Raw genomic sequence first — 121,896 nt, forward strand, 5'->3', positions numbered from 1 at the left:
TCTTGTATAAATTCTTCATCGCGCAGCTCAGGGGAGTGAAGGGACTGGCCCCTCTGATCCTGTTTTCACATCTGCAAAATGCGGTCATATTACTTGCCTGCCAATCTCTCAAAGGTACTGTGAGGATTAAGTGCACGGGCTTTTTAACTGTGAGGATAAAGCGTTATCTTTTTCTACCGTCCCTTTGGTGGTTTTCAATCAGGTCTATACATTCTTGAACATACCTCCCATCTAGAAATACCCTCCCTTGGAATAGACAGCCAACCTTAGAGATTTGCTTGTCACCAATAAAACGCAGCCAACTTCTGAGGCCAGGTCAGAAAAGGCAATTTAGCCTCCACCTAATTCTCTTGGGACACTCACTCTGTAAGAAGCTAGGTACCATGTTAGAAGTTCAACTACCCTGAGATCGCCATGCTGTAGGGAAGCCACACGGAGAGACTCTGTGTAGGCCGCCTGGTCAGCAGTCCTAACCTTCAAGTCCCGCCAAGGCCAAGCACCCCCTGTGCGTGAATGAGGCTTCAGGTGATTCTAGCCCCATCCATCGAGATACCCCAGATTTTGAACCTTCCCAGTCGATGTCCCAGACATGGAACAGAATGAGCCATCCTTACTATGCCCTTTCTGAACTTCTGATCCAAGAATCCATGAGCATAATAAAACAGTTGTTTCTTTGCAACTGAATTCGTGCTGTTTGGTACGCAGCAATGGGAAGAGGAGCTGTCACGCCGAGTAACAGTGATCACAGCAACCACAGGAACACCACCAAGCCCTGGACTTGCTCTCTTCCAGGTACAATGGCAGGCACTGCCCATCCTTAGCTTACGTCATCCTGACCAGAACCCAGTGAGGAAGTCCTGATTTTCCCATCCCACAGTGAGGAAGCTGATGATCAGAGGGACTGATGATTTACTCACGTAATAATACATGGACGAGGTGGCAGGTACCAAGACTGACACCGGGGCCTGGCCTGACTGCAAAGCCCTCAGCTATAGCTGAGTCCCCCCATGTCGTGGGTGACAGCCAGGCTGTCAACACAAACCTCTGGAATTCCAGTCCAAGGGCCTTTCCCGCATTCCCAACCTGTTTGCTTCTTCTAGTTCCTCTCTTTCCCCATTTGCCACTTGCAATCCCCTTCTTTCAAGAGATGAAGTGAAACCTCTTCATTTTTCTGACCTGGTCAAACTTTAAAACTGTGTGGTACCACCAGGAAGGTTTGCAGACCCTGGCAGCCATTCTGCCTATCCCTAAGGCTGAACAGCCATGCAGCTTCACTTCAGAAGCCCAGCTTTGTTTGCCTCATAGGCCAAACCTATCAGGTCTACTTTTTTTCTGAGCTGCAGGGAGAAAATAACAAATAATTCACAGAGCAACTTATTCACACATCCTAATGTCAAAAGCTGTGTGACCCGTTTGTTCTTGAACCCCAGAGCCATTAGTATACTTGTGACAAATTATCTAGAAGGTTCTCCACACTCTGGTGCTCTCAGCCAGCTCTCCTGGGCTGCCAGCCTCCCAACTGCTCCTACACGAGGGTGTGTGGCTCAGGCTGCAGGCCTGGCAAGGCCTTCCCTGCCTAGGAGGGGAAATCCATGCCAGCTTTGGCCCTGGTACCCACATATTTCCTGAATCTGCAGATTGCCCCAAAGGACCCAGATAAAAGCACGTGTCTTTGAATGTCTTTAGGAACAACGCCCAACATGCACTTCTGTGCCGTGTCCTTAAAGATCTACTTGGGCTTTTCACGTGTAGTATTCTCTGAGCAGAACCACCCGCACACTCAGCTTGCCCAGCCCTCACCAAGCCCAGACCTCAGGCACCACTTGCTGGCAAGAATCCACCCTCTTCAAAGGCAGACACGGAAGAAGGTAAGCACTAACTCTTCCACTTAAAACTGTCACTACCACAGAGCGTGAAGGGAGCTGGCTCATTTGTCCTCACAGTGAAATCCGCTGTAGAGTCCATGGCTCATCCGCTGTTACGTGACTGTCCTGCCCCTAAAAGGGCTATGACTAACCAACTAGCTCTCCTGGGCGTGGAATGGCCCCAGAGCTCAACTGTGGGGAGCTGGGAGGCGTTTCCTCCTCAGGCTACAGCCGCCAATTCAAGTCAGCATTGATCTAAACCAGGTGCCAGGCGCTGGAAACACTAAGAAGCATAAGACGAATTCCTGCCCTCGTGTGCAGATGAAGACAATCGTTCTCAATCCTGACTTTCAGGTGCACCATCAGGTGTCACCGGGTTGTGAGGTGTGTCACAAGTAATTTGTTATCAATAATAGGAAGTACCAAAGATTTTGAAATAAGAGCGGATTCATGGTCATATGTACAATTACTGTTGTTCTCGTTTGTTCTGACACAGGAAAAAGGGCTGGGAGGGGCAGTCTGAGCTCTGTGAATGGCACGTGATGAAGGCTACACTCCTGAGTGTCGTCTGTCTCAGGGGGGAAAGGCCGAGAAGTGCTGTGAGCCCAGTGAGGACAGGACGTGGGTCTGCTGCACACAGAACTACACTCCGTTTTACTAACAAAGGAGCCTCCTCTACCCTTTCTCATGGAGGAGAGACTAGCTGGCAGGAGACTGCCTTTTAAAAAGGGACAACGCAGAGGGACTGTTGTGTTTTGATTCCAGTAAGGTTTTGTTCAGTTGTTGTTTTATTTAGGAAAAGAACAGGGCACCAGGTATAGCTGCAGCAATGTTTATTACTGTGAACTTCACTTCTCTACAGCTGACACATGATGAATCACAGGTGCGTTGTGTTAAGTTAATCTCGTCAATAATAATGTTACTTAGTTCTATAATACCTTCAACTTACAGAACATGGTCGGCTACTGGGGTGGCATTTGGGCTCTTTTGCACATTAGACTTAAGGGTGCTTTACTATGACTTAAATCACAGGAAATCCTGTAGAGAAGAGGGGGTGAAAAAATGCTTTGCCCTTTCCTCCCAACACACACACGCACAGACATACACGCACACTCACACACATACGGGCACATGTACTCCCCTGCTCTCCGTACTTAGATCACGCATTGGCTCTGTGACTAGGGTGCTCCATGCAGGGAGTCACCTTTGGCAGGTAAGAATGTGGTGCCCACACGGTGACGGTGACGTGGGCCACTGCTCATTATGTGCTACTTAAAGCCAAGGACTTTTCACCCCCTCAGTAAAAGTTGTTTCTCAATCAAAGTGCTTATTGAACTACAAAGTGAATGGCCATTTAAAGGGTGATTGTAGCACTCCCACAGTCAAAGACATGAAACTTTAGGCTTTGTTAATGCTGGATCCTGGCTCGAGTTTGAAGGCTGGATGGAATTCTGCCCTGCACTTGCAAATGTTTGAAGAACTGCTCAGTCAGCCTTCCTGGGAAAAACACGCCTGCATCCTACTGTATTCCTTCAGCTTTGGCCATGTCAACACCAGTCTTTGAAAGCCTAACTCTAAAGTCCAGCTCTCCTTTGTTTTCTGAACATGAAGGGCAAGATGCAGAGTAATCAGATAACAAATGATGAAATGATGGTTATCAGTGGGATGCCTTCCATTTTTATAGCACTTCATCTTTGCAGAGGGCTCGCATGATACCATTTGACCCCCACATCTCAGAGGTGACACTGAACCGGACTTTTTATCACCATCGTGTGGATAGAGTCAGCAATTTATAAATATGTAAAGAGATTCAGGGCGAAAGAGTATGCAGGTATGTGCATGAGTACACATGCACGCGCTCTGAAAGGAGGAAATATTTAATCATTTAAAGTTATCTAAGATGACACCTGAGGATGGGGATTTTGTATCATGTTCATTTTTTGTTTTGTTTCATATTCCATACCACAGTTATCTGGAGTCATACTAACCCCATGGCTCAGAGCAAACAGAATGGGACTCCCCGCAGTCCGGAGCCAGCCTGCAGCTGAGTTTCACGTTCTCTTGACACATAAGAGAGGGGAGAACATGTCTCCTGTCACGTGGGCTGTGTGGCTCTCCTATCTAGAGTCTCTAACAATTTGAGTGGATAGTAGAGAACTGTCAACAGCACAGACAAAATGTATAGAACTGATCATTAGAATTTTAGAGCTAGAACCGTGAAGGACCAAATTAAGCTGCTTTTTAGTTGCATGTAGTGTCCAGAATTTTTTTTCCTCCTTTGTGTGCCAATGGTAGCAGGAGTTGTCCCTCTTCTAGCAAACAATTGGTGGCCCAGAGTCATCCAGTGCTGTTCTTGGGGCGCTTACTCATAACCTCTTCCTCTCTACTCTGTTTCTGTAACACCAACCACTGGTATAATAACCAGTCCTACCACCTCCAACTAGTACATTGCCCTCCTTCACTGTGTGCTAGAAACCATCCTGGAGAGTCCGTTTTCCACTCTATGGTGTATACAAGTCATCCTGAACTTTGCATTGCACTTTTCTTTCTCTCTGGGAGCTCTTGAGGTTGGGTAAAAGAGCTAAGGAAGCAAGTTCGTATCTTGTACTTATTTTCCAACATCAATTGAAATTGTTAAACATTTTAAACCATTATTTTTAAACGAAAACATTAACAGAAACTAAAAGGGCCTCGTTAGTTCCTAAGAGGTAAATATATCATTTGGACAGAAGTAAGTCCATGCCTATTATCCCTGACAATGCCTAGGTGCAGCTTCTGGAAAGGACTGGAATGACTTCAGAGAAATGTTGACCAAAGCTAGGAGCAATGTCTGTCTGCTTATCTTTTTGTCTTATATGTGTTTATCTTCTCCCTCCAAATAACTTGAGTTCACCAAGTCACTTAATCGGGTCCAGTTTGGTTCTCTGCTGTCTGTTGCCCTTGGCATCATTGCCACATCTTTATTTTTCCATTTCATTTGGGAGGAGAGACAGTGAGTGGTGGCCAAGGAGAGGCTATGTGAGAACAAATGGGAGAAAAGTCCTGCTCTCTGCCACTGCCAACCTTTCTCCAGGCTGCGTGAGAGGGTGGTTGGTTGGGAGCGGTGAACTGTGGAAGGCTCTGGGCCTCCAAGCCCAGCCAAGAGCACTCACTGGTATAAATGCTACGCCGCCCTACCACTCTCCCCACCCTGCTATGCAGAGTTCGATGTAACATCAGCTTGTCCTTATCCCTCCAACGAACCTCACAGAGTGCAGTCTGATGTAACCCACAGCCTGTGACACAGTGAGCCTACAACAGCATTTAAAGTGTGGCAAGGGTGAAATATTGCCCCACTGGTCTGAAATGGCCTTTCCACCAACAAAAAAATCATTATGACAACAGGAAGGCACCGAAAGCCAGGCACAGCATAGCCGGGAAAGAAAGATCTCACTTTCTCTCCCTCTCCCCTTTTTGAAAAAGAAAGAGAGCTTTTAACCCTTCAGTGTTTGGCTCATTTCCTCAGCAACACTGGCCTGGGCCGACTGCAGCTCCATCCCCATCTGGGCACCCAGGAGTCAGGGGCAGCTCTTGGCTGGAAGACTGCCTGCTGGGCCAGGTCAGGGGTGGTGCTGTAGGCACTGAGGGCCACAGGAGTCTTAGGGGTAATTTTTGTGTGTTTAAGCCGACTGCTTTCTCTTCACTTTTCATTCCAGCTCTGCCAATTAAATATTTAAATAATCAAATGGCAAATGTCTATTGAAAGTCCACAAACCCAAGTACTCTCTGAAAAACCCTTGTACTCTTCCTACACCGCTTCCTCTACCCAGAAGTCCTCCTCCCTCTTCTCTGCAGATACACCTGGAAGACCCAGCCTGAGGTTCACTTCGTTCCAGGAGCCTTTTCTGATCACCTCTGCTGGCTGCAATCTTTCCTTCGTCTCCCCTTACCTCCTGCATCACACTCCTAGCCCTCTCCGTTCCACCTCAAATCCCTCAGATCGATTTCTATTCCCTTCCTTCTACCCTAGTGCAGGCTCCCACTATCCCTTGCCTAATTACTACTCCTTTCCTGCTTTCTGCCTTTTCTCTTGCCCTCTGCAACCTATTCTCCACACTGCAGTGTTCATTCTAAAAGACAAATATGATAATGTCACCTAACTGTCCAAACATTTCTGTAACAGCTAAAATTGACTGTTTACTGCCTGCCAGGCTCTGTTCTAAGTGTTCTACATGCAAAATTCATTTAAAGCTCACAATAAGCCTTTGAAGCAGAGTTATTTCTCCCATTTCACAGATGAGGAAACCAAGGCCCAGAGAGGTTATGTAACCTGTCCAAGGTCACACAGCTAGTAAGTGGCAGAGCCAACATTTGAACTCAGGCAGACAGGCTTCAAATACCACCCTCTCCAGCAATGCACTATAATTATACTGCTTCTGAATGGCTCTCCACAGCTCTCAGGATAAAATCCAAATTCCTTAACACTTAAGGCCTCTCATTTTAGACTCATCCCTACTCACTGGCTGACATGGCCCTGATTTCATTCTTTTTTATTGCTGAGTAATATTCCATTGTGTATATATACCACCTCTTCTTTATCCAGTCACCATCTATATCGATGGGCACTTAGGTTGCTCCCATTTCTTGGCTATTGTAAATAGCTCTGCAGTGAACATAGCGGTGCATATAACTTTTCAAGATAATGTTTCTGTTTTCTTCAGCTACATACCCAGAAATGGAATTGCTGGGTCATATTGCAGCTCTATTTTTAATTTTTTGAGGAACCTCCAAACTGCTTTCCATAGTATGGCTGTACCAATTTGCAATCCCACCAACAGTGCATGAGGGTTCCCTTTTTCTAAATCCTCGCCAGTACTTATTGTTTGTTGATTTATTGATGATAGCCATTCTGACAGGTATGAGATGGTATTTCATTGTGGTTTTGATTTGCATTTCTCTGATGATTAGTGACATTGAGCATCTTTTCCTATAGCTATTGGCCATCTGTATGTCCTCTATGGAGAAATGTCACGTCCTCTGCCCATTTTTAAATTGGATTGTTTGGGTTTTTTGGTGTTAAGTTGTATGAGTTCCTTATATATTTTAGCTGTTAACTCTTATTGGATGTATTATTTCTGAATATCTTCTATTCAATAAGTTATTTTTTCATTTTGTTGATGGTTTCCTTCAGTGCACAAAAACTTTAGTTTGATGTAGTCCCATTTGTTTATTTTTATTTTCTGAGAATTTTTATAAGACTTTATTTGAGCCAAACTGATGACATATTCTGGGGAGCAAGATCTCAAAGGTTCCCTGTTTATTTTTGTTTTTTGCTGTCCTTGCCCAAGGAGACATATCCAAAAAGATATTGCTAAGACCAAGCAGTCAGCATCTTTAAATGCAGTGCCAGTTCATAGATATATGTGGGGCAGCAGGCCAAATACAGAGAAACCCCTGGGGGAGGTTCTGACTTTATAGCTGAACCATCAAACAGCACTGGGGACCCCTCCAGAGCAATCCAGAATCAAGTGAGTCAGTGAATTAAAAACACTTCAGAGAAGTGAAGATTTGAGACAAATGTATTTGGTGGCACTAAGAGTGTGGTGGTGGTGGTGTGTGTGTGTGTGTGTGTGTGTGTGTGTGTGTGTGTAGGATGGCCACTGCCCTGGGCAGTCTCAGAGATGGTGCTGATTAATGACCAAGCTGCCAGCTGCCTTCCAGCTACACAGAAAGGTGAGAGAGGCCAGGAAGTAGGCAGCTGGACTCTCTAAACACGCCGCTGCCCAGATGAATTTTCTTTCTGGCTAAGAACGCTGGTCACTCCTGCTACCTGGTCCACTGACCTCAGTCCAGAGAAAGTCCTGGCTTTTGGGCACACCCAGCCTGAGGGTAAGCGCATCTGCCTGCCCACACTATACTCCTGACTCTTTCTTGGAGTCCTCAGTCAAGTTATTTAGAACACCACAGGGTCTCCTCCATTTTGATGGTATCAGCTGTAATCTTGTCCTGATAAACTGATTGCGCTGGATCTTTTTAAGTGTATTTGTTGGAGGTTTCCAGGGAATTTTTCTAGAGCTTATCTGAATAACTGGGGCCAATTCACTAAGCTCCCAAGTAATGGAATCTGCTTTAAGCTTCAAGACATTGAAACAAAGACACTTAGACAAAGATGGCTGAGATAAAATTTATAGTACAACAAAGGTTATGTTGTAGACAGAGAAAGAAAAGACCTTGGGACAGAATTTATATAGCCACAGTGTTGGGAGCGGCAAGTACCTCAATCCTAAACGACAAATGTGTGACAGTGAAAGAGTTCTCCTTTTCTATTTAACTAGCCAGCACGTATTCATTGTTTTTAAAGCAATGGACTAATTTTGAATCTGGCACAAGACTATAAAGATCCAACAAGAACTAAGAAAGATCTACAAGAAACGAAGCATAGCACCTGACCCAGGCAGAGTGGAAACTGGGCAGAAGGGAGACAAGGTTGGGAAAAAGAATTTTTACTGTATAAGAGTTGATGGTTTTGGGGTTTTGAACCATATGAATATATCAATCCTTTCTAAAAATTCAATTTCAGACATCCACATAGTTTGATTTACTTTGCTCTTTTGAAAAATAAACACAACATCCAATACATTTCAATTAGGCAGATCTTCTGGAATTAGATAGAAGTTACACAAGTGCATATTTCTAGGTGTGGGAAACACATTTGTCGGGGAGCTTGGAGCCCCTTTCTCCGTGCTCTGCCTTAGTCTAGGCCTCACAAGGGACAGGGACGTGCCCTTCAGGCTTTGCTGAGGTATGCTCAGTGACAATCAACGTGGTGTGTGCGACTTGGTGACAAGCCAGTGACTACCTGCACATCTGCGGTATCAGGGTCCACGGCTGGGGCAGCGACTAATAACCCTATTTGCGGAGAGCAGTCCCTCCTGGAGAAGCCAAGTGCCAAGGAGCGAGGTTGGCCGAGGCCCTGCCCAAAAGACCAAGTGAGACAGAAGGGATGCAAACAGCTGCCAAAAATGCCAGTGAGCAGATAGGAGGCAACCGACAGTGGGATCCATGCCAAGGGATGAGATAAGAAAGAAAATTGTACCCTGGTGGGTTTCAGCTGAAAAGTGTGGTGTAGAAAATCACACAGGCCATCTGGGCAAATCGGAGAGGTGCTGGCCACTGAGAGCTGAGCTGGAAAAGTATCTGTGGGAGAATGCCAGGAAAAACACCACCACCCACCCGCTTAAAGGGGTGTGTGTGTATGTGTGTGTGTGTGTGCTGAACCTTGGCAAAGTGGAGAAGTTAGAACTAGAGCTGAAAGTATGATCTGGTCACCCAGAATGAGAACGCATAAACAAGATAAGAGGGGACCGTGTAGAGAAGAAAAGTTTAAATTAAAAAGTCATCAGCCAAGCAGCCATTCCAGGGCCCCTGGGGGAAGTAGAGATAGGGCAGCCTCGGAGGAAGGAAGGCCAGGAGTGCTCTTCGGGGCCACTCTTTTCATGGGGATAAAGTATCTGGCAGCCTCCAGAACAGGGCACTCCATGAGAGAGACGCAGGTTCCCCCTGAGCCATAAAATTCTTCCTCTGGGCCCCTGTGCGCACTGATTCTGCAGTATGTGGCCCAAAGGGACTGAACAGTCATAGATGAAGGCAACCCCTTTTAGCCCAAGGCCACCCACTCCCGCCCTGCTCAAGGACAGCAGGCTGCAAGATCTGAGCTCTGAGTGTCATCACACTGGTTCCCCACAGGCCTTTGAGCGCCGGCTCAGAAAAGCCCCGAGTGTCCCAGGTTCTGTGGGGTAAGGTCAGTGCACACACTTCCAAGACAAGCAAAGAGAGGTGGCTCTATAATTTCCTAACACCGAGGGAGGAGACAGAACGAGCACAGACCATATAACTTCTCGAAAAGCACAGCTGGCAAACACACCCACACTGTGAGGTTGCAACTCCCTGAACTAATTAAAAGGCAGAGCAATGAGAATGTCTGGATTGCTGCATAAGCATCTCTTGGGGAAAATATGTTTATGCTATTGCATACCCAGGGCTCCCTCTTCACTTCTGAGAGCCAAGTCGAACACAGGTGATTATGGTTTAGAACTAAATATGTGTGTAGGGGATGTGTGTGTGTATGTGTGAGTGTGTGTGTTGGAATGGATAAGAACTTAGAGAGAATTACACTGTGATCCGCCAAAGCAGGCTACCATCTTCCCTCTGATTCCCCTTAAAGATAAAACTACAGGCAAATGGCTCAAATTGCACCATGAAGGAATTGGTGTGGCCATTCGGGAAATAAAAAACAACCTCCAACCTATAAGGGGGTGTTTAAACATGTCAGCCTTGGGGAAGTATCAGTTTTCTCTTTCTTTCTGCTTGGAGCCAGAATGGGCCAAATCAACATTAACAGTATTTTCTGCTTTATGAATCTGTGAAAAGGAAAATTCTTTCGAACTCTTTTATTGTAATAACTCTCTATCAGGTTTGGAGGATTCTCCTAGTGTAGAAAGCCTGAAGCACTTTCATATCTGATTGGGGGTCCCAGAGGGAGCCCAGTGGGCAGGGTCCCCTCAGGGGCCACCAGGAGAATTATTTGATGAGGATATTGGGAATGTAGCTGAGCTGCTGGATGCCAGATGAAACTCTTGACACCAAGAAAAGGGCAGAGGCAGCGTGCCTCTCATCTCTCCCCTGGGGAGGGAGGGCCCTTGTGGAGCCTGGACTTTATCCCAAGACAGTGATGGATTGCACCGTCCAGGCTTATGAAAAAGAAAGGAGAAAGGCTTTTTTTTTTTTTTTTTTAGGAGAAAGGCTTTTGAACAAGATGCTGGGGGATGTTGCAAGTGTCCCTTGGCTCAGACTCCACTGGGAATCGATCCCAAGTCCTTGACGAAAATCCCAAGTTGAAACAGCAAGAGAACCCTTCAAGGTATCTAACAGAAGAGCCGCGCCCTTGGTGGGGGAGAGCCTGCTGCTGTGTCCCAGATGGGAAGTAGCAGAAAGGAGGTACAGCATCTGCAATGGCCGAGGCAGTGATGGCCGATACAGGCCACCTGGAGACAGAGGAGAGTGTAGCTCTGATCCCAGCCTCAGGAACACGTGAATCGTTGCTCACAACTGTGTGAGGCCCCCGGGACTCCGTCAGGCAGGAGCTGGGCTGTGCCTTCAGGGGGCTTGGAGTCCCAGGGACTCTACTAGGAGGGAGCTCAGGTTCAAAGATATGTTGGTTGCCACTGTGTTGCCCTTTCTGTCTGTGTTCCTTGGGCAGGCATCAGGTGGGGAGGGGTTATAGATATAGGCTGGCATGTAACCTGGCAACGTCCCTGTGAACACATCAGAGGATGGCAATTACCTGTAGTCAAAGAAAAAGAAACTAATGATTCAAAAGTTATCAGTAATTTATCCAAATTCCATTTGGATAGACTATCCATAAGCAAGGAATTATGGCAGAGGGGTGAAGGACATGGGCCTATGGGTGCATCCCCCAACCTACCCTCAGTTTTCTAGAGAAGCAACAAATTGTTTCAGGACCACAGACAGCAGCGCATGAACCCCATTGGGGTGCACCCGCGCCCGTTTTGTGCTTCTATGCCAAAGGTTGTCATCTTGCGTCCTTTACATCCAGCCCACGCTCTCAGTGGGAGCTCTGAGGAATTTCTGAGGCTGTGCTGAGAACAGCAGAAGTCCACTGCACTATACCTTTAGCGCTGGAATGAGAAATCCGTTCTCTTTATTCCCAAGTCTGTCCTCATCCAGTACAGTACTAATGACACTAGGTAATATAAAGTACTTAATATACCCAGGTACTGTGTTCCTATTTTGTCCTTACAACCCTAAAAGGTTAATTCTATTATTATATTCATCTTATAGACGAGGAAATGGAGCTGGTCACAGACAGATTAAATGACTTGCCCGAGGTCACACTAGCAATCTAGTTCCAAAGCCTGTCCCCAAGCTACTCTGCCGTGGTTGTGTTCTTGAACTTTAGAAGTGCAATTAAGGCAAAATGGTAAGAAACATGACACTTCATAGGACAACTTGGCTCATGACGTCATGACAGACCTGGAAAAGCCATCTGCTTTAATGCCTCCGACGTAGAATTCCATTTCCTATTAAGATTCCACCTCGTAGTATTACCTGCAAACACTAGGACAGGTTATATAACTTCTCCATGTCCCTATCTCCTTTCCCAATGGAACAATTAAGTGGGCAAGGCATCCTGGGTGGATTTGTAATAGGTGAGATACTCTAAAGCTGCAAAGGAAGAGAAGTCAGAAATGAGAACGTCCGTTCAGTTTTCTAAATTGTGTGATGTTGTGACCTAGACGAGAGAATCACAGACTTGTAGAGCTGTCAGGGACCTGCAGACTGTAGAATCCATGCGCTGCAGGAGTTTCAAATATCATCGGGGTGAATGCCTCAACCAACACAGGAATCCTTCTAACCACTCTTGAGATGGTGCTGGGGCCACAAGTAGCCATCCCTTCTCTGCAAGGTACCCTTCCTCCACCAAATGTTCCCACACATTATGTAATAGTGTTCTCCAAAGCTGATTCTTAGATGGCACCATGCCCATCTCGCTCCCACCAGAGGGCCCAATTCTGCCCTCTGGAGAGCCCAGAGTAAATCATACACCATTTCCCTGCGGCAGCCCTACACATGACGGCGAGTTATTGCACCTCTCCTGATGCTCTCTTTTCCAGACTAAACTGTTTAGGGTTCTTCAGTTATTTGTCATTCATCCTTATTTCCACAGTTTTCACCATCCTTATTACTCTGAATACACTTGGCTTTGTCAGTTGTTCCCCTAGCCTTCTGTTGATTCTATAGATATTTACTGACTGCCTACCAGGTACATTGTAGATGCCGTGAATGCACAGAAATAAACAAATCTCTGTCTTGAGGGGTTCGCTGTCTTGGGATGGGAGAGTGGTGTACTCTCAAGCAATTGCAATATGGTGTGGGAAGTGCTATGACAGAGGCAAGCCCAGGGGCTCTGAAAGCCCAGAGGATGGAGAAGCTGACAGGTGGCGGGGGGTGTGTGTGTGTGTGTGTGTGTGTGTGTATTGGAAACTGCACTCTAGAGGGGAGAGAGAGAAGAACCAGTTCTGGGAACTGCTTGTGGTTTGGAACTACTAGAGTCAGGGTTGTGAGTCATTGGAGGACAGGAGATAGGCTGGAGTGATCAACAGGGGCCCGACCATGAAGGACATTGTATGAGACTATTCTGAGAGCAATAGGGAGCTATTGAAGGCTCGTAAGCAGGAGAGTGACAACCAAATTTCGATTTTAAGAACAATCGTTCTGATTGCAAGTTGGAGAAAAGATGGGAGGCAGATGTGAGACTGGAAGCAGGAGATGCCACAACCAGATGAGAGCAGAGTAAAGCTATGGCATCTCCTTTTTCTGGAAGCTGCGCGTCTATTGGTGCTGCCTGCGATTGTGAGCTATACTGGTGGCCACAGCTCATTCTTGATTCACATCAGGGCAACTGAACCTTTTCTATAGGAATAGCAATATTAGCTCTCCCCCCAGGTTTAAATGTGTTTTAAAATTAATTGTTTTTTTAATCTTGTTTTACATTTAATCTTGTCAGTTTCAGCCCCTCCTTTCATGCTGTTGAAATCTTTGTGCATCTTGATTCAACCCCTTCATTTTTACTTAAGGGGAAATACTGAACAGTTGCCAAAGGGCTCACGGGTAATCAGTGGTAGAACAACACTGACCCAGGTTTTCTGACTCCTAAACCAGGCACCCTGTTATTTTGCCTCTTTAGGAAATTGATCTGTTTAAAGGAACTGGAATCAAGATTGACTAGAAGCAGCTTACTTGGAAGAACAGGTCTTAGCTTACAGACACCAAAGGCAGGAAGGGAGGACTCTATACCCCTTTCTAGTATTTCCTCCTGTTGACTGAAAAGATCCCTAAGTTTGAATCTACAATCAACAGGGATGGCATTACACATCTTCAGGCAGCTGAAGGTCACAGTTGTTCAAACCCAATCACTGAGGCACTTGACAATGTCAGAAGGCTTGAGAGAATTTCATAGGGTGAAAAAAAATCTTACAAGCTAATGAATGCTTAACAAAAGCTTCTCTATGGAACTGAACTAGTTCAGAATGTAAAAGCTGTTCAGGGAGACTGGACAGGTGATAGGAAACGGGACACCCCTGCAGGTGGGGCAGGGGAGAGGAAGAGGAGGGGGGCAGCAAACAGAAAGCTTCCCTGGATGAATGCCGAGAGAATCAGGGTCCTTCTCACTTGGGACCTAATCCACTTGATCTCTGGACAGAACTGTTTTCCACAGCCCCATGAAACCTGGAGACTCACTCGCACTGGGCCCTGCTCACTACAATCTCTGACCTTGATCCTGGCAATCAGCAGTAAACTGTGTCTAGAGCCCCATGCCCAGGTGGACCAGTGTTTCGTGTACCAGTCTATTCACCCACGCCAGCACAACATGCCATCGTTAGCTCTTTTCCTCTTATCTCATTTTTCCTTGATGTTAATTTTAAAAAAACAAGAAACAGAACAGCCCTCTACTTCTAACCAGCTCATCCTGCATCTCCTCTGGTGAACTTACAGGACACCCCCCACCCCCACCCGATGCTTTCCCAAGATTCAATCCATTCCCCACCACCCTCCACTTCATTCCTCACTTGAATACCATGCAAGTCCCACTAGTGCAATGCTTTTTTATTACTTTCTGTTGTTAAGCCAAATGCCATATGGAAACATGAGATACGTCAGATGAACAAGCGCATTATTGCTCCCTTCCCAATAAGCCTATGCTTGTCTTCTAATAACTGTTGATTGGCCAAATTTCACCAAGGGAGTGGAGATATATTCTTCAGTTGAGGGACTATGCAAATAAACCTTTATCTACTTTTCAAATAACAGCCACCCTAAGCATTTTTTAAAAGAGGAGAAACAAGTCATGTGCATTTTGCTCTGCGCCCTAATACGCGTGGTCCAAGCTGGAAGCCCCACACAGCCTGAGCTGAGACACAGACCATCTCCCAAACCCCTTCCCTGTGGGTCTAACAAAACTCTCCTTACTGAAGCCTCGGCCTGAACTTACGCAAGTTCAGGGGATCGGGTGGCAAGTGCTTCACTAAAGACATAATTGGAGAATACTTTTTTAAAGAGCATTTTCTATAGCTTTCTGTCTGGTTTCTCACACATCTTCAGTGACACCTGACAAGCTTTATTGAAGTGAATGTATTTGTCTGTATCAGGGTTACTCAAATTGCCGCTCTTCCTTGCCAGGAAATTCCCATCTCTGGCAAGAGGTGCCCACCTGAAGTCCCACATGGCAGAAAAGAAAAGCCTCGCTGACACAGAGGGCTTCCAGAGAATGAAACACAAACCACTTTTTTAAAAAGTAAAAGAATAAACTAAAATAAAAGCTTCCTCTGCTTACCTACTCATCCTACTGCCTTTTGGCGAAAACATTAGGCACTGAGCGCTCTTTGCCACCAGAGGCATTGATCCACATCAGCATTTTAGTGTCGTAACTTGACACATACCCCCGTCTGAACAATTGCTGCAACCAGGTGAATCTCACATCCCTCGGCCCCAGACTCCTTCAAAGCCAGCGGACTTACCTAATGGCTTGATGTCGATGCTTGGGGACGTCACGCACAGGGCACTCAGGGGCGCATCCGCCCGGCTCAGCCTGGGCAGCTGTCCGCTGGAGCCTCGGAGCTGCGGACGCCCGGCGTCTGGGCGCCTCCAGGAGCCGGTACGAGCTGCCAGTGGCGGGAATCACAAGGTGATGCGGTCAGGTCCAGGTTTGCTGTGTGATTGCTTCATACCACAGGGCGCTTCCTGTCCAGAGCTGGAAGAACGAAGGAGGGGTTTTTTTAGGAGATACAGATTTTCAATAAAATTCCTTTTCTATGTGTGTACAAGAAGGTGCGTTGCAACATTATCGGAAAGAGGAAATAACTGGGGGAAAAATGCTTGCCAGTTGGGGACTGAAATAAATCATGATATTTTCATATAGTGAAATGAAAAAGAGGAGCATCTGTGTTTGCTGCTATGGAAGTTCTCTAAGATGTACTGCTGGGTAAACAAAAAACGAGTTGCAGACTGTATTTCCAGTAAGGTCCAAATCGTGTTTATTTTTGTATATGCTTAGAAAAATGTCTAGAGTGATTCACAGGAAACTTGAAACAGCGGAAACTTTGGAGAAGAGAATTGGGGTGGGAAGAGTGAAAGAGTGATCTTGCTTTTTGGGCACTTTTTGGATTTTCTTTTTACCCTGTGTATGTACATAGTCCTTTTATAATAAAAGAATTTTTAAAAATTGCTTTCTTGCCAAATGAAAAATATTTTCTGTCAGCTAGCCAGGAGCTTCCAAGAAACAAAATTTCCTCAGCAGCAATCAAGCTGCAGTGAATACTTTTGAAAAGAGAAATTCAATATCCTCCCAAAGTATATCCAACAGTGGCTGTCAGTGAGTCTGGGGAGAGAGTTGTCTTCAGAAGATAGAGGCTGATACTGCCACATGTTGAGAAACACTGAATTAACACACTCTATTTTTATTTTTATAAATTTATATGCTAGAAAATGTCAGTCTATAGAAAAATAGTATAATGAGCCCACAGGTACCCAACACCAAGCTGCATTAATTATCATGGCTAATCCTATCTCGCACCTAAGCCGTTCCCAATTCTCCTTCCACCTCCCAAATATCAAGTAATTCTATCTGAGGGGATATATTCTGATAAGTTAAGAACTCTCTCTTTTTTTTAAACACTAGTACTATACATACCAAGGTATGTTTTTAAAAATTATCAATAATCCCTTTATATCATTGAATATCTAGTAAGTACGGACATTTCCAAATAAGATCTATACATTGGATTTGATTGCTACGTCTATTACATCCATTTTAATTTATAGGTTTCTCTCCCTCTGATTTTTCCTTGCAAGTTATTTATTGAAGAAACCAAGTCATTGGTCCTGCAGAATGTCCCACATTCTAGACTTTGCCAGTTATGTGCCTGTGTTGTTTTTAGCGTGCTCTTCTGTCTCTTCTGTTTCCTGTACCTGGGTAGTTAGATCTAGACTTGGTCTGATTTGAATCTAATTCTTTAGCGATAACATATAATGTTCTGTGCCTTTCTGTGATATTAGCTACCCTTGATGGTTATTATTGGTTGAACTGTGTCCCCCAAAAAGGTAAGTTGAAATCCTAACCCCCACACCTATGGACATAAACAGGTTAAAATGCTCACCCTAATTCAACCCTTATAAGAAAAGGAATATTTGAACACAGGCGGACTCAGGGAGAAGATGGCCATGTGAGCACAGAGGCAGAGACTGGAGTGTTGCATCCACAAGTCAAGGAAGGCTACAGGTTGCCAGCAAACACCAGAAGCTAGAAGAGGAAAGGAAGGCTCCTCTCCTAGAGCTTCCAAGGGAGCACTGTTCCATCAGCACTTGGTAGCACTTGGTTATGGCAGTCCAGGAAACTCAATACAATCGTCATTGCCTAGAACCACTATTTCTTTAGGGGCTTGCAATATTATGATTTTCCTTCTTAAATATTGGCTGCAATACTCCTATAAAAGGAACCATTTTGGGTGTTTGGTTACCCTAAAGTTCAATTCATGTGGCAAAGGTATATTCTTTCTCTTTACTTGCCTGTTTTCAAAACAATGAGTTGGTTCCCCAGTATCATCCAAAGGTGAATGACGGTGTTTATTTAATCTTTTCAAGTAGTATCATTATGAACTTGTGAATTATCAACATGATTCATGTGTCTCGATCCTTTTCATTTATTCACATTCATATCTAAATTGTCCCATTTGTGGTCAGTGAGCCAGAGCCTTGACAAGTTGATTTCTGAGTCCTTTTGACATGGTCCCAGGAATTCTGGGTATGTTGTGATATTCCAGATTCATCATATGTATTTCTTACCTCAGACCAGAACCATCCATTTCCCCAAGGAGCCCTGGTTCCTTAGTGGGAAATAATATTTAGAGGCTATAAACTGGCACTAGGGGCATGCATTGCATGTGATTGGTCACCATTTCTAGACCTTTTAAGTGGACAGAGCTAGGAAAGAGATTTTTTCAAAATAAGAAGGTGTATTATCAGTTCATACAAATATTTTCTATTAAAATTTAAGATTGTAGAATGTTTATAAAAGTTTTTATTCTATATTTGCATCCCTGTCTCTTAAGGTAAAATTCTTGGTTTCTATTAACATTAACATAATTACTTATTTGCTTTGTCCTATAAAACATAGCTAAGTTTCAAAATAATGATATCAATATTATTACTAACAACATGAATATTGAAAAGCTTAAGAATTTTTTTGAGTTCTTTTTGCCTTATGATATCTCCCACCAGGATGTACTACAACTTCCTCTGTTAGAAGTCTCTTGAAATAATTCCTCTCTGTGTGGTTGACCATCAACTCAATAGTTAGAAACATTTTTTGTTTTGTTTTGATTTTAGTAAATTGCCTTTTTTCTCAATTTTGATTTAATTTAGTCTATATTTTTATGTAAATTACTCACGACTCCAAAATCAAACCTACAAAACAAGATGTATTCAGAGAAATCTATAATAGCTTTTTACCCTATCTCTTTATAGTTTCCTCCATCCCTCTAGATAACCATTAAAAATCATGACTTCTTCTCCTTCTTCTTCTCCTTCTTCTTCTTCTTTTGAAATGAAATAAAACCACTGTTTTTCCTGTTTAATGTCAACAAGTACTTTATTGAGGTGACTTTACATGTAAGTGTACAGCTTGGTAAATTTTGACAAATATATACACCCAGGTAACTAGATCAAGAGAAAATAGACTTCTATCACCCCCAGAAAGTTACCTTGTCCCTGCTCCAAGACTTAAGATGTTTGAGTTATCCATGCTGTTGTATTAGTAGTTCATTAGTAGTTCATTATTTTTTATTAATACAATGCCATTGTATTAATATACCACAATTTGTGTGCTCTGGAACCAGCCTGTACATCTTGGGGCTGAATATGCACATTTCTTCCCAACTCTACTTTACGTGACTTCATGTTAGCTTAAAATCGGCCATGGTGGGAAGATTTACGCCATGTTACAAAGCAGGACCTCCCTCTCCTCCACCCCCAGAGCCATTTGCTAAACATGGACAAGCACACCACTAGCCAGACAGTAGGTTCATATTGAAATTTATTAGCATCTGCCAGTTTCCTACAATGGTTGTTCTATTTTACATTTCCACCAGCAGTGCATAAAGATTCCTATTGTGTCTCATCTTTGCCAGCACTTGCTATTCGACTTGGTCTTTTAATTTCAGCCATTCTGATGGGTGTATAGCATTATCTTATTGTAATTTTAATTTGCTTTCTTTTAAGTTTATTGGGGTGGCAATTGTTAGTAAAGTTACATAGATTTCAGGTGTACAATTCTGTAAAACATCATCTATATATCACATTGTGTGTTCATCACCCAGAGTCAGTTCTCTTTCCATCACCATATGTTGGACCCCCTTTACCCTCATCTACCACCCTCTCCCCCATTACCCTCTGATAACCACTAAATTATTGTCTGTGTCTATGAGTTTTTGTTTCTTCATTGGTTCATCTTGTTCTTTTGTTGTTTTTAGTTTTATATACCACATATCAGTGAAATCATACGGTTCTCGACTTTTTCTGTCTGACCTATTTTGCTTAGCATTATAATTTCAAGATCCATCCATGTTGTCACAAATGGTACTATTTCATCTTTTCTTATGGCAGAATAGTATTCCATTGTGTATATATACCACAACTTCTTTATCCATTCATCTATGGAAGGACACTTTGGTTGTTTCCATGTCTTGGACACCGTAAATAAAGCTGCAATAAACATTGGAGCACACGTGTCTTTATGTATAAATGTTTTCAAATTTTTTGGGGTAGATACCCAGGAGAGGGATTGTTGGGTCACATGGTAATTCTATTCTTAATTTTTTGAGGAACCTCCACATTGCTTTCCATAGCTGCTTCACCAATCTGCATTTCCACCATTAGTGTATGAGGGTTCCTTTTTCTCCACAGCCTCTCCAACAAATGTTATTTCTCATGTTGATGATAGCCTTTCTAACTGGTGTGAGGTGATATCTCATTGTGGTTTTCATTAGCATTTGTCTGATGAGTAGTGATGTTGAGCATTTTTTCATATGTCTATTGGCCATTTGTGTCCTCTTTGGAGAAATGTCTCTTTAGGTCCTCTGCCCATTTTTTAATTGAATTGTGTGGTTTTTTTGTTGTTCAATTGTTTGAGTTCCTTATATATTTTGGATATTAGCCCTTATTGGAGGCATTGTTTGCAAAAATCTTCTCCCATTCAGTTGGTTGCCTCTTTATTTTGTCGATGGTTTCTTTTGCTGTGCAGAAGCTTTTTAGTTTGACATAGTACCATTCATTTATTTTAGCTTTTACTTCCCTTGCCTTTGGAGTCAAATTCATAAAATGCTCTTTGAACCCAAGGTCCATAAGTTTAGTACCTATGTTTTCTTCTATGTAGTTTATTGTTTCAGGTTTCATGTTTAGGCCTGTGATCCATTTTGAGTTAATTTTGGTACACAGAAACAGATAGCAATCTAGTTTCATTCTTTTCACACGTGGCTTTCTAATTCTCCCAGCACCATTTATTGAAGACGCTGTCTTTTCTCCATTGTATGCTTTTGGCTTTTTTGTCAAAAATTATCTGTCCATATCTATGTGGGTTTATTTCTGGGTTCTCATTTCTATTCCATTGGTCTGTGTATCTGTTTTCTGCCAATATCATGCTGTTTTGATTATTGTTGCCCTGTAGTACGAGCTGAAGTCAGGGAGTGTGATTCCTCCAGCATTGTTCTTTTTCTTAGGATCGCTAATTTGCATTTTCTTGATGACTAAAGATGTTCAGTACCTATTCACAGGCTTACTGGCCTTTTGCTGTTTAGGTATTTACTTTTTTTCATTTTTTTTTTTTTGTAAAGCAATGCATATATTTTGTTAGATAAATTGTAGCATACTATACAGGCTTTAATTCATCTTGCTTTTTTTGCTTACCAGTGTATCTTAGAGCACCCTATGCCAGGATATGCCAGATAGAATGTTGCTTTTTACAAAATTATTTTACTGATTTGAAAAGGTGTGTCAATACCCTGAAGAATTTATATGTTGTATGGAGATGAGTCAATAAGATCACAGAAATTTTTTTCTTGGGCCTTCCCTCTACTAATGGCTGGTTTTCTTCTGGTATTGTAGTATTGTTGACACTTAGTAAGGTCTAGTATTGGAGATTAGTGAATTCTCTGCCCTGATTGGGGGTCAGAAATTTATGTAGCCACATAAGAAAATGTTTCCTTCTCAGTAGTCATAACACCCCCCCCCCCATGTCACCAGGTTCTCCTTGGCCACCCTTTCGTGCATCCAGTTCCACGTCATTGTTTCAGTATTCACGTTTCAAAAAGGTTCATCCTCCAATTCTTAAAAGCAATACAGTGCCCACCCCACCCCCCGCCCCTTAGCCACAGTTCTGTTTTCTTCAGTTTCAGTTACACAGGGTCAGTGGAAGCCTGAACATCCTAAATGGAAAATTCCAGAAATAAACAGTTCGTAAGTTTTAAATTGCACACCGTTCTGAGTAGCATGATGAAATCTCGCACCATCCCGCTCTATCCTGCCCAGGACATGAATCATCCTTTTGTCTCGTGTACCCATACTGCATAGGCTACCAGCACATTAGTCACTTAGTAGCCCTCTCGGTTATCAGATCGACTGCTGTGGTATCACAGGGCTTGTGTTCAAGTTACTCTTGTTTCACTTCATAATGTCCCCCAAGTGCAAGAGCAGTGATGCTGGCAATTCAGATACGCCAAAGAGGAGTTGTAAAGCGTTTCTATTTTATTATTTTTGTTAGTAATAATTTTGCGCCTAATTTATAAATTAAACTTCATACATATGTATGTATAGGAAAAAACATAGTATATGTAGAGTTTGATACTACCCACAGTTTCAGGTAACCACTGGGGGTCTTGGAACTATCCCCCATGGATAAAGGGGGACTACTGCACAAGAATAGATACTTTGTCCAATTCTACTGTGAATGCAATTTGGTGTGAAACTTCTTGGACTTAGCATTATATACATAAGTATACATATAAATTCATTCATGGGAATAATTTTCAATCTACACTGCTATAATTTTGCTGAAAAACATAGACTATTACAATTGGGTTGTCCATCTTGATTGGTTGGATGCTACTCAGAAAGGATTCTGTGTCTAGCACTGCAGCTCAACTCCCCCTGGGCACCTTAAAAGTAGATTGAGCCATAAAGCTGTCCAAGTTTTAAACGCAAACAGCTTCTAGCCCAGCAACTTCACCTATATAAATTTACTATGTCACAAAAATATAACACGTGTATGTTCAAGGATGTTTATTGCAACATTATTTGTAATAGAAAAAAGAAAACCTAGAAATAACCTAAATGTCAATCAATAGAAAACTGGTCAAATTATGGTACATCCGTATAATGGAAAACTATACAGATGTTTAAAAAATAAAAACAATTTAAATGTAATGTTGTAGCACATCATTTAAGATAAATTAAGCAAAACAACAGGTGAAAAATAATGGTTATAATACTATCACATGGGTAGAAGCTTGAAAAGAAGCTAGATGATGGAAAAACAGATCTATTCTATATAACTATATATTCAAGTAAAGGCATTTATTTTTCTAGAGGGATACACTGTTAACTGCTTCCAATGTGTTCTTTTAGGACAAAGGCCTGGTGGACAAAAAGAAATAGAAATTTTTACTTTATATGTACATATTTCTAAAGTCCTAAAATTGTTTCACTATGCAAATGATTTTTTTAAAATAATGGTTGGCCAGAATCTACTTATGAGAACACAACCAGACAACTTTTGAATGTGGAACATTGTATGAGACAGAAAAAAAATCAATGTCATGAAAAACAAAGAAAGGTAAGGTACTGTATTAGATTAAAATAGACTAAAGAGACATTAACAATCAAATGTAAAGTATCTACCTTAATTACATTTTGGATTAAAAAAATTAACTATACATTTTGGGGACAAGTGCAAAATTTAAATACGAACTGAATATTAGATGATATTTTTTAATTACTAATTTTCCTAGGTGTGATATAGGATTGTGGTGGCTATGTCATGGAATGTCTTTTCATATGTCTATTGGTCATCTGTATATCCTCTTTGGAGAAATATCTATTCAAGTCCTCTGTGCATTTTTTAATTGGATTGTTTGTTTTTTTGGTGTTGAGTTGTACAAATTTTTTTCATAAATTATGGATATTAACCCCTTATCAGATGTATCACTGGCAAATATCTTCTCCCATTCAGTAGGATGTCTTTTTGTTTTGTTGATGGTTTCCTTTGCTGTGAAAAATCTTTTTAGTTTGATGTAGTCCCATTTGGTTATTTTTTCTTTTGTTTCACTTGCCCGAGGAGATATATCAGTAAAAATATCACGAAGGGTAATGTCTGAGAGTTTACTTCCTATATTTCCTTCTAGGAGTTTTATGGTTTCAGGTCTTACATTTAAGCCTTAACCCATTTTGAGTTTATTTTTGCACATGGTATAAGAAGGTGGATACATTTTTTTGCATGTATCTGTCCAGCTTTCCCAGCACCATTTATTAAAAAGAATGTCTTTGCCCTAATGTAAGTTCTTGCTTCCTTTGTCATTGATTAAATGACCATTTAGGCATGGATTTATTTCTGGGCTCTCTATTCTGTTCCATTGATCCATGTGTCTGTTTTCATGCCATACCATGCTGTTTTGATTACTGTAGCCTTGTAGTATAGTTTGATATCAGGTAGCGTGATACCTCCAGCTTTGTTCTTCTTTCTCAGGATTGCTGTGGCTATTTGGGATCTTTTATGGTTCCATACAAATTTTAGGATTATTTGTTCTCGTTCTATGAAAAATGCTATTGGTGTTTTGTCATGGAATGTCCTCATTCTTAAGTGATGAATGCTGAAGATTTTAGGGTGAAGTGTCATTATGTCTGCAACTTCCTGTCTACAAAAATTATTCAACAAAAAAGAAACCTGAGAGAGCATGTGTGCAAATGTGGCAAAATATTAATAATTAATGAATTTAGGTGAAGGGTTACATGTGTTCATTGTACTTACAGAAAACCTTCAACTTTTCTGTAGATTCAATATTTTTCTTTGAAAAGGTTCAGGGGAAAAGTAATGGTACTCTTACCATGGAACCCATAAATTACTGGACTCATTATAATGAGTGTATCTCAGCCTGGATTAAACCAAAAAACAAAACCTTGGAGCCACCAGAACTCTGGCAAGAGCCTAGATTGACTTCAGTTCTGGGACAGCTCTTACCTCCAGATGCCATACCTGCTTGTATCCCTCACCCTTTGTATTCCACACCCAGATCTGGACTCAAGCCAAAGAAGTTTAGTCAAAAACAACCTGGCCTTTTAGTTTCACAGCCACTTAAAGGGCTTTAGCTGCTTTCCTAAAGTAGCAAGCCAGGTGGACTGTAGTGGGGAACATTTCCAGTGGGTCAGTCTTCCTGGTGTAAGGCAAGCTGTCTGAGTTTGGGGACCCAGGAAAGGACTGAGTATCTAGCAGGGGGAGTGGGTTTCTTGGTGGTGAAGAGTTGGGTGACTGGGGAGAGAACTGGTGTCTTTCGGAGCCTGCAGTTCATTCACATCTGTTGTACACCACCTACCATGTGCTGGGCACGGTACTACTAGTTAGTACAGGAGTACAACATACAATGAGTATGTACTCTGTGCAGGCCGTTGCTAAGCATTCTATCTAAATTGCTTCCAGAAGCTATCTTAGATACTACTCTCTTCCACAATAAAGAAACTGATCCTCAAATGGGCTAATTACCATATTTTGCCACGTATAATGTGCACTTTTTTGCCCAAGTTTGTGAGGGAAAAATAAGGATGTGCATTATAGTAGTACTATAGTAGCATTATAGTGGCACTAATTCCATATCTATATAAATGGTTTTAATTTTTTTATTTATGCTTATGAGTTAAAAGTGTAACTCTAGAAATCAATAACAATATCCATATGCAAAATAATACCCTGGTATATGATAATCGGTTTTGTTGAACTTATGATGAACTTACAACGATGAAGAGTTCTTGGCCTTCTATGATGGGTAAATATCATAAATTTGTTACCAGTACATAAAACTTCTTGTACCTGTTCTTGTGTTTTGTAATTATTTGTTACATAAAATTTTTAGTACCATAATACATTAAAAGATAAATGCTAAAATTCCTTTATAATACAAAAAACAAGCACCTAAATGTAAACAAATAAAAATTTGAATTAAAAATATTAAAATGAAAGATTTTTTTCCCCTGAAAGTTTGGGCCAAAAACGTGGGTGCACATTATACACGGGAGCACATTGTACATGGCAAAATATGGTAACCTGCCTAGGATCACGCAGCTAAGCGTGTTGGAACTGAGATTCCAATCTGGTTGTCTGTTGTCACAGCTCTAGCTACTCACTACTCCCACCTCCTGGCACTTCAGTTCCTTCAAAAGGCCCCACTTCTCTAGCCTGGGGGTCTTCCCCTGATGTGTACTTTCACCAAACCCTTCTTTGGTCAGCTATATCCTACCCATCCCTCAGCTTAATGTTCAGCTATCATTCCTCAAGAGAAGCCTTTTTGAAGGTACCTCCTCCCCTCTACTGTCCTTATTATACTAATAACCTTATGTTTAATTGTCAATCCTCCCACAACCTCTGGGCTCTTGGGGAAAGGAGGGTGTCTCACTGTCTTAGTTCTTGAAAATCTCAAGCCTTGGTATGGGCATGTGAAGGGTCCTAATTTTCCAACTCTAATCTCAGATTCTGATGTCTTGGCCAACATCAGAAAAAGCACTTATAAGGAGAAAGGGCCAGATGGGGGGAGGGTGTGGTCAGAGCAAGCAACTGAGTTTCTGGTAATCAGATTTAATTGTATAAAACTTTGAGAGAAACAGTGTGGACACTGACTCTTAAGCAATTCACTTTTGTTATAGGAGGGATGGTGAAGAGAGACCCCACTAAGGGTTAACAGCATCATTAATGGAGCAACAACTTCTATTGAGAGAGGACATCCCTGAGGGATGGCGAGAAGGCAAGAGTACCCATGCTCACCATCCCTATCCATCCATCCATCCATCTGATGATTAGTTCACAAATACTTCCTGAGCTCTGTCTGTTCTACGCCAGGGCACTGGGGAATAGGGTAGACAACCAAAGGAAGCCCCTGACCTCACGGGGAGTACATTCTAGTTGGGATGACAGTGAACTAATAATCACAGAGAGAATGTGTCAGGTGGACATAAGCAGAACAAAAGAAAATGAAACAAGGTGAGATGATAGCAAGTGATGAGAAGGGCAGTTTTGGGTACAAAGGTCAGAGGAGGTCCATCATTGAGAGAAACACGGGTGAAGAAGAAAGTGAGCCCCACGGTTACCTGGCAAAGGGCATTCTAGGGTCTCATTAGTCATGTTGACACAAGGGCATTAAAACCTGAGCCTCTTCCCTCAGCACTTTTAAGTAACCGTTCAGTATTTAAGTTGTCCAGGAAATGAGGACAAAGTCACCAATGCATGTACTGCCGGGTACAGGCACTTTGCTAAAGCGTTTTACACAAGGGAATGGCTTTTGGTCGCTGCACTGTATACCTCCCACCTTCACAGTGGCACCAGGCTTCTCAAACCCTCCTCCCCTGCCTCTAGGACGAGAATAACCTTACTCCAGCATTTCATTTAGAATTTGGGGCCAGCTAATCCTAGGGTGACTCAGGCTCCTATTACCCTTGGCCTCCAACTGAAATGCAACTCCCTCAGGACATGTCTCCTTACCCTCCATCCTGAATTGTTCTCCCACTGACCTCATCCCCCCCTGCTTCTGGAATTCCCTACCGCCCCTCCCCAGGATGTCCTCTGGGGCTCCACGTTAGGTAAACAACACCCCAAACCTCAGCCTTTTCTCTGGAGTGCTCTTCTGCTCCATGAAAGCTCCTCCCAGCCTTCCTTTACCACCTTCTCCGAGAAGGCTGCTCATTCTCCCGCAGGCTGTGGGGACGCAGAGGAGACCAGCATTGTCCTAGTTCTACTGGTGCTTTGCGAGTCCCTTCCTTTAAAAAATTGTCCTTTGATTCCTATGCCATCCACCTCTTCTCTTCTCTGCTTTTCCTCATTGATGCCCCCTACATCGATGCTGGATTTCCTCTGGTAGTTATCGAGGAATTGGTCATAGTGTGCCTTCCACTCCAGCACTTACCATCACCTTGGGAAATGTCAAAATCTGGCTGATGATTCTCCTAGAACCCTGGCCTCACAGTTACTTGGCTTCTTCAAACCCAGTGACCTTTATCTGCTCTCTAGTCAGCCACCCACAGCAATCAAGTGGTCCAAAGCACAAGCACAGAGACCGGAAAAGAAAATGGAGATGGGTGAACAGGAAGGTAAGAGGAAGCGTTAAAAAAGATGGCGGGAACCACGATTTTTCTCTAGAAACAGGACAAGGAAGCTTAAAACGCCACTTTGAGGGTGGGTTTGACATACATTATGATGATTCCATTTGGTTTAAGAACTTACTTGGTCTGGTCAGAAATTAACGCATTCTGGTTAATAAAACATTTTTTGTTTAAAGAACATGACCACATTCACATTCACATTACTGAACAGAAAGGAAAATAAAATACATGGAAACTTTACTAAATATCATTTAACCATTGTTTGCTGAATAAAATATCTATTGCAGTTACAGAACACTTCTGCACATTTTATGTCATTTTAATCTCAAAACAGTCCTGTCCTTGCTTTTCTATATAATCCTGCAATGACTCAGCCTCATTGTTCAGAAATCTGGACATGAGACATCGGGTCAAACAAAGCTGGCTTGACCAAATGGTACTCTGGGGTCCCAAGGGAGGGCCGGTAGGCAGAGAAAGGTAGCCAGCATGCGTAGAGCTGTGGAGTGGAGGAGACAGCCCAGTTCTGCAAGGTTCAGCTGACTAAAGCATTTGCCCCTATGCCACGGGTCAGCAAACTTTCTGTAAAGAGGTAGGAAGCAAGACAATACAAAAGAAATGGCATGGCTATATTCCAATAAAACTTTATGGACACTGAAATTTAAATTTCATTTAATTTTCACCCATCATAAAATACTGCTGCTCTTCTGGTTTTTGTCAACTATTTACAAATATAGAAACCATTCTTAGCTCATGGGCCATACCGACAGAGTCAGTGAGCTGGACCTGGCCTACAGGCCACAGTTTGCTGACCCCTGGTCTATACCAATACATCCGTACAGGAACTTGGCAGCTGGCATTCTGTTTATGAACTAACGGTGACAACAACAGCTGCCGTTACACTTACTCTGTGCCAAATACTACAAAAACACTTTGCATATTTATTATCATTTAACCTTCAGATAATCATGCAAGTTATTATGCCATCCCCACTTTACAGGTGACGAAAACAGGGCTCTGGGAGAATAATGTGCCTGAGATCACACCATCAGTGAGGGTAGGAGATTCCTCATCGCAGACTGTGCTCTTAACGAGTGTGCCAGAATGCCCCCCACGCTAGCTCTCCACCATATACATTTTTGGTTCTCAAGTCCCCTCTACCTATCCATCCTCCTATATCTTCCTGCTGTTTTGCTGTTTTGCCTCTTGCTTTCACCTCCTCCTTGTTCCCCACCTTAAGATTTATCTTTTCCCTGGCCTAGCAATTCAGGTGTCCCTGAAAGCTGGACACCTGGAAACTTATGTCTTCAACTTTATCCAATTCCATGTGTTTGGGTCATAGAAGCTTGGGCAGACAGGAGCTGCTGGAGCCCAAAGGTGAGTTTCACACAAAGCCCTTAAATGTGCTGAGTGTTCAAAGCCAGGAAAACCCAGACCAGTGTGAATTACAAGGGTGAGAGTGCCCAAGAAGAAGGGGCATCAAAGGTTGGAGTGTGGGCAAAGCTAAAGGAAGGGAAGGGAAGGGAAGGGAAGGGAAGGGAAGGGAAGGGAAGGGAAGGGAAAGGGAAGGGAAGGGAAGGGAAGAGAAGGGAAAGGGAAATGAAGGGAATAGAAGAGGAAAGGAGGGGAGGAGTGGGAAAAGGAGGGGAAGGGAGGGGAAGGAAAGGAAGCAAAGGTAAGCCTGGGTTGGTCGCCCTGGGTGGAGCAGAGAGCGCCTAGGCTGTCCTTCAACTGTGGTCAGCTTTGAGGGGCACTGGTCAGGCAGGCCAAGCTTGAAGGTGCCTGGTCAGAGCAGACAGGCTCATCTTGGGGCTCCCCTCTTGTGAGCAGCAGTGTTCTTGGGCACCACTGGCATCTTCAGCTCTACCCCGTTATTGATCCAGGCCCTAGGAGGGAATGTCTCAGATGGGTCCGGATGAACCTATCCCAGTACTGTAGAAAACTGGTGCTCAATCCTATATCTAAGGGGCATTTTCAGCAGTGCTGACACTGCTAGGACACTGTGGTTCCAGAGAAATCCATTCATTTTAAGGCCAGTACCCAGACAACAGAGTCCAGTGCTGGGTGGAGAGGGATGGAGAGATCATGGAAAGAGTCCAGTCTCAGCAAAGAAAGCACAGGAAATCAAGGAAATCAGGAAATCAAGATTGAAGCCCAGTACTTGCAAGGACCAAGCAATCATGGCAGAAGATGAGGAGGGTCAGCCACGTCTGGGGTCAGCAGGAGGAATGCCAGGTCTTACCAACTGCAAAGGACGAGAGCCCCACAGGCTGCCAGGCCTGGGGTGTAGTGAGAACCTCAGGGCTGGACAGGCTTTCTTAAATAACACCCCCAAATCGCACACTATTGATTAGGCTCGTATACAATCGATGAATTTAACTACATAAAACTTAAGAACTTCTATTCATCAAAAGAACTATGAGGAAGTGAGAAGACAAACTTCAAACTAGAGACATCGGCAGCACATACAACCAACAAAAGGTAAGTATCCACAATATATAAAGACTACCTACAAATCAGTTCTATTAAAAAATGGGCAAAACACATGAACATACATTTCAGAAAGAAAAAAACACACCATGAATTAGCAAAAATGAAGAAGATTGACAATATCAAAAGACGTGGAGCATCCCACTCTGGTGGAATACAAATTGGTTCAACCACTTGGGAAACTATTTAGTATCATGTAGTAAACGTGAACCTATAGATAGCCTATCACCTGGGAATTCCACCCCTACATGTATGCCCTAAGCTAGGGTTTCTCAACCTCAGCATGATTGACATTTTGGACCAGATAATTCTTTGTTGTCGAGGGCTGTCCTGTGCGTTGTAGGATGTTTAGCAGCATCCCTGGACTCTCTACTCACTAGATGCCAGTAGCCCCTACTCCATTCATGAAAACCAAAACTGTCTAGGACATTTGCTGAATATCCCTGACATTGTAAAAAATCAATGAGAGAACCACTGCCCTAGGCTCATATTTTCTAGCAGAGTTTTTTAAGAATGTTTATAGCAGCACTGTACAAAATAGCAAAAAGCATACATATATAACCAAAAAAAAAAAAAAAAGGAGAGAGGCTGAAAAAACATAAATATCCAATAAAAGAATGGACAATTACACATTGTGGTAAATGATTGCAATGAAATATTACACAGTTCTAAAAACTAATGAGCTTCTCCCAACAATGTTAGGGGAACAAAGTTGCAGAAGACTATATTTAATATAAATGTTTCTATAAAGTTTAAAACAGGCAAAATAAATAGTATGTTACCTAGGGGTATGTACAAAGGTAGTGTGGTAGCTTGTATTTCCCCAAAATGGTTGTAACAATATTTCTGGTCCCACCTGCTCTTCTAGATCTTGTCACTCCCCCATTAAGAGGTGGAGTCAGTGTCCCCTCCCTTTGAGCCCAGGTGAGACTTTGTGACTGCTTCAACTAATAGACACTATGTGTCTTCTGGGGTTAGGTCACAAAAGGCAATACAGCGTCCACCTGGTTTGCTCTCTTGGGATGTTTACCCTAGGAACTCAGCCACTATGTTGTGATGAAACCCAGGCCACGTGGAGAGGCCACATGGGAAGAACCAAGGCCCCAGGCCTTGGCCAACGGCCAGCTGGTAAATGAGTCATCTTGAGTAGATCCAAAAGCTCTCAGGTGAGCTGCTCCAGCTGATGCTACCTGAAGCAGAGATGAGCTTCCTTTACAGAATCCTACCCAAAGTGCAGACTTCTGAGGGGAAAAAAAACACATTGCTATTGTTTTACACCACTGTTTTAAGGTGGTTTGTTGAACAGAAATAGATAGTAAATAGATGGTAAAACAAACAAACAAACAAACAAACAAACAAACAAACACTATAATGAACAGCGAAGGAATGGTAACATAAAATTTACAATCACAGTTACTGACCTGGAGAGTGATGACTGGTGGGGAATGTGATTGATTGGAGATGGGAAACAGCGTGCCGCAGAACGTTCTAGCCTGGTGCAGGAGCCTGCTCTAACAGAGGAGTGAAACCACAGACCTTTCCCACCTCTAAGAATCTGCTCTGCTGAGGATCAGCAGTTCTTTCCAGCATTAAAGACCTGAAGAAAAACTCCAGCCCCAAAAGGGAAGAAAGTGTCCTGATCACAATGTACACAGCCAGGCCCCACCTGCCCGCTGCCCTTTCAGGCCCGAGCGTTCCTGAAGGGCTAGATAAAGATTGCACAGTGAACGCTCTCCTTAGGCAATGCTCTGCCTGTTTGAATAACACATAGTTTTCTGTTGACATTTTAAAAACAAAACCAGAAACCCTTGAAAGGACAAAGTCAGGATTGTGCCTCAAGCAGTTAGGAATATTCAGAATTGGTCCTGAGCCGTGGCTTGAACACTGGACATTTATCTTTCAGAGGGAAAATCTTTGTGTGCAGACTTGGCTCTTGGGGAGATTGCGGTGTTGGAAAACTCTGACATTGGTGCTCCTTATATAGTCTATTGAGAATTCCATGTTACGTGGCTCCAGCGTTTATCAGGCCGTGAGGATGGCAAACGTGGGGCCTCAAGGAGAATTCTGCTAATCGTGGGGATTCCCAGAAGAGTCAGTCTGGGAGGGGTGGGGCTGGAACTGAGCAGAGGGACCATTCTGGGAGATGGGACATATCACTCATTTCTGCTCTTCAAAGGAGCAGAGAGATGCCCTTCAAACAAGCAACAGTGGCCTGATGGTCTCTGCCAAAGAAAGCAGATTCAAAAAGAAAGAAAACCCAAAAGGTAGCTTTTTATAGAAAATGCTCTGAAAACTCCCCCCAAAAGTGTTGCTATTATTTGTTATTCCTGTGGCAGAAACTGGGTCTATTTTTTGTAAAGCAGAAAGCCTCCAAGTCGAATGCTTGTGAGACCTAAAATATAATGAGTGGATGGTGATAGACAGGGGTGGGGACTGTGCAAAGGCCTGAGGGCAGGTCTGCACCAAGGGGGCCACCACGACTCCACTGCAGCCCATTGTGAGACGAGGAAAGCCTGGCCTGGATGGATTCAATTTTCTGATTGTGAAGAGAAGCCAGAAATTCAGATACTTAGGTAAAAATTCACAATGCTTAAAATAATATGTCACCTAAACCACACATGGATATGAGTTACATTTGGATGCGTAAAAGATGTAACTACCTTGCAGTGCTGTGAAGAGGATGAAATAAGATAGAACAGAACCAACCACGGGTGAGTATGCACCAGAAAAACCTATAAACAGAATACAAAATAGGTCAGAGTCTATTACAGACTATACTTTCCAAAGATGGCTGCAATAACATCTCCCATCCCACATGCTATTTTTATTATGTTACCTTGATGCTCCAAGTGGTGGCACGACTTTTCCTCTCCTTGAACTTGAGGACTTCCTAACTTCCTGAAGTAACAGTATGGTGGAAGTGACACTATGTGACTTCTGAAGCCAGGTCATAAAAACGTCATGCATTCCTGCCTGACTCTTTGGAGAGGCTTACTTTTGTAATCCAGCCGCCATGCTGTGAGGAAGCCCAAGAGCCTGTGGAAAGACCCACGCTGAGAGGAGCAGAAGTGCTCAGCCACACACCCAGCTGGGCTCCTAGCCAAGAGCCAGCGCCAACTAGCCAGCCACGTGAGCGAGCCATCTCGAAAGTGAGTCCTCCAGCTCCTATGTGAGCTGCCAGAGTTGAGACCATGCAGAGCAGGGACAAAGTATCCCTGCTCAGGTCTGCCCAAACTACAGATTCATAAGGAAAATAAATTAATATTTGTTGTTTTAAGTCACTAAGCTTTAGGTGGTATTTTACACAGCAATAGATTACCAGAACAGGGTCAAAAATCAAACTTCTAGCTAGAGACACTCCTGGAGGGGTCAAGAAAGAGACCCAACGTCAATTCAGGACCTCCTAAAGCACAGAAACAAAGTTTTTTACGTTAAAAAGAAAAGACTTTTTTCTTTCAGATTTCCAAGGCTGAAACAAAACCCAATGAGACAAGTATTAGAGGGCAATGGATGATCTGAGCCCTAATTCAGTCCCAGAATCAGACTAAGCAAGGCCTTGGAACCCTTCCATATTGAGTATGGTATCTGTCCAAATCCTTTTCAAGTTCGACGACTGAGCATTTTTAGTTATTATCCAGACCAATGTTCCTCAAGGTGGGATTCTCATACTACATGCTACATCCAACTTTCTTAGAATGGGGCTTGCCTGGGAAGCTGCATTTTCAACCACTCTCCAGATGATTGTTTTGTACCAATTTAGAAAACTATACTCCACCCATCTCCCCTGTAATCCTTTCAGATATTTTCTTAGGATCTATTTCTTAGAAAAATAAACTCATGGTTTACCATTTAAGCAGCCCATGGCTTTTTAAAGGGGAGAAGCTGGTGTTTCATTCCTTAGCCAGAAGCCCTCCATCCTCAGTGATTGGATACGCTGGTTTGGTGACCAGCTTGAAAGGAAGGGGACATCCAAGACAGATGGTGGGTGAAAACTTAAAGTGAAATCAAGTCAGAGATGGTTGTTCAGACTGGAGCCTCTTCCGGCTGGCAGAAACCTTTCCTACCCCCGCCACAAGCCCTCGTAGAACCCCACTTTCTGGGCATTCACAACCCTTGATCCACACCAAGTCATTTGCTCAGTGCCAACCACCGCCCAAGACACCACCTAGACCAGCTTCCCCCTCAGTAATAGAAAGAATTTAGGTTAAAAGAACTTAAGATAAAAGTTAGAGAGCGTGTGATTTTAGTAAAAACGATAACTGAAAATGTTAAAATATTTTCGCTTGACGCAAGAGGAAATGCCCCCCAGCAAACGAAGACACTGAATCTAACATGTAAAAACCTACTATGTGCAGGGCACTTTGCTAGGCCCTCACTGTAGGGGAAAGTAACTGGACCCTTTGTATCAGACAAAAGCCATAAAATGTCACGTGCAAGTTGCAAGAAGACGTATAGTATTATCCTGTTTCCACAAAAATTGTACATGTAGATATATATTGGTATATTTATTAGATAATCTGGAAGAATAACCACCAAAGGACCATTGTGGTTGTAACATGGGGTGGGGTGGGAATGGGAGGCTGTGTGAAATTAGGATGAAATTCCACTCTCTAAAATAAATTTCTCCGAAAATTTTTTATTTTTATTTTTTTGGCAATGTCACTGTATTAAGAAAATATTATAAGAAATGTAGTAAAAAAAGGCTAAGGATTATTTTAAAATACATAAAACATTTTTACTTTAAAAACTATGTTTATGGAGGTATAGTCTGCATACAAAAATGGACCTACTTTAAACATGTAGTTTGGTTTGGTGAGTTTTGAAAAAAATGTACAACTCTACAATCACTATTTCGATCAGGATATAGAACATTTACATCATCTCCCAAAATATGTCTTGTCCCCTTACCCCTGCAACCATTAATCTACTATCACAATAGATTATTTTTGCCTATTCTAGATTTCATACAAATTAGAATAATACATTACATTCTCTTTTATGTCTACCTTCTTTCGGCATGTTTCTGAGATTCATTCATGTTGTTACGGTATCAGTAGTTTGTTCCCTTTTACTTATGAATAGTATTCTATTGATAAAGATATAACAATTTTTTATCCATTTATCAGCTGATGGACATTTGGGTTGTTTGCAGTCTTGGGCCCTTGTGCATAGAATAAAGTTGTTGCAAACATTGGTTTACAAGTCTTTGAGTGAGAATATGTTTTCATCTATCTTGGGTAGATACTTAGGAGTAGAATTGCTGGACTCTAAGGTAAATGTTTAATTTTATTTTTAAAAACAGATGCTTCAATTTTGATGCAGCAATTCTTCTCACAATTTAGTCTAATAGATAATCATGGATGTATGTAACGATTTAGCTACCTGGATCTTCATCACAACATTGTTTATACATTTATACATTGATACAATTTAAGGTACAATCATGTTATGGAGTACCACATGGCAATTTATTAATAAATGGCTATTTCAGGCTTCTAGTTCAGATTAAGGATTTAGCATAAGTATTTAACTTCTGAGACTCCACCATTAAAATAACAATAAAAGGATTTATATCGCATAAACCCACAATAAAGAAGAAAACAGGAAAAGGCCATCAGCAGACAGAGATTTCAACAAATTTCTTGGAAATGGAAAGGGTTGGGTGAATATTGACAAATACAGCAGGTGGAGTAGCCTGCAGCCAATGAGGGCTCAAGTCTGTCTGGAAATGGAAAGAATCCCCAATAGCAAGCACGCAAATGGGGCTGAAAATCACTGAAGTTCTATATGCAGTAGCTGACATCTCTGTCTGCCCAGATTAGACAGGCGCCAATCACTTTCTCTAGGTCAAACATTGGAGGGCTCAATTTTGAAGAAATTGTATAGATTACCTGGGGAGAGTTAGGGCAGCCAATATGGAGTCTGGAAATCCAGAGGGGAGCCTTCTGCATTCCTGCTTTTAGAACTACAACGCCACCACAAAAAACAAAACAAACAAAACAACAAAAAAAACAAACTGGCTTCCTGTGAACCTTTCCTAATAAGAAGCTTAAGAGTGGACAAGCTTTGCCTATGCTTTTAAAACTTCCTGTCAGTCTCCTTCTTGCCTTAATCTTAAATGGAAATAAAAAAACAGAATTAACAGACAAAGGAGGAGAGTCAGCAATAGAAAAAAGTAAGGAAAAAAAACAACAACAGGCAAATGTGATTCTAGAGGAAATAGAGATAATTCATGGAACAGAAGAGGATTAAACAAATAAACAAAAACTTCTAAAGATCTGGGACAACTGGGAAAATAATATCACAGTGGTAAAACAAGAAAAGGATGCTCTGAAAAAGAAACAATCAGAATACAAGAAAGAGCGCTTTAAAATTAAAAATAGGTTTGCAAAATAATAATAGACTTAGATGATGAAGTTGAAGAAATCTCCCAAATACAGATTTAAAAAGTTTAAAACAAATGCAAAACATGACAGAAAAGACAAAAGATATAAAAGAGTGATCTAGAAGTTTGATATCCAAATAATAGAAATTCCAAAAAAAAAAGAAAAAGTTAAATCAAAAAGAAGTTATAAAAGAAAAATATTAACTAACTTTTTAAAATGAAGAAGGGCGTATGTCTTTGATGCTAGAGCCCAAAGAATGTCATGCACAATGAATGAAAAAAATATCCACATTTAACACAATCACAGAAAATGTTCAGAACGCCAAGAATAAAGAATGGACACTAAAAGATTCCAGAGAGAGGGAAAAAAAACCAGATTCTGCTTTGGGATTTGATGTTTGACCTAGAATTTTATACACAGCTAATGTATTGATCAAGTGAAAAGCAGAATAAAGGAATTTGCAATATGAAAGTACTTTAAACTCTTGTATGGTTTACCCTAGGGAGTTACCCAAGGGCGTGCTCCAGCAAAATGAGAGTGTAAACCAAGAAAAAGGAAACTGTTGGGGTCTTAAGTGACTCTAATCATTGAAAGCAGCAAAGAGAAACTGCAGTATGGCAACCATGCTGTGGACCTAGAGAAAACAAGGGCAGGAAGATAAAGAAGCACAGAGAGTTGCAGGGAGAGGTTTCTTGTTTGGTCTGGTCTTTGGAGAGGAGGAGAAAAGGAAAAAAATAGAATCGAGAGAAAAGTAGCATGATTGAAAGCTTGGAAAACGTGATATGAGGATAAGATAAAGGAAACTGGTGAAATGTAAAAAAAGAAAATAAGTTAAATTTGTTCCAGAAACATTTTCTATTGAGTAAGGTCCCACAAAGAAATCAATGCAATCCTAGTTCAGGACTGATCTGCTGTGGCCTATACTTACATAGCCAAAATAAAATAAACGTTATTTTCTGGCCTTCAACTCTTAGAATCAACCTTAGGCAAATATAAACAACAACGATGATTTCAGAACAAAATATCAAAGCATAGAACAGGCTGACAGAGGTTGGGAGGTGGAAGGGAGGAAAGGGAAAGGGAAAGGTGGGAGGGCCTTGTCCTTACCTTACAAAGGGAGGATAAAGAGATACGATCTATAGTTGGTGGAACAGGAAATGGGGGCTTAATTGTGTTCTTTGAAGTTGAAGAGCATACCAGAGAAAGCTCTGAGCAGAGAGATTTAACTAGTATATTTAGAAGAGTTGGGAGAGGAGATAGGAGTAAAACAGGAATGAACCGACTATTACAGTAGGCAGTCAATGGAAAGCACTAAAGGTGCTAAATTAATAAATACCATCTTATTTAGAAATAAGTGGGGGTGGGAGATGAGGGTAAGGGGGATCAAATATGCGGTGATGGAAGGAGAACTGACTCTGGGTGGTGAACACACAATGTAATTTATAGATGATGTGATATAGAATTGCACACCTGAAATCTATGTAATTTTAATAACAATTGTCACCCCAATAAATTTAAATAAAAAAAAAAAGAAATAAGGGTGTAACCACCAAATGAATTCTAAATAGAAATGCTTAAAATGTGTCTCAGGGGAGCAGGACTATGGGGAGAGGGGGTGGGGTGGGTGACTTGTTTTTCATTATAAGATCTTTGGGATTATTTGATCTTAAACCATTTGCATACATTATTAATTAAAATCTTTTAATGAGGAATTTCTGAGATAAGACTGTGGAACATAATGGCATGGAAAAAGTTAAAGGGATATAAATCAAACTGGTGTTAGAAGTCGTCTCTGGATCTTTGGATAACAGATTGTTTCATTTCTTCTTTATAATTTATACGTCTTCCATAGCAATTCGTTTTTTACTCTTACAATTAAAACACTTTTCAAGAGTAACCCCTTAAGTTTCTCCTGGGCACAGGAAACTGTCTTCAAGGGGGAATACTCTAGGTGGTGATGCCTGATTCGAAGTGCCCACCTCATCCCCTTCCCATCCACCTCTCAAAGATGCAGACGGGCAACTGGACCAGGGCAGCCTCCTCTGATGTCAGGATCAGGAACCCTAGGATTTCTACACGGCTTCAAAAATATTTATGAAAACCTCACCTACCTACAGCATCAGCCTTCTCCACGCCAGTGCCAGCCGTCAGCAGCCCTTCACAATCCCCACAAGTCCCAGGACCCTCTACAACCACGTGATCGGAGCCAGCTGGGTGCACACCCATCTCTTGGACCCAAATAGTATTGGCTAGGGAGTTACTCGGCTCTGGCCAAATATGAAGGTCTCTGGACTTCAAAACCAACCCGTTTATAACTAATGAAATAGAGTGGGCATTTCACTCTAACGTACTCCATGTTAGCATAAAGATAGAGAGCTGGAATTCACTTACGTCCATTTCATTCATCTGTTCATTTTATAGATGAGAAACCAAGACCTAGAGAGGCTAAGCCACTTGCCCGAGGTCAAAACCCAGATTCCCAGTCTCTTGCTTATACCAGAATTTTAAAACAAAGATCATAAGGCTGTCTCAGGTTCTTTGGGTAACGGGTAACAATCTCAATTTTAAGCCAAAGGAAAAAATTATCAGAAAATTACTGGATTCCAAGGGCAGGGAGTGCAGCTCATGTGGAACCAAAGCAGGGCGAAGAAAGCTGACAGGGGCACAGGCAGCTCGCCTCTCTCTGCCTCACTCTCTGTGGCTGACGGGCGAACATGGCTCCCAAGGTCCACGCCTGAGTGTGTGGGACAGTCCTCGGAGATGGGGGGATGGGTCCTGCTGGACAGATACAGGGCCTGGGCCAGCAGAAACCCAAGGTTGGCAGGGGTGACATTCAGAAAGCTTTAGCAGGGGAGGGGAGAGACGGGGAGGGATGGGTGAAGTTCTGACAAGCGTTGAATGCTTCTGAGCTATGCATCCTGCTGAGGACGCGATTAGTAGTGTCCTCATTTTAAAGGCATAGGTCTAAGGCTCAGGGCAGTTAAGCACATGGCTGCTAAGCTGCAGAGGCTCATAACTGGGTCTCCTTCCTCTTAGTGTAAGATTCTTTCCTTTATGCCTCTCCTCTGTTACGTGAAATCATCCCCTTGGTGTTGGCGGTCCTGGAACACACCCTACCTTTCCCATTTGCCATTCTTTGGGAAAAGCTGCTGCTCAAAGCCACCAGGCCCGTGGGCTTCTCCCTGGGTCCTTGGACCAATGCTGAGATGTGATTTACCCACTTCTTGCCTTAGTGTTTCCATCCAGTTCCTGGCATTTGGTCTCCATTCAGGAGTGTGTTAGAGCCAGCTCATACTGCCTCCCAAGAGCCAAAAGTATATTTTTTGCAATCGTGCCAGCTGGTTGGCATCATGTTGGTAGCTTGAAATCAGCCATTGTGGGAGGATTTTTAAAGCATGGAAATTGACAAATGCTACCAATCGGGTCTCTCCTCCACTCCCAGCCTGTTGTTAAATATTTACCAACACATCAGTGTCTCCATCTGCCCACTGCCTGCTTGGAAGACTATTGAAGATGTTCATATGAAAGCTCACACTTAATTTTCAGTTCTACACATCCTTTAAACATATTTAGTGGACTGTTTCTTTAAAAAAAGAACCTCTTTGCAAACTTGAATGCTGCGTATCAATGTTGGTGGTAACTCTAGGCCAAAAGCCTAACAGAACAAATGGATTCTTTGTGTAAGTGAACCCTCCCTACCCCCCCTTAACTACAATGCTTAACTCCCTTGTTTTTCACACTCACTGCCATGCCCTTACCTCAGGCCCTTATCTCCTGTGGAGCCTATAGATGGGGCCTCCTATCTGGTTTCCCTGCCTCTAGACGTCCCTCAGTCCACCCTACATATCTGCTCCATCAATCTTTTGAAAACCCTGCCTGTGGTCACATCCCCCATCAGAAGCTCCGTACTGCCTCCCAACACAATTCAAATTCCTGGCCTGACTGACTCTCGGGAACCCGCCCTGACTTTGGCCCCTTATTCCCCCAGGGAAACCCAAACGATGAACTTGGACTAGACTGGTCTTTGCTTATGTGAAGTTCCCTCTCCCTAGAAGGCCTTCCTCCACCCGATCTCCTCTGAAACCAGTTTATGTGGCATTTCCTACATAACACTGTCCGTCTCTAATCGTTATTGCCCAGCCAGGTGACCCCAATCACCCTTGGTATTCACCTCTTAGAATACTTTGGTTGTGGCTCTCCTGTGTCCCTCACAGCCATGGCTCCTCTAAGGTGGGCTGGACACCATCATCTGTTAGACCATTGCAACTCAGAGTGTGATCCAGACTGGCAGCGCTGGCGCTCTGTCAGAAATGTAAACTCTCCATTCCCATCCCAGGCCTCAGTGAATGAGAATTCTGGGGCAGGTGGGAGAGGGAACCCTCTGGGTGATTCTCCCGTACGATGGTCTACTCTCCACCATTCCCATGGGCTTTTTCTACTTCATGTCCTTTTTTTCTGGCTGCTCCTCATAGTATCTTTTTACTGTTAATATTTTTCCCTGCTCATTCAGATTCTAGCTGTCTTACCTTCTGGAAGGATTGCCCCAGCGAGGCTGTAGGTGGTGGTTCCATCTGCCCCAAATTATGCTCCTTGTCTGTATTTCACAGGACCCAGAACGCTTGTTTCCCCAGCCCCTACCAAGATATAGACTTCATAGTTCTATTCTGCATTTAGCTAGGTCCACTGTTCCTCATCGCTGTATAGAAGTGAATTACATTCACTCCCCTCAAAACATTTGCAGCACAGGCCAGTTCTCCCTCTGATTGGGTGAGCTTTGTGTGCAGTCACTCTGGCCAGCCCAGGGCAGAGGTCAGGGCTCTACGGTGGCTGAAGTCACTTTCACTGAGAAGAAGCCTCCCCATGCCCCCCACCCCACGAGGGAGCTCTGACCAGGACAGTCTGTCTCTCTCTCTCTTTTTTCAAGGAGGGCGCAGCTCACAGTGGCCCATATGGGGATCGAACCGGCAACCCTGGTGTTATTAGCACCAGGCTCTAACCAACTGAGCTAACCAGCCACCCCAGGACAGCTTTTCTTTAATTTGGGGGTTGGGGGGGTGCCTTTTTATTTGGATATGATCCCAAAGTTGCAGAACAATTGCAAGTATAGTATAATGAAATCCCATGTACCTTTTACCCAGGTTCAGTTATTATACATTTTGCTCTATTTCTTTCACTGCGTTATCATTCTCTCTGTTTTTTTCTTAATCATTTGAAAGCAAATTAGAGACGCTGTGCCTCTTTACTCCTAAGTTATTTCTAAGAACAATGGCATTCTCTTATATAAACACAGTACAATTATCAACCTTAGTACAAATTTAACATTGATAGAGTACTATTATCTAAACTACAGTCCAAATTCAAATTTCATCAACTGTCTCACTAATGTCCTCTATATCTATCTTTTCCCCAGCCTGGAATCCAATTAAAGATCAATCATGTATTGCAGTTAGTTGTCAGGTCTCTTTAGTTTCCTTTAATTTGGAACAATTCCTCAACCTTTCTCTGACTTTTTTGACCTTGGCATTTTTGAAGAGCACTAGTCAGTTATTTGGTAGAGTGTCCCTGAATTTAAGTTTACCTGATGTTGCAGAATTACATTTAGGTAAGCATTTTGGGGGCAAGAAAATCATAGGAGATGATGTCATATGCTTCTCAGTGTTTCTTACCGGGGTCCACTCCGTGATGTGGGTCTGTCCCAATTGTAGTAATCTAAGCTCTGACCTCTGTAGACAGCCTCTTTGTCAAGGCTGCCCTCTACCGACTATTTCCAACATTGCAGTTGCTCTGCCTCTGCTGAGATGATGGACAAAAAGGCCAGAAGCCCAGAGGTACAGACCCTGACACTTTATTGGTTGTGAAACTTTGGGAAAGTTGTTTAGCCTTATTGAACCTCTATTTCCTCATCTGTAAAATGAGCATGGCCGTCCCTGCCCTGCTTCCCTCACAGAGGTGGCTGACTGTGAAAAGATCCTACAAAGGGGGTCAGGCAGCGTCGCTTTAAACATAATGTCTGTACTTGCTGCTGCGACCCCTCCGCAGGCCCAGCCCCGGAGATCCACTACCTGCAAAGCCTCCAGTGGGTTCCGTCTGGGCCGCTATGGCACAGCTGCCTCCTTACCTGAGACTTCAGTGAACAACGGGATCACAGGAATCGTATTGTGAAGGAGCTCGGGGAGGAGGAGGCCCGGATTTCAGTGTTTCTGCCCTGTGGGTCCATCTGGGGGTCACCATTCGTTGCACCCGCATCCCCTGGGGTTGCTACCACGCGGCTGTTCCCAGGCTGGGGGGACTGAGCATCCCCTTTCCGCGGAGGGAAATGCCCCGAAATGCGGAGCATGCCCCGTTGTCTCAGACGCCCACCAAACCCTGGAACCTGTGCTTCCCACACACTTAGGACCCCGGCTTTCCCCTGGGCTAACCCTCAGGGAATCGTGCAAACTGTTCTTATCCAGACCGAGTCTCTCTGCACATTTTCTTTGCCTCCTTTCCAGAAGCCTGCCTGCCTTCTTGCTGACTTTCAATACATATTTCTTGAGCACCAACAAAACGCCAGGCTCTGCACTGGAAGAGCAGGACACGCACTTGCACCGGGAGAGTTTACAGTGTGCTGGTGGATGGAAACGAGCAGAGCAGCAATTACATTACAAATAAGATTCCTGTGCCTCCCGAGGCAGGCTTTTCATGTCCTTCCTGACTCAGCCACACTTAGTACCCCCCACCTGGCCCAGAGCCTCATTTTGATTTTATACTTGAGTGCTCTCCCAGGACACCTCAGATACAGTTTTGTAGGCCCCAAGGAGAAGCTCAAAAAAGGAGAATTGTGAGACATAAGAGACCAAGAAAGAGAGATAGGAAAGAAACACTTTCTCAGTGTGAAATTAATTAGTTATTTCTTTCCTTACTCACATTTACTCTTCCAAGCAGAGGCGTCTGTAGAAGTGAACTTGAGCCATTCTCTGGAGCATTTGTGGATCCTCACGTTTGGGGGATCTGGAGAGTCTTGAGAACCAACGACTCAATGAATGGAGTTCTGAACCTGCTCGAGGAAGGAGCATCACGCTGACAGGTGCTTACAAATGCTCTCACTTTGTAAAGCTAGTGCTCCGATGAGGCTGTTGGAAGGAAGACCAGAAGGCACTGGCAGGCTGGGGGAGGAGCCCGGGCCCACGGTGAATGGCTAGCCTGCCCTGCCTCTCCCCATCTACAAGACTGATGCAGTGACTTCTCACCTATGTGAGAGATACCATTGCCTGATTCATCTGCTTTGCAGGCTGCTTCTGAGTGGAAAATGAAATAAAACATAGAAAGGGCCATGTGTGTAGAGATGCCCTATTTACCAACAGATGTATAGGAAACATGAATAAGGAGTCACTTTATAACATAATTTTACAGTGGTGTATTAGGGAGCAACAACGCTTGTCTCCAACTGGTTGGGAGCAGGTCAGAACAGAGGACCCATTAAGCAGCCATGGTCAAAGCCTGTGTTGGGTTTACATTGGTTCAATTCACACCTGCCCCGCTTCCTCATTCACTTTACCCATAAAGGATATTGGGGAAGAATGTGAAGGGAGCATTCACAAATTCATCATGACTCCTCAAAGAACAAGTGGGTGAATAATTAGGTCATCCTGTTATGCAAAGGGCTGAATTCCATTTGGGAAAGTAGGATAGAAAATTCCATGAGGGTAAGGACTTTGCTGTCTTTTTTTTTTTACTTAGACGTTTATCTTTTATATCCCTTACATTGTGTGAACCCCCTTCCCCCATCCACTAACCCTCTGACATCACACAGCCATTACATTTCCACTGGCTCTATTCCTAATGCTGTACTCCGCTTCTTGTAAGTACATATGTGGGGACAGAGCCCCAAAAAGCAGTTTCCAGGCTCTCGGCCTCACATAGAAAGGTGCTGGCTCAGGTAGTAAATGGCCATCGACTGCGATCAAATGGCCAGCAGCTGTGGCTAGTTGGCCGTCAGCTGTAACCAGTGAGCCATTAGCCACTAATATAACTGCCGTGGCTAGGCTAGGGGAAGAGGCTAGCAGAGAAGAAAAAGGAGAAAGGGGGAGCTAGCAAGAAGATGGTGGCTGAGTCTGCAAGCGGCACAGTGAGGGTTGAGAATTGTGTTGCTCCTGGTTCCTGTGTCTCCAACCCAGCCGCCAGTGAGAGTATAGTGGTGTGACTCCCCTACCTATGGCTCCGTGGGTGTTCCTTTTTGGCCTCACCATGTCCTGCGTTCTTGTGTGGGGAGCAGGAGCAGAGACCCCACAGTCCCCGCCTGACGCCCCGCACGACACTTGGCGAAGTCAGCAGGATCCCCTGCACGACACATGGCGCAGCGAGCAGGGTATGGTGCTGGCCAAAGCTCTCCGAAGGGCAGTGGAGCAGTTTGTGCGTACGAACACTCAGTTGCAGGAAGACTAGGAGGAGCAGCTGCCGGAGAGCTGGAGCCCTGTGGAGGGGTGGGAAGACGTGGACGATTCCCCAACCAGCAGAGGCCGGAGAAAGCGAAGGTCCTTGCGGCCCTGTGAGCTGGGAAGTGCTTGCTGAGGCAGCCTGGATGCAGGACTTGTAGTCCCAGGAGGAAACGCTTGCTGAGTCCTCCGTGGGAGCTGAGGGTGAGGTCAAGGTCATCCCTCACCCCCAGGACAGCCCTGGCGAATGACTATGGACTATGGGGAATTGCCTTCCATCCCTAATTTAATGGACAGCTTGACTGTTTGGGAACATACCACCATGTAGTGGAACTGGCGGATGTTTGCTATTGTGTCTTGACCGGCCACCATCGAGAATATGTAAGCACCTTGACTGTGAGTGGCTATTGTTCCAGCACGGTGCCCTGAGAGGCCCAGAGAGAGTGGCAGTGCCCTGAGAGGCCCTGGCTGTGTCCAGGAAGCCGGGCTGTGCCCAGAGAGAGTGGCGGTGCCCTGAGAGGCTCTGGCTGTGTCCAGGAAGCCGGGCTGTGCCCAGAGAGAGTGGCCAGAGAGAGTGGCGGTGCCCTGAGAGGCCCTGGCTGTGTCCAGGAAGCCGGGCTGTGCCCAGAGAGAGTGGCGGTGCCCTGAGAGGCCCTGGCTGTGTCCAGGAAGCCGGGCTATGCCCAGAGAGAGTGGCGGTGCCCTGAGAGGCCCTGGCTGTGTCCAGGAAGCCGGGCTGTGCCGAGAGAGAGAGTGGCGGTGCCCTGAGAGGCCCTCGTGTGCCCGGGTAGACTAGTGGTACCCTAAGAAGTCCAGGAAGTCTGGCTGTGCCCAGGAGTACTGGTGGTGCCCTGAGAAACCCTGGCTGTGCCCGGGGAGACTAGTGGTACCCTAAGAAGTCCAGGAAGTCTGGCTGTGCCCAGGAGTACTGGTGGTGCCCTGAGAAACCCTGGCTGTGCCCGGGGAGACTAGTGGTACCCTAAGAAGTCCAGGAAGTCTGGCTGTGCCCAGGAGTACTGGTGGTGCCCTGAGAAACCCTGACTGTGACCAGAGAGCTTGGCTGTGTCCAGGAAATAGCATTCACCTCCAGGTTCCTCGCACAGGGCCCCTCGCGGAAGACGCTTGTCGCGTAGATTGTGAGGCGAGAGCCTGTAGGGGTGGAGTGTGGGGACAGAGCCCCAAAAAGCAGTTTCCAGGCTCTCGGCCTCACATAGAAAGGTGCTGGCTCAGGTAGTAAATGGCCATCGACTGCGATCAAATGGCCAGCAGCTGTGGCTAGTTGGCCGTCAGCTGTAACCAGTGAGCCATTAGCCACTAATATAACTGCCGTGGCTAGGCTAGGGGAAGAGGCTAGCAGAGAAGAAAAAGGAGAAAGGGGGAGCTAGCAAGAAGATGGTGGCTGAGTCTGCAAGCGGCACAGTGAGGGTTGAGAATTGTGTTGCTCCTGGTTCCTGTGTCTCCAACCCAGCCGCCAGTGAGAGTATAGTGGTGTGACTCCCCTACCTATGGCTCCGTGGGTGTTCCTTTTTGGCCTCACCATGTCCTGCGTTCTTGTGTGGGGAGCAGGAGCAGAGACCCCACAGTCCCCGCCTGACGCCCCGCACGACACTTGGCGAAGTCAGCAGGATCCCCTGCACGACAACATACATATACATATATATACTATATATATATACATATACATACATATACATACAAACTTGTAGTTGACATTCATTATTGTTCAGCTTCAGCTTCAGGTGTCCAGTGCAGTGATCAGGCATCTACATCATCCCTGAGGTGGTCTCCCTAATGAGACAAGTGTCCATCGGATATCCTACAGGACTTTACTGTCTTGTTCACCACTTTACACCCCAAACCTAGTGCCACACCTGGCACACAGTAAGAACATAAAAAAATTAGCTAGAGTGGAAGCCCACCATGGCCTAATTTGTTCTATTGCTGTAGCATAACTTCTGCTTGCGAATTGACAGAAGAATAGAATTTATGTTTTCCCATGACCATGTCCCCCAAGCAATACTGTGAAATGATGCTGCAATTTCTAGCTATGCTTTAACTGGTGAGTAATTCATAAAATCCTTTAGAAATTAAAACTCTGTTTAAACAAGCAATTGATGGTAATATGGAAAGCCTTTAAGCTGTTGCCCATTGAGTTCTTGATTGACAATGTCAAAATAACCATCATAGCTAAGACCAAAATATTCAAGAATGCAACAAAAATGAAGACAGAACAAAACAAAATCCCCTAAACTATCTTAGCTATAATTATAAAAACAGGTACTAACTTGTATTTTGCTGAAGTCCTGAAACTGCCTTCAGGGGCAAATAGCAAACAGTACATTAAGAAACCCAAAAAAAAAAAAAAAAAAGGCAGCTATAATAATAGAACTAGTTTGTCTGTCCTGAGCCTGGGAGGGCAATACCTTCCTGGATTGTTCCACAACATTTACTATTCAGCCATCTGTTTCCCTAGTCCCTCTACATCCTGTTAAACCAACACTGTCCTGGTAACAGGAATCCCTGCTGTGACTTTATGGTATCTCTTCAGCTTCCTGTCCTGTTTCTGCAGGACTTTTATTTAGCCTCACATGTGAGGATACACTTGTGTATATGAGGGAATGAATGACTTCCAGAGCATCAAATCAGAGGCCGAAAAAGGTCACCCCCAGGGGAGGCCAGCATGATCTGGACTTACCTTCTGTTTCTTAGGACAGAGAGTGAAGCATCCCTAGAGTGTCTATTCCATGTTATTTTTTATTTTTATTTTTTTTGGTCAATTACAGTTGATATACATTGTATTAGTTTTAGGTGTATAACACAGTGATTAGACATCTGTATAACTTACAAAGTGATCAACCCAGTAGGGAGTCAATATCCAAAATATATAAGGATATATAACTTAACACCAAAAAAACAAACAATCCAATTAAAAAATGGGCAGAGGAACTGAGTAGATATTTCTCTAAAAAGATCATACAGATAGCCAACAGACATATGAAAAGATGCTCAACATCACGAAACACCAGGGAAATGTAAATTTAAACCACAATGACATACCACGTCACACGTATCAGAATGGCTATTATCAATAAATCAACAAATAAGTGCTGGCGAGGATGTGGAGAAAAAGGAACCCTCATGCACTGTTGGTGGGATTGCAAATTGGTACAACCACTATGGAAAACAATATGGAGGTTCCTCAAAAAATTAAAAATAGAACTAGCATATGACCCAGCAAATCCACTCCTGGGTATTTATTTGAAAAAATTTAAAACACTACTTCAAAAAAATATTTGCACCCCTATGTTCATTGCAGCATTATTTACAATAACCAAGATATGGAAGCAACCTAAGTGCCCATCAACAGACAAATGGATAGAGAAAGTACATATATACAATGGAATATTAATTACTCAGACATAAAATAGAATGAAATGTTGCCATTTATGACAACATGAATGGACCTAGAGGGTATTATGTTACGTGAAATGAGAAAGACAAATACCATATACTTTCACTTACATATGGAATCTTAAAAACAAAACAAATAACAAATAAAACAGAAACAACTCAAACAGAAAACAAACTGTTGCTTGCCAGATGGGAGGGAGGTTGGAGGGATAGGTGAAAAAGGTGATGGGATTAAGAAATACAAATTGCCAGTTTTAAAAATAAAATAGTCCTGGGGATATAAAGTACAGCATAGGAAATATAATCAATATTATTCCATTTTTTAAAACTCATTTATTGAGCACTGTGCTAAGTGCTTTACATATGTTGTCATATTATCTCATTAGATTGACCTCACAGCTACCTAGTTCTGTTTGTATTTATCATTTTACAGATGAGAAAATAAATCTCAAGAAAGGTTGAGTGCGGGCCGGCCCGGTGGCTCAGGCGGTTGGAGCTCCGTGCTCCTAATTCTGAAGGCTGCTGGTTCGATGCCCACATGGGCCAAGGGGGCTCTCAACCACAAGGTTGCCAGTTCAACTTCTCAACTCCTGCAAGGGATGGTGGGCTCTGCCCCCTGCAACTAAGATTGAACCCAGCACCTTGAGCTGAGCTGCCTCCCGGATGGCTCAGTTGGTTGGAGTGCGGGCTCTGAACCACAAGGTTGCCGGTTCGATTCCCACATGGGCTCTCAACACATGGGCTCTCAACCACAAGGTTGCCGGTTCGATTCCTCCACTCCCGCAAGGGATGGTGGGCTCCGCCCACAGCAACTAAGATTGAACACAGCTGACCTGCCGCTGAGCTCCCAGATGGCTCAGTTGGTTGGAGCGCGTAAGCGCGTCCTCTTAACCACAAGGTTTCCCGTTCGACCCCCACAAGGGATGGTGGGCTGCGCCCCCTGCAACTAGCAACGGCAACTGGACATGGAGCTGAGCTGCGCCCTCCACAACTAAGACTGAAAGGACAACAACTTGAAGCTGAACGGCACCCTCCATAACTAAGATTGAAAGGACAACAACTGGACTTGGAAAAAAGTCCTGGAAGTACACCCTGTTCCCCAATAAAATAAAATAAAATAAAGCTTGAGTGGCTTGGGTTTTTACATGACTCAGAAGTGGCAGAGGTGGCCTTTGAACTCAGGCTGACTCTAAAGCCTATGCCCTTAGCCATTAGGTTCTTCAGGCTTCCCTTGGTCCCCCACACCCTTTCTGGCAGCATTCCCACTTTATTCCCCTTCTATTTTCCTTGCCTGTCTCTGGGTTGCTTCCCCGTTCAAGGTGGACATATGTCCATAAGTTCCATATTGCATTCTTCATTCTGGTTTTTAATGCCCTCCTCCACTCTTCAGGTCCCTCCTCCAGGCTGCCAAGGCCAGGTGCTCTGCGGCAGCTGACTGGCTCTGTTTCCCCCAGCCCAGCATCTCGGCAGCACTTCGCTTCACAGCACTTTCCCTTCAAGGAGTTCTCCTGTCCCCCCTCCTCCCACTTCCTCACCCTACTCGTTCACCGTTGTCCCCTGAAGCTCCCCAGCCCTCCTGCTCTGCCAGGATCGGTGCAGACTTGCTCTCTCCATGAAGCTGCCCAGTCCACCTCAAGGCTTCAGAGACTCCTCCCTCCTGTAGGGTGAAGCACTGGTTCTCTGGCCTCCTGGTTTGACCATTAACCATGTGTCGCTTTATGTCACCCTTAATACTACTGACTTTGCTATTTAATTCTTCATGTGCTACTGCTTTGTCTCCACAAAAATGAGATTATGAGCTCCTTAATTGCCAAGTGACTCTTAACCCCTAGTTCGCTGTTTTGTACACAGAAGGGATTCAGTAAATATCTGTTGGTTTCTGTGTGATTATATTCGTGTCAGGTTGATACCAGCACTCTTAGCCAGGTCAAACTAATGCACACGTGTCAAGGAGCTGATGTTAATGTTCAGTGCCTACCACCTCTTCTCCTTCTTACGAGCTGAATACCTTGATCTACCCCTGCCACATAAGACCCCCGACTCAGACCTGTTCTTGACTAGTCGTGCTGTGTACCTGGGCTGCTGTTTCAGTTATATGTCTCCAGAGCCAAATTGCCTGGGTTTGTATCCCAGTTCTGCTGCTACCTGGCTGTGATCGAGCAAGCTACTTAACCATTTGGGGCCCCAGTTTCCTCATCTGTAAAATGGGTATAATAGTACTATTGGTCATTCATCAACTATTTATTGAGGGCCTATTATATGCCAGGCATTGTCCTAGGTGCTGGGCATAAAACAAATCCTCACCATCAGGAAGCTTGCATTCTGGTGGAGTGACATAGACAGGTAGTGAAGTAAACATATAGGATGCCTGAGTGATACGTGCTGTGGAGGGGAATAAAATGGGTGAATGAGGAACTGTAGTTTTGAGCAACACAGTAAGGTGACATTGGACTACAGACCAATAAGATTCTTTGATGATCAAACGAGCAACGAATGTAAGCACTTAAAACAGTGTTTCGTACTTAGTAAGTGATGAATAATTGTTTGGTATTATCCATGTAGGTGAGCTTTCTTTTGTAAACAGAAAAGTACTGACTAAGTGTCTGTTAGAATAATTTTGAAATATAAAAGTACCAAATTATTGTTATAATTATATCCTTCCTGGGTTGTCGATTTTGGATGACTTTATTAACCAATTCATACTTTGCGAGCCAGCAACAGATTTTGAATCAAGACCAACATATTAGCCCTAAGGCTGACTCTCAAATGGGCAGGGGTCAAAGTCATTGGGGGAGATAGTTTAGGGCAGGGGGCACATTCCTAGGTTATTCCTCCCACTCTGTCTGTTACTAAGGTCCACCCTACATTTAGCTGTTAAAATATATGGGCGTACAGTAGTTTGCTTCCTACTCTTAGCTGTTTTCTGGGTCTTTTTTTGTAGGAATAAGCTGACTACTCAAGGGTGGGTGAAAACCCTCATCCTAAAATACAACCTGCATTAAATAATGGACCTTTGCAACTTATAAATTCAGGCAGATGCTGAGAGGTTAGTCCTTTGAAAATACTTCCTCTCTCTACTTCACCCACCACAAACACTGTGACTTCACCAAGTCTTTAAAGAGTCAACCCCAAACCCAGAACACACTCACACAAATACAGCTGAAGATGATACTCGAGTACCCAATTTTTGCAGAAATCGGTAAGAGTACTGCTGGGCCTGAAGGAACCTTCAATTCATCAACCTCTGGGAGGTTTTCTTCCAACAGTGAGGGGTCTAGTCACTGGGTGATTCTGCCATCCTTTCCTGAGACTCCCCCCAGTGATCCTCCTCTGGTGGAATCCTTTGAAGTTCAGAGATCAGAGGTGGGGATCTCCTACAGAAGCCGGGAGCTGAGCGTCCTCGGATCCATCCAGGAGATGACCGACAAGAGCAGGCCCTGGCGAGAGCTCTGTGAAATCATGGGTGGGTGCTTTGAATTTCTCTTGAGAGACAGCCCTCAGAATACAGAGCGAGTCAGAGAATGGTGGTAAGGGCAGCTGCAAACACGTCTGCAGTACACACCACGCTGTCTGCCTGCACGGAAGGCCAACGCCCCAAAGACTATAGGGCCTATCTTTCAACATGCAGATACACTGGGTGGTGAAATGTTAGGGATTTTTAAAAGGTGATCAAATATCTCAGAATCACATTCTGGCACATCAGGCAGACAGACGCCCCTCCATGAGGCATCTAATAACAACCACCACAAAATAACAAAAATTAGCATTTACTGAGCACTTTTGATGTGCTAGGTATTGTGCTAAGCACTTTACAGACCTTATAATTCCCTCAACAACCCAGCGAGGTATGAGGTCTGACAATAAAGTTCATGAACTCATCCTAGAAAAAGTGCTACATAGCTCTTGGCAGAATATCACTACAGTCACCTTCAAAGTCCTCCCCTTGGGAAGCTATGCCCTGACGCCAGTGCCTAGTCCACCCTTCAAAGCAATTTTGAAATTCTTTCTGGAATGGCCGTCAGAGCTGTTGTCGTATCACCCTTGAATCCCATTACCCTTGAATGTCCTGAATGTCATCATAATGTTCTTTCAATATTTCCTTCATCTTCAGGTAAAGAAAGAAATCACTGGGGGCTAGATCATGTGAGTAGGGAGGGTGTTCCATTATAGTTATTTGTTTACTGGCTAAAAACTCCCTCACAGACAGTGCCGTGTGAGCTGGTGCATTGTCGTGATGCAAGAGCCATGAATTGTTGGCGAAAAGTTCAGGTCGTCTAACTTTTTCACTCCGCCTTTTCAGCACTTCCAAATAGTAAACTTGGTTAACTGTCCAGTTGGTACAAATTTATAATGAATAATCCCTCTGATATCAAAAGAGTTCAGCAACATCATAGCAACAAGTTCGCGAACTTACTTGTCTAACTAATAACATTGTCTGTCCAATAATATTCTATTATTAGACTCATTTTTTTACCATTGCTATGCTTATTTACAGAAGAAGAATCAGTCAGATTCCTCAGAGAGTTAAATATCTTCCCTGAGGTCAATTAACTAGTAAGTGTCAGAGATGGGATTTGAACAAGGAAGTCTGCTTTCAGAGTCTGTGTGTTTGACCACTGGACTTGTCTTCAGAGGAGCAGCTTCTAACTCAACCTGGAGGTGGGGCCAAGGGAGGCTTTGGAAAAGCATGTGCTTGAGCAGGGTGGTAATGGAAGAAGAGTTGGCTGGAAGAACAAGGCGGAAGGGCTGGAACATTATGGGCAAAGGCACTGAGACCTTAGAAAACAAAGAGGATTCAGATCATTGCATTACTTGGTATGGCTAGAGAAAGGCAGATGGGTGTTGCTGACAAAAATGAGGCTAGAGGAGCAGGCAGCGACCTGCTCATGAAGGGCTTTTGATGTCCTGCTACAGAAGTTGAGTTTTTTCCTGAAAGCGAGAGGAAGTCATCTGTAACAGATACCTGTGATTGCCTACCCGTCAACAAGTCACCACTCACCCCTGCCTCCTTGACTAATAGAACCCCTTTCTTTTTTTAAATTAAATTTATTGGGGTGCCATTGGTTAATTCAGGTGTATTAACTTTATACTACAACATCTGAACACTCCATGGTGTCCTCACCACCCAAAGTCAAGTCTCTTTCTGTCACCGTATGTTTGACCCTCTTTATCTTCTTTGTCCTCCGCCCACCCCTTCCGCTCTGGTAACCACTGTCTGTATCTATTCCGCTGTCTGTATCTATGAGCTTGTTTGTTTATTCATTTGTTGCTTTTTGTTTTATATCCCACATAAGTGAAATCACACAGTTCTTTTCCTTTTCCATATGACTTATTTCACTTAGCATGATACCTTCATTATCCATCCATGTTGTCACAAATGGCAATATTTCATCTTTATTATGACTGCGTAGTATTCCATCATATATATGTACCACATCTTCTTTATCCAATTATCCATCCAAGCACACTTAGGTTTTTCCATATCTTGGCTTTTGTGAATAATGCCGCAATAAACACATGGGTACATACATCTTTACAAGTAAGTGTTTTCATATTTTTCAAGTAGAGAGAACCTAGAAGAGGGATTTGCTGGGTCGGATGGCAGCTCTATTCGTAATTTTTTGAGGAACCTCCATACTGTTTTCCATAGTGGCTGTACAAATTTATATTCCCACCAGCAGTGTGTGAGGCAGAATCCCTTTCTTGATCAGGACATCTACCCTCACGCGGCCGTGTGCTTCTCAAAGAAAACCATGGATATGCCAGTCCCTTGCCAGCAATTCAAGAGGAAGCACCCACCAATCCTGGCCCACAAGTCCTAAGGGCAAGTCTGCTGGGGCCTGGGGAAAGCATTCCTCCCTGATATTGATACTCAGGAGATAAAGTGTCTCTTCTTCCACTGGGTGTCTGGTGCCTGGATGCCTCCCCAGTGGTCACCGCGCATCCCTGAAGGGATTCAGCCTGGGAATGGCAGTGCAGTAGGAAGGGAAGAACTTGGGCTGTGGTCCTGGAACCACTGAGTTCACCTACTGGGCACCACCTTCCCGCGTTTCTTGTTGGGTGAGATGATAACTGTCTTTTTGGCTATGCCAGCTAAGCCAGGGCCTTCTATTTCTTAAGAGTCAAAAGGATCCTAAGCAATTTATCATCACAATTTTTAAAGTAGGAAGTCACATGATGAGATTAGCATGTTATAAAGATTCCTCCTGGAGTGTAGGAAGGTGAATTCGGGGAAGACACTGGTGAAAGGAATACAGTTAGGAGACAGTTGTCTGTCCTTCTGGAGGAGTCTATCCTCAGAAGCCTTCCCTTCCCTCTTACTCTGAAAGGATTATTGACTATTTTGGAAACGATGAAAGGGAAAAAAATGCGTAAAATGTGCTAAACCAAGTTAGTATTGACACCCAAAAGTAAGTACCGATTGTGTTTCTTCTCTGTATGTTGCCACAGAGTTGAGGAGATCTGACCCCAAGCAGCCTCAGTCTAGGTGAGCAGTAAACATGACCAATCAAACAACTAAGACACTTTTGTAATACACCTACAAAAGTGTCTTACTGTTCACTTGTCCATCACCTCTGACTAGAATATCATCTAAAATGTAAAGTAGAATCCAAGAGATAGAGACTTTGTCTTCGTTTGCTCTATTCTAGCAGACATGCAACAAATGTTTGTTGAATGACCCAACGAACCCTAGGCTGTCACCCCAGGCCCTGCCCACAGGGCCTGGCCCCCGCCATGTCCTGCCTGCTCATACACCCTGCCTAAAGTGCCCTTGCACTAGTCTTGTGAACTGTCCCTGCCAGTATATTTAGGGATCCAAAAGAATAAAAGTATGAACAGAAACAACGTCTCTCCACGCTTTCTCTCAGAATTCCCAGTGCCGCTGCCCCTCTGTAAAGTGAGGCTTGGCGCCGGATGCGCAGGTGAGGAGCCAGGAGTATGTGCTCATCCGTGGCGCGCTGGCGCTGGCGGGTGGAGGCGGACTCCGACTGTGTGCAGGGCAACCTGTCCGAGAGAGCTGGGCCGCGCTGGACCCTCCCCATGGAGGCCGAAGGGTGTTACACTCTCCAGACCTCTGACGACACCCTCCTAGTGTCAGAAGAGACACTGACCAGGACCCTGGCCGCTCTTCTTTCCCACCCTGGCCGCCCGTGTGCTTAGATGCACCTTATATACATCCCTCTGCCCTCGGTTCTTCCCCCTCCTCCCGCAAAGGTCCTCCTCCTTTCTTTCTGGCTCTCTTTCCCTCCTACTCTGCTTCCTGGCTTTATTCCTCCCAGGCTTCCTGTCACACTAACCTTCTTGTCTCCTCTCCCCATTCCTCCAATGACATTTTTTGGTGCCCTCTGTAAGCCCAAAGCTGCCTGCCTGCCAGGGCCTTTCCTCCTCCTCATTTCTTCTGTGTCGTCAAAAAATGCACTTAATCAGGATTTAAGTTTTCCTTCTGGGCACTTCACTCTGTGTACTCAGGTGGCCCGAAGAGCAATCCCTCCTCATGGAAGGACTCAGCCATCAGAAGAATCTTCTGTCAGAAAGGCAGTTTTGTTAGGCGTGGCTGCAAGCCGCACACCTGGGTTTTGTTCCAAGCCATATATTCCTCCGTTCTCTGTCAATCCATCAAAACTCACGTGTACTGACTGAGACTCCTCTGTGAGTTCAGTCAGATCTGAAATGGATTCCCTGAGTGACACATAAGTGGATAACATTCTCTCAATACCCATGGTCAAGTTAGGGAACCAGTACACACAAAACCCCATTCAATAATACAAGATAAAGTATTTGAGTGATAAACCTATGTCCCAAAGTCAACCTCAGGGATACAGTCTCATTTCCAGGGCTGTCACCTCTGAGCGTCCCCCTTAGCTGGTGGCTCCCAGCACACACGTCAGCCTGCAGCGTATTTACCACGAGCAGCCTGGCCTTTATCCTGCCCACTCTGCTTTGCTTTTAGAGGCTAAATAGCAGCCTCCCGTGGCATATTCTCCCTCCTACCTGTAAAGTGATGATGCATTTTGCAGGTTTAAGCTCCTCCCTAGTAGAGAAAAGCAACCAACGCATTTAAAAGTAAAGGTCTCTTCAGAGAGAAAACCAGAGGTCACCCAGCAGGAGACAGTAATATTTCTTTTGTGGAAAGCAAACAAAGTCTTGTCCCCTGCCTTTCTGCATTTTCTGCTTGCCCCTTCCTGTGGGGATTCAAGATGCCCCTTTACCCTGAGCTCAGCCTCCCTCCGTCCCCAGGGCCAAAGCTTTGGAGTCAGCACCCACGGGATGAGCATTTCCAACAGCCCCCAGGCCATAGAGAGCAGAGGGCAGGGCGTCATTTGAAGGGCATCACGAGAGAGGCTTGCTCTGCTCCTTCTTTGCCTCATTTCTGTTCCAGGCAATTCAGCTAACCTGACCCCTCTAAATCTGTGACTACACAGGATCCAGCCAGAGCCCACGCCTGCCCTTATCTGCCCACATGCCACCCCTCCTCTGCTGCCCCGACCATAGTTTCAGCCCAGAGGAACCATTTTTGGTTTTAGGCTAGATTTCTCTTTCAAAGCTTCAAAAAGAAAGAGAAGAAAACTCTCCAACTCTTGACACAGAGAAGGAGCTCAGTAAATATGAACTGAATTTGGTGGTGAATGAAAGGAAGGAGGGGAGAGAGGGAGGCTCTCTGGAATGGACTGCCAGCTCAGGACTGCAGACCCAGAGCTTCTGAAAGCTATTAAGCAGGTGTCTGGGGTGGCAGGAGGGTGGGTGGGGTGAGGCAGAGCAGAAGAGAGGAGTGGGCTGGCGGTCCAGTGAGAAGGCGGCCGAGGGCTGGGCGCTCCCAGCGTCCCCTGCCAGCCCTGGACGCTCACGTCCGCCCCACTGAGCTTCCCAGGCCGTGGGGTGCCAGAGGCCCTCGCCTCGTCTTCACTTGTGCTGTTTCTTCTACTGGAGGTGCCATTCCTTCTCCTCTGCACTTTTCTCATTCCCACTCCTTTAAGACCAGGTACAAATTTCCCGCTGGGCCTTCCCACCTACTCCTTCCCTATCCCAGGGGCCAGGGGCTCTTTCTATCCCACCAGCCTTTGCTCACATTCCTGGTGTAGCACTTGACAGGCTACGTGTGTGTCATGCGGGGTCTCTGGTCCCACTCCCTGCACAAGAACGCAGGATATGGTGAGGCCAAAAAGGAACACCCACAGAGCCGTGGATAGGGGGTTCATACCGCTATATTCTCGCTGGCAGCTGGGTTGGAGACACAGGAAGCAGGAGCCACACGATCCGCAATCTGCCATCTGCTTCTCTGCCAACCCCTCTAGCATAGCCATGGCAGTTATATCAGTTGCTAATGGCTAACTGGTTACAGCTGAGGGCCACCCAGCCACAGCGAATGGTCATCTGATTACAGCTGATGGCCATCTAATAACCAAGCCGGCACCTTTCCACGTGAGGCTGAGAGCCTGGAAACTGCTCTCCTGGCTCTGTCCCCACAGTGTGTCTATGTATCTCTCCCTTTGACAGCTTCACTCACCCATGTATTATTCCTTCATGCTTCATTTGTTGAGGGCCTACTGTGTGCCAGGAAGTGATCTGGCAGTGATTGAGGGAGGACTGGCTCCTCAGTGCTGCCAGGGAGATCACAGTCCTGAGGGAGAAGAGGACTGCAGGAGCAGTTACAAGATGGTGAATGTTTGGGAAAGGAAAGTCAGGGTGCTTTGGGAGTATACAGTCTGGGGTTGGGGGTGAGACAGTCAGGGAAGGTTTCCCTAAAGATGGAATGTTTAAGCAGAAACCTGAAGAATGAGAACGCCATGGCCAGAGAGAGGTAAGGGTGTGTGTGTGTGTGTGTGTGTGTGTGTGTGTGTGTGTGTGTATGAGTGTGTGGGGCAGGGCAGAGTCCCAGTTCAGGCTGAGCATGTGCGTGTGTAAAACCTCCACAGAGAAAGGGACATCGTGTCAGTGGAGGAACCCAAGCAGAGCCAAGTAGCCAGTGGAAGGAAATGGGCTGGACAGTCCGGTAGGTAAGACAGTGGAACACCAGGAAGCACGTTCAGTGCCAGCTCCAGAAAGGGACGTTCTGTGCTTATTTGTTTTTGTATTTCTGGGGTCCCGCAGAGTAACAGGTGCTCAAGAAGGGTTTATTGAACAAATAAAGAAATGAAAACACATTAACTAGAGAAACAGAATTTAAACAGGACATGGGAATCTGAAAAATGAAACAAAACTGCCTCTCAAGGCCAGCTGTGCCACCACGCGAGGCATTTCAACTTCAGCTGGGAGCCCAGGAATCACCAGTCCATCTGGCTGGCGCAAGTACAGGTTTGCAATGAGCACATATGGCATGATTTCAGTTGGTCAGATTTAGCAAGACAAGTGTGCCATTTATCCAAAGTAGGCCTATCTGAAGCCAGTAGGGGGGACTCTAAGTGACATCTGCCAGGCTGGGACTTTACACCGCCAGAGAGTCTGGCAGACAGAGACCCAGCCAGGGGCTGTCTTGATGCCACTCATCAGAGAGGAGCTCTCTCTGCTACTCCCACAGTCCTGTGGACTTTGGAGAATCAAAGCATTTTAGAGTTAGGAGGACCCTGGGGATCATCTGGCCAGCCCCTAACAAATGAAGACACTGAAGCCAGAGGTTGAGTGACTTACCTTAAGTAAGTGGCAGAACCAGGCTAGCGCTCAGGTCTCCTGATTTGACATCCAGTCCTCTTATAAGTACGTCTAAGAGGAAGAAAGCAGGAAGGGAGAGGAGAGAAAGCGAGAAGGGAGGGGGAAGGGAAGACACTATTAGGTTGGTGCAAAAGTAATTGCAGTTTAAAAGGTTAAAACTAATTGCAAAAACTGCAATTACTTTTGCACCAACTTAATACAATTCGGCCATCTCGTGGGAACTAAGGCAAAGAGCAGAACTCCTAGGGCCAAGGGCGTAGCCAAGGGCGATAAGGATACACTGTGCCTTGTAAAATACCTCTAACCTGAGTTAAGGCAACATGGGGAATGGCAATGAGTGAGAATCCAATGTTCATCTTTCACAGCTGAGGGCTCAGCCTCTGGGAGGAGAATATCCACCTCTTAGATCCAGGGTGCCATGGGCTGCATTTGAGGTCACACATTTTCCTACTTAAGGCTGTTCCATCATTACCCAGTAGCTAGGAGCTGGGATCTGGGACAACATAGCCCAAGTCCGTCTGAGTCCTGGCTCTTGCATCATTGCCCAGTATTTCTTCTCACCTTCTTTCTAGTAAGAGAACTCCTGATTTTTAGCTGGCACATGGCTGCCTGGAATAAAGATTACATTTCTCAGCTCCTTATGGCTAAGAGCTGCTTCTGTGACTGAATTCTGATCAATGGAATGTAAAAAAAGGGATCAGGTGCTGCCTCAGGACGTCAACCAAAAGCAGTGGTTCTCTGCGGAGAGGGAACATCTGGGAACATCTGGGGACATTTTTGTTTATCATACCTGGGAAGGAGGAAATTACATTGGCACTTAGTGGGTAGAGGCCAAGGATTCTGCCCAACATCCTACAATGCACCGGACAGCCCCTACAACAATGAATTATCTGACCCCAAATGCCAATAGTACAAAGACTGAGAAACCCTAACTCAAAGGGAGGGGTCATGCTCATCTTGCTCCTTCCTCTATACAACGGACTGGAGTCCGAACTGTTCAGCTATCAGTTATAGCCGAACCTAACGGATCCACCTTCCTCCCTCTTGCTCCTTCTCCATTCCCTTCAGCTTCAGAGAGCCTCTGTCCATGCACCTCTCGCTCCTGGTCTCTCCTCCCTGCGTACCCCTTTGTCGGTCTCAGGCTTCACCTCCAGGTATACTCAAGGACTATATTCATCCATTCTCAGTTTTATCTACTTTGAATTCTGATATCTGCTCCAAGATCCATCTTGTTGCATCTCTGAGACTACCAGGTCCCACTTTTTCCAGATTCCCCGCCAGTCAGGCTCTAACCCATCTGAGGAACAAGCCGTTATCAGTTGGGTTCAAAACATTTCTTTGTAGCCCAGTTTGCAATGTGGGCCACATTCTCCCAGACTAGGTGCCATCTCTAACGACCGGTATAGGTACAGCGTGGGTGCTAGCCCAGCAGAGTAGAGACTTGACCGATGGGAATGGATCCTGGCCCTTATTCCATATAGCCCCTACCAGCTGGATATCAGCCCTGGTTATGTTGCAGCTGAAGTATCCATCCATCCATCCATGTCTCCATGCATTCATTCAACACATGCATGAGTCATGTTCAAGGCTCTAGCATGGAAACTGCTATGACAATACCCTAGAAGTCTTTCCATTTATCATTATTGTTTACCACAGGCTTAAACATGACAAACCCTTGGCTACCAAGTAGGATTTCCCAGAGAAACAGAGGGGAAGGACTGGCCCCTCTCTTTATCTTTCTATGCCTCCTCACTGCTAATCTTAGAGAACTTGATATTAACTAGACCTTTCCTTTCTGGGATTTTAGTCTGTTGCTGAGAAAAAAGTCATAGTGACCCAACCACTATACAAAATGACTTCTCAGTTATACAATCACACTGTCAGGGGTCCAAAAGTAAATCATTTGTATTCAAGGGCAGATATTCCAGAATAAGGAAGGGAATTTTAGCCAGCATATTTGCTACTGCTTGAGACTGTCTATCTGACATCTTGAAGATATAATAAAATGCATGGGATGGATCATTTCAAGGGGAAAGTGGGCAAGAACAAAAGAAGAGTAAAACAAGAAGCAGCCCAGTCAGCCTCCGTGTCCCTCACATGCACTGCGATCCATGCCGAGTCTAGTCCCAATTCCTGAGTCGTGACTGCACGCCTAATGTGTGGATGGACACTTCCAACTCCGCCAAAGTAATGCAGTGTGAGAAGAACAAAGTTGAATCATTTCAACTGTTTTCAGGGTATTTGCTGATTGGCGTGGAGTAGGGAAGAGTATGGCTGCCATGTGAAGAGGGGACAGGAACTAATGGTATAGATTCTGTGGAAGCCAACCTCCAAACGGACCTCAACATTCTCACCTCCTGGTAGTCACACCCTTGTGTAGTCTCCTCCCACTTTGTATTAGAGTTGGTTTGTGTGATCCATAGAATACGATAGTAGTGATGGTATGGGACTTCTGAGGCTAGGTCATAAAAGACATGTGGCTTCTGCCTTGCTCTCTCTCTTAGATCCTCTCTTAGATCATTCACTCTGGAGGACGCAGCTCTGTGGAGAGATTTGAGGCAAGGAACTGAGGCCTCCTGCCAAAAGCCATGTGAGTGGGTCATTTTGGAAGCAGAGCCTCCAGCCCCAGTCAAACCTTCAGATAATTACAGCCCCAAACAACCTCAGGAAAGACTCTGAGTGTAAATGACTCAGCTAGGCTGCTTCCTGACCCACAGAAACTATGAGATAATCAAATTTTATTATTTTAAGCTGCTCAGGTCTGGGGTCATTTGTTAACACAGCAATAGGTAGCTATTATATCCCTTCCTGTCATGTCGGTGTATGTCAGCAGCTCAGTTAACCCTCATGACAATCCTGAGAAATAGAAATTATTTTCTCCCTCTTAGAAGTGTAAAAATATGTTCAGAGTGTTAAGTAATTTCCCAGGGTCTTACAACTATGTCCAAAGCCCACTAAACCACGCTGCCCCACTCAGTCATGCCTCTCTGAGACCTCTTCCTTCCTCCTCCCACTGACTACAGACATGAGCCAGCCTGTGCTACTGACAGTGGTCTCAGGCTTAATGACGAGATTATATGGTCACAGGGTAGAGAGTGGATGAGGGTTTGAAAATTACCCCTGCCTTTAAAATTTATTCATGCCCTGTGAAGCAGCTTTGAGAACTTGATGAAGACGAGGTAAAACAAATGGCATTCTAAAGCAATGGCAAATAAATGAAAGAACTAAAAAATGGTCAATGTTTCTCGCTAGAGTCAGAAAGCTGATGACAAGTAACAAGACCTCCATTGAGACAATCAATGGACTGTAGTTGTCATTTGTGGGTCTATAACAGCCACACCATGAGGAAACAGCTGAGGTCCTGAAAGCTTGGGCACCTCTGGCTGCAAGACATTTTTTATCAATCAGCTTGGGAGCCCAGGTGAGATCAGCACCTAACAGAGATTGTACGTCTTTCGGTCTGACTCAGAAGGTGGAAGGCACCCTGGAGTGATTCTTCTGCCTGTTCTGGAATGGACTCAACCTAGGTCCTGTTGGACATCATTTGCAATATCACTTTTCTTCCTCAGTTCCTCACACAGTGGGAAGTGAAAGGGCATGGTTTCCTCAGGTCATTTTTTTGGACCAATAAATCAGATTGATTCTGAGCTATTTGATGGAGTTTTGAGATCTACTTAATAAAGACTTAAATTAGTGCTAATAACAGAAGCCCAAGGGGACTAATGAGAGTTTGAATATCTAAACCCTAAACCAGTGTTTCTCACATTTTAATGCAAACTAATCACCTGGAATCTTATTAAAGAGCACATTCTGACTCAGCAGGTCTGGGGTGGAGCCTGAGATCCAGCATTTCTAACCAGCTTCCCGGTGGTGCTGATGCCCCTGGGCCAGAGTTGGTATTCTAGCGGGAAGGGCAGGAAGCACTGGTTCTCAAACGTGGCTGCATCTGAGAATCATGAGGGCAGTTAAAAAAAATACTGATGACAGGACTTCACCCCCAGAAATTCTGATTTAAGGTCTCTGGAGCGTCCTGGACATCAGGATTCTAGTGTACGGCAGAATTTGAGGACCACTGGTCTAATAAACCTGTTACCAGTTGCTCACTGGTTCTCTCATGGTCTCTTTCCCGGGAGAAACAGCTGCAGTGCAGGGTAACTGTGAACTTGGGGAGAGGCTTCTGGCCCAATTCTGCTGCTCTCCCTGTGGTCTGCTTTCCCTTCTGGGGACAGGGGCAATGGCTCTGCCTCCTTTGGAGGGTTATTATGAGATTGAAGCAAGTTCACATGTACTATGCAGAGCTCAGAATAGTGCCTGGCACAATGTATTATTACTTCCTTATTATTATTCTCATTTGCTAAAGAATTAAGGTTATTTAAGCTTTAATAGGTGGTTATCCATTGTGGGGCCCAGAAGTGGGGTTCTGCCTTTGTTTGGTGAGAACTTGGAAGGAAGAGACGTGTATCTGGTGGGGGTGGGGTGGGGTGGGATGGAATTTAAGACCCACTCCCTCAAACTGGGTCACTGAAAGCAGAATTAGGATGCTGAAGATCAACTTCTGCTTCCACAAAGCCTTTCAGGCAACATTTATGGGGTGCCCACTGTATTCAGGGCATTATGCTAAGCCTTGGGGAGAATTGCCTAGAACTAGGAAGCAAGGATGTTTCGCTCTCAAGAGTATCTGGTCTAATGCAGAAGAGAAGCTACGGACATGGTCAAGTAACTTCCTTATTGCCTGCAGGACTGAACGACTATCTAAAGGAGCTTTCTGTGAGCTAGCCACAAGAAGGCATGGTTCCTTCCCCCTACGATGCTTATAGTCTGGGAGAGGAAACAGAAAACCAAATAGAAAATTATAGAGCTTCCAAGGGGCCTTGGAAAACCCACAAAAGGAGCCCCTCTCCACCACCAGGCTAGGCTGGAGAAGAATGTCTGGGAAAGTTCTTGGAGGAGGCGACATGGGCCAATCAATTCCAGGCCCCATAGCCTTGCATTCAAAGTTCTTCCGGATCTTCGCTCCACTGCCTCTCTCAGCTGTATCTCCTGACAGGTCAAATTGATTTCCTATATCCATCCATGTTCTCCTGTCTGACTTTGCTCAAGATTGCAAGGTACACGGGAGCAAGGAAAGTGTCTTCACCACAGAGAATTGGGGGAGAGCCCGACATTTAGCTGTGCTCAGTGCTTAAATGAATAAGTGCGTTTTCTGCAGGCTCAACATCTGTTTCCTTTTGAAGACTCAGGTCAGGCTTGGCCTTTGTCCAGCCATCTCAATAGAAGGTGGTGACCGCCACCTACAGGAGGACTCTACATCCCTCCTGGGCTCTATGAGACTTAGAAGCCTGGTCAGCAGCCCCAATCAAGGAGCGCAAGGTATGGGATTATTGGTGCTACCTGCCTCAGATAATGATATACCTGTTTCTGCCTCAGTTTCCCTTTGTGACTAGCCCCTCTGAACACGAGTCTACTAGTCTCAGACTTTCAACCAGCTCTTCCCTTTCCTTTTGGGGGATAGATCATACTCCACTTATACTCAGCTGATTTTCGTCCTCTTGTGAATGAGCTGGTAACACAGAACCATGGAACTGATCCAAGCCTGACTTTGTCCCCAGTGCCCTGAACCCCAGTGACCGTCTCCACCAGCACCACTGCAACCAAGGCCAAATTAGCTGGACCCTTTTAGAAGCAGTGCACTGGACTGCTCAGCCTGTCCCATTTACCCACCCTGTCCTATCTTCTTCAAATCACCCACTCTGTGTGCTAACCCCCCCAGCATTCCTTGTGTGCAGGTTGGCTGTGGGTTCAATAGCCCTTTCCAAATGCAGCCTTCCTCCTTAATTATCCGTCTCAGGATGTGATCCCCCCCTCCCCGAAATCCCATATCGCTGCTCTTACCTCACTTGGAGACCTTTTTACCTTGCATCACAGTTGTGATTGTTTCACAGTTGTCCTTGTTTCTATTAGGCTGTAAGCCAGGCATGTGTCTTTTCTCTTTGTATGTCAACTCGACCCTCAATCACTGCTTGCTAAAGAGATGAAGTCATAGGAAAACAGCAAATACAAATTAAATGGGGTGTAATACTGTCTCCCTGATCCTTGGCCGGTACATCCAAACACCACCCCCTAAATTCATCATTCGAAAGCATGTCCATTCTCATGCCAAAAGAAACTAGTAGCTCCCCACTACCTACTGCATTGAACCCATTTTCCTCATCCTGAATCCAGCCTGCCTGCACCTCCTTTGCCACCTCTGGCCTCAATCCTTCCTGCCCAACTTTATCTCCCTCATCTCCAGCTGTACCTTCATAAGGACCCATTTGTTCCTCTTTTCTATCTTAATGTCTAAATTTCTTCATCCAGAAAATTTTTCTGTTCCTTCCCCTATTCCCTTGCCACCTAGTAGTTTAGTTATTGGCTTGGGAGAAACTCAGTGCTAAGATTTTTTTCAGTTGAAAAAAATTTAAATACTGTGGGTAGATTTTGTCTGGCAAGAGACATGTCTTCCTAAGTCCTTTAGGGGTGGACTACACCTTTGTTTTTGGAAACTATGTGGTTAGAGGTGGATGAAAATAAGAATCCATCCAAGGTTCTTGGGGCGAGAACTGCGAAGAAATCACGAAGCTGAGGGTAGATGTTTTCAGTCTGAGAAGCTGAGTGTTCTGTTTGATAGCGGACATGATATCTATTGTCAAGTAGGATGGGGTAGGGAGAATGTTTCTTGGGTTTTAACAAATTTAGCAGATGCTGTTATCCGAATTGTGGTTTGTTCCTGCAGGATGTGGGATTTCTTTATTGAGAATTGGCTTGCTAATAATGACAGCAAAAAGTTGTCACACACTTACCATGTGCCCGGACTGAGATAAAACTTTGCGAGGATTAATTCCTGCAATCCTCACAACTTTAGGATTTTTCAGATGAGGAAAAGAAGGCTCTGAGAAGTTAAGGATCTTGTCTAGCAAATAAGAGGCAGAACCATGACATGAACACCAGGAGTTGACTCCATAGCCTGTGCTCCCGACCTCTACTACCAAAGTCTGTTTTTTAAAAATGTCATCTTTTTAAAATTTCTTTTGGGGGTACGTTTTTAATGAGTATAGTAGTAAGTCCTTATTATTTTGGAGTGCAAACTTAAAAACATTTTACTGGTAGGGTTGTCCAATCACACTTTGCCACTTTTTCATATGCTACCTTGCATTATTTGCTCATTGTTTCATATTCACAGGTTATATTTCTCCTAAGGAATTTGAAGTTTCCTTGTGTCCTAAACCTCCACTCTATCTCCTACAGTAGGCCCGACTGTATTCTCCCTAAATACTCACTGAATTGAATTAAACTGGCATTCCAACTACCTTCTCCCTCTGGAACAAAGCAACGCTAGTGAAAATACTTAACAATATAGGAGATTTCTAGACCTCTTGGGGAAAGCTTAAGCTGCTTCTAAGCACTGCAAATAGTAAAACATAGTAACCTAAAAATAATTCTGCTGTACAAACATGAAAAGTGTTATTGCAGACTCCCAGAGGTGTATAATGGATTTGAACTTTAAAACACCAAAATGAAGTAGTGTTTAATTCACGGTTTTGCTGTCCAGGGAACTCAAGCTGCATCTGGGCGGAGATCAGTTTGCTCCGAGTTGGTTACAGACCATGCTTTGGCTCCCTCTGTTGGCAGGAAGAGATAATTGTTTTACTTGCAGGAATTCTTGGTTCAGGTTGTGTAAAGGCTACTGTTTATTGTATGAATTGCCTGAGAAAATAGAGCTCTCAGGTTTAGCGAAGGGAAAGACAAAACCTACTGGACCTTTCTCCTCAAATGGCAACTAAATACACATTTTCATTCCTTGTACATGCTAGCATTGCTGCCTCTGAAGCCAGCCTCACTACAAACTGCTTATTGTCAGAGAACACATACAGCCCTTGTTTTGCTGTGGATTTCCCAATCTTCTAATTGTAGGGTGTAAAAAGTGCAACCTTGATTGCTCACAGTTTGTCACACAAGTCTGATTTTCCCACACTGTCTGCTGACCATGTGTCTTGGTAATGTTTTCCATGACACAGACAAGGGGTTTGTTTGGTCTCAACTAGTGATAGGAACCAAATATCTAAAATTCTTTGTTTGATTCATGAAGCGGAATTAAGAACACACCTATCTTTCCTTAGCACGAGGTTTTTGCCCCAATTCCCCTTTCCAAAACTTTTATATGATTCTGAATTGTTACTTATTCATATCAATGACTCATCCTTGGAGAGTTGGCTCCAACGTCCCCAGGCAGCATTCCTCCGTATGGTATTTCTACAGGGGCACTGAGCATCTCTTTTTCCCTTTTCTACCATGTGCAATTCCCAGGACCAGTGAAGACTCTGAGATGCCATCAATCCTGGCACAATGCAGAGTTCAACAGAAATTTGTTCAAATAAATATGATTTAAAGTCATATCCTATTTCAAGGGCTAATTTTGTACACGTGAGAATTCCTTCGTGCATATGAAGACATGAGTTTTATTTTCATCTTAAAAGGGACAAAACAATGTTAAACATAAAATGCATGATGTCAAGGAACTTTATTTATATAACGGTGAAATGAAACAAACAGGCCCGGCATCAATCAGGATTCTGCCACTTACTGTATGGAGAGACAATGCCATCGGCCTTCCCCGTTCTTGCATATTCTTGCTGTGAGCAACCTTGAGAGATGAGGGAATGTCTCCCTATGGGACAAAGAGCAGGCTTGCTTACTGCTTGCTATAAAATGGTGGGATCCCCAAGCTTAGCATTTCTCTCCTGTAATGCAACCTATGTGCAAACACATATCTGGGCCCATCTGCTTAGTTTCTGTGAGTTCTGCTTAGTTTCTGGGGTTCAGGGAACCAACACAAACATGTTGACACTCTGGCTACTGCTTTTGCTGTAATAGTCTTTCATCTCTGGTTCAGTAGTCTGGTGTGTTCTGTCAGCATCCATGAAACTGTGGCAAGCTTGACATGTTAGCCTGCAAAGAGGGTAAAAATCTCAGATTCTTCACAGTGCTTGACACTTACTACCGTGTTTCCCCAAAAATAAGCCCCAGTTAAGATCGTCAGCCAGACGGACACATTTAGTACATTATGATGTTCCAGAAGATGATGACATGACAGTATTTGAATAAATGCAGGTTGTTGTACATGAAAAAATAAGACATACCCTGAAAATATGCCCCAGTACATCTTTTGGAGCAAAAATTAATATAAGACCTGGTGTTTTTTGGGGGGAATACGGAATAAGACCCCGTCTTACTTTTGTAGGACCGTAGCTAGTCCTACACAATGCATTTAACATCTTTTAACCGCAGTTTCCCTTCTTTATAAAGGGGACAATAGTAGCTGCTCATAGCATTGTTGTGGGTTAAATTAAATACGAATATACACATACCTACCCTGCTTCCCTGAAAATAAGACCTAACCGAAGAGTAAGCCCTAGCATGATTTTTCAGGAGGACATCCCCTGAACATAAGCCCTAATGCGTCTTTTGGAGCAAAATTTAACATAAGCCCCAGTCTTATTTTCAGGGAAACACTGTACCACACTAGAAACTTCCTGGGAGCTCCCTTGCCCTATTTAGAACGCTGATGGAGACGACTTTGCTTTGATGCCCCAAGATGCTGGGCAGGGAGAAATTGCGTGGACCACAGGGTAGGCTGTGGTTTATCTTGGTTGGATGCAGACGAGGGCTGTGGACTGGCCTGAAGAATGCGCCGAGTCGCAGCTCCGCAATTTCTACGCAGGCGGGGCACGGAAAGCGGCAGGCTGATTGGAGCCAGAGGCGAGGGGTTTTGTCTTGCAGCGGTGGTTGCATAGCAACCACGCCGTTTTTATTTAGATGATCTATTTCAGGGTGCTTTGGGGTTGTACCGATGAGGATTACTGGGGCATTCAAGAGCCCCCACCTCTCCGAAATCACTCCCCTGATTTGTAGCGACCTCGCTATTCCGAGCAGCCTTTGGCTCCGTAGTGCGCCACCCCCGGGAAACCCCACGCCCGCCCGCCCACGCATGCTCTCGGCGCCCCCACGCGCGTAGTCACCCTCACGGCTGCCGCCCACGCAGCCGCATGCTCCGGAAGCGCGGGCTTGGAGCGGCTGCGCGGCGCCAGCGGAGGCAGCTCCGGGCGCTTGGACGAGCTCTCCGAGGATGCTGCGGTGCGGGGCGCGTCGCCCCCCTCAATCCACCAGGGCCCGGATGCCTCAGAAATTCGGCTCTGGGTCTGTGGGGAGCAAAATGCAACCCAAACCCCGTTTTACCGAGCCCCGCGCAAATAAACACGCACAAGCACTCACACAGACGTCGCCGCGGCCCGCGCTCGCAGCAGCGGGTCTCGGCCACGGGCGACCAGGGAAGAGCCCGGAATCCACGAGGGGCCGCCGCTCGCGATCGGCCGCTAAAAGGTGCGACGTAAGTGCACGGTGTTACCCGCCTGGCTTAACGGCGCAACGGCCGACCTACGGCCTGCTCCGCCGGGGCCGCAGAGACCCGGTAGGCGGGGCGCTCCGTCAGGAAGGGAGCAGGGGAGGGAGAGCTCGGGAGTGATTTGTTGTGCGCCACTGGGTAGGTCGGCTTGGGCGGGTCGGAGGCCAGGCTGAGACTGCCCTCAGATGGACCCGCCGGGACGCGGCCGACTCGCGGCGTCCCTTCGCTCGCGGCGCTCGCTGATCTGGTTGAAAGGCAGTCGCTGCGGGAAGACGGGCGCTTACAGCTCACGTTTGGTGGCAGCTGCCATGAGCTACATCTGAAGGGGCGGTTGGAAGGGCGCCGGGCCGTTGCCTCTGGTTTAATATAGCAGATGCGCAAAAACTCCAACAGGTGGCTCCGTGGCGCAATGGATAGCGCATTGGACTTCTAGAGGCTGAAGGCATTCAAAGGTTCCGGGTTCGAGTCCCGGCGGAGTCGTAGTAGTTTTTCCTCCTGTAACTTATTTTCTATCCCTATCATTTATCCGCGTACTCTCCTTTTCCTAGACGGTGTAACTCGCTTCCCATTCCCTTTCTCTTCCCGCTCAGCTTTGGGCTTCGGCGGCCCTTTCACCTGTAGTCAATCGCGTGGGTCCTGTGCCCTGCCTCCCGCCCCTACCCCTCAGCTACCCCGGCTCGGTGGTTAAGGGGCTGGGCCCCGCCCACTAGGACCCTGATCCAGGTACTGGGAAGAGCGGCACCCGGAGGCGACCCAGCGAGGCCTCGCTGTTGTGGCTCAAAGGACAGCGCGGGGGAGGACGGGGTCTCAGATGTTCCGGGAGAGCTGCCCCCACGCCCCAGGGTAACACCCCTTCGCCGGGAGCACGACGGTGGCTCCTAGGGACGAACGAGGGAAGGAGGGCAAAACGCACCTACACCCTGTGCTGCTTCGCTCTGCCGGCTGACTGCCCCTCCCGCCGAGAAGGCTTCAAAATTGTCACCCACCTGAATCCCAGTGGGGTCCTCGCAGGAATGCAGACGCCTGGGCGTCACTCCGGGACTCTAATTCAGTCAATCAGGGTGGGGCCCAACAATCTCTTATTTCCGATAAGAATGTCCGCACCCCTGCCCAATGATGCCAGGGCAGAGGTCGGCGGTCCACTCCGCCTGCCAGCTCCTCCAGGGAAAGATGAACGTCTTAACACGTCTTCTCCTGACAACTCATAGCTTGGGGCAAGATTAGCGTTCCACCTCGCTAAATGCAAATAAATTAATGAATGGAGTTTTAAAAATTCATTGCAACAAACAAGCTTAATTTCACGCAAAAAATACAAAACCCAAAATTGTCAAAAAAAGGTACAGGGAAAAGTAAACATCCTTGTTCCCATACCCCAGCCTTGCAATTCTCTCTATACGCCATTAGTGAAAATTGTTTCTTGGAAATACTGTCAGATTTTATGCGTGTCTCAGCATTTTTATATTATCTCGCTGTATGTTTATTGATGTTAGTGACATAGGTGATACCCGATTGGTAGTATGCTACACTTGCTCTTTCACTTAAGGCAGGTAGAGCAGCCTGTTCCATTGTACATATGTATCATGATGATTTAACAGCCCCCAAGAGTTGGACATTTAAGTATACAGTATTTTCCTATTACAAACAATGCTTTAGTGAACATCCTTGCGCTTACATTATTATACACAAGTGCAAATATATACGTAGTATAGCCTCCTAGGAAGTTGAACTGCTGGGTCAAAGGTTTGTTTGTGCATTCTTTGACAGGTCTTGCCAAATTGCTCTCATAGAGATTGTACCCATTTTACTCTCACCAGCAATGTGAGAGTACCTATTTCCCCACACCCACATGTCACCAAACAGGTGAAAAAAGATTTCTAGTAGTAGTTTGAATTCATGTCTTCATTATGAGTGAATATGAGCATCTTTTCATATGTGAAATAATTTGTATTTCCTTTTTGTGATTTATCTGTTCTTGAGTTTTACTTATTTTTCTATTGCGTCATTGGTCATTTTCTTATTGGTTTGTACGAGTTCTCTATGTATTAAGGAAACCAACCCTTTGTGATATGTGTTATCATTATTCTTTCCTTGGTTGTTTGTCTTTTGATTTTGGTTTATGGTATTTTATTTTTTGTCTTACAGAAATTCATATATTTGGATTTATCAGTCTTTTATGGCTTCTAGGTTTGGGGTTATACAGCACTCAGGTTATTAAATCATTTCATCATGTTTTATTTTAGTGTTTTTATGGTTTTATTTTTATACCTAAATCATCACTTCATCTGGAATGTATTTTTGTATAAGTAGTGAAGTGGAAATTTTGTCCAAGAATCTCTGATAATGAACGCTCCTCCTTTTCTACACTAATTTGAAATGCTCCCTTTATCATTTTCTAAATTCTCATATGCATTTGGGTTTCTGGATCCTCTCTTCTATTCCATTGTGCTGTCTTAATTCTGATTCACCAGAATTGTTCTATTTTAATATTCTAGTAGGGCAAGTCCTCCTTCATAACTCTTTTTTAAAGACTTTTGTTTTAACCTATTTTTGAATTATTTTTTCCACATATTATTAATAATTAGCACTTATATAGCATTTGTTATATACCAGGTACTATTCTAAGTGTATTATGCATTTTAACGTGTGTAATCCTCTGACAACCCTACCAGGTAGGTATTATTATCCCCTTTCATGGAAGAGGCATGTGAGCTACAGAGATTTCACTAACTTGTCCAAGCTAATAATAAGCAGCATACCAGGATGGGAACCCAGGAAGGCTGGATCTGTGGATAAAACTGTAATTCTGTATTGTCTTTTATATGAGCTATAGTTACAGCTAGTCTGGCTCTAATATTAGGAGGTATTTGTGTTGTAGTCGTGTTGTTTATAGATTAATATAGGGAGAATTGAACTAATTATGATGTTGAGTCTTCCCATTTAAGAGTAGTAGGGGAAATCTTTTTTTCTTTTTTAAGAACACCTATTCCTTTCCATTTGCTCAGCTCTTCTTCTGTGCTCATCAAGAGTGTGTTAAAGTTTTCTTTATATATATATATCTTGACTTTAAAAAACTTTTTTTTGGTTTGGATCATTTGTTTCATTACATTTTCTAACTGGTTATGGTTTGTGTATATGAAGGCTTTTGATACATTAAATAATTTATATCCACCTATCTTACTGAACTATCCAACCATTTAAATATTTTTTCAGTTCAAAATCACAATGAGATACCACTACGTACCTATCAGGATGACTATAATAATAATAAAAAAACGACAGACAATAACAAGTATTGGCAATGATGTGGAGAAATTGGAACCCTCATACATTGCCAGTGGGGATGTAAAATGGTACAGTCGCTTTGGAAAACAGTTTGGCAATTCCTCAAAAAGTTAAAAATAGGGTTACCATATGACCCAGCAATTCCACTCCTAGGTATATACCCAAGAGAACTGAAAATGTATGTTTACACTTGTATATCATTGTTCATAGTGGTATTATTTTTTTTTTTTAAGGAGGGCACAGCTCACAGTGGCCCATGCGGGGATTGAACCAGCAACCTTGGTGTTATTAGCACCGTGCTCTAACCAACTGAGCTAACCAGCCACCCTACAGTATTATTCTTAATAGCCAAAAAGTGGAAACAACCCAAATATCTATCAACGGATGAATGGACAAACAAAATATGGGATATTCATATTATATTATGTTATTATATTATTCATCGATAAAATGAATGAAGTACCGATTTGTGTTGCCACATGGAAAAACCTTGAAAACATTATGCCAGTGTTCTCCTTGTGAAAGGAGCCAGTCACAGAAGACCACATATTATATGATTCCATTTACAGTTGACCCTTGAAAAATGCACGGGTTAGGGCGTTGAGCCCTAACTTTTGAGCCCCCAAAACTTGCAGGATCAAACTGCTCAGGTCCCCTATATAAAACGGTGTAGACCAACGCATACAGTCGTCCCACCACATCAATAGATTCCGAACGTTACAGGTATTTATTGAAAAAAATCTGCGTTTAAGTGGACCCACGCAGTTTAAACCTTTGTTGTTCAAAGGTCAACCGTATATTAAATAAACAAAACAGGCAACTCCATAGGCACAGAAAGTAAATTAGTGGTTGCCAGGTACTGGGAGTAAGGGAATGGGAAGTGACTACTAATGGGTATGGGGTTTTTCTGGGCGGGGGGAGTGTGTGATGAAAGTGTTCTGGAATAATGGGGATAATTGCACAACTCTGACCACACATAAACCCACGGAATTGTGCACTTTTTAAAGGGGTGATGGTATGGTGTCATGCAGGGTCTCAGCTCCCGCTCCCCGCACAAGAACGCAGGATGTGGTGAGGCCAAAAAGGAACACCCACGGAGCCACAGATAGGGGAGTCATACCAATCATTACATTCTCGCTGGTGGCTGGGTTGGACACAGGAAGCAGGAGCCACACGATCCACAACCTGCCATCTGCTTCTCTGCCAACCGACCCACTTGCTAACTGCAATCCGCACTTGCTAGCTTAGCCGTGGCGGTTATGTCAGTGGCTAATGGCTAACTGGTTACAGCTGACGGCCATCTACTACCTGAGCCAGCACCTTTCCATGTGAGGTCGAGAGCCTGGAAACTGCTCTCTGGGACTCTGTCCCCACAGATGGTATGTGAATTATATCTCAGTTTTTTAAAAGAAAAGATCATTTTTCAGTTGATTGTGTTTTCTGGAAATATATTTTGAAGGGAGGGTGAATGATAATTTTACCTTCTCCTTTGTAATTTTTATGCCTCATCTTGTTTCTCTTGTAATAGCATCAGTTAGTACCTCAAGAAGATGTTAGTTTCTCACAAAAATGGTCACAGTGAGCTAACTTTCCTGTTCCTGACCTTATGGGAATGTTTCTTCACTAAGCATCACGGTAGCTTTTGGTGTGGGCACGCACACATGTGCGCACATACACACATTTATCAAATTAGAGTATCTATCCCTATTTATCAGTCATCGATGGAGAGTTTTCTCCTTTGATCTATTGTGTAATATATTAACATATTTTCTAATATCCAACCCTTCTTATATTCCTGAAATGAATCCTGCTTAGTTGTGGTGTATATTTATTTTAATATTCTAATTTGCAATTTTTGCATATTCCAAAAGATTGACATTTAATTATCTACCATAAATGCAGCATTGTTTAGAATGGCCCCAAACTGGAAATAACTTGATGCCTACCAATTAATGATGTATTTGAAGAGAGAGTGGTAGAGTCATATAATTGAGGAGAATGTGGACCTTTAAAAAATGAGGAAGATCTATAATATTACGGGAAAATGTCCAAGATTAATGAAAAAAGCTGATATGCAAGTTGAATATGTTTAATATGACTCCATTTGTGTTAAATAATGCTAATATTAATAGTAATAACATGTAGTACTATAATTTTGTGTGCATCGAACATTTCTGGAAAGATACAGTTAACAGTGCTGGCGCAGTGGGGGCAGTGGTGTGAAGGGCGGGGCCTCCCTTTTTACTGTATACCTCTTTGTAATGTTGGAGTCTTTTTCATAATAAGCCTACCTTATCCTTTACTAAAAAAGTTAGTTTTAAAAAAGCTAAAGATAAAAACTGTAATGCTAATGAGGAAGGGGGGAAAAGTATTTTATGCCTTTTCTTGGATCACTTGCATATAGGCAGCCCTGACATTGCTTATCCATTAAAGATTTTCCTAACTTCATTTAACAAACATGTATTGATCCCCTTACACTGTTACATGCTGGATCTCTGCCATAAATACACCCGTCAGTAGCTCCTCCTAGTGAGTGAAGCGTGTGAACAAGGTGTCTCTGAGTGATTCCAGCGGGCACTGAGTCCAGAAGTCTTGTACACCATGTTGAGTGTGGACTTTACCCTGATGGAAACTCACTGAGTAGCTTTTAGGGCGGAAGCAGTTGTGATTAGCTGTAACTTGTATCACTCCTCTGGCTGCAGTATGGATCCCAGCTGGAAAAGCACAAGACTGGAGGCCAGAATACCAATGCAGGGCGGTTGGAGTCATCTAGGTAAAAAAATGAGAAGGGCTGGAACTAGGGAGGTGGTTTGGGGAGACGGGTAAGTGTACTAATTGGAGATATCAAGGGAGGGTGAAGTGATGGGACTTGATGAATTAAGGGATATAGAGAGGAGAGTGAGGGAATAGTCACAAAAGCCTCCCATTTAGGGTTTCCCGGTGGGAATTCCCGCCCATTCTCAGGAATTTTTTTCGCTTTCCCGTTCCCGAATCCCGAGAAAAGTTGGTCAGGAAATCGGGAAAATCGGCTCCTTGAACCCAGTAATACCCACAATGGGAAATAAACGTACTACTCACAGTGTATCTCTTGGACATTTTTCCTATTAATCACTAAGGTTTCCAGGTGGGAATTCCCTCCTGTTCTTGGGAATTTTTTCCGCTTTTCCGTTCCCAAATCCCAAGAAAAGTTGGTTGGGAAATTGGGAAAATCTGCTCCTTGAACCCAGGTGGTTGGTAGTATCGGCCGTCACTTTGTGGAAACGATTCTTCATGGAGAACAGAACAGTTTATATCTCGGGATTCCAGAATGGGAAAGCGAAAAAGATTCCTGAGAATGGATGGGAATTCCCGCCTGGAAACCCTACTCCCATTTCTAATTAGGGCAGTTGGTTGAATGCTAAAATAGTCACCGAGACAACGAAGGAGAGAGAAGTGGGTTTTGGGGGAAAAAGATCTGCATGTGTTGAGTTTGAGGTCTCTATGGAATATCCTGGAGATGTAGTTGGCAGTTGGCTATGCAATGCCAAGCACATAGCAAGCTCTTAATAAATATGTATTGAGTGAAAGAACTAACAGAAGGTAGGTATGCAGAAAGAGAGTGAAGGAAAAGAAGAGGAGATCTGGAGCTCAGGAGACCAATCTAGGCTTGAGACTTGAAATTCATTATCCTACAGATGGGACTTAAAACTTGGGACAAAGAGGAGATTCTGCAGGGACTGTCTAATGAGATGACAGTTGAGGACAGAAACCCAGAGCACAGACATTTGAAGGAGGCAAAGAATGTCTTCAAAGAGACCAAGAGGGTAGCCAGAGAAGAAGAAAACCAGGAGAAAGTGTTACCTCCAAGAACAAATGGAGCAGGTTTCCTCTAGAGGAGAGGGGTGTCAGGAAAAGGGAAATATCTCACATTTTTCTAAACACCTGCTTTCTGCCAGCAACTTTATTTAACACTTGCCATTTAATTACCTCCCAAATCCTAACAAATATGAATTACCCTATTTTATAGATGAAAAAATTATGATGCAAAGACGTTATGGGAGTTCAGGTGAAAGGATCAGCCTAGGAATAATGGGGAAAAAATGCCTGCTCTTTGGGGGCAAGTAGGAAGAGGGCAGAGATAAAAGCATGAAGGTGGAGAAGGGAAAAGTGAAGGTGCTCATGTTTGAAGACCTATTTTCTTTGTGATCTCTTGTACAGCTCTGCCTCATACACCCAGGATTCCAGGAAGGTACTGACAAATTGGGAGCGACCCCAAAGGGTGGAGACGCTCCTGTCTTATTGCTGCTATGGTCAATACAGACTCTAAAGACCAGTGGCCAGGAGTAGTTTCATTACAGCTTCCTTCTGATCTCTATATCAGCACTTAAAAAATATTTTATAACCTCATTCACCTTCAATTCGATCTCTTTTTTGAGTACTGACTTTGTGCAAGGAACCATGTTGGAAGGAAATACAAAGATGAGTGAGATCAATCGCATTTTCTTAGAGTTCACCCTAGTGAGGGACAGAGAGCCATGGCTTGGTGATGTCATTAATTAGGATCATCTTTGGCTATTAGTGACAGGAAACTCAAAATATCAGTGGATTTGGCAAGATAGAGGTTTCTGTTCTCTCATGTGAAACTCCAGGAAATGGCAGCTACTTGATCGTGAGAGATCCAGGCTCCCTATTCTTTCCTCAAAATGCAGCTCCCACCAGGTTCCATGATTGCTTATGCCGGTGCCATCAGGTCAACATACTAGTGAGTGGGGAGAAGATAAAGGGACCTAGCCCCACCCCAAGCTCATGCTTCTTTGAAGGACACTTCCCAGAAGTTGCACATACCACTTTCACTCGTATTCTATGCTTTATTTCCCCAGGTGGCCACATTCTCAGCTAAAAATCATGTGTTCTATAACTGTAAAAGAAAGGGGGAAAGTGCATCAGTTTCCGCTGGTGATGCTGAAACAGGTATGCTAATAGCTGTAACGCATGGCTAAAATAAAAGTACGACAAAGAGTTATAATTGCTAGCTCTGTGACCTTAGGCAGGTTATTTAACCTCTCTGTGCCTCAGTTTCTTCACTTATAAAATGATGAGTAGCACCTATCTCATAGGTTTACCTGTTTACCTAAATTGTTGTATACATATATTTTATATGTGTGTGTACCTAAGTTGTATTTATAAGTCCTTAAAATAGTGCCTTGGCACTAAGGGCTATATAGGTGTTTGTTAAATACAAAATAAAATAAAAATAAGCATAGTCAAATGGGAATTTCACAAGTATCAGTGGAGTACATCAGTGGAGAAAATTCAGTCTTAGGTCATTGTCTCAGTGGGTAGGCAGTTGGCAAGGGAATCTGGGAAGTGTAGTTTCCTGCAATCCAGAGCAGAGCAGAGAGACAGGTAAACGACCAGCACAAATGAAGTTGGGGCATGAGCAGCGGAACGGTGAACATAAATCTGTGGTGGCATTTTATAGAGGGTCTTGAATATCAGATTTTGAATATAGGGGTTTCTACATGTTTTGTTAAGCAGAGGTGGGCCATAGAAGATAAAAATGTAGAAAGGCATCATTAAAACTGTTTGAGAGACTCCCACAATGGGGGTGGGGGGAAGGATGGAGAACAGGGAAATTGTAGCTTTCCTTTGAGTTCCTATTATGTTCCAGACATGGTGCTAAGCACTTACCTAACTATCTCAGAAACATGGTGTGTCTGGTTCTGGATATGTTGAGTTTGAGATGACTTCGTGCTACCTGGATGGGCGTATCACACCATTAATTGGAAATGTGTGTCTGGAGCAGGTGTGTAGAGATAAAAGGATGGAGACTTTGGAGTTTTTTTTGCAGAGAGGTGAGAGCAGAAGCTGAAGGAGAGGAAGAAGATATTCAAGTCAGTATAGAGAAAGAAGGTAAGAGGGCAGGCATTACGGGAAACCAACAAGTGGTGGGCAGAGTAAGAAAATCAGTGAAGGAAGAGAGATAAAAACAGAAGTTTATCATCCTGCAGAAGCCAAGAGAAGCTGGTGCGTCAAGAAGGAAAGGTCAGCAGTGTCTAACATTTCCTGGTCAGAAAAGATGAAGACTGAGGGGAAAAAGGCACTTATAGCAGTTGGGATGCGTGCACAAATAGTTTCTCTAGACACATGGAGTCACCAGGAGTTAAGGCAGCCTTAGTCAGATGGTTTTGGCTGGTTGAGTGAAGGAGGAGACAGTGATCGGCTGAGGGTAGGAGTGGGTGCTGGGGGACCCTGGGGAGAATGTGAGCATGCTTTTTATCTCCTATGAGCTCCTCGGGTGTAGAGGCTCTTTACTGGTGTAGCCTGGCGCTTAAATAATGCATAGGATTCAATTTTGTGGTGATTGGCTGACTGACTTGCAGAATGAATGAATGAATTTGGTGAGAAGTCACCAGAATTGAATAAAAGAATGGTGGAGCAGCAGTGGAAGCCCGGCTGAAAGTCAGTAGCTTCATGGTATTTCCCCAAATCTCAGTAATCTGGATGGATAAGGAATAGTGGGGATTTCCCTGGCTGATATTGGCAGGTGAGAGTAACAGAGAGAACGAGACTAGTAGGGTATACAAAGAATTTGTTTGACCAGTTTGGTCCAGATTGGTTAGGGGAAAATGTATCCTGATGGGGACGGAGGGCTGGAAGAATAAGTGGCTGAAATGCTTGAGTCCACAATCGTTGGGAGTGGGGCCCAGGCATCTGTATTTTTGAAGCCACTGCAGGTAATTCCAAACTGCAGCCAAGGTTGGGTTAGAGAGGGGACTGAGGGAAGTCTAACAGAGATTGGGATAGTGAGAGTTCAGAATCCTAACCATTGAACAGTTTTAAGTAATGAGTCTAAGGGCATGATAGTGATTGGCTGAGGCGGAGTGAAAATGAGGGTTACTGGAATTGATGAAATTGTGTTTGGGAACTGTAGGGTCATCTTGATTCATACACACCTTTGGCTAAATCAGGATAATGATTTCACTAAAGGAAAAACCAAGAGTCGACCTTAAAGGACTACAGTCAGGTAAAATATAAAAAGGGCTGAAGTTGTGATCCATCCAGCAATCACCAAGGCACAGGGAAAGGCAGTGGGCCAGTTAATATCCTTTCATTTCACTACTGATCGACACACCTACCATTCAGATCAAGGCTGCTTCTGTGATGACCTTGTCAATAGCTGAACCTGGGGGAAGTGGCAGATTTGGCTGGAAGGGAAGATGTTACAGATAAATTCCAGTTCTTTTCCTCCTTCTCATTCCCCCACCCCCTCCCTTTGGCAACCGTCAGCTCTATCTATGGGTCTGTTTGTTTCACTTTGTTCATTTGTGTGCGTTTTTTCCTAGATTCCACACATAAGTGAAACCATATGGCATTTGTATTTCTCTATTAATTTAATTTCATTTAGCATAATACCCTTTAGGTCCAACCTAAAGGTTGTTGCAAATGGCAAGATTTCATTCGTTTTTATTGCTGAGTAATATTGTTTTACATGCATACGTGTATAATACATGTCTTTATCCATTCATCATTTGTTGATGGGCCCTAGGTTGCTCCCATTATCATGACTATTAGAAATAGCCATGCTGCAGTGAACATAGGGGTGCATTTTTCTTTGGCTACATACCCAGCAACGGAATTGCTGGATCATATGGCAGCTTTATTTTTAAATATCAAATCTCCATACTGTTTTCCATAGTTGCTGCACCAATTTACAGTCCTACCAACAGTGTATGAGGGGTTCCCTTTTCTCCACATCCTCGCCAACACCTATTATCTGTTGATTTATTGATGCTAGCCATTCTGACAGGAGTGAAGTGGTAGCTCATTGTGGATTTTGATTTACATTTCACTGATTAGTGATGTGATGAGCTCATCTTTTCGTGTTTGTTAGCCATCTGTATGTCCTCTTGGGAGACGTATCTGGTCCTCTGCCATTTTTTAACTGGATTTTTTTGTGTTAAACTGTGTTAAGTTCCTTTCATAGTTTGGATATTAACCCCTTATCAAATGTATCATTTGTGAATGTCTTCTCCCATTCAGTGACTTGTCTTGTCGTTTTGGTTTCTTTTGCTGTGCACAAAGTTTTTAACTTGATGTCGTCCTATTTAGTTTTTCTTTTGTTGCTCTTGCCCAAGGAGACATATCCAAAATGACACTGCTAATACCTATGTCAAAGAGTTTACTGCCTATGTTTTCTTCTAGAAGTTTTATGGTTTCAGGTTTTACATTAAGTCTTTAACTCATTTTATTTTCGTATATGGTGTAAGAAAGTGGTCCAATTTCTTTTTTTTCACATGTATTTGTCCAGTTTTTCCAGCACCACTTAGAAGAGACTGTAGCCAAGGTTTTGATGAAGCTTCACATTCCAGAATTGAGCCATGACTTGTTCTACTAACTCATCGCCTCAGCCATTCTGGTGTGTGTATATGCACCGTGTTGCATAAGGTCTGAAAATAAGACCTAGCTGGACCATCAACTCTAACGTTTTTGGAGCTAAAATTAATATAACACCCAGTATTATATTACATACCTTATATTTTATTATATTATACTCAGTCTTATATTAAAATAAGACCAGGTCTTATATTACTTTTTGCTCCAAAGGCACATTAGAACTGATGGTCCGGCTAGGTATTTTCAGGGAAACATGGTATATATAAATGTGTATACACATACATACATTTCAGGGAAAAAATAAGTCTTACTGATGATACATTAAGATATAGAAAAATTTTAACCACAATGTATGTTTTGTGTTCTCGTTTGTTGTAGTACATTACTCCCCTGAACTTCCCTGAGTAGAGGGGTGGGGGAATAGATATAGGAGGAAGAGACTGAACAAAATGTCATTAAATTTATTTTCATATAGACGACTGTATGTACATATTTTTTTCCTATCATTTAAAAAGGTCAAAGAACATTTTTAAGGTCATTTGTAGTATTCTTCACTGCATGACAGCTAAAATTCATATGGTAATTGGGACTCGATCTAACCATAGTTTTCACATCCGTATTTCCTTTTCCTTCCCTTAATGAACAAGACTTCAAAATTTCAGTACGTTGCATGGGGTCGAGGTCAGAAATTTGGTGCCTGAATCCTACCAGTCCCTGCTTTGCAACCTGCCAAGGAGTTTGTAACCATAAGGAAGAGCAGCCAATCAGAAAGAAAGTACCACTCATATAACTAGAAAAACACTCCGATTGCAGGACTTCTCAGGTAAGCCGTGATGAAACAACCCATCTTCCCTTACCTTTTATAGAAAAAGCCTGGCTCAAGAAAGCCCCAAGTCCAATTTCCCACTTTGTTTGGAAGAGAGGATGACAGGCCTGACCCCTAAGAGGGCAAGTGACTGCACATGGTTTCTGACCTATTAGCACAGCAACCATGTTCATTTGTGAAAATACAGCCCCATGAATATCTTGAGCTCACTTTAATCTGATGAGTCCTCTTACCTTATGGGGGTGACAAGGAAGGAGGCTCGTGAGGAGTAGCACTTCCTATATATGGAGCCCATTTAACATTGCTTAGAGCCTTCAGTGCCACACTTTGGTGTGGATCATGTTTTGGTTTTATAGCAATTTTATGCGATACTGTTCAATTGAAGAAAAACTTCAACTGATATACTTTTAAAAGAGAATATCGTATGGTGCCAGGCTTGTTAGAGAAACGTCTTAGACCTTCCAGATCTGTTTAGCTGCATGCTGACTACCACCAGTGACATCATTCAATATCACGTAGAGCACAGTTCACCCAGCCAAGCCTTGACCCACCGAATCAGGAGTTACAATGAAACGGTGGTCGTTTTGAGTCATTGAATTTTGGGGTAATTTGTTATGCAGTAACTAGAACGAACATACACTATGCACCACCCATCACCTGAGCCTAAACTACTGGCTCAGAGTCGGACAATCAGCTCTAATGCATCTTTTGGAGCGAAAATTAATATAAGACCCGGTCTTATATAAGATCCGGTTTTATTATAGTAAAATAAGACTGGGTCTTATATTAATTTTTGCTCCAAAATACGCATTAGAGTTGACTATCCGGCTAGGTCTTATTTTCGGGGAAACATTGTAGTTTGCCTTTCTCATAGTGTTCAGTATTTACTGATATAACCCTTTTCATTTCAGAACCTCCCCCTACTGCTACCTAATTTCCCATTTCATTTTGAGGTATTTCATTTCTTTTATAAAGCACTCATCTGCTTATGCCACTTAATTACAGGTCATGCTACTGACCCTGCCTCTTGGAAGCTCTTAGTAATTGGAAGCATTGCTTCTTCACTTTTAAAAGTGGAAACATTTCCCTTTTAAATTGTGTAACAATAAGATGACTTTTACATTTTAATTAGTCAGATGCTTGGGGAATTGGTTAACTAGAAAGCATTTTTTGTTTAAATCCTTACTGAAAACTTTTCAATAAAATTTAAGTAGTAATTTTGAACAATAGTTATTGCTTGAGAGACTGAACTGGATGAGTATCTGCACATTACAGAAATAGTGTTAAAATTTTTTTCATATAATCATGTTCCCTTCTAACTTGCTATTTCTAAGAGTGGGATCCCATGAATTTAAGTTACTCAAGGTTTTACCGAGCTTTTCTATACAGTCTTCTCTGCCCCTCACCCCTTTTCCTTTTCTTTAAAACCCTGCCATTTATCCTCTGGACAGCCAAGGATGGCCTCTCATCAGACATCCTTAATTATGGGGGACCCATGAGACATTTTCTTAGGTCTTACTAATAGGAATAATGGTGTTTATCTAAAGTCGATGTTTTTATCTAATAACAGAACACTGAACACAGAACTGATTTTTTTGTGTTAGATGCTAGAAAGCTCAAAGCCCCCTCTTATCAACCGTTGCAGTTAAGTTTCAGAATTGTTTTATTAACTTCATCTTGACTTCATTTAATTTCTTCCATCCTCACTTTCCTCCCCATAATTTCCTCACTTAAAACAAAAAACTAGCTGTGTTGTACACATTTTTTATAAGCTGTCTTAAAAACATTTTGGGACAAGATGGGCAATTTTAGAAATTGTTCAAGATTGTAAGGTATTTCGAAGGCCCCTTTTCATCAGTTTTAACCCAAACTTTCTAGGTTGTCTTCATTATCTTTTAAGTTCCTTTTACAGCTTCATTTAGCTCTCTGATCATATATACTAACATACATTTGCTCTAAGAACACTTGTACCATTCCTTTGGTTTCAACTATGACTTTTATACTGGCCACAAGCAGACCCCGTATCTCTGTACAGAGTTCTGTATTTTCTGGACCTGAATTTACAGTTGACGAAAGGGCATTTCCATTTGTCTGTCTACCTACCTACCTACCTACACATACACACACCTCTTAATTAAAATATTGTTAATTATGATATTGTTATATTTATCTTTGATATTATTTTAAAGCTTTTTGAATGTTAGCAAATCTTACACTTTCTAAATGTCTTTTAATTCAATTTTATGTAAATAACCAAGCATTGAAAACTTTACAAAAACATCATTTATCTTAAATTGGTTAAGGTTCTTTTCCTTTTCTTTCCTTAAAGGGTCGAAGCATGGGTGGGTCTGTTGTAGACACACCTATTTTTATTCTAAGGAGCACGTGATCGACTCTCTCTCAAATCAACTTTTTCCAAACAGAAATCCCTCTTATATAAATGGGACCAGTGTATGTTAATTTACGTGATGGTGTTAGTTTTCAAAAACATAGTTAGTAAATAAATAAAGGGGGGATATAAAATACTGTGGCTTGCTTGGTGAATTTTAATTGCGAAATTTCTTCTTCTTTCGAAACTTCTTTCCTGCTGCATTTGCTGTTTTTTCAGCCATGATCTCTGAGTACTTCTTTCGGTTATATCTAAAAAGAAAAACCAAACGAAGTTCTAAAGTATGACACACCACACATTAGAAGTTAATGTAATCTTTTGGGGAGAGGCGGCCACTTCTAAATCTCAATTTTTCTTTTTGCATTTTTACCATTTATTCATCACATTTGTACTAAGTTCTACCATGTGTAAGGTGCCATACTAGAAGTTGGGGACAAAGGTGTGAACCAGACAGCCAAAGTCCCTGCCTTCACAGAGCTTAGTCTAGTGAGAAAAAATGGCAATTGTAGAGGGAAGCTTTGAAAACTGTCACTAGAGACCCATGCATGCACTATATCCAGCTACCAGAGAATATCAAATGCTTTAAATATTTTTGTGGGATAGAAATATAAAGATAAGGACTAAGAAAAAAGATTTACAGTTACCTGAAAACACAATATAGTTCTTAGAATCTTAAAAAATATACCACAGAACAATGGTTTTCAAAATGTAGTCTGGGAATGAGACCCTTTCAAGGACTCCATTAGTTAAAAACTATTTCACAAGAATACCAAGACACTGTTGTCTTTTTCATGCTCATTCTCTAATAAGTATACAGTGAAGTTTCCCAGAGGCTACACAATGTGTGGTATCATAGCAGGCTGATGCAGAAGCAAATACGAGGCTCGAACTGTCTTTAAGCCAGACAATGAAGAGATTTGCACTAAATTATTTTTGTTTTGTTCATGAAACTATGTTAATGTATAATGGATTTGTTATTTTAAAATGAATTAATAAATACTTTTAGTTTCTTAATTTTATTTTCCATTATGGCAATACCATTATGGTATTGACAAATGTTAACACACAAAAGTTCTTTGGGTCTTCAATAATTTTTAAGAGTTCAAAGGTATCCTCAGACCAGAGAATCGGTGCTATAGACTATTTTCTCATTGGGCTTTGGAAATACAATTTCCAAAGAAGCACAATTTATTGCAGAAACATAATGATGTAGTAGCTAGAAGCTTCAACAAAAGACTGTCATTACACAATTATGAAAAGTTTAAAAATTCTCTAAACATACTAAATTCCTATGTTCTAAAGCAGATTCAGTGTTACATAAATTTGTTATCACATCACTAAAGCTGAGGATAAGCTAAAAATCTCTTTAAAACAGAAGCTATTTACGCCCTTCTTAACTTTACAGCTCACTCAATCCCAAAAGCACAACTTACACAGACTTTCTAAGAAACCTAAGGTTAGATTGAAAATGAAACAAAACCAAAAACCACGTACAACACAGAAAAGCACATTTTCTTCTGTCCCAAGGACTTTTCTACTAACAAACATCTGATGCATTAAATACATTTGGTGAAGTTCCCTATCCCAAAGTGGTGGGAAGACAGAAAACCTCAAGATGGTCGTAGAAGATTAAAACTTCCCATGGCGAAATGGGCTAGTAGTGTTTCACATACTGTGACATGTAAATTTACGTGATAATGTTCATTTTAAGTAACGTATTTATCTTAATATATATGGAAAAATGTAATTAATCCATTTACAGTAGCAATGTAAAGTTTCCTTTTAAAATAAAGTAGGCAGTATACAGATAATGAAAACACCGTGAAAATGGTATTCAATGACTGAATGTGGGAAATAATGAACTGCCAAGATAACCTCTAACCTGCAATTTTAAGTTTCATTCTAAATATTTAGGTTACTGCCCCAACTTCCTTATTCTAAGATTACTTTTTAGTGTTTCAACACTTACCTATTAACATGTGCTGTGGATTAAGATTGACCTACATTTTATAATCTTGATGATGGCAATCTCAGAAATCACAGCAATGTTGATAGTGCTTATTTCTAAAATTTTTACCATTACCCAGACTTGTTAAATAGCTTATAATAACATTTTAAGTTTGTTTTCCATGCCTACAATCTACATTATTTTTTAAATCTTTGATAAATATTTTCACTTTTGCTATTAAACCAACCTGGAACTTCAGTAGAGGTTTCTGTATGAGGCATGCTTTTAAATCTCCTATTAATATACATATAGCTGCTTCAAGGACGTTTAAACATACCCAGATTGCTCCATTTTACACAGTCCTCCAATTCCTTATCTACTAGCCCTGCTTAAACCTTCCTCTTCACAACCGAACTTCTTCAAAGAGTTATGTCCATTTCTTCATTTTCAACTCACTCTCCAGTCCTCTGCAGTTTTTCTCCCTATCACTCTCCTAAAACTCCTGCCAAAGTTACTGTGATATCCATGTAACTAAATCCAAAGGAAGTTTTTATTTCATTTGATGTCTCATCAGCATTTATTCCTATTAACTACTCCTCTAGCTTACACCTGCTTAAAACAGTCTCTTTCCTTGACTTCTATGGCGCTGTGCCCTCCTGGCTAGCTCTTCTTTCCCAATCTCCTTTGCAGGCTCATTCTCCTCTCGCCAAATATTTTTAAGCTTCCCTCTAAAGCAGTGGTTCTAAACTGGGAATGCTTATGCCCTGAAAGGGACATCTGTAAATGCCTGGAGACATTTCTGATTGTCATGAATGTGAGTGTGTATGTGTGTGTGGGTGCTACTGGCATATAGTGGGCAGAGGCCAAGGATGCTGTTAAACATCCTACAATGCACAGGATAGTCCCACCAAAAAAGAATCATCCCATCCAAAATGTAAATAGTGCTGCTATTGAGAAACTGTGCAACAAAGCATTTAAAAATTATCTGAAATTTCAAAAGTTTATGCAAATTCTAAAGGAAAGCCAACATAAAGTGAAACATAAATTCCTTTACCTTCTGAACTCAGAATCAGCCAGCAGTTCTTCCACAATAGTTTTCTTCCTTTGTTTCTTTGGAATTCGTGAATGGTAGAAGTCAGCTGGATTGTCAACAATGGTTCCAATCTATGAACAATTGATTGAAATAAGTTATGTAATACTTGAATGCCACATTGTTTTCACATTTCAGGGTAGCTCTAGCAAAGTATATTTATAGAAAGGAATGAAAAACACAAGCTTACATTACACCAAAACGTTAATTGTGCCATTTTTAAAAAGCAAAAATCAATCACCTATTCAATCTGCATTAGGTCACACTAATGATATTTTCTCATTAGAGTTTATAATATATCCAAAATTCCTTTTACATAATTTAGTGCTAGACAGTACATAAATTCTTGATGAACAGCGTAACTAGAGGGGAAAAGTAGGACAGATAAACTCTTTTTAGCTTTCCAATTTAATGAAATTGACACAAATTCTACATACCTATTTGATCTCCTAGGTTATCATAAATGTTGCCAGCTTAGAACCTTCTTCTTGACAGGTCTGCATTAGTTATACATTCAACTGAGTGAAATTTACCAAGTGTCTACTATGTGTCAGGCTCTGTTTTTGATGGTAGGGAAACAAAGATAAAGAATATCTGGTTCCTAGCAATGAGGAAACCACAGTCTTAAGGAAGATCCACAAACAGGTAACTAGAAAAGGTAACATAGTATATGTTGACCAAATATTAGAGGCTCTGAAAACTAAGTGACCAATTCTACTTAGCTAAGGAGGTAGGTAAAGAAGGTTTCATAAAGGATGATATTTTAGCTTGGATTTATATGAGTAAAATTTCACCAAACAAACGGCAGAGCCAAGCACATGCAAAGTCAAATGCCAAAACCAGTCTGTGCATATTGAGAAGACTGAGTAGTTGAGTGTGTTCGCACTTCAGAGGGCTCTGTGACAAAGGAAGGGCTGGTGAACTGGTTTGGATGCAGACTGTGAAGGGCCACATTAAGGGGTACAGACTACCCTCCAGGTCACAAAGAATCACTGAAGGTATCACTGAATGATATCTGTGATACCACTGATCGGAGGCGTCTCACAAACAGTTGCCTTTTTTTGTTGTTGTGTTTTAAAGAATAAATGACTGACTACAATGTGAGGATGGACTAGAGGGAGAACAGACCTAGCAGCAAAGGACTACTGTATAATAACAATCTAGATGAGTTACATGAAAGGTAGTCAAGAAGAGCAAAATGAGCTTGAGAGCTACCAGAGTATTAACTCCATTGGGCTTTCATCTGAAAACACTTTGAAACCCAACTTTTAAGTTATTTTGAGAATTTGCCTGAGGCTACCCCTCTACCTTGAAAAGAAGAGTTTGGTACCAATGATTCCCTTTCCCCATCCATCCTGTAAGAATTCTTGCTCTTAGGCTAGTACTATTCATATATGGAACACCAATCTTATACATTCTGTAACTTTTAGAGCGATGACCTAGGAACCTAGTTACTATGTGCAACACTGTCTCTCTATATGAAAAGCCATTAAAGCTAGTAGCTGTCTGAACTGAGTTCTGACCATTATTATATGACCTGAGCGGATGTGCATCGTAGATATTCATCTATTTTAGAGTAAACAGAAAGATCACACTATAGTGCTTTCCAAACTAAAATCCACATAACCTCACCACTATATTCTGTTTGCTTCATACCTGGAAGTACTTAGGGAAGCCATCCCTATCATTTTTCTTGTAAAATCTTTTTGGGTCCATGCCAGCTCTCATCTTCAGTACTTTGAGATCATTTTTTAGTTCTTCTGTCAATTCTGGAGCTTTCATACCAAACCAGCCATCACCTGCTGTTTTTTGTCGCTCTTTCTGAAATTCAGATTTAAAAAACAATTAAACAGAAAATTCTAACTTTAATAAACAGTGTATAAACTATTCCTCATTTCCCCCATAATTGTACATACAGAAAATTTCATTAATTAAAAACAAATAAGGTTATTTAACAGAATGTATTAGTATCCAAACTATCTTCCATAAAAGCAATTAAATCACAAAAATGATTTCTCTGGTAAATTTGGCAAAAACATTATTAGTTTCATAAAAGAGGGCTCCTAAAACTTAATTTTGTATTTTAGTAAGAACTGATGAGTTGGTGGGAGAATAACCCACAGCTTTAATTTTTATTGTCTAAAATAGCCCACACAAGAGATAATGTATGAAAACATTTTCACTTCTGGAGCTTACATGTAAACACTAATACTTGTATTCCGTCACCCAGATATCTCAAAGTCACTCACTCCAACAGTCCAGAAATCTGTATTATTTCTTTGGGGGGAAAAAAAGTCTGTTCTTTTGAAACTCCTAGCAAGTGATTTGCTTAATTTTTTTTTTGTTGTTCCATTCATGCAACAATTGTGAAGTATTTACCATGTGCCAAGGGGCTTCCTATTAATGAGCACCTTCCTCAAATTTCCTCCACGCTCTCTCAATATCTTTATGCTTATTAGCTGAAATGCCTGATCAGATGGAAGCAATCCCTATATTACACTAGAGAAACTAGATTCTGTTCTCTCATTCGGCAGACTAAAGAGCAGGGTTTTTGGCTGGCTACATTAAGTTCTCTACAATAGCCTGCAACAGAATTCCTAGCCTTTAGTGAACAGTACCTATAAATCAAGAGGCGTGGACATTGACCTTGCCTGGTGGCTGTCACTGTTTTTAAGGAAGGAAAAAAAAAAGCTGTATCTGTGTACCACCTGGTGCACTTTCACTTTGTGAAATCCACATAAAACATGTTTATAGAACCATATTTTATGGGCCCTTAGGTATCCATGACAATTTTCTTTGGAAATATATTTTTAATTTTACAACCATATTGTATTAGCTGAACACATACAGTCGAACACATCTAAACATTCTAAATAATGAGAGTCACTGTACTTACTCTGCGTTTTTTTTGAAGTTGGTATTTTGATTCTCTGTACGGTGGGACACAATAGTTTTTTTCAAAATCAGGAGTAATGACGGCTTTCTGCAGAAGCTATAAAATTATTAAATTCGTTTTAAAATAATGTCAGAATGTCATATAATTTCAACCTTTTTTGCCTAATAAGGGAAACATCTCTCAGACTGAAGACTACTCCAAATATATTAACCTTTATGCACAGACATGCTATTGCCAACTTGTTCCTGTCCTTATATCACAATAAAAATGTTTTAGGAGGCAAACTGAAGGATTATTTTAGGTAATCTATAAAATTGATTACTGAGTTCAAAGTTCTTTTACCAATTAGAATCTGCACACATCAGATTTACACTGACATGTCGATTTGTACTTACTGATTTGCAACCAGGTACCTGCACCAAACTGGAAAATAAAGACAACAGAACAATGCAATGATGGCTCTTGAAAGCCCTGAAAAAAACCTGACTAGTTTTTTAAGTTCTTTTGATGTTGGTAAAACAGCTTCTTGTGATCTGAGGATACTGGCTAGACTATTAATAAGTATAGCAATAGTAGATTTCTATTAAACAACATATACTTTTTATATTATACCAACAAGATCTATGTAGATAAGTCTGCTTTCTGCAACTCAACATATCTTGGATGATCTTTCAATGTCAATTCATACATAGATCAGTAACTTTCTTATACATTGCTGCTGTAATTTTTCTTCTGACATTTAAAGTATCCATTAAACTTTTTTCTATTAAACACTGTAATGACCTGTGCACATTTGTGATTATATCTATCAGACAGGTTCCAAAATGTGTCATTTAAATTGATAGGTACTGCTAAATTGTCTCGCAAATAGTATGAACTCCTACCAGCCTTTTTCTTTACATTGCCACCATTATGTTTTTGTATACTGTCAGTGGTGCCTCTTGGCTATTTTCATTTGCTGTTGATCATCTTTTTGTGTAGTTAGTAGCTATACATGTATTAAGTCCTCTTCTGTGGGAATGCCTGTCCTCTTTCGGGTTCATTTTTAAATAGGGTTGTGTTCTTACTAATTTGTAATGTATTTTGTATTTTAGTGGTATTAACCTATGGTCTTTTTTGTTTATAACTGCATAAGTTTTAAAATTTTGTGTTATCAGGTCTGTTAATCTTTTCCTAAATGACCTGTGCATTTTGTTACTGACCTAGGATGACTAAATATTGTCATACTGTTTATGTGACCAAAAGGAGTCTCAGGGTAGTCAATCATTTCGCTAATGCAAGAACTAAAGAAGACTACTCAACTTTCAAAATAGCTCCCAGGAATACAGCAAATATTAATTTAGTCAATAAAATTTGACATTATCGATTCAAAAATCAATTACCAATTAAGATATCCGCAATTCAGGTTAAGGCCTAGAAGTTTCTGGGTAGCAGAAACCTATTATTCAGAAAAGAATATATATGACATTTATATATGTCATATATATATGACATGTATTTAACAGATTACTAGTTTCTTGTGCATCAAGTGCCATACTTGGCTTTAGGACAGTGGCTCTCAACTGGGAGAAAAGGGCAATGTCTGAAGACATTTTTGGTATGTGCGTGGGGGTGTGGATGCTACTCACATCTAGTGGGTAGAGACCAGGGCTGCTGCTAAACATCCTACAATGCATTCTCCCACAAGAATTACCCAGCCCAAAACATCGGTATTGCTAAGGTTCAGAAATCCTGTTTTAGGAACACAAAGATAAAAGACATTGAAATAACAATTATACCACATGATTAATAATGAATCTGATTGATACTGTGTGTTGCAGAAACACAGAGAAGGTTGGGGGAAGGACTAGCGTCCAAGAATGTTTCCCAAAAGCAGTGATCTATGATCGCTGCACTGGCCTGGGAAAGACCAGGGTATGTTCAGGGAATAACAGTCTTCAGTGGCCAGAACACAGCAGGTGGACAGTCAGAGCTGGAGGAACAGAGGCACCTTGAAGGCTCTAAGGAACCACTGAAGGACTTAAACAGGAGGATATCCAGGTCAGATTTGTGTTTTTAGAAAGAGAAATCTAGCAAAAGTATGGAGAATAGCTTGAATGACAAAAAGTAAGGGTGCTACTGGGTAGTTAAGAAGAAAACTAAAGGCCTGAATGAGCCAGTGACAGTGGGGTGAAAAAGAGGGAACAGAGCAGAAACAATGTAAGAAGCATCTGGCCTAGGCTTAGTGATGGACTGCAAAAGGGAGAGAGACTTTGATCATTTGTCCTGATCATTAACCAGGACAGAGAATACAAGAGGTGGAGGGGGTTCAGGCAGGGAACACAAGTATGACAATTAGTGAGGTCAAGTGCCTGAGCACATATGAAGAGGTAACAGGTATCTGAATTTAATGACCTGAAGAGGCACCAAGGCTAAAAAAACAGATGTGGGAAAAAGCCATGCAAGGTGGTAGCTAAAGCTGAGGGTTTGGATGAGGTCACCTACTCTATAATTTCCTCCTGAAATTAAATGTACAACTTTATGTCAATGTGCACTTTTTCCTGGTGGGAGGGGGGCACTCAAAGCTTTCAGATTCTCAATAGGGTCCAGAACAGTTAAGAACTAAAAGTATAGCAAGAAAAGAAAACACAACCCCTAGGATCATAAGCGGTAGATGCAAGAAGAGGAACACTGATCCTGTATTACTTTATTTTTCAAGTGTCATAGTTTATAGCTAGAACTTTATAAAAAGAAGAAATGATTGTTCTGGAAAGAGGGAAAAAAGGAACAAAGTATGCTCATGTAATTTCACTGTAGGAAAATTAGTCTCTTACCAAGGAGTAACCATTTCTATTAAGTAACTGGCTAGTTCTCTGAAAACTTACAGGACGCTTCATGTAACTTACCTCATTTTTCTTTTTTTCCTTGATCTGTGTTATGGTTTTCTTGTTCGACTGTAATTTGTCTGCATTAAAATTAATATACAAACCACCCAATTGCTTGATACTCAGACCAGGGTCTATGCTGCTGCTTGTCAACTGTAGACTGCAAGAGAAATGGTCACTTAAAGATCAAGCAATGAAATCAAAATGGAAACAACTGAGACTGTATTTTTACAATCACTTTTTTCTCTCTCCCCTTTTACCGTCAATGACCAAAAAAAAAAATCTTATTTTTATAATGGAGTTTTGAAAAACTGAACAAATACTAAATCTAGTAAAGTCATTAAGAAAAAAAATTCTGGATGAATAATGATTTAAACAAAGTATCTTTTTGGGAGCACATCCACATTAATTCTCCAGATTTTCTTTAAGAGGATTAAGGCCATGTAATGTCAATAAATTTCATAAAAAGGTTTTTATAAAGAATTACAGAAAAGAGGAGGACATACACCTGGCAATTCAGCTCAACTTCATATATAGGTAGTGAGTTAATAAATGTACACACCTCCATCTCTAAAACCAATGAGAAAGACGGGTTCTTCTACTCTGAACTTCCAAGTTACCCAAGCTTAGAATATTTTTCTGGACCAAAGGCATTTGGTTGTGCCTCTAAATCAAGGGAGTTTAATATAGCAACGACCATATTTCCCACTGGAGCTTTTTAAAAATATAAATGTCACACCCAAGATCTACCAAATTAAAATCTTCTGCAGTTGCCCTCGGCTCCTGCTATATTTAGGTAATAAGAATTTCTACTTTATATCACTGTGGGGTCCTTTTTTAAGTACACTTGGACTTACAGTCACTTTCTTCCCTAATTATTCACATAAACTGATCAGTTGACAGTTTTGATAACCAACCTCTACGGCAAAGTGAAGTTATTTTATTGCAGTGCCTTGGCAGTGATCCTCAACTCTAAATGTACATTATCCAGGTAGGAGAGTGGCTTTTAAAAAAAATAAGCATGCCTGAGTCTAGCCCCAGAGACTGACTTCACTGGTTTAAGAGTGAAGACTGGACATCTGTTAATGCATAGTTCCTTACAAGGATCCCTGTATTTCCGGTGGATACACTGCAACCAAGGGCCTCTGCCTGGGAAAAAGAAATTTATAACAGAGAAAAAGAAACTAAATAGCCCCAAACATTAATGCTTTTCAATGGGTGATAGATGGGATTATAGGTGACTATTTTTCTCAGGCATTCTTTTTCAATTTTTTTCCTACAATTAACATACAGTAAAAAAACAAGTTACTTTACTTTCCTTTTATAATGCTCTTAACAGTCATGCAGGAAAATCCTAACAGATGATTTCTAATATATCATCAAAAAGAACACTTTCAGCTATCATTGGTGGGAAAGCTATGACTAAAAAAGGCATCCAGAGATGAAGGAAATGCTGGATAAAAGAGTTGTTTCAGAAAGAACCCGAGGCAGTAATTTTCTCAATTCCCATGTTTTCTATTATTTTATATTTTTATGGTAAATTACCTGTTTGAAACTTACTTTTTAAAATAAAGGTAAAACTTACAGTTTAGACGTTGTGCCATTTAGTAAGTCGTCTTCATCACTCAACTCATCATCTTTATTTTTGTCATGGTCTGATGGTTCTTCTTCACTTGCTTCCTCCTCTTCCTCCTCTTCTTTTTCTTCCTCAGTGGCAACTTCACTTGATTTGTCTTCCTCATCCAAGTAAAAATTTTTATCAGCACTCAATCCAGGAGTTGTGTCAATTACAAACAATGGATTGTCACATAACATATTTTCTGAGTCTCCATTTAATGACTCCTTTTGACCACTATTTTCAGCAAAACACACAGTGTCCTCTTCACTCTCACTGTTTTCAGACTGCTGGCTTTCATCACTGCTGAGAAGTAATAAAACAGAATCACCTTTATCCTGAGATTTGTTAAGCTCAGACTTGTACAGTTTGGTATCACACTCAAAATCTACATCCCTTTCTTTGTTCACGTCTTTACTGACAGCTAGAACTGTGCACTCTCCTTCATCACTATCACCCCCATCACTAAATGTCAGGTAACTTCTTTTCATTGTGCTCTTTCTCTCTTCAGGACACCTGTCTATTTCCACAACTGCAAATGTTTGAGCTAATGATTTCATTACAGTATGACAGTTCAGATTTGAGGGCTTTGATGTAGTTTTGTCATTTTGGGGTGTTGAATGCCTTTGAGAAAGTAACTGCTGACGGCCAGTGTCCTGAAGTCCAGAAAGATTCAACTCAGAATTTTTCTCATTAATTTCTTTCCCCTCATCTTTCATCCCTTCAGCTTCTTCATCTAAACTCTTACAATTCTGCTTTATTTCTTTGAGAGGTGCAACATTGGCCTGTTTTTCTTCTTGTATATTAAAACATTGGCCTTTTTGCACTGTTAGGTTTTTTTCTGAATTTCCAGGGAAGGAATCATTATCAAAGTCATTGCACATTTCACTATTAGACAGATTTGGCTTATTTATCTGAGAAAGAGCTCTTGCTTGTAAATGAGATGAAGTTTGTCTGGTATCTAAATCCTTTGAATTTCTAGGTGTATTTACCACTTGCTTTTCATTTTCTGGTATAATCTTAGTATCTTTCTCCTCCATTTGTGGTTGCAATTTCCTCTGCATACTCCTTGTTGTTCTCCGAGCTGCAATTCCAGAAAATGCAGAAATATCTGAGCATGATGACTCAGCATCAGAAATAGCTTCTGCATGTGATTCTTGGCGTGGATCTGTTTGGGATTTAGCTTTACTTCTTCTGGTTCTTGTGGTTATTACTGTAGGAGAGACAATTCTAGAAATTCCTGAAACATGCGATTCTGCTTCAGACAATTCTTCAGAATGAGACTCATTTATTGGAGTTATTTTCAGCCTTTTCCTAGCACTGGACACTGGGGTGCATGCAACTACAATTTGCCTTCTCCTAGTTACTCTTAAAATGGTATCCTGGAGCGCAGACACAGAAGAACAATTTGACTCCGCTTCAGAGGTCTCTCCATCAGTAGGTGGTTTGTTCATTTCGGGTAATGAGCCTATAGTTCTGCTCTTCCTCTTTCCAGTTTTAGAAGTTCTACGGATTGGACTTGGTTTCCTAGTGCTCTGTGATTCAGTAGTACTTGAGTCATCAGAAGGAGATTCCGTCCTGCCTTTCAGACATGTTTGAATTCTTTTAGCAGCAGAATTCTGTAAGCCAGAGAAAACACACTATTACCGTATTTTGCCATATATAATGTGCACTTTTTTGACCTAAATCTGTGAGGGAAAAATCAGGATGTGCATTATACATGGTTAGTACTAATTCCATATCTATATAAATGTTTTCAGTTCTTTTATTTATGCTTATGAGTTAAAAATGTAACTCTAGAAATCAATGATACCTGTATGCAAAATAATACCCTGGTATACGATAATTGGTTTTGTTGAACTTACAACGAACTTGCAATGACAAAGAATTCTTGGCCTTCTATGATGCATACATATCATCGATTTGTTACCAGCACATAAAATTTCTTGTACCTTGTATCTGTTCTTGTATTTTGTAATTATTTGTTACATAAAACTTATTGTACCATTACATGTTAAAAATAATAAATTCCTTTATAATACAAAAACAAGTACCAAATGTAAACAAATAAAAATTTGAATTAAAAAATTAAAATGAAAGGTTTGTCCCCTGAAAGTTTGGGCCAAAAACATGGGTGTGCTTTATGCACAGGAGCACATTATACATGGCAAAATAACGATAATTTACGTAGGCCTGGGACACAGGCAAAGTGAGTGAGGCACTCCCCTCAGGATCAAATCTTAAGAGGGCACTAAAAAAACTCAGTAAACAAGATGAATACAAAACCACCACCCAACATTTAAAAAAAATCAAAAGCTTAAATACTAGATCTGCCCCTGCATTTGCAGGGCCCCGCTTCACTCACCTCATCCAAGTCTTGGTTATGACTTTGGCGAGAAAAGAAAAATTAATAGAAAATTTTCTCTACTCAAAAAAGTCAAATATGCTAGGTTGACCTACATTCCGACACACGGGGAAAAGGGAAGAATATTAACTCTGAGCAGAGATGTGTTTAGGTACACACACCGATAGACTCGGTCTCTGCCCTTACCTTTACATACAGAAGGGAGTTAACGCTCCATTCCCTTCATCGCAGAATCAGAGGTAGCGACCTACTAGCGCCCCTGAGCGCCACCAAGCAGCATCACCGCAGATATCCCCACGCCAAAAGGAGGTGCCGTAGCTAGCATCGCCACGTGAAAACAGTGCCCTCGCCAGCCCCCATTAATCAGGCTCTTGCTTGGTGGCCGAAATTAATCCTTAGGACAGTGTTAACAATAAAGTTAAAAGGCTTGAGCTGTGCATTTGCATTACGAAGCTGAACTACCCAAAGCAAGTTATCTAACCTCTCTGTTTCATACGAAGGACTTCCTTAAAAGACTGTAGTGTGGAGTGAAGACGAAGCGACAGGCTTAGCGCGGGACCTGGGACGCAGCAGCGCGCGGCAAGCTCCAGCCCTTTCCGCCGCTCCTCCCGACGCTCCGCGGGACACTTGCGCCGCCCCACCGGCCTCAGCGCCGTTCTGCGAAGCAGCGAGAAGAAATGAGGGAGGCTTGCTGTTTCCTACCTTCTGCCCGGAACTTTCAGCCGTCGTCGCTTGGATACGGGCCTGAGGCCGCGCCGACCTGGTAACCACCATCTTACCGGCTCGCGGCCACGAGCGCCCGCGACTGTCCCGGCGCCCCGGAAGTGCGTCAGACAACTGCCTCGCTCGCGTTTTCCGCGAGGATTGCGGAACTCGCGAGAATCTCTTACCAGCCTCCGCCCCGCCTACTTAGGCCCTCCGGGACCTGGGGATCGCCAGGAGTACGGGTTTTAGCGTTCACTCCAGTGCGGTAGGAGACAGAGCATCCTTTTGCAGGGAGAGACCGTAGTGGGGGCGACGAAACTCTCAGTGACAGAGGTCCCTCGTCCCCGTTTCGCACGGACGATTTGGAAAATCACATCTCTGCCCCTCTCCATCCCTCCTCAAAGTTTTCGGCAGTTCTCAATGAACGTCTTAATGTAGCCAGGGATGTGGCAGAAGGAGACGTTTGCATCATTTGTAATACTTTTGGTTTTCTTTTCTTACTTGTTTTTTACAGTTATGTACTCTTACATTATTTGTGAAGTTAAATATAAATAAAATTTAAAGACTCGGTTGGGGTAAAGATGTTTATGTTAAATACTCCAGGAACTCGGAGACTAGTTGAGAAGCCATATAATCTAAAGGTAATGCGGTGACTAGGGACTGGAAAAAAGCAGAAAAGAAGAAATGTTAAATTGTAAAGGAGAGCGATGACTTTTTGTTTTTGTTTTTTGCAGTGAAAGGAAGAGAATGACCAGAATCAAGAGAGGTTTTTGGTTTTCTTTTAGGGTGAAAGGTGGAGAGCTAGAATGATTGAGGGGAATGTAAAGGGACTGAAGTAGACGGATATTGGAGGTGAGAAAGGATGATCGACTCACTAACTGTATATTCTACTTCTTTAGAACAGAAAACCGGTTTTTTTCCCCTTAATGTCACAAAGCAGATTTTTCGGTGGGCACATGCCTCCCAACTAAGGGAGGAGCTGTTGCAGCCAGATGTGGCTAAATTTTGGCCAATTACATATAAATTGAATGTTGTGTAGTCTTTTTAGGGACATCTTAAAGAGAGGAGATCCTGCCTGCCTTGTTTAATTTCATTTTACTCCCTGGAAAGTTGTGCTCTCTAGTTTTCAAGCAGCAATTTTGTGCCATGAGGATGAGGGCCACACTTCAGGGATGGCAGAGGAGTGAGAAAGAAAAAAACATGGATCCCAGACAACAGGTAGAGCTGCTTATCAGTCCTAAATAGCCCACTTCTAGATCTGCTTCACCTGAGAGAAACACCTGTCTTTTTAAGCCACTGTTATTTGGGGATTTTCTGTTATTTGCAGCCGAACTTGATCCCAACTGAAGAATGGAATAAAAGAGAGATGGAGGGTTTAGCCACACAAGAATGCTCCCTCCTTAGAGGCTGGAGGGAAGAGCTGCTATTTGAAGCAGAGAGGAGAATTGTGACTACAGGAAGTTAAAGTGGAGAGAAGAGGAGGGTATTTTTGGATAACCTCTTTCTTTAGAAGATTCATCTGCTCAGAAGAATGGAAAAGGTTTAGATTGATTCTTGGGAATGTGGTGAGGAGCAAAAAAGGAATTTTGGTAGGGCCAAGTAGCTGTGATACTAAGAGTAAGAACAGAAAAAGGCTAGATTTGAAAAGAGAGCAGAACGGTATAGAGGAAGGAAAGTGTACCTACTGGTGGTCAAAGCAGCAGAGAATAGCATCAATCATAGAATTGAGCACTTACTATATGCTAGGTATTAAGTGCTTTAGGTGTGCTAACTCATTTAATCTCTGCAAAAACTTTAATGTGAGCAAATACATGAAAATAGAAATTAAGGTCGCAGGATTGGGTATAGAAAATTTGGGCGAGTATATGAAAATCAATGTGTGACATTCACTTGCGAGCACGGCCTCTTTAAAACAAACAAAAATCACAATCTAAAAAGGTCAAGAAACAAAATACCAAAATTAAAATGTCAATTCATATTCATAATCTGAGAAGACTAAGCTGGTCTATTATCAACAGGTCTGCTGATCGCAGACCAAACTGCAAAGTGGGCTTCCCACGTCTGCCCTGTTTAGCTATTTGTTAGGTTGATGCAAAAGTAATTGCATTTAAAAGGTTAATAATTACAAAAACCACAATTACTTTTGCACCAACCTAATACCTTCTTTGCCTACCCTCTCTACCCAAAGTGGATGTGGGGCAAATACAGTATACCCACATTTAGGTAAGTACAGTATAAAAATACAGTACATATTACTCAGGTCCAAAGGGAGACTCTATCTTGATAGTTTAGATTTTACTAATTAAACCCTTAAACTGAAGGGTTGAGTCTCTCTCTGGAATTTTAGGCATTAACTAAAAGATGAGTTTTAGTGCATGAGCCTTCAAATAATAGATACTATTCATGGTCACTCTGCATTATTACATATAAAATGTTACTTTTAAATTAAGTTTGACCTGTAAGAAGGTCCCCAATAATCCCATCTGCTAGTTTCAAACCCTTGAGTGTGGGCTGAACCTAGTGACTTACAATAAAGAATCACAAAAGTGACGGATATCACTTTAAGATTAGGTTATAAAAAAGGCTGGCTTCCATCTTGCTCTCTCACTTGTTCATTCTGCTAGCTGCAAGTTACCAACAGCCCTATGGAGGCCATGTGACAATGAAGTGAGGGAGGCCTCTGGCCTTCAGCTAGTGAGAACTGAGTTCAGCCAATAAGCACATGAGTGAGCTTAGCAGACCAACCTCAATCACGCATAGAGGTGAGACTAACCTCAGCTGACACTTTGCTTGCAAACTTTGGAGAGATTTGCGGTATCCAAACAGCAGCAAAGTAACTATTGAATAATTTTGTTCTAAAATTTCATGTAAAGGAAATAATACAGTATGTACTCTTTCATGTCTTGTTTGTTTCACTCAGCATGTTTCTGAGATTCAGCTATGTTATTTAATTGCTGAATAGTATTCCATTGTATGATTATAATACAACTCCTTTATCCATTGAACTGTTAATAGCATTTGGGTGGTTTCCAATTTTCAGCTATTATGAGTAAAGTGCTATAAACATTTATATGTGTCCTTTTTGGACATTTTTTTTTTTTTGAGTGAATATCTAGTAGAATTGTTGGTCATTTGGTTGTGTACATTTAATTTTGTAGGAAATAGTTTTTTTTCCATAGTGGTCATACCATTTTACATTCCCACCAGCTACACGAGAGTTCTGCTTATCTCACACCCTCACCAACACTTGATATTGTTGGTCTTTTAAAATGTTAGCTATTTTAATAGTTTTAAATTGCATTTTCCTGATGAGTAACGATGTTGAGTATCTTTTAATATTCTTATTGGCTTTTCACACGTTATCTTTGGAGAAAAAATCTATTCTAACCTTTTGCTATTTTTTATTGGGTTGTCTTGTAACTAAGTTGTAAGAGTCTTTTACACATTCTGGATACAAGTTCCTTATTAGATGTATGATTTATAAATATTTTTCCCATTCAGTGGGTTGTCTTTTCACTTTCTGATAGTGTCCTTTGAAGTGCAATTTTTTAAAAATTTGATTATGTCCAATTTATTTTTCATTAGAAATACGTATTAGAAAATATTTCCTCCGAGTCAATGGCTTGCATTTTCATTTTCTTAAGTGTCTTGTGAAGAACAGAAGATTTAAATTTTAATTAAATCCAGTTATCAATGTTTTCTTCTTTGATTATTATCAAAAAACTTTGCAGCCAATTTTAATTGTCCTGCTTTGTTCTAATTCTATACACATTAAAATAAGTTGAAATTTTCAACTAAAAATAAAAAAGCAAGCAAAAAAAAGACATTATTTCTAGGGAAGGAAATCAAGATTTTCATTAGCAAGAGTATATATGTATGCTGTAAGTCAATGGAATATTATCTTCAAGTTGCTGAGGGAAAGTACTTGGAAACTCAGAATTTTGTAATGTCCAATCATCATTTAAGATTCAGAACAAACTAAAGACATTTTCAGACAAATAGGACCTAAAGTTTACTGCCCAAAGTCCTTTGGTAATTACTAAGAACATACTTAAGAAAAAAAGTGAACATAAATGGGGTAGGATGCAAGAATCGACAGTGAGCAAAGACAGAGAAAACAGAGCTGACTCAAAATAAGTACTGTGTATTGTAAAATATGAACCGTCTTAAAATAATGGACCAACACACACACACACAAATGTTGTATGACATTTTATACATTTATTCATTGCTAAGGGATACATATTAAGGTTTTTGACTTTTTTGGTAGGAAACTACATAAAGCTATATCCTGATATAGTTAGGGGATCTGGGCAAGTTTTAGTCTTTTATAAAACATGACTTTTCCAACACAGTAGCTACTCTTGTCTTAACAGAAGACATTCCTTTCTATCTGATAAGAATAAGCTCTTGAAGAAACTGTTTTCACTAAATTTAAGTTTACATATAAACTGTTCCTTATTCAACAAAAGCATATTTACAAACCAGGCAAACAACAGCCTCTGGACTGAATGCCCACCCACACCTCCTCCTCTGATCCAACCCTAAGGTTAATTTCTTCAGGGGAGCCTTCTAAAAATAGGGAATTTCCAGCCCCACTTCCTTCCACATTCCCCCAATCCCTACACCACTGTTATCATTATCAGATGTAGCCTTTTATTGCTCTGGTTCATGTACAGATCTCTCTCTCCTCCCAAATATACTAAGCTCCTTGAAGATAGGGGTTTTTTTTTCCATTTCTGTATCTATCTGCCAATACCTTGCACAGTGCGTGTTACACAGCAGGCACACGATAAATCCGTTGAATGAATGCACGCATAGCTTTATGGCTGGGATATTTAAAAATTATTCATAATTTATTTTCAAATCCTACGCAGTTTGAGTTTAAGGAGTTCAAAATCAATATAATGTTTCAGGATGCTTCCAACTATTTAAACAACTCAGTTAATTAAACACTTCAATTAAATTCATACATAAAATTAAAAACTAAAATAATAATGCTTTATATTTTGCCTGTATTTTATAGTACACCACTACAGATACATAAAACTAGAATTATCTGGTAGGGAAAAGTTATGTTACATATTTTTCAAAAATAAAACTGACAATGAAACTAACATATCCCATCACCAACTTTATAGGAAAACGACAGGTACAAGTTCTGGTACATTAGGAAGTTAGTTTTTAAAAAATAGGTTCAGAATCATAAGTTGGTATATTTCAGTATAAAAACAGAAATGGTTTAAATCTCATGAAAACAACTTCAAATTACTCTAAATGTACAACTGGCAGAAAGATAAACTGTCAGTTAATATATAATAAATTTGTAACTCACATTCCCAAATATTGAAAATGCTAGGTGGAAAAATTAGAAAGAAAATCTTTTCTGAAAAGAGATGTAATTAAATGAGCCTTGGATCTTTTATCACTGAAAATCAAGATTCTATTTCAGTTACTACTTGGCTTTGTTAGGGAAAAGTCTGTACCATCCATTCAAAATAGAATAACTTTATTTTCCATTTCACATATAGCTGTCTAAGTGATCTCTGAGAATGTGAGAATTATTAGCTATTATTTGGGATTCAAGTTCTAGCACAGGTCATCCCTAAATGAATACTTTACTAGCACACTGGTACAATTTTGAAGTGGTCTTCAAAATTTACACCATGTGAACATACTTTATAAGTCACCTTGCTCCTTCTGGTGACTAGTTTCTTGAATGGGAATTCAAGATAGTCTTATTACAGAACAAACTCCAAGGTACAGTACATTTTGTTAACGTAAGGCTCCAGTTTATTTTGGAAATGTAATAATAAACTGCAGTTTCTTTTCATGTTTACTGAAAATAACCAATAGTATCAATTCATTCTACCTTGGGTCACTGGATATACATCTCCCCTGAAAATATATCTGTTATAGATACTATCGATAACTTAGCTTTAAGCAATTATTTGGTAGTATCACTGTTCTTTATTTTATGGCTTTTTAAACATTAAGTCCTTAAATATTTGAAAAGTATCTGCTATTTTCTGATAGGTCACAAAAAAAAATGTGAACATGAACTTGGAAAATTATAAAGCCTTAAAAAATCATTTTTTTTTTAAAGGAACAGAAATGAAAGGTATAGAGAGGTGGAACAAACAAAAAACTCATTTAAAAATTCCATACATGATCCCCTTCACAAAATGAATCTATAATCTTGCTTCTTTGTCAGGAATGGGGACACAAAAAAATCTCCTTTGAAGTTTATTAGCAATGTAAGTTTTGTTTCCTTTTAATTTTCAAAATAACCCTTCAAACAACCCATTTTTGTAAGTCTAGGGTTTTAAAAACAATAAATGTGATATTAAAATTTCCTCTTAAAATATCTTGACCAACTCACTGTATAGGCCTAAATTAAAATGAGCATTTGTTTAAGACTTATGTTACATGAAAAATGTTGTACATTTCCAAATAAAAATGTTAACTATATACATTCAATAACATTACATACAATTATAATTAAAGATTATATAAAGCTCAAAGTCTAAACAAGTTTTAACAGGCAAATCAGCCGATTTCACATGATAATTCCAATGATCAAATTATCCAACAGCTAAACCACAAAACCTTACTGATAGGAAAAGTGTATTTACTTTGAATGTGGAACCACAGTTCTTTTCCCTAAGTTGAAAAAAGTTGGGCAGATTACATATTCGTTTATATATATATATATATATTTTCATATATGGTTTATAAAATTAAGCCATATATATATATATGGCTTAATTTTATAAACCATATATGAAAATACATGGCTTAAAAGTATTGATTGAGATACAAGAGATTTTTGAAGAACTTTTCAAATTTATAGAATTAAGGAGATCTATAGTATATATCAAAGGTCACAGCTTATTTATTTGCTATTTTCTAGTTCTTAAACTAATGAGGAATTATATCAAATGGTCTATAGTTTCTTCTAGCCCTAAAGTTTTTATTATATAGTTTGCTTTTAAATAATTAAGTCCATATCTCAAATAAAGTTATCTAAATAGACAACGTTGGCCCTAAATTAAAGACTCTCTGCACCTCTCTTCTGGCTGTTAGTCCCTCGTAGTCAGTTATTAGTGGGAAACAAATATCACATATTTAACAACTGATTCTTAATGCCTGTGTCCCTCCTGTGTCCAGAGCCCACAATACCCAGCACATGGTGCTCAATACTTGTTCAATATTCTTGAATGACTAGCAAAATATTAAGGATGGATCAAGAATTAAAAAGAATGTGGAGGTGATAATAGTTGCTTTTATAAAACCCCCAAATAATAATTTCAAAGCTGCTAGTCTCCTTTTTAGATTTACTTTGGTTTGTCTTTGTAAAGAATACCAAGAGAAAATATGGCACAAGAACACAAGGTTAAATTATTATAGGTAAACTGCAAGCAAGGTTATTAAGTTAGTAAGCAAACTTAAACAAAAATTTGTTTCTATTCATGTATTGAAGAAATGAATTTTATTTACATTACTGTGTAGATCCCAGCTACTCCAGTTAGTCTGAGACACAATCATCAACTACAGGAAAAATATCTTCCAGTATTTCAGTTTTAACAATAGTAATTAAATTGCTCAGTTATACTATAGAGTAAGAAGCAATTAATGAATTGTTTGGAAATAAAAAATATGTATATACATTACCCTGATGCCTAGGCCAAAATATATCTGACAACAAATTTTCTTGATTTCTATCAGTCATAAAAATAAAAGGAAAAATATATTGCAAGTATTTTCTTTATAGACAATTTCAATTAGAAAACAATAGTTTAATGAAAACAATACAGTGGTTCATGTAAGTGAACTGATATGGAAGCAAGAGAAGTATTCAAAGTTTGTCAGATAACATATTGTGAAATATAACTAAAGGATATCTGTCTCAATGACAATGCAGTAATTAGATTTTTACACATCTCAATTTTATCTTATATTCAAGGAAAATACAAGTCAGTAGGTTATGATCCTAAGTCATAGTTAAGAACCCCTTCTTTTAGCTTGTAAAATGTAGCCTTTTGATTTGATAATTCCTCTACTTTTAACGATGACTGAATATCTCAGTAGCCACAGTGGCACCCACTCGTGTGCCTGAATGTCAGGGATGCTTTCCTGAAGAGCTTCTTGGAAAGTTGCTTCAGAAAGCAGTTCTTAAAACAAACGACAACAAGTAAAATGTGTTAAATTTGAAAACAAAAGCACTTTACTATTTAGTTAGGAAAGCATTTAAATATAACAAAAGAAACATCTCAAAACTGAATATAAAATAAGCTTATTCTTAATGTATGCTGTGAAACTGAACCAGAGTATCAGAAAGACTCAGTAGTTTTTCAGAAAGTATCTATACCTGTACCCCAGCCTATTTAATTCATAACTTCTGGATATTTGTATTTTTTGAAGATCTTCAGGTGATTCTAATGTACTGCGAGGGAAACTACAGGAAAGTACAATGAAGAAAAAAAGTTACTCATCATTCTATCAATCAGAGATGGACCACTTCCATTACCATGTGTTTCCTTCCAACTTGTTTTCTATATCTCTCTCTCTCTCTCAGTATCTTAGAAACTAGAAACCATACTGTAGTTACAGCCTAATTTACTGATTTTTTTCCACTTATATTATGAATACTTGCCGTGTAATTAAATATTCTGTGAAAGCATTTTTAATAATTCTCCCTATTAATATTACATCATATAGATACCATAATTTATACATTTATTGTTGGCTGAAAAATTTAGTTTTTTCCTAATATTTTGCTAACAACAATAATGCTATGATGAACATCCTTAAAATGCATGCCTGGTTATGGAATGACAAGGTCAAAGTGAAAGTACATTTTGAAGACTTGATACACAGTATATTGCCAGTTGCTTTCCAGAAAGGCTTCCACCAGCAGCTGATAATGTTAGAGTGCCAATCTTACCCATATCCTCAGGAGCACCAGCAATCGTTTGAAGCACCTTTGCCAACGGTTATCTTTTAATTTGCATCTATTTGATGAAATCATTATTTTCCAATTCCACATCCTGTCCAAGCCCTCTACTACTGCTCTGATGTGCCACTCCCCTCCTTACTTCTTCGCCAGCCACACTAGCCTCATAGCTGTATCCTGAAATCCTCACGCACATTCACATCTTGGGGGCTTTGCATCAGCTTCTCTCTCTTCCCTGAACACTTTTCTTCTATATACCCACATGGGTCTCTCCCTTCTCGCAGGTCTCTGATCAATGACACCTTAGCAGAGACGCCTCCTATAGCAATAACTATATAAAACAACAATTCCTAACCTGGGCACATTTCCCCCTCAGCCAACTTTTCTCCATAGCATATACCACCATTTATCACATTTAACATTTACATTATTGTTTGTCTCCTCCCATTAGAATATAAATTCCATAAGGGTTGGGATTTGTCTGACTTGGTAGGTAGAAACAATGCCTGGTACATAGTAGGAGCCTGTTACATAGATCAATCAATATGGAAAGATTCCGCCGGAGTCAGAGCCAACCATACAAATAAAGTGACCGTCTACACAATGTGATTTGGGGGCACTAAAGAACCCCATTTGCCCCAAATGAACTGCTGTGATATTGAAACAGCATCAAGAGTAAACTCTCAGTAAATGTTAGTTATTATCATGTGCCAGGCACTTTTCTGAGTACTTTACATGTATTAATTCATTGAATCCACGTTAACTCTGTGAGATAGGTAATACTATCCCCCTTTACAGGGGGGAAACTGAGGCAGAGAGGTTAGATAACTTGCCACAGCTAGTAAATGGTAGTTTTCATAAACAGAATGCAAAGGTCTTTGGAAAAGTTAACATTAACATGGATTTGTTTAACAGAGAAGAGAACCTTGAGGGAATGAGGCACAATACAGATTAGATTTAATGGGAATTGGGGGAGGGGTAAAGCAAATCAAAAGGGGACAGTTCTAAATCAGGATCACCTACTTCACAATTTTACCCTGACTAGTTAAACTGTTGCCACAACTTCTAGGACAAAGAGGAATGGAAAATAAACACTTTCTGAGGAGTAAAGGTAGTTTTAGAACAGAGGTAGGTCTTTAGGGGACTTATAAACAAAATTCTATTTTAGATGAAAAGGAGAGTTAAATATTTTACAACTTGGTTGTCTAAAAAAAAACTGAAATAAAAAAGGCACTGTGGATGAAAAAGGGGCACTATAATAACGATGTTATTCATTAACTTACTATAACTTAACTACATACTTTTAATTCAACTATGTTAACGCCTTCAAATCAGTAAACACAACAAATCTTTTAAGAGAAGAATCACATAATTTACAGATCCAAGTGTATGAAAATTCATTAATGTATATGCAGGAGCAGCCTATACATTTTAATTAAAGGGTTTAGAATTAAAATTTTAAAACTCCAAGTGTCAAATTATGTAATTATGTCAGTAAAACAAAAACATACAAATAAGGATTAAATCTCTCTTGTCATATACACATGCCATGTATTTTGCCATAACAATGATGCACTGGCACATAATCCACACGCCAACATTTAGATAACATGGAAATAAAGTACTAGGCACCTTAGTCTTTCCCTATTTCCTTTCTTAGTAGAAATAGGATATTTTTCAAGCGGAACTAGAATGGGCTACAGACTCATCCATTAGCTGTTGGTAACAACTGCTGTTGGTAATAATTACTGTTGGAAGAGCCCCCCTTACCCAAAGTAAACAGATAAATTGATATATCTGCCAACATATAGAAATTTAAAATTTAAATGGTTTATAGAATGAATCACCAATACGAATTCTTTATTAGATTTTCACTAAAATGACTCTTAAAAAATGAATCTAATTACTTGTGAAAGCTCTACTGGAAGGAGGAAGCAAAGGTTACTATCTCCTACTTTGGTATTATTTAATGGAAACTGATAAGAAAGTAAGATTTTCAGGCTGAAATACATACTATAATACTAATGTTTCACATTATAGAGATAGTACAGCATAGTGGGAAAAGGTTTGAAATTCAGCCAGGACCTAGGTCCAAGTTCAAACTTTGCCCCTTACCAGCTGGGTGACCTAGACTAGTTTCTTAAACTCTGAGGCTCTATCTCCTCATCAATAAAATGCCTCATTTCAGTTGTTGTAAGAATTATAGATAAGCTCTCTGAGGCACTTAGCATGATGCCTGGCATCTGATGAACAATAATTATTAAAACTCCTCCTTCTCTTCCTAAAAAACGGTGAAAAATGAGAATGGGGCAGACAGCTAATATAAATAGTATAAAGTTTTAAGAGGTTATCCATAAGCATCCTAAAAATAAACTGAATCAAACCACCAATATAATGCTATCTTTTTAGACATGGAAATAAAAGATGAATGTTTTTTCTCCAGAAATCATCTATAAAATATAATTTCCCCCAATATTTATCAAACTAGAACTTCTACAAAAATGTCATGGAGATTTAAAATTTTCACAAGATATTGTATTTCTCACTTTTAACTATACCAAAACACTGTTTTATAGAGCCCATATATTTACTAAGTAAAAAGCCTCCTCCCCTCCATATGAAACAGTGAAAAAATGAGAATGGAGCAGACTGCTAATAAATAGTATAAAGTGTAAAACATTCCCTTCTCAGCTTTCCTAGTTTTCTTGTAAAATGTTGACAAAAAAAATTATTCTCCAGGAGGCAGACAAGCCATTCTCAATAATCAAATAATATTTTTGATTAGCACCAAACATTTATGTCTTGATAGTAATGATTAATAAAATACCTAATCATTTACCTATCCAATAATGCTTAAGTTTCACATTAAATTTTATCTGCCTCTTTTTCCAGATAGTATTTATCCTCTTTAATTAAGTGGCTCTTTCATGCAATCTTTGCTGTACTAGACATGATTATATATGATACTATTTAGAATATCTTAAAAGATGCTTTCTTTGTAGCTCAATAAATAAACCTCAACAGACCAATGTTCAGGAAATGATCACTTTACTTTTTTTCCCATTGGTACAAAGACAAAACTAAACTTTCTGAAACTAAAATAAAGGCGTACGTTTTGAACTAACCATTAAGAATAGTTCTAGGTAACATCATTGTACATCACTGTACACAATTAGAAATTAAATTTTAACACGTAGCACTTGTAAAATAAAAGCTCATGATGAAATTCTATAAATGAAAATCTGTCTTACCTTTTGGATCATTATGAGTCAATAGCTGTATGTCAAATTGTTTAGCAAATGCAGTCAAATCCGGTGGCATCACACAGCAGGAAGCAAGATTAACTTGGTTACTATTTGGTTTTACCTATAAGTAAAACAAACAAACAAACAAACAAACAAAACACAGAATCATGGTATTGCCACTAAATTAAGTACCACAAAAAGTAGAAAGCTATAAAAGGACTCAATTTTAGAAAATTTGAAATATCACATTCTACAATGCTTAAAGTTTATAAAATTCTTTTACATGAATATTTATCAATGTATGTTTTTCTAACTCATGTTAGTGGTGACATGGAAAGGAAAAATAGCTCTAGGGAAAAGCCAATATAGTACTACACTATTAAAAAGTCTCCTGCTGGAACCTGCAATCTAATACATCTGCCTTAGAAATAAACTTGATTTTCAGTGTGATGGTTCCAGACATAGGGAATGTGATGGTTCCAGCTACATAGGGAGTATGTCTTAAAGGTAGAGGATCAAATACAAATGATAAGCACATTTAATGTTAAAGTATAACATCAGACACATTTTGAAAAAGAGAAGAATTAGATCATTTTTGATAGCTCCTCTGCTTAATTATATGTACATCTGTATCACCCAAGTCTCTTCAGCAGGCTCTTAGCCACATTTTGTCTACCACAAAGTCAAAGAAAGAAAGGACAACATTTTCTCTGTCTAGGGTCTTCCTGTCCATAAGAAATTGAAAGCTCTGAAAAGGACAAGGCTGGGGATGAAAAGGAATAAAGAAAAATACAGAATGTAAGGGCAAAATACTACTAAGCAGCTTCCCTAATAATTTGTAGGTTATTAGGCCAGACAGTGGCAGTGAGTAATTTATGACACCCACTCCATATCAAGTTGTACGAACTAAGTCTTACATATCTTTAGGTAACAGTTGGCAAAATGTTTGTTATATATGATATTCCCTTACTTAGAAAATTGCAACCATGGCCTAATAATACCTGAAGAAAAATGTAATATTTTTATCACATAAGTAAAACGAAAGGAAATAGCCTTAATTCATTTGGCTATGAATACTTCAATATACATTTCTAGTGTTTTTGTCATTCATTTTAAATTAGATTAAGTTCAATTAGACATATACTTGAGAAAAAAATCCAAGACTGTATATAAAGCCTGCCTCAAAACTCTGACATTTGGAATAGTCACCCCACAGTGAGTGTCCATTATGTGTGTGACGCTCAACAGTAAGCAACAAAGACTGTAACAGACAGGCCCCGCCCAGAGTGCCCGTGATCTAGCCATGCTTTACCTGGGCCCACTGATACAGCTGTTCCAACTGTGTTTTGTCTAGATCAGAGGTACCTATAGCAACAATCTTTTTACTCTGAACTAAGTTTTCTAATTCCTCCCAGTAAGGCTGCAAATGCTCCAAGGAAAGACTAACTCCATCTTCAATAGGAGGTGAAGCAATGATCACAGAATCCAGCTGTGCAACTCCAAGGACTGAACAGGCTGATGTGAAGGAAAACACAAAGAGGATGAATGTTTGTTACATGATAAAAACAAGTATTTCTAATGTCCTTCAAGCATCCCACTGAATTCTGTCCATAATATTCATTAGTTTTCTATATAACAGATTATTTCATACAGCTTCGTAACTTACCTGTCATTTCCATCTTTTAAGAAAGTATAAGTGCTCATTCATCTACTTAGTCTGTGTGGGTTTCTGTGACCTGCCTCTGGGGAACTGCCAGCTACTATAGGCTCTTTTCTGGGGGAATAGGACTCTTCTTTTCCTAGGCCCTAAGATTTTTTGGTAGCTACCTCATCTTTGTAACATTTTCTCCTCTAGTTCTAGTATCTCATATGGATGATCACAAGAATTCTGACCTAATAATCTGTAATTATAGTCATAGTAAAGAATAAGCTTGAGACTCTGAAAAACTGAATTTATGGTCTACATTTCTATACTACGGTCTATATTTCTATATGTCTATAATCTATATTTATAGAGGTAGATAATTTCTACAAAAATAATTTAAGAGTTTATTTTTTTTATTTTTTTAAATTTATTTTTAATTTATTGGGGTGACAATTGTTAGTAAAATTACATAGATTTCAGGTGTGCAATTCTGTATCACATCATCCATAAATCACACTGTGTGTTCACCACCCAGAGTCAGCTCCCCTTCCATCACCATACATTTGATCCCCCTCACCCTCATCCCTCACCCCCCAACCCCTTTACCTTCTGGTAACCACCAAATTACGTTCCCCAGATTAAGAGTTTATTTTTAATGATTATTGTTCACTCTACATTTATATTAAAGAGCTAATTAATTATTTAACTGTTAACATATATAAATACTGGAAGAATGTTTTAAAAGAAAAAAACACCGAATAACTGAATAACACAATAACCGAATAACACAATAACCTAAACCAAGTACTGAAAATAGATAAAAATGATTATTTGTTGTTGTTTTTGATATTTCATGTATAGTATTAAAAGGGCTAAGAATATCATTAAGGAGAATTTGTATCTCCAAATATATAGTTAACATTTAATTATGTTACATCTTTTATATTCCTCTTATATATCAAAATATGACCCCACATAAGTTGATATGATTCTACAGAAGCTGTAAGAAATTAGGCTAGAACTCTAAAGGTAAAATCGGTATGAGCTCATTTTCTTTTTATGTGGACCTAAAGACAAGATATAATTAATATACCTATACTAATTTAAAGTCCATTATAAAGATAAAAAGTTAAATGTTTGCTTACCCATGTCGATTGCATTTCTAGTTGATGATGAAGAGTTTGATCCTACAATGAACAGTTTTGCTGGGTAATAAAGAAAATAAAACTGATTACTACATTTGGGCAACATTCTACTATACAGTAGTAACTGGTAATACTAAGATGATGGACAACCCTGAAAAAATTATTTCTTCTTTCCTAGTCACATAATTTTACAGTTCTCATTTTAAGACATAAAAGAATATTTCTATTGTAATTAAATTATATGTTAACTGCCAGTAAATATCTGTTTGTGAAAACAAAACAGCAAATACTAATTTCGCATTTATTAGAAGGCAGGTCAGAAACATACAGAAACTTACTCAAAATGTACATTTTTATAAATTAAACATTAATGAAACATATTATTATTAATACTTTGCCCAATAAACTAAAATATATATATAGACTAAATAAAAATTGCTTGTAATAAGAAAATTGGGGGGAAAAAGTTCATAATCCCTTCTTAACACAATCATTTAAAAAAATTTTTTAGACCTTACCTTCTTGTTCTTGGTCATACGAAGCAGGGTATAACATATTTTTCTATTTCTATTTGGTTTACCTTTACGTAATAAGTATTTTTTTACATCTCTATGCAGTATTTGGTTATCTTAAATTTTTAAAATCATAATAATATATTCCCTCTAGAAATAAGGAAAACCTACAAATGAGTAGAAAGACAAAAAAAATTGCCAATAGTCTCATCACTGAAAGCAATTACTGTTTAGATTTTTGTGTACTCTGTACATACTTTCAGTGAATAATTTTACATACTCATGTTTAATGGCTGAACATTATTCCGTAATTTTGATAGGGCATAATTTACTACATCTCCTGTTTTTCAAACAATTAGGTTAGTTCCAGTTTTTTGTTATCACATATAATAATAAAATAAACATATTGGTAACTTTTTGTTCAACATCATGGTGAAGCATTTCCGAAGAATAAATTGTAGAAATGTGATGATGAGTCAACAGATATGAGCTTATTTGTGAGTCTTGTTCTATTTTATTTACCTCCTATTTTTATATAAAAGATTGGTACCACTAAAAGTTAAAGAGTTGCTCTCCTAACAATATACAATGTATTTAAAGTATACATAATATATAATATATATAATGTTGTTAAAAATATATACATATATATTTGCTCATTTAGTAGGTACAATATACACCTACCCAGGACCACATTAATTGGCATTTCTTTCTTCAACTCCAACCAGGAAAAGTTGAGTAGTTTTCTATATTTATAAGACTGAGGCTTAATTTCAACTCAACTTTACACATTTATATTTACTTTATATAAATCCAGTCTTGAAAAAATCTAAACATATTTAACAGATAAATAGAGGGAGTAGTAGGAGAGCAGGAAGAGAGAAAACCCAAAAGGGGAATGAAGAAAAAACAGGCTAATGAAATACTCTATATAGTGTCCGGCACTCAACATACACAACAAGTTTTCCTTTATACATTTCTTTTATTTGTCCTTTCCTTTATACTGCTAGATAATCTTCCTAAAATATGACTTTCCTCATGCAACTTATCTATTTAAAAGATCACAGCTCCTCTACCAGGTGAGTCAATCTTCACTTTGGTCCAACCTTAGCTCCTATAATTATACTCTATGAAAACCCTCCCACCACAATCACTCTGGCCATAAATTCGTGCCATTTGAAATGGTCTCTTTGAAAGAAGAGACCATTTTAGATAAGTAGAGAGAGGAATGCTCTTCATATGGGGAGAATTTTGATACCTATCAAAAATTGAAACCCTCCAGGGACTGAAAACAACTTGTAAGAGCTCCAAGATGGATCTAAACCATGATGAACTGCAATCAACCACAGAGAAAATGTTGCTTTTACTTCCTTTTCAACTCAAACAGCACTGTGAAATTAACAGAAAGAAATGGGTTTTGGAGTCAGGTATACCTGAATGGATTCCTGGTTCAACCACTTACTGGCTGTATGACAACTTTTAAGTTATTTAATGTCACCTGTGCAATGGGGATAATAGACCTACCTTGTAATTGTTTTAAGAATTATAAGAAATATAACCAAAAAGTGCCAAGTACAGTGCCTGGTACAAAGCAAGACTCAATAAATGGTAGTTATTACTAGTCAAAAAACAATGTCCTATTTTATCTTTCATGTTCATTCCGATAAAAATAGTAACAACCACAGCACAACCACAAATAGTAATAAAGAATAGCTACCTAGCACTTTGTGCCAAGCACAGGGGTAAATGCTTCTTTGCTTATTTCATCTTAATAACTTACATAGAAGCCTGTGAAACAGATGCATCCCCATTTTTATAGATGAGGAAACTGAGTCTCAGAGAGGTAATATAACTTGTTAGCCCAAGATTATACCAGTCTGCACACAAAGGAATTTCAATCTAGTCAAGTTCAAGCTTTTAATAACTGTGCTATGCTGACGTTAAGTTGAGGGCAAGAACAGTGCCTCTTTTCATTCCTTTAGCTTAGCAGAGTCTCTGAAAAGTCATCATCGGATATATCTGTTGAATGGGTATAACATGGATTTTATTTCTCTTCATGCAACTTGTTGCCCAGACTTCTTTTTATACGCCCAGGTAATCGCAGCATTGTTAGGCAGTGTCTCCTCAGGAAGAGAGGGCTTTGGGTAGACACTCTTCTTAAGATTTCCCTCTATTTCCATTTCCTCCACCTTAATCATTCTACAGCTCTGAAGTCTGACATATGAACTAATAAAAGCAGTGTGAAGAACAGCAAGGTGAAGTTCTATTCTGATTCCACTGAAGTAGCCAATACTGACCCCCTATTAATTCCCCCTAAGAGTTGACATTAAAATTACATTTAAAAGGAATCTTTATATTCCCCACACTTAGTGACTGAGTCACTCATTACCAGAAGCAAATCAAGGCTTATTCCCACACCTGACAAAACCTCACTACAATTTCCACTGTATAGCATAATGAATTGTAAAGGCTGGACTTTACCAGAAACTTTCATTTCTTCTCTTTCATCAGGATTTATCTTTTCTACTGCATGAGATACAGTACATTCCAAGACATCTGGAAACTCCTATAATAAACACATGATGTTTACAATAAATATAAAATTAATGTTTCTGATTAGCTGTATATTTTCTACTGTCCATAATGCCCTTTAGGAAGCAGAGGACCCATAAGATAACAGGGCTCTTTACCCGAGGTCTGAATGGGCTTCATAGGGTTTTTAAAGCCCTGAAATAAAGATAAAACAGTGTGTGTGTGTGTGTGTGTGTGTGTGTGTGTGTCCATTCTCTGGGGAAAAGTGTCTTATTTTGATCAGGTAATCAGAGGGATGCATGATCAACAAAACCAAACAATAAGGGGAGTGAGGCATGTGAGGAGTTAGAACCACAAGTATAGTATATAATTTTACTTAGAAAAGAAACTAATGAAAAATATTATCCATCCGACAATGACACATTAAAAACTTTCTACATTAATCACAAACATTTTAAACCAAAACATTTTTTTCTGAGTGCAATAAAAAAAAGTAAAGGCCATTCAATGCATAATGAATAATTTATGAGGAAAATGCTAAAATCTTAGCACATGTAAATCAGGAACATATTAACTCACATTTACAAGATTAAAACAAAATAAACAGTGAAGTCTTTCTCACAATTCTTGAGCATATTACAAATGTCTGGCTCACATAAGAGGTTCAGTTAAGTGTTTACTGGTTATGCATAAATAGAGTAAATGGTCATATCAGAGAAAGAGAGACTGATAATAGACATTAATCAATGTCTACCTAACAGGGTATCAAGTTACAAACTTGCAGTATGCCCAGGGGAATAAGTATGTCCAGCACATGCGTTCTTCTATGCTTTAAGAAGTAGTCTATGTAATTTGTTATGTGACTTTGCCTAAGTTGAATCCGAAGAGAGGGGTTTACGAGTGTTCCGTATATTAACATTTATGATAACAGCCATATACTGACATGTAATGAAACACAGTTCCTTACTGTTTTACCAGAAACTGACATTTTAAAAATTATTTCAGGTGACGATATTGTTGGGGTGATACTCTACCAAAGCAATCTACCAACCAAAACTGTTTGGTAGTCATTCCTTTACTAGACCAAATATAAACTGGAACAAAAATACAGTGAGGAAACTGTGGTGGGAATTAAGCAGAGAATCCTAGTGTCTTGTCCCGCTGAAGAGTTGACTATGCAGTCCGGATTTTGTTTGATGCTTAAGCCTGAGTCAGACTGCCATCTCAGCATATCAGCCACAAGAAGTTCTATGCTGTCTATTTGACTTCCCTATCAAAACTGAGGAAATTAATTTCCTGCACTTACTCACTTCCCCTTTGAACTACATGACTACTTCATACACATTTTACTCACCCTGACCAAATCAGGGCTGATTTGGGAACTCCACTCATTCAAGGTCTTTTGGATACAATCTCGAAGCTGCAAAAGGAATGTATTTTGAAACTGTTAACCAAACTGTTTTTTTCTGCACTTCTATGGTAATAATGTTTTAGTTTGATAAGTTGGAAAAATGTCAGTAGGAAATATCAAACAAAGCAAATAATTCCACAAGGTTTTTGTTTTCTTCAACAAAAATAAATTTAGATCTGTTTTTATCCTACTGTTAATTCTCAAATGTTGTTGACCTAAAGCAGTAATCTAATTACTTTCAAAGTGTTTTTCTACCAATAAAAATTTAAGCAAACTTTTGAGACATAAGAGCATTCATAAACAAAAAAAATTCAAGAATAAAGTTTATAAATGGAGGGACATGGGTTCAAGCCCAGGCAGCCTGGCTAGAATATTAACCCCTATGCTCCTTTCCTCAAAGACAAACAAATAATTCTCTCAATGAGGCCAGAGGGACTCCTACATCAGATTCACCTGTGGTATTTATTAAAATTCAAATTCCTGAGCTCCATCTTAGACTTGCTTAATCACTCTACAAGGGCAGAACTTTGATTTTAACGGGCAGCCCAAGTAATCGATATGGAATCTAAAGTCTGAGAACCACCACAGTCATATCTTACAGAAGTTAATTTGCATAATGTCAGTCCATATGTCATTTCCTAACACTTAGGTACACCTCCAACCTGTCTTCAACGCTTTCTTATATAAACAAACAAACAAAACTTACATTAACATTACGTATATTGTAACTAACATTAAGTATATTGTAAATTCATTAAAGTGTTTATTCATCTTTTATTTATTATATCAGTATATTTCAAACTGATTTGATAGTGGTCCAAAATAAGGCACACATTCACATAGTGAGTGAGAACCTACATACATATAAAACAAAAAATTTATAAAATGATATTTACGTTCACCACATGCCAGGCACTCTGATGGCTTCTATTTATTAGAAAAAATATATTGCTCCATGACTTCCTAAACTGACTTAGGACTACTAACGGGCAACACTAGCAGTTCGAAATCACTACCTTATAAATATCCACGGGCAGGCACAGTGCTTTGCATTCTATGGACAATCAATGAAAAAATAAATGAGTAACTAGGAGCAGCCTCTAAATTGCAAAAGCACTTTCCTAATATCAACATCAGAGACTAAACTTCTGAACTCACTATGTGATCTGTGATTGCTTATGATAAAAACTGATATAAGCAAGGGACAACTGGTTTATCAGTTTAAGAGCTCAGTCACCTAAGTCAAGCTTTACCTGTCCTAAGTTACCTACAAAAACCCACATGAATTCAATTTACAAGGTCTGTATCTTTATGGAAAATATATTTATAATCAAATCTAAGTCAGTAGATAAAAGTCAGTTGGTAATCATTCCAGACAGAATTACTGTCAATATTCTTTTAAAAATTAGTAAAAGTTGAGGCAGCAGAAACGACTGGAAGTTAACAATTCTATTAGGAGTGCTTTTGCTCAAATCCTGGGAGAATTCGAAGAAATTTTCTTCTGGAAGGATGGCTCATTTGCATACTTAAAGGCTTTGTTGGTGAATTCCTAATTCAGGAAGATACATATATTTTCAGAGTATTCTCCCCCTTCTTGAAACCATTTCTTTAATTAACCTTGGATTCTGCAAAATGTCAGGAAATATCAAGGAACAGTCCAATGCCACAATAATGAAAATTCATTGACTATATCACAAACCTAGTGATTTTTTTTCTTTTTTTTAAATTTATTGGGGTGACAATTGTTAGTAAAATTACATAGTGATTTTTTAAATCTTTTATACGTTATCTGTATTGACTGAACATTAACCTTGTACTTTTTTGTTCTCTGCTCTCTTCATTCTTATCACATAGTGTCAAACTGAAGATAAGTATCACCATAATGTCGTGTACTGTTAAACCTGGGGTTGTATGAGAGTTTTAAAAATACCACATGATTCAACTGGTCAAATACCCTCACAACAAATAACTGGGTAAAACAATCCTATAATAGCACATTTAAAAAAACCCACAGATTTGATTTCATAAAATTCTAGTGAAACAAAAGATCTGGGCAGAGATCATAGAATAAAAACAAACAACAAACGTAAGAACTAGGAGACCTTTTGGAAAATTTAATTCTCTATTCAAAGTGTAAAGTTTCTCACTAATGAGTGATTTATTAGCTTCTTTATTCAATGAGGTTAATCTTTTTCAAGTAGCCTATCCCAATTTGAAGCCCTGGTTGTTACAAAGTTCTTTTTTACATGGAAACAAAGCATGCCTTTCCTATTCTAAGTAAGCTGTCATATTTTCCCTACAATATGTTGTCATATCTTCAAGTTTTCCAATTTCTTTAGTGTTGTCCTCCTTATGCTGCACCCAAAATAAAACACACAATTAGCCTTTTGAACAAATTTTTCAAACTGTGGGGTGTGACTCATTCCTAGATTAAGAAATCAAGTTTTAAAAAAATTTTAAAATAGGATAGGGAAAAAAAAATCAGAATATATAGTATACAGTAAGGATTAATAGCCTTTCACAAAACCTTTGATACATATAAAACTATGAACTGGATTGCAAGGTAAATGCATTTCTCACTGGGTTTGAAGTAAATAAAACTTGGAAAGCCACCACTTTAGAGTGTGTTACAGTGAGATAAGAGAGAAAAAAACTTCACTCAATGTTATCAATATATGTGCAAAATGGTGTCCTGAACCAGCAGCTCTGGGGGAAATTAAAGGTCTAGAACTAACTACAGAAATATTTATTTTTGAGAGAAATAGTCCAAGTGGGGTGGTTTGAACAAAACAAGACATACCAACTGAGCTGGAACCTGGATACAGAATATGGTACAGATACTGATTCCTATTAAAGTTACAACCAAGAGTTCTCATCTCCTGATGGGTGCCCACTCCCAACACCAGACCTGGGCAGAGGTCCACTGCACACTCAGGGATGTCATGCGCTGCGACAAAGCGTATCACCAACATCTTACATAAAAGAGCAGACAGTGCCTAGAAACACAACTGATAACATCATACTATGACACAGTTTGTGAAATTTTTTCTTTTAATCAAGATTTATCTTTCTGATTGAACCAGAAAACAAGGGATTTAAATTCCTGCATGATGAGCATTTTCATATATTATTTTCCAACTATCCGATGAAGGTATTATTACCCAAGTTTAAAGTTACCAACTCAGAGAGAGTGACTTGCCCCAAGTCACAGAGCTCCTAAATTAAAGGTTTGCTGTATTTATTATTGTTAAATACTAAAATTGTCCCATACCACCAATATGCCTTGGCAATTAATTGTGCAGTCAATGATTGTCTGCTCAGGAATGACCAGCTATGTAACAAGTATGTAACAAATGTATGATTCCAGACTAATCTCTGGCACTTCAAACTAGTGATTAATTAATCTTTAGGCAAGTAAAGGCAGATTAATCTTTGGAAAACAAATATATACTTTGTATTCCAAAGTTGAATTTGAGTGTTTAATCATTTGCCTCACAGCAACAGAGAAACCACCCCCAACATACTAAAAACTAAGTGGCTTATTACTACTACTTCATCTGAACCCTCGAAAAACTAATCTCTAAACTATTTTTCACCTGGATACGGTGTGGGGAAGGGAGCGGAACCATGCGAAATACTGGTCCTTTCTGACCCCCTAGCCAGGGAGAGGGATGCGACAGGTTTGAGCGTTTGGATGTCAGCCATAAGCACGGATGCAGGCGTCACTCGGTGTGAAGTTGCACAGCCAAGTTTTTTAAGACCCGTTGCCCCCAACAGCAGCTTCGGGTGCGACGTCGCACCGCCAGCGGAGCCCAGGTGCGCACAGAGCCCGACCACCCGCCCATGCCTCCTGGCGCTTCTTCGCCTCTCGGCGCCGCCCGGCCCGGCCTGCGATCGGGCCCGGAAGCCCCGTGTCTCCGCGGGCAACGCTCGCCCGCCCTCACCTCCTCGCTGTGCGTGGACGGGCACTTCTTCCGCAGGCGGCCCCAGTTCAGCAGGTTCCCTGTCTGCAGGTGCAGGGTGCGGGCCCGCGCCAGGAGCGCCCCGGCCGCGCGGCCGTCGGTGTCCATGGCAGCGGCCGACAGAGGGGGCCAGGCGGCGATGGGGCCGCAGGCGGGGAAGGAGGCCGCCCCGCAGACACGGTGCCCGAGGCTGGAAAGCCGAGCGCGAGGCTGCCCGCCCCGCGTGGCGGGACCTTGGCCTGCGCTAGGGCCCGAGGGAGGCCGGGCGGCGGCGGAGCGGTGGTCCGGAAAAGACGCGCTGACGGCTGCGGCTCCTGCTCCTGCGGCCGCCGCACGAGAGTTGACTCCCAACTGAGAGAGCCGTTTCCTGGAAGACAATGACTAAGCAGAAATCGCGGCGGAGAAAGTGCTTCGTAACCGTTACCCGTCCCGCGGAGGAGCCGGGCTGGGCGGGGCGCCGAGTGCGCTGCGGGTCGCCGGCCGGCGGGTGACTGGCCCCTGGACTGCGGCGGGCGTGGCGCCGGGAGGCGGGCGGGGCGCGGGGCGCGCGGGGCGGGGCGGGGCGGTGCCGGCGCTCGGCAGTGCGCCCCCTGCCGGTCAGAGGACGGCGCGCAGGCCCGCCCACCTCCCCCTAATGCCGCCAACTGCGCTCGCGGTCTTGCCTCCCAGCCAATAGGCGGTCATGCTGGTGATTTCCTTAAACACCTCTTTAAAATGACAGTGAAAGTATCTACCAAGACTTTGAAATACCAGCTGGTTTTAGTTCTCACAAGCAGGTGCTAATGCATAAGCGCCTCTTCTTCTTTTCTGTCTCTTCATTTTCTTTCTCCAAGGCTTTCCCCCAAACTGCCAATTTTTCTTTATGTCCATTAATTAAAGGTCTATTGATTTACACGATTTGCTGGGCAGTGAATGAAAGCAAAGAATAAGAACTCATCTTTGCCCTTGAGAAGCTTAAACGGTAGTTCCACAGGCAAGGCCTAAGCATAGGAAACACTGCATAATAATATAAGACTATCT

The 121,896-nt window shown here is 41.4% G+C and overlaps 2 protein-coding genes, 2 long non-coding RNA genes and 1 other non-coding gene across 8 annotated transcripts; 2 read left to right on the top strand and 3 right to left on the bottom strand.

Annotated features, from left to right (window-relative positions):
• Positions 1 to 11,091: 11,091 nt before the first annotated feature.
• LOC117027464 (uncharacterized) lies at positions 11,092 to 70,085 on the bottom strand. Of its 2 annotated transcripts, XR_004423925.1 has the most exons (6): positions 68,983 to 70,085; positions 67,295 to 67,659; positions 58,654 to 58,725; positions 43,109 to 43,314; positions 15,443 to 15,675; positions 11,092 to 11,187 (listed from the first exon to the last, which is right to left on the bottom strand). It is a non-coding gene; the product is annotated as an uncharacterized LOC117027464 (long non-coding RNA). The 2 variants fall into 2 exon arrangements; XR_004423926.1 differs by lacking the exons at positions 11,092 to 11,187; positions 15,443 to 15,675; positions 43,109 to 43,314; positions 58,654 to 58,725 and adding an exon at positions 66,252 to 66,332 and having other exon boundaries at positions 68,983 to 70,060.
• TRNAR-UCU (transfer RNA arginine (anticodon UCU)) lies at positions 69,508 to 69,592 on the top strand. The gene is given in 2 exon segments: positions 69,508 to 69,544; positions 69,557 to 69,592. It is a non-coding gene; the product is annotated as a tRNA-Arg (tRNA).
• Positions 70,086 to 73,716: 3,631 nt separating the features above from the next.
• On the top strand, positions 73,717 to 83,715 carry LOC117027465 (uncharacterized). Of its 2 annotated transcripts, none has more exons than XR_004423928.1 (3): positions 73,717 to 73,773; positions 77,254 to 77,344; positions 81,418 to 83,715. It is a non-coding gene; the product is annotated as an uncharacterized LOC117027465 (long non-coding RNA). The 2 variants fall into 2 exon arrangements; XR_004423927.1 differs by lacking the exon at positions 73,717 to 73,773 and adding an exon at positions 74,011 to 75,167.
• Positions 83,716 to 83,862: 147 nt separating this feature from the next.
• On the bottom strand, positions 83,863 to 97,893 carry DNTTIP2 (deoxynucleotidyltransferase terminal interacting protein 2). 2 transcript variants are annotated; one of them, XM_033115275.1, is made up of 7 exons: positions 97,466 to 97,893; positions 94,369 to 96,017; positions 92,805 to 92,943; positions 89,920 to 90,015; positions 88,680 to 88,844; positions 86,988 to 87,097; positions 83,863 to 84,236 (listed from the first exon to the last, which is right to left on the bottom strand). In XM_033115275.1, exons 1-7 carry the CDS (start codon positions 97,535 to 97,537, stop codon positions 84,143 to 84,145), a joined length of 2,325 nt encoding a protein of 774 aa, XP_032971166.1. In that variant the 5' UTR covers positions 97,538 to 97,893; the 3' UTR covers positions 83,863 to 84,142. The 2 variants fall into 2 exon arrangements, with proteins under 2 accessions (XP_032971166.1, XP_032971167.1); XM_033115276.1 differs by having other exon boundaries at positions 97,245 to 97,878.
• A 7,044-nt stretch (positions 97,894 to 104,937) lies between these two features.
• Positions 104,938 to 121,401, bottom strand: GCLM (glutamate-cysteine ligase modifier subunit). The gene is made up of 7 exons (XM_033114959.1): positions 120,859 to 121,401; positions 116,858 to 116,923; positions 115,453 to 115,537; positions 112,460 to 112,519; positions 110,982 to 111,184; positions 109,676 to 109,790; positions 104,938 to 105,642 (listed from the first exon to the last, which is right to left on the bottom strand). Exons 1-7 carry the CDS (start codon positions 120,982 to 120,984, stop codon positions 105,473 to 105,475), a joined length of 825 nt encoding a protein of 274 aa, XP_032970850.1. The 5' UTR covers positions 120,985 to 121,401; the 3' UTR covers positions 104,938 to 105,472.
• Positions 121,402 to 121,896: the final 495 nt, after the last annotated feature.

The sequence above is a fragment of the Rhinolophus ferrumequinum genome, chromosome 9 (genome assembly GCF_004115265.2).
Source record: "Rhinolophus ferrumequinum isolate MPI-CBG mRhiFer1 chromosome 9, mRhiFer1_v1.p, whole genome shotgun sequence".
NCBI classification, from domain to species: Eukaryota; Metazoa; Chordata; class Mammalia; order Chiroptera; family Rhinolophidae; genus Rhinolophus; species Rhinolophus ferrumequinum.

Bases quoted from the DNA above. Each gene is read 5' to 3' on its own strand.
- GCLM (XM_033114959.1), bottom strand. From the start codon at position 120,984: ATGGACACCGACGGCCGCGCGGCCGGGGCGCTCCTGGCGCGGGCCCGC. The intron at 112,520-115,452 runs GTAAAGTCCAGC...TTTATTACCCAG, and splicing joins AGAAGAAATGAAAGTTTCTG to CAAAACTGTTCATTGTAGGA. The intron at 109,791-110,981 runs GTAAAGCATGGC...TTTTACTTATAG, and splicing joins AGCTGTATCAGTGGGCCCAG to GTAAAACCAAATAGTAACCA.
- DNTTIP2 (XM_033115275.1), bottom strand. From the start codon at position 97,537: ATGGTGGTTACCAGGTCGGCGCGGCCTCAGGCCCGTATCCAAGCGACG. The intron at 96,018-97,465 runs GTAGGAAACAGC...TCTGGCTTACAG, and splicing joins CTGAAAGTTCCGGGCAGAAG to AATTCTGCTGCTAAAAGAAT. The intron at 87,098-88,679 runs GTATGAAGCAAA...AATTGTTCATAG, and splicing joins GCTTCCCTAAGTACTTCCAG to ATTGGAACCATTGTTGACAA.